The 137,206-nt window shown below is 43.0% G+C and overlaps 2 protein-coding genes across 18 annotated transcripts; both read left to right on the top strand.

Moving 5' to 3' along the window:
- The first annotated feature begins 23,890 nt into the window (after positions 1-23,890).
- EIF5 (eukaryotic translation initiation factor 5) lies at positions 23,891-31,640 on the top strand. 3 transcript variants are annotated; one of them, XM_083862743.1, is made up of 12 exons: positions 23,891-24,022; positions 24,193-24,385; positions 26,476-26,755; positions 26,998-27,079; positions 27,311-27,483; positions 27,807-27,918; positions 28,590-28,729; positions 29,231-29,389; positions 29,592-29,753; positions 30,000-30,164; positions 30,458-30,592; positions 31,244-31,640. In XM_083862743.1, exons 3-12 carry the CDS (start codon positions 26,684-26,686, stop codon positions 31,334-31,336), a joined length of 1,293 nt encoding a protein of 430 aa, XP_083718869.1. In that variant the 5' UTR covers positions 23,891-24,022; positions 24,193-24,385; positions 26,476-26,683; the 3' UTR covers positions 31,337-31,640. The 3 variants fall into 3 exon arrangements, with proteins under 3 accessions (XP_083718869.1, XP_083718868.1, XP_083718870.1); XM_083862742.1 differs by lacking the exon at positions 23,891-24,022 and having other exon boundaries at positions 24,032-24,385; XM_083862744.1 differs by lacking the exons at positions 23,891-24,022; positions 24,193-24,385 and adding an exon at positions 25,766-25,931.
- A 28,745-nt stretch (positions 31,641-60,385) lies between these two features.
- Positions 60,386-122,662, top strand: MARK3 (microtubule affinity regulating kinase 3). 15 transcript variants are annotated; one of them, XM_083863003.1, is made up of 20 exons: positions 60,386-60,776; positions 68,872-68,910; positions 73,292-73,483; positions 79,262-79,315; positions 86,192-86,240; positions 86,906-86,971; positions 89,464-89,534; positions 94,623-94,679; positions 95,563-95,799; positions 95,903-96,022; positions 96,724-96,823; positions 97,073-97,185; positions 97,950-98,103; positions 99,580-99,797; positions 105,048-105,151; positions 109,775-109,939; positions 110,674-110,931; positions 113,326-113,352; positions 117,914-117,958; positions 120,106-122,662. In XM_083863003.1, exons 1-20 carry the CDS (start codon positions 60,726-60,728, stop codon positions 120,449-120,451), a joined length of 2,466 nt encoding a protein of 821 aa, XP_083719129.1. In that variant the 5' UTR covers positions 60,386-60,725; the 3' UTR covers positions 120,452-122,662. The 15 variants fall into 15 exon arrangements, with proteins under 15 accessions (XP_083719129.1, XP_083719136.1, XP_083719138.1 ...); XM_083863014.1 differs by having other exon boundaries at positions 60,387-60,776; positions 110,758-110,931; positions 120,106-122,659; XM_083863010.1 differs by lacking the exon at positions 113,326-113,352 and having other exon boundaries at positions 120,106-122,660.
- Positions 122,663-137,206: the final 14,544 nt, after the last annotated feature.

The raw sequence follows: 137,206 nt of genomic DNA, 5'->3' as shown, positions 1-137,206 counted from the left end.
GCTGAAGTTAAAATGTTTTGTTTGGAATGTTATAGCTGCACAGTATATGAATACAAGATGGAGTAAGAGGGTCAGTACTGAAAGAAGCATTCCAGGCATGCTGAAAGCCTTCAGCAATATTTTCCCATGAAAATTCCAACACAATATGTTTATGTTTCACTTCATCAGCATTTTTCCAACAAGCCTGTTTCTAACAAAAACCTTTTCCCTAGATTTCTCTGTGGAAGGAAATTAGATGTCAAAGTGCCAGTCCTGAAGGCAAGACACTCTGCAGTACACAGATTCTGAACACACTTACAATTGCAGATCATGCCCTAAACTGTGGCAGCATGATGTGTGGGAATTGCTGTGTTTTCCCAGAAAGCTTCTTTCAAGGGAATACAATACAAGCCTGTGGAAAGAAGGGAGTGACTGCAGAGATGGACTGACATCCTGAGGCTAGGACTGACTCTTACTCCATGGACCATTTGATCCATTCAATCAAGGGAATGTCAGACACTCCCCAATCTGTGAGTGCCCTCAGGGCACAGTCCACCAACAATCCACATGGCTCCTCTGTCCTGCCTTCCCCTCAACCAGAGGCAGAGCAGGCCATGGCCTCTGGCAGCAGGCAGCCAGGTGCCCCCTGCTAAGGGACAGCAGTATGGGGATGGTCAGTCTGACCAAGGGTGCTGAGCCCAGCAGCAGCAGGATGTCCCAGCAATCCATTGTCACCCACACTGCACCTCCTGCCCACAATTGCTTTGGGGTGAAGGATGTTGTCTCTGAGGGGAATGCACTCTTGCAGGAGAGGACATGCCACAAAGGAGCTGCCCAGAGGCCACCGGTATCCTGCTTCTCTGGGCCTGTGTGCCCTAACAGCACATGTGGAGTGTACAGGTCTGTCTCTAATGCTATGTCATTGCTCAGGCTAAAATTCTGCAGCTAAAACACGGGGATGATCTGAGTCTCTAGGAACATCATATACCACAGTGCTCTCATGGATGGTGTTATGCCAAGGCAGGTGAAGTTCACAGGGAAACTACACCCTTACATGAAAGTATTGAGACCAAACTAGAACAGAGGTTTTTCACAAAGAGTTTACATGATGCAAAGGGGATTGTTTGCTGTCAAAAAACATTGTTTTGGGCAAAGGAACTGGGGCACAGTCATGTTTTATCTGCTCCTTCCATGGGCTCCTGAGCTGCTCACCCAAGGGGAGCCATTCCAAGGAAAGAAGGGCAATAGGGAACCATAAGGACACAAGACCAAGAACAAGGACAGTTCTGCTTCTGAACAAACTCCTTTGTCAGGTGTACCAAATAACTTTCTTTTTTCTCCAAACCCACTTCTTGGAAGCCAGCCCTCTCCTTCTTCCTGGTGTTTCAATGCCTCCATTTATCCACAGTGGGATGTTCCCTAGCAGGGTTATTCTCTCTGCCATGACCCTTGCTTTGTTTACTGTGAAAGAGAAGCAATTTGTCTCCTAGGAACATCCCCAGCATTCAGGAGTTTCCCTCGTTTCCTGGAGCTCCTGGAAAAGTCCACAGCCTCCCCACATCACTGAGACCTTGTCTTCCTATCTCAGAAAAACTATAACTCCTTTGTCTTTGGGACTTTCCATTAAACAAGTGAATATCTTGGATAAATTTTTATAATGTTTCTCTGTTGTCTTAACTCTTTATCATGCTATTTCCCCATTATTCTGCCTATATAGATAAAATCTCTTCATAACAAGTGGATTGTGTGCCTGACTTGAACAATAGCTCTTTGGCATTGATGCTAATCGGATGAAGTCAGACTATTAGCACTACAAATTAAATGACTTTGCAAGAGTCCAATTACATTAATATTGCAATTCCAGCAATGCAGTGATGCCCCTGCTTGCTTTGCAGGGACACTACATGAACGCAGCCAGGCATAGACAATGGAAACTTTGTGGTCTGTAGCATCTGTTATATGAAATACTTGGTCCTAACAGGCAGGAGGATTGCAGCATCTGGAGAGAGAGGTTTTTCATCTCCTTCTTTTGTTTCCAGAATATGCTGGTACTTTCCACCAGTTAGAACCAAAGGCATGAAACATGGCAGAAAGGAATATTAATCATGATTATAAAACATGCAGAGTACAGCACAGAAAGATGTTGGCTTCCTAGGATATTAATCCATGCCAACCCACTCTGTGAAGCTATGCTGCAGTCTGACAATGTGTTCCTCCACTCACACACAGCACCTTTGATTTCATCAGCAATCAAAGAAGAGCAAATCTCTATTCCGAGCAAGGTAGAATTTTTTGGAGAGAGAGAAAACAAACAAACCAACAAAGAAACAAAACAAAAGAATCTTCCCCTCACATTTGACATTGCAGCTGGCATTGCCATCACAGTCATATGCAAGAGGTGACTTTGCCTACTCTGCAGTCAGATGTTTATCATCCTGTGGAAAGCATGTATTAATTCTTATTTCCTAAGGATAACTCCATTTCCTAAGAAAACAAGACAATACAGTCACAGGTTGCATGTATCTCTATTCATGTGATCCCCTGCCTTAATGCACAAGTGGATTTTAAGTCAGTTTTAACCAATTTTAAAGCTAGTTTTAACCAAATGGACAGAAGGTCACTCACATGAAATAGTTCATCCTTACACACTTCATAAACACACACATCTGGGAGAGCAGACCTTCACTGCCCCTGCTAAGGAAGAGAACACAGCATGAACTCAGCCTTTATTTCACACCAGAGACTTCACCCAGCAGCTCAGTCTGAAGGTAAACAAACATGGTTTTCTTGCCTCTCTTGCTCACCAAGTCCCCTGTATTCTCCAGATAATCTGTGTGCATGTGCAAGAGCAAATAAAGCAGCACAAATATTTAATACAGGCAGGCTCTCCTATAGCAACGGATAAAAAAAGTTGCTTCCCTACAGGGACTCCCAGCCCCGGGCTGCAACCTCTCACCTCCTGAGATCTGCACTGCCCCAAACAGGCCACAGATATTGGAGCAAAAGGGAGAGAAGAAAGCTTCTTCCTTTCTCTTCCTGAGTGTGTTTGCTTGAGTAGCTTTTCTCTGCTCAGCCACTGATTTTTATTCCATTTTGAAAGAGTTAATCTGAGGCTTCTGATCTTCTCTGGATTTGTCTGAAACTGGAGGAATTTGGAGAGGACAGACAGATGGATTGACAGAGATGCTGCATGGTCCCAGCACTTTCAGCAACCACACTAAAGTCCTAAGAACAAGTTCCCCAAAGAATTGGATACTGTTCCTTCCTCTGCCCAGAACACTGAAACAAAACATTGGATGTGATATAAAATTTTGCACTGCCTCTGTTTTCCTTCTGATTGTGAGGACCCCATTTCAAACTGACCTCAATTTTCACTTAATTAGTAACCTACTTTGCTGTTCCTTTAGAACATTTTTAGCTAATTCCTGGGGATTTTGCCTAATTCTGTTCCTTCTTTTCAGAATGAAACAAGCATTACTCTAAGGAAGATGCTTCCCCTTTTGACAAAAATGGCATAGTAGTAGTAACAATAAATAAAACATACAATCCCCAAAATTTTGAAGATGAACAGTAGAGAGTCAAGCAACAAAGGTGTTTGAAATGGCCCTATAAATTCTTGCATTGAGAATATCTTAATCCACATAGTAAGAGAAGGCTGAAACAACAGTTTTCAGAGTAGCAATTTAGTCTTCAGCAAAGTTTTCTGCTACATAAAATACCACAGCACTGCAAACTGCCAGTCAAGGCGAGGAGCAGTCACCCAACAGCTTGGTTTCTGATCTTATGAGTTATCTGAAGTTATCCAAGGAAGGCTCCAAGAGCTTTGTCAGAGAAAATCTACAACTTACATGCTGCTTGGTCTCCTAGGAATGGAAAGAGCTTTTTTAAAAAAATTAATCATGGATATTGTTTGCTAGTGGTGGTGAAGAATGCATTACCTTAACCACTACCATGTCTCATTTCAAAATGATCCATTACTTTATCCAGAGAGGTGGTTTTTTTGGGAAAGTTTACATTATGAACATTCCATCTACATTTGGACAGACAAGCCTAAAATTTTGAGTCTCTTCATTTGCCTCAGATAACAGGATTCCTCTGTGCATTTTTACGTCAATTCATTCCAGCAGTAAAAACTTTAGGTTCAACTTCAGAGGAAACTTCCTACACACATCTGTACCCACAGTCTTACATAGAGCAGCATATGCAGAAATTTGGGACTGAAAATCCACATGACATCATTTACATGCTTTTTCTGCTGCCACAAGAGGCCAGTGATTGTGTAAATTCCAGTCTTCAGTGTTTCACCCCCAGTGCACTGACATGGCTCCACAGGCACATCTGCCAGACACCATCTGGAGGCTAAAAATCATAGCACAGATCAGCTGCCAGGACACCCTGAGACCTCTGACAGGAGCCAGGCACATTTTGATATTAACAAAACGTCAAAACTCAACTGTTTCTCCCCTCAACATTCAGTGCAAATGTGTCTGGCTACAAAGTCAGGCAGGAATGCCCCATGCACTTGCACTGTCAAAGGAGCATATATATGGATGGGGCATATTGATATATTAATATATTTAAATAAATATATATTCTTATATTACCACATCAACATTTCTTATGTAATGTATTAATATATCAATATATTAATATATTTATTAGTATGGAGTGGGGTATATTAACAACACTACCCAGGCCCCTCATCTGTGTGGTTGAGCAGGTTATTTCAGAGAGGAGGTAGAAGAAAAGAGATGAGCTTTTAATCTTCAGAAATGCTCAGTATCAAGTGTCTCCTGTTGTCACTTCTGGACAACCTGAGCAAGAACTCCATTCCCAGCCCACTGTGAGCAGCAACCTGGTTTAGCCACTAACCCTGGTAAAGCTCAGGATATCCAAGATGCCAAATCACACTGTTTAAAGGTTCGTTTTGAAAGATTTTTGCAATCTTAGCACTGGAGCTTGCTAGCATGTGAGAGACATGCTACAGCAAGAGGCACCCAAAAGGCTCCTGAGAGAGAACCAATCATCTTCTGAAACTACTTCAGAAAAATACCCTGGGGAGGAACTCTTCATGAGCACAAAAAGAAGCATAAAATTTTTATTAGCATCAGTTCAGGCTGAATAAAGCAGGCTTCCCAAATACATGGTGATAAAACATTTACACTACATCGCTGGGTTTTCTTCCAAAACCAGAAAAGCATTTAGAAGAGAAATGGCACTAGAAAATTCAGCACTGTTTCATGATGTGGAAGCTACCTGAAGGTCTTCAACATTTTCAGGCTCATTCCTGTCTTACAGGAATGAAAGAAATGCCAAAAAAACAAGAGGTGGGCAAAACCTGGGGAGGGAGGCATCAGGAACAGGCAAGGTAAAGGAAAGGGAAGAGCATTTGTAATGCATGCATCTGCTGTCAGTATCAGGATGTATCTCATCTTTTCTTCACTTCCCACGTCTCAGCAGAGTGGAGGGAGTGCTATATAAAGATCCAGAGACACCACCCCAGCTCCTGAGAGCTGCACAGCACCAACTGCCAGCACACTGGCACTGTTCCCCTGCCGCCTCCTTTGCAGCCACTCTGCCGCCTTCAGCACTCACAGAAAGATTCTCCCTGCAAAGGAGGAAGATGTGGTCCTCGAGGAACCAAAATTAGGTGACTTGTAAGGATGTTTCTAAATTATGGAGCAAATTAAAAAAGGAATCACTATTTTTTTTTTCCCCATAGTGAGCAAGCACGTTATCTGCACTGTTACGAACTTTGATCTCCTGCACGTATTATTTACTGGCTGTCAAGAGACAAGACTCTTGAAGATAAATTTTAAAAGGAGCATTAAGGCCACATTGCAACAACGGTTTTAAGTAACCGACAATTTCCTTTTGTTTCAAAGAGAGTATTCAGCCCCTTAACTGTACACATCTGTTTAGTGAGCAGGAAGTAGTGGTGCAGAGTGGTGCTTGTACACTCCATGACAATAAATGCCTTGGAGTCAATAACCTCTGAAAATCACACAAACTGAAACCAAGTTAATGCAGCTGATTTTGACACAGCACAGAATCACTGGATTTTCAGGCAGCTGCCTTGGAGCTTGTCTTTGGATAAATGGGTCAGTAATGGTATTTTCTGCACGAGGTTTTAATGTGGCGCTTCCAAGGCCAATAATGGTTGTATGTTCACTGAGGTCTCCTTGGCTGTTACCCCACTATTCAGAGTTCAATACACCTTACATATGTGGGAAAAACATGTAAAATGGAAGCAAAAATATCAGCTTTCATGCTCAAAACCTGTTTTACATCAGGAAAAAGGTGATTGCACTGATTTTGTTGATGAGGACAAGAAGATGAACTGGACACTCCCTATCCCTGGCTCCTATTAATCTTACCATGGGTAATAATTTAGTCTACACAAAAGCAAGGCCAAAGAGCTGCAAAATATCTTTTGGATAAAAATGTCTGTGGATCACAGTTAGTACTAGTGGGACCTGAGTTCTTCCTGTCTGCAACTGCCTCCCCCCACCCTCTGCATACATAAATAAAATGGAGAAAAAGCATATTAACATTTTCTTTCCTATTCCTTCCCAGTCTCAAGGAGCCATCACACCCAGATAAATCAGGAATTCCAAGCTGGACTGTAATTTTATATAAAATATATAATACAACAGATCTGTGGTGCAACTAGCTCCAAGAAGAAGCAGATGCACCTTATGATTATTAATTTATTCTAATATTTTCGAAAGGAAGAGATATGGAGAGATATTGATATGTATGGCAGGTACTGACTAATATTTAAAACCTTTGGCATTACGATATGTTCCTGGAAATAACTGCCACTGCTATTAGTTGCTGTCATTGATGACAGCATGTAAATGACTGTCTAATCTGCATATACAATTAAATAATTAGATGCCATATGTAAGAGCAGTTATTTATAGGTGTGAAATCAGAGAAAAAGTTCAAACTCCATTTTTATAATACATGTTTTCGCAAATCAGATCCTCTTCACCATAGATACAGATCTTCATTACTAAGTGTCCTATCTTAGGTTTAAAAAAAAAAAAAATCACAATTAATACCTCATAGTATTGATTTTCCCCTGTGATGCACTGATTCAGTAATGCTTACACCAAGCCTGCTGGCAGGATGTTATAGCTTCTGTCCACAAAATGCCTGTCAGCTTCTGGAGTTCACTAAGAACAGAACAAGCCAGGGAAAAACCCTTCCCACTGAAGGTCTGTCCACTGCATTCAATGAGGGCTTGATCTATTCTTATGAACAGCTGACCTAGATTCTCTGCTTGAATGAGAGCGTTTCCCAGCATCGAGGCTGCTCAGAGTCAGAAACTCGTGTATGGCTTATCATGAGAGACGGGAAAAATAAGAAAGAGGATATAATCTTAAGGGAAACTGATGGCATCCATTTGCCATAAAAAACTTCATCCATATCCCCACAGAGCACTCCTCGACACACTTCTGCTCTCATTTCAGAGTCTGGAAAGGGCTGCAGCCCTCCTTACAGCACGTGTGACGGGCCAGGCAGCCAGGGCTCCGTGGAGAGGCTGAGCTGTGCCAAAGCTGTGGAGGGCACAGCAGGGCGGCCGGCCGCAGCTCCGGAGCCACCTGCAGCTTTCCGGCAGCTCGGGGGCAGCTCCTGCCGGCAGCGGGGCTGTGCTGGATCAGGGACTGCTGCTTCACATCACGTCAAGAGGAAATGAGCCAGCGAGGGCTGCTGAGCCCACACTGCTGTGGTGCTGCAGGGATTCCACACACTGCCGGGTCGTGGTGGGCTCCAGCTGCAGACTCGGCATATCCGTCAGCCCTGGGAAGCCAGGGAATGCCAATAAGGCAATGCCATGTCCTACTGGTGAGCCATGCAGGACACTTTGCCTTCTGCCAGTTCTCTAACACATGGAAAGCACATCCTGTGGTATTCAATAATATAAAGGTAATGGTAGGCTCAGGGGGGAAGAAAGATGGGTCAGCCCTCGGGAAAGGACCTTTTTATTCAGCCTCTGCTGCTGATTCACTTTGCCCTCATCTCCCTGAGATCCTGCCAGCCCCCTCCCTGTATGCCCATCCTATCAGGCCCCTTCCACATGCCCATCTCAGTAATCTTGCATATTAACCAACAATACTCAAAAGACCACTGATCTCTGAGGGTGATTTCCAGGAAATGCAAGGGTGCTCATCACTGTGAGGGATGCTGCCTTTATACCAGCTCTTGATGGCAGCTGTCGCTGTTGTCACTGATGCTGAGCTGCCCACAGAGAACAGTTCCAGGTCCAGGCCAGGCCTGAACAATATCCACTCAGAAGGGACAAGAAGGAGCCAGCACACAGCAATAACTCTCTCATAAGCCCCAAGGAACAGCTTCTGCCCTAGGGCTTTGCTGCAGACCTGGCCACAGGGACAAGGAGAGGAGCACAGACTGAGTCCGTGGGGTGAGCAGTAGCTGGGTAGTCAAGGTAATTTCCTTCAACACCAAAATATTTCAATCTGTGCCACAGACAAAGACAGAAAGCTAAACTCACATAAACAAATTTGGGTCCACAGCTCACAGAGATATCCTGCCCATTCTCCAGACATGAACATCCCAGACTGAGGCTGCAGAAGAGGATTTCTGCTCATGTGGACCTTCACTGACTGTACCACATGGATGCAACTTACACATCCAGCCCACACAAAAAGCAAATGACTGCTGTGGGCCATGCTGCCAGTGAGCATTGCCCCAGCCCCTCTCCTCTGAAACCTCCAGAGGGGCCACCAAGATTCGCAGAATTGTGGAATATGCTGAGTTGGAAGTGACCCACAAGGATCATCCTCCAAGGAGTCCAGCTCCTGGCCCTGCATAGAACATCCCCAAGAGTCACACCATGTGCCCAAGAGTACTGTGCAAAGCAGGCATCTGTTTACCAACTCTCAATTCAGATCTGGTTCAGCAAATGCAAATACCCTGCCAGGCAGTGGATTTTCCTCACCAACTTTTTTTTTTTTTTTTGGCATGTGGGCAACACGCAAACTAGGTCAGTATTATTCCTACCAAAACACTTGCTATGGGTGTTATTTTTAGAAAAGCATGTGATTGTCTGACTTTTATTTATGAGCACAGAGAAAGATCCAGTGTATGTTTTCCTGTCTGTCTTGTTTGGGATGGTTTGTTTTTATACTTCTTTGGATAGGTTGCTGAGATCTTGGGCCTCTTTTTAAAAGGCAAATTCAAACTATTGAGAGACCTTGCAGGTTGCATGCCTTGGCAGTCAGTGAAACAAAGCACACGCAGCAGTGAGCAAATGAAACCAGACAAGAGCACAGAGAGATTATGAAAAAGCAAGATAGTGACACAGGTAACAAAAGATGAGGATATGGAGCAGAAAAGATGCCGGAGGTCATGGGAGATGGGGAATCAGGCAGAATTGGATGGATAATAGAAAATGCATATCTTCACAAGTCCTGAAAGTATATACCCAAAACCTCAGCAATCAGACAAAAGTCAGCAGAAAACCCCAGTTCAGTGAACAGAAAACTTGTCCAGAGATTCAAGTTTATGTCATGAGAGCTCTTCTTGTCTCCTTGGTACAAACAAAACAAGTCAAAAACAAAATCCTCCACCAGCTTTTCATTTCAGCAGGTTTGTGGTCACAACCCTGACAGATATCCATCAGACAAACAATCCAGGGGAGAGGACCCCTATAGCCAGGACCTTCTGTGTCCAGATCTCCACTAGCCTGGCTTTCATCTGGCCTATTTGGGTAGTCCAGATGTTTTTCCAGTTCTTAAATCATCAAACTATCCAAGTTCTGAGGAGGTGAGTCCTTCCACTAACTGCATGGCCAGTGTGAAGAAGTGTACATCTCTGTGGATAATCCAGATTGCTTCTGTAAGCAGAAAAAAGACACAGCAGTGGGCAGTGTCCTTCCTCTCAAGTGAATGCAGATATTTAAAATAGGCCTGTCAAGCAGCACATCAGCACTGGCTCATTCTCTTCATCAGCAACAGAAAGAATTTAGAATGAGTAGCTCAGGCACTGATATGTATACATCAGAACAGATGAACCACAGCCTAAACTTCCAGAAATTAACCACAACAAAGAATGTCAGGAACCCATCTCCAGGCCCACAGATCTTCTGACTTTCCACTCACACAAAAAAAACAGATGTATATGATCTGTGAGGGCACAGGGTCAGCTGTATGACTGATGACTCCCAGCCGTGATGGGCTGCAGATTGTGCAATGCCACCGGCAAAAGTTGCTTGCCAGGGTGAGTCACCTCAGCAGGAGGGAAGTTCCACACAGAATCTTCTTTGCCCACCTCCCCAGAACACCACCACCAGCCCAGACCTTCTGTACAGCTGGGAAACACCTCTGGTTCTTGGTTTTAAAGCTACAAAAGAAACATCAGAGTGTGCTGCTGAGACGATAAAAGCACGGGGACAATCTTCTCCCGCCACAGAAAAAGGGAAGAGGTTGAGATGGCTGGGAGAATCTGGTGTTTGCTGAGACCTTTTCTGTCTCTGTCTCTTGCTCAAGACCTTCTGTCTCAGAATAAGGGCCCTTTTGGGGTCTCAATTGCCTCTTTGGCAATCCACCAACACATTGCAGACACTAAAATTCATTGAAGTTGCTTTCATCTGTCCTTTGAAATTGATCTAAAGCCCTGAAGCTCCCATCCCAAGCATCCTGCCTCCCTTAGGTAGCAGCTGGTACCATCCAGGTACCTGCAAAAGGAAACAAGTACTTCAATAGAAGCAACACAGGCAAAGACAAAGACAACTGGAGCAAATCCAACCCACCTTCCAAACCCTAAATAGCATTTCTTTCTCCAGCAAGACCATTCTGCCACAGAGCATCAGGTACAGACTGCAGATGGAGTTACACAAACTACATCTTCCACTCAGGGCAGAAAACAGCAGGTTCTCCTGCAAACAGAAGCAGCACAAATGAACAGGGAAAGGACAGGCCCTGTTACACATGGTATAACATGGGAACTCAACTCTGTCTAAGACACAGAGAGGAAGAATGATACTCAGGCATGCTCAGGGATGTTTTAAGAAAATGGGACATATTCTGAAGGCTGAGACAGCCTGGTTGATACAAGCTGGCTGGAGGCTTAGCCATGCTTCACTACCTCATCATCTAACATTGATATGCCACATGTTTCTAATATTGGTCCCAGGGAAACCACTGGTTTGGGACAAACATTATGAAGACAGCTTCTTATACCCCAAGTTTTCCAGTTGTTGTTTTTTTGTTTTTTTTTTTTTTTTTCCATCCCTCATATAATACACACAGATCACTTCTGCTATCTATAACCTGCAACATCTCACTTGTGATGTTGTACTGAATTTTCCGTAACCATATTCTGGGGAGGGAATCAGTTAATCCACATATACTTAATCAGTCACTGACACATGCATTCTCTATCTTCTTGTCTAAACCAGCAAGCTAATACTGCCTTGAAAAAGAACTGAAAGCAGCAATTATTCACTGCACTCATTAGCAGTAAAAACAGATTGATTTCCAGTCATTTCAGTTACACTCCTGAAATTATGCAGTAAGTGGTTGGTGCCAGAGTCCCATCTAGCTCAAGAGCCTTTTGTAACAACAACAAACAATAGCTTCTTCTTCATTTATCTGGCTTCCCTTAAGAGGAAGAATTCATGTTACAAAGGAAGGGCTACACAATCATGTTTTACTAGCTCAAGGTACACAGGACTTTCATGAGTCCCTTAGAAATTTAGGTATTCACAACACCCATGAAAGTTATGAGTAGCCCAAAGAAAAACAGTCTGATCTTGGTAACAGAAGTACTAATGAGTGCAAGACAATAGGCACAGGCCAACAAAAAGCAGAAGGAAAGGTGTAATGGGAGCTGGGTTATCAGCTGTGCTGTAACAGGAGAGCTGGTGCAGGCCTGCTCTGTATCCCACCAGCACCATGCATGATGTCTTTGAAGGTCACAGAGCCACCCCAGAAGCTGAAGATATTGCAGAGGTGAGAAATGCAACTCCTCTATTCCTGCTAAACAGAAGACACCAGTCTCCTCCTCTCACCAAAGTGATGTTCCCCTCGCTGCTACCTTTCCTCGTGGGAATGTTAATGAATCATTCCAGTACAAAGCTGCTGTGAGAACAAGTTGAAAATTACATCAGATTCATTCTTTAAATATCCCTTTTTTCTTTCTTTTTTATTTTTTTACAAGCATGAAATGAAGACATTGTGTCTTCTTCAGAGAGGGTAATTATTTATTAAAAATGGCCTGCCAGCACCAGGAATTTTACATGACAGAAGCTCCATCCCACAACATATTTAAACTTCTCCTCGTTAGTCCTCAAAGCTCTAATCCTTCAGCCAGAAGATGTGGCACATCCCACCAGGAGTCCTGGCACAGGGTCTGACTAATACTGTTTACAGGCCTATCCCTTCCCCCTGCTGACCAGCCCTGAAACACAGCCTGCCCTGAAGCATTGCCTTGGAGGAGACAGATCTGCTGCCTCAGCTCCTGCCTGCAATGTGTCCCACTGAAATACCCCCCACGCAGGCTGTTTGGAACACACAGATGTGAACAGAGATCTGCCAGGTCTTGCAGAGCATCCTATCTGCTGCAAGGCCTCTGGAGGTCACAGATAAGCAAACCCAGGCAAGAGCAATGCTAGGGGCATAAATATACAAGCAAAACAAGACAGGCAGTAGATCAGACATGTCTTCCCATGATTTTGCATCTAGTGCAGAACTCAGTTGATGCCTGTGGAGTTATACTTGGTAATGAGTATTCAGAAAGCCCAGATTTTACAGTAAACAAAATGTATTCAATTCTCAATTAGCCATGGAAGATTATCTGGGTTGGGATTAACCAGACACTCCCTCCACAACCACAGCTACAACACCACAGCATCACACATGGAACATGAACCCGTGGGCTGTGCCCCACTTTCACCTCAGCAGGTTAAAGCTGCCCCCACTCAGGACAGAAACTGGAAGGTTTCCTACAATCCTTTCACCTGTAGAAGACCTGAGTAAGTTCTTTTCCCCTAAATATCACATAGCCTGTACAAGCCAGGATCTGTTTTATGTAGGTTACCCCATCCCACATTTTCTTCAATGGCTGAAAGCTGACGATATTTACGTGAACCAGCCAACACTAAAACAAGAACACACCACGTAGCCTGCAAAAGCTGTCCCAAGCATTAGGCAGCTGGTGTGCTGACACCGTTGCCTATGTGCTGAGTAACGATGTCTCACTATTTCTTTGTGCTCCCTTACCCATCTCTTTCCATCTGGTTTTTCTTGGCATCCATTCGGATCATATGCTGCTCAAAGCAGGGCTTTCTGTTAGCACCTAGGAGATAATCTGTGACAGGGCACTGCAAAAATCAGTCTGATTGATTCATGTGAGTAATTACTGAACTGGAGTCAGCACTGTACAAGGACATGTGTATGAATGGGTTAAGCATGGTGTGTCTGGATGGAAAACGTGACTCATAAGTGTTACTAACATTATTCTTTCTCATGTCCATAAACCTAAGCAAGAAATGGGAGAAATGGAGTGGGTAGGAAAAGACAGCAGGCTGGCAGGCAATTATCTCTCAAATACAACTGCACTGAATTACGTGTACATAGATCAGATGCTGAGAAGAGCAGAGCATTTGCTACTCCTACACACAGCCCCATATCTTCTCTTACAGCTATTAACTTCCCATGCTCCTCTGTTTTGTTTTTGCTTCATCTTCCACATACATAGCCCATGATTTGTATCTTATCTTCACATATCCCAGTGACTTCCTGGCATGTCACGTGCACAACTACACCCACACATTGAGGCATCTCTTTCTGTGCCTTCTGTACGTGATGATAGTGCAACTACACTGGTCACCAGGACAACAGTCACAGCCTGTCAAACTGATAAGAAGTTGGTTGGTTGTGTTCATGCTCTGAAAGAGAGCAAGACAGGGGCAATAAATGTAATACACAGCAGTGAACTGCAAATGACATTTGGTTTTCCCCTTAGGGAGCCTAAATGAGAACAAACATGAGAGTAACAAAGAAAGAAGAGAGTCTGAAGAGGCTTGCTGTTCAACTTTTAAAGCTCCTTAGTTAATGGGAAGTGGGATTTTTCCTGTGTAAGACACAAGATTTAAGCTCAAATGTGAGGCTCAGCTTTCTCATGAAAAGGCAGAGGTTTTGAGCCCATATAGTCCCAAATTTCCAAAATTGACCAAAGTTACTGTCACACCAATGGGCTCAGAGGTTGTCACTACCAGACACCAAAGTAGGGGACAACTAAGAGAAATAAGCATTTACTTTGCTAGAATTGCCTTTCACTAACAGCAGCCAGGACTGCTATAGGACTCTGCTACCTCAGGCAGCACCCAACATGTCTCTTGGCTGGATCTGAAGCCACTGCAGGAGCAGGAAGCTATCTCTTCCTGCAAAACAGCCCCATCAAACAGTGCCGAGCTGCTTAAAGATCTGGGACGTGCCATTCAAGAAAACTCTTTTGCCGAACAGGCATTTGGTAGTTATGGAAGTCAAGATGTACATCCAAACTTCTGAACACTGTCAAAGCTCAGGGAAGCACAGAACTGGTATCTCTCACATTCGGTCTTACAACTTCTAGGTCCACAGTCTAACCATTTTGTCAGTGCAGAACTAGATATGAAAGACAGTCCAAAAAGAAAACCAGTTGTAACTCAAAGTGAAGTCTATTTTATCATGTTATCTATAGCCTATGGCAGGAGTAATTTATCAAAGTGGTAAAGCCTTGTCACAACAAAAAGGAACTGCACATATCCAGGTGAAGTACAAGAACTTTGGTAAGACTATACCTCTAAAACAGATAAGAAACAGTCTCCTGTCTCTTTGAGAGATTCTCATGGACACAGCAGGGCTTCAACCAAAGCAAGACTTGGTTGTGTTCAAAATAGGTTATGAAAATCCAGGTCCCACTGGTCAAGCTGTAAGCTAAATGGGAAGAGGGAAGCAATATAAATACTGGCAGACAACAGCTGGTGATAAAGGGGTAGGTGATGGTTAAATGTCTCCTCTCCACCTTTGCCCCTCACTGCTTCCTAAACACAGATTAAGAACTCGAGTATCTGTATCCTATCTCTCAGCTGGTGCCCCAGCATTCAGACACCCTCTCCATCCCCTAGACTGGGTATAAGGAAGAGGGGAACTTCAATCCAGCTGCACAAATATCTCTGTTTTGCCTGGGCATGAGATACACAGTATGGTCCAACACATTCAAGGCCTTTCTAAGCACAACAAACTAATGCCAAGAAACAGAAGAATGTCATCAAGGACATACAGTTTATTTTCTTGCATTTGTTTTGCATCTCACTCAAAATAGGCAGGCATAATGCAGGGAGACAAAGAGGCCTTTCTCAGCAAGCAACATGGTGTGCACTCCTGGGTCACCTCAGGCGGCTGTGTGTCTGCCTGGTGCCCTTCACCTTGTTTAGATAGTAGCTGTATCCTTTTAGTATCAAGATGTGGATACTTAATGCATGCTCACCTTTGCCCCCAGCCACACAATGTTTCTGCTTAGCTAATGCTTTTCTTGGCAGGCTCAGCCAGGCAAGTCAGAGTTCAGCTTGCACCCCGATCAGCTGAAGCACAGATGACTGGCTCTGGGAAATGCTGCAGAGGCATGGCCAAAAGGAACTGAAGTCGCTAACTGAAGGAGCTGCAAATTACCCTGTGTTGGTAGTCAGCCAGTTTGATTCTGGCCCATGACTGGGCATCCAGCCACAGCCAAAGGACAAATGAAAATAAACAAACCAGAAGTTTCTTCTAGGGACATAATATGAAGAGATCTTCAAAGCAGGATTTAAGAACAGAATACTGTCTGTTCATGCCTCAGCAGCATGGATAGCACAATGACAGACCCTCTAAAAAGCTTTAAGTGCAGTCAGTGGGAAATGGACAAGATAAAAGACACGGAATACAAGTTAAGACATATATGGCTTTTCACAGCTTTGGCACAGCTCTCCCATGCAGGCAATGCATGCCAAGTTTTCAAAAGTGGTCAGGACAAATGGCTGAAGTTTAGCTGGTCCTGAATACAGGCTTAAGACTTTGACTTTGTTTTATCTGATATTTTTATGTATTTGCTGAAAAGCAGTCATCAGTTATCAGTTATGAAAGAGACCGCTGTAGGAAACCCATGACTACTAACTCTCCTTTGCTTCATGTGTTCTCATTAGCAGGACTTTGGAAGAATATATTGCACAGCCTTTTGTGCAATATCCCTGTGCAGAGTCCACAGATGCAGAGAGACAGACCTCCCCAACACTCATTATGTCTCCCAGAGGTCTCTCAGGAGGTATACTGAATATATTAGGATCAGTATGGGAAATAAAACACTATTTGCAGATCTGGAGCATGATAGGTAAATAGACAAAAATCAGATTAATCTGCCAGAACCCAAAGTCAGCTACAGTGCTGCCTTTAAGACCTTTGCTAGGGTAAGAGAAGATCTGAGTGGAGAGAGAAGACCTCACTCTACAGCAAGTTTGTGCTGACTCTCAGGCAACCTGGCCAGCAGGCTGTGACTTGGCAGCCCACCACTACTTTGCCTGATTCCCTGCTGCTCCAGGATGTGAGTGAGCTGCAAGCAATCTGCCTGCACACATCCCAGCATATGCCTCCTGAGCACCAGAGTTAGCACAGAGCTGGACAAGCTGCAGGGGACAAGCTGTTCACCCTCCTGCCCACCCAAATATTTTTCAGGTTGCAGAACTCAGTAGCTCAGGACTCTCTGCAAAGGAACTCAGTGGGGCTCTATCACTTCTGTGAGAGAAGAAATTTGAGGCTTCATCTGTATGACTCAGCTGTTTACTGTAAGTCTCCGTGGGAGCAGCAGCAGCACTGAGATTCACAATTCATTATCTATAAAATAAAAAGAAGCTTTATCAAATACCTACTAGTAAACATCCTTCAGAGCACATAGACCCACACAGAGGCTTATCCTCAAAGCAGATAGACTAAACTATCAAAATCCCTTGTCACAGTACTTCTTGTCTCTGTGCACCATGGAAAAAAAAAGGCAAGCAGGGAAAGTAAAGGTTTTCTTTAGCCACGTTAGGTGCAACCAAACAACATAACTGGATATCTACTTACAAAAAATAGCCATTTATAAGCATATGTCTTTGAAGACAGAAGTATTATATCTATAATCAGGGATATGTGCACAAAGCTGGTACCAGGAAAGATGTCTCAGAATTAAAATCTAAGTTAAACCAGCACATTATCCACTGGTATAAAATGCTGCATCTCCACAGATCTGAATGAGCTCACATGTATTTACACACGACCTTCAAGATCCCACCTGCACCCACACACCCTTCTAATTTCATGTAGAAGCGACTATTCATCCATCATCTGGTCATCCATTAATCTGCCAAATGTCTGTGCTGGTTTCAGCTCGGGTAGAGTTAATTTTCTTCACAAGGGCTAGGACAAGAATATGTTTTAGATGTGCAAACAATCAGAAATGAGAGGAGCTGTGTATTTATTACACATTTCTGAATAAGTCATGCCAAATATCTAGGACAAACAATACATTAAGCCCTAAAGAACCCTTTGAAGGGTTTTTGTCTGCTGGAGGCAACAATGAAAAAGTAACATGATAGAAAGGGAACAGTAAATCATTCATGAGAATAATTAAAAACTAACTGTGGGTGAGATGCAGCAAACAACACTGAAAACAGCCAGCACATATTTTGAGTATCTCATCTTTTAGAGGTTGGAGTGATTGTGAGGAACTTTAGGAAGTCCTACTTTGTGTCATTTATTGCAAAGAAGACATAGACGATACAAAATCCATGGAGAACAGTACAACAACAAGTTGCAGCTTATTCAGATGTTTCATCAGGCACTGAAGCAAAAATGCTACTGTGCTTGAAATTGCTTGTGCAAATAAGGCTTAAGAAAAAGGCATTGTAAGGACACTGGTGAAATGAGTATAAATTAGACTAAGTGCCAAATAATGCTTTATACGTGTGATCTCACTTACATGCACACAATCACTTTGGAATCCTAAAATCAAGTTCTGAAAGAATTACAATGTCAAAATGTTCACAGCTACCACACAATGTAATTCAGTTGTGGGTGCCACATTTTCCCAGATGAGCGTGGTAGCCACAAATCATGTTATTATTAGCATTTATTTTAGATCCTTTCAGCTCTATGGAAAGGCTTGTTTCAGGAAAGCTTGTATCCTAAGACTATCCCAAATAAAAAGCTCAAAAACAACCAGTGTGGATAAGATTTTTTTTTTCTTCAAATAACACCCTTGAGATTCAAGAGAAAATTCACCCTACATTATGCCTTTGAGCCTTCACTGGCCCAACTGTGTGTCTTGAGACTTTTGAAAATCTGATTTTGGAAACAACCCAAGGCAGTAAAATCCTTGTACAGAAGTTTTCCCTTCAGTGTCTCCTGGGTCATTCTCAAAACCAAAAGTCTACATTAGGTCAATAAAATCATGCTAGGTTTTACAGTCAACACCATATTTGACCCAGATTTATATTCAAGGATACTTTTAGCCTCATTTCTTAAACAAACAAGATTTATGCAATGGTAGTGAGTGTGTTTGTGCGTGAGTATGCACCTGCCTGTGTTTTCAGCACCATTTACCTGTTCCTGAATCCCCTGTGTAATTCCAAACACGGTGACATTCACACGTAGAGTGAGATGTTATTAGTGCTTCAAGTCAGCTTTTATTAGGTGTCAAAGAATCCCCACCAGCCAAAACCAGACTTAATTTATTACAGCACTCTTGGAAACCATGTGTGTTATTAGCTATTTAATATTGCTACTAGTCTGTGTAATACCCTAAGCATACATAACACTTGGCATATACAAACCATAGGACAAAATTTCTGCCTCTATTTTCCTATTTAAGGACCACTCTCCCTGCTTTGTTTTGCAGTTTGGCAAATAATTTACTTTAGTAATAAAAATATTTGAGCTGCAAACCACCAGAGCATTCAAAGCCTTTGGCACTGCATGGCAGTCATGTATTATTTGCTTTATTACAAAAGGTAATCCCTGTGTTTTTATTAAGAAGCTGGCACCAGCTGTACTCAAGCTGCTGGTTAAACATGCCAAACAAGCAGCAAATTCTCAACCATGATTTATAAATTCAACATTTTCCTCTAGGACCTGTAGTTTCCTTCAACATTGCAAGAAAGGCAACTCTTAGGGATTTAAAATCAGATTTAGGAGAAAAAAATATTTTCTGTGATGTGTTTGTCTGTTTCCAAATGTGCAGCACTGCCCTACCAGCCAAGCAGCACCTTCAAAGGATTTGGAGAATATAAAATTTTCCTTTGCCTTCAAAACTGGCTTTTCCTTTCTTTTCAGCACAAGCATCGGGGATGCCTTAACCTCTTCCTAGAACTGCCAGAAGAAGCACAAACTTCATCCCTGTGTGGGCCTCAATACTGCCTCCAAATATCAGCTCTCCCAGCAATGCCCTTCTACCATTCTACAGCAAAGAAACTCCTCGTTGCTCAAATGGGCAGAACAGATGAGCAAAACTTGCTGCACCCAGCAGTGCAGACCCCTAGAAACAAGATCAGCAGCCACATTTTGGCTCACAGGAGAAGGGCTGTGAGAGCACTTAAGATCTCCAGGGTGTCCCCAGGCTGGGAAGAGGTTTAGAGATAGCCTTTCTATACCAGGGCCTACCACACTTTTCCCTTAGGAAAAGTAGAAAACCAAAAGGTAACTCTAAGTACTCATTACTATTTTTTACTACTTAGAATTAATATCTGCTGGGAAATCTATACTGATAATCACAGTAGTGGTTGCCAGACCATCAGAAGCCAAAGAAAAAGGATGAAGGAGGATTAATCTGTGGAGGTGTTGGCAAAGCACAACAGCTGCAGAGGGCCTGAGCAATTCTTTTTACAAAATGGAAGTGAAAATTGCTAAAATGGTGCTGGAAGAGAGATTTAACTTAACTCACAGGCAGATCTTGATGTCTGAAGCTTGACTATGACAAGAAGCAGGGAAATGTAAATGCAGTGGTTACTAATGGGCATTATGCACAGGCAGGTAGCTTTGACAGCATTTTCTCAGCTGGAAGCTGTATTCCCAGGGACTCCTTATCTTCCACATCCACTTCTTTCAGCAACCTTATAAATGTAGCAGGCAGATTTGCCAACCACAGGCATGCAACTGCTGGATAATGGCAGTGGTTGCCAGTTAGGCCCATAGCCAAAGCTGAACCTGGACAAACTGAGAAAACCTGGCCTCCCTGATTCCTATCACCAGCATTTCCACTTACTGCTGAGACACAGAGAGAAAAGATAGGTCTCCAAGGCAGGGACTTCACTGCTATCAAACACTGGTTTGCATTCTGCAGAGAAGCTGTTTTCCTCTCCTTGCTGAGCTGATTCCCTTGTATCGGCAGACATACACTGGAAGAGAAAGAGGGATTGTACAGGGAACCTCAGTGGTGACGAAACCAGATCTGGGGCAGAGCTCATGCTGTCAGCTGACACTGAGCCATTTCAGGACACTCAGACCCAAACACTAGCTGGGAAATTTTAGCATTTCTGCATAATAATAGAAACAACGAAAATAACTGCCATAAATAATGGCTATATGTGTATCTAACATCACACACTTGCTCCCATGTTTTTCTCTGTTTGCTAATTCCTGAGCTACTAATAATAGCTACAGAAATGATGGTGCTACAGAGCATGGAAAGAAAACCACAAAGTGAACTTCCCCAAGACGGGAAATTCAGTGAGATGCTGGAAGGAAATGACTATGAAGGTCCTGAACATTAAAACCAGAATTAACCTCTGCCCTTGTGACTGATCAATGCCTAGTGTCAATCCTGATGGATTTCGGACCCACCCTTCCCTAAAGGTTACCTATTCCAACCTGACGTGTAAATAATTAAACTTTCTTTACACATTGCCGAGATATGAAGAAAGGCATTTGCTGTTCCACACAACTATAGATAAGCTTGGCCCTCCTTCCACCTCCTGAAATTACAGCCAAAGCCCTGAAGATGGCACGAGGAAGGAATCCCTTACCCAGGTGCTGATGTTCCTGCCTGCACTGGAGGAAATAAGAGCTCTGACCCAGCCACTGGGAGATAACACACACAGCAGAGACAAAACATTCTCCAAGGCCAAGGTTACCAGGAGAGCACTGAGTTAGGGTTATGTTTGCAGCCAGCTGCACAAGGGATAGAGGATAAACTCGCTGAACAAACCACAGAAGGACATCAAGTTGCCTCAGAGATGAAAAGGACACATTGTAATTGTTCAGATTACAAACCAAATTGTGAAGATTTTAAATATGTTAAGAATTTCAACAGAGTTTTGATTTTGCTGCATTGTCACAGTCATTGACTCTTGGTTATTTCTAATAAAAACCTGCTAAGGCAACATAGATCAAACTTGGTTTGTTCAAGGCTGAACAAAGCAATTCTGTGATAAGGAAATGTACTCTAAATTCAACTGTGGAAAATTTCCTATTCTTAGACATGAAACCATTTGCAAAACCTGACTTATTAATGTAATTTAAAATGTTCTATCTACAAAAGTATGTATAAAACCTACGTAGTTTCTGTCAATAAAATGCAAAGTACACAAGCAGTCTGTATTTTGGAGATCACACAAGCAAAATGAACTATGAACTTCAGGATTCATGAAATTGTGACATTTTAAAGTGGGAGGAAAGGAAATATTTTTCTGTCTTGTCCATACCATTAAATATTAAAATGAACAAACTGTAAATATTAAGGTTCAGTAAAAATATTTGGGATCCAACATTTAATAGTAATGAATTTTCTGCTGAGGAAAAAACTGACAAGTAGGCACCATGAAGTCAATAATCCAATTTCAGTCTGATTTGCATAATCCAGGAGAATGTCCTGTGACTTCACCTGGACGAGACACGCCTTTTGCAGAAGAAACACCATTTTAAAAGGTACTTCTTTAACTTTTGTCAATCTATATACTACATCGAAAAATTATCTTTCTTTATGCTATTAATCATAAGGGTTCAGATTCCTATTGTCAATATTCCTAATGGCAAATAGGACCAAATCCAGGGTCTCTTTCCCAGCAGCTCACTGGTAATTTATTAACCCCCAAGGTGTTGTAACACCTGCGGCTAAAGCCACAGACAGGAGGCATTTAGCAAGTTACATGTCCCACATAGTTTCACAGCAAAGGATTTCCTGCTGTGCTTTTCTTGCCTCCCACTTTTTCATGACTTTTTTTTCCCCTGGTGGTAACTGCCAAGCCACACGTACTTAAAACTGCTTCCTTATTTTGCCTCAACACTCTCGCTCGTCTCAGAAAGTGGTGCTGTGTGCTTATCAAGGAGACATTTAACACATCCTGAAGAATTTTTACTTTTTTCAAGTGCTGATAGTGAAGTCCAAGACAAACTTAATGATGGACCCTCCATCCCTGGAGGTGTCCAAGGCCAGATTGGATGTGGCTGGTCTGGTGGAAGGTGGCCCTGCCATGGTGAGGGGTTAGAATTAGATGATTTTTAAAGTCCCTTCCAACCCAAACCATTCCATGATGCTTTACAGAACAGTGTCCTGGCTAGGAAGACCAGCTATTCCATATACTGAAAGGAGACATGTAGCAAGGGCAGCTGCCACAATGAGGGTTTTGATGGAAAGCACTAAGATGTGCACATTTACCTCTGGTTGCTCCTACTGAGGAAATAAATTTTTTTTTTGTTGCTGTGTGCTACTGCAAGAGGCAGTGGCCCTGCTTTTGTGCCTTCTAAGAAAACCTCATTTATCAGCCACCTTCCTGAGTGCAGTTCTACATATCAGACCAAAAATGTTCAATATGTGCTTCAAGGTTCAACAGGGGGGACATCTCCTTTGGCCACATCAATATGATATCAAAGTCAGCCAGGAAAACTACGTGTCAAAACTACCTTCAGGCAGGAAGAGATTTAGAGTACGTAACATTATTTAATGTCACTACTAGTTTTATTGTCGCTCCCTCTCTTTTCCTCTGCACTCCCACAGAGCCATCGAGGAGCTTTACAGCGTTACTCAGTGTGACAGTGACGGGAGCTGAGGAGCAGTGCTCTGCTGGGGAGTGTTTGTAGGGTAAGAGAGCTGGTTACCCACTCAATTCATAAAGTCAGGGAAAAATTCCTTGCTACTTGAACATTGCTGACACTCTAAAATACCCCAAACATGTAATTCCTGTGATACTGGAGGAGTTCAGATGGAAGAAGATGGGAAAGAATGAGTAACAGGGATGTAAGGATGCGATTTTTTTTTTTTTTTTTTGGTTTTTACGTGAAAATAAATCCAGACACGCATTTTATTCAGGGTCCCAATTCAGCTACATAGGGCTGACAACATTTTCCACTAAGAACATTACACACATATGACACTTGTGTCATCCTTTGTAAGGCAGCCCAGGCACCCAAAGCCGCCCAACGCTGAGCCTTTATGACACCGGAGTTAAATAACAGGCTCTGTTCCCACACCCCGAAAGCCGGCTGTGCAGGAAAAACACAACTTATTCAGCAACTTAATTGCTTTGAATTATTTGTATTATTACTTGTAACATAGTTGCTGAGATGTCAAGCACTGGGTCACTGCCCTCCAGGGAGTAGATCGCCCCCTCCCCACCCCCACCCCCCGGGGCAGTGTCCGGGCACACCGGGCAGGATGGAGGGGCCAGAGGAAACCGGGAGCGCCCTCAGCCCGCACCGGCCCCTCAGGCCCAGCCCGGCCCCGCCGCACCGGCCCGGCCCGCGCGGCCCCGGCTCCCCCCGCCCGCCCCGAGCTCTCTCGCGAGACTCGGTCGCTGTAGACGCGATGTCCTTTGGGGCACGGGCGGGGGGAGGGCACGGGGGGAGGGAGGCAAAGCCTTGATTGATCGTGGCTTTCACCAATAGACGGGAGGAGCGGCAAGGCTTTAGCCAATAGGTTCGCCGCGATGTGAGCGGCGAGCCAATGGCGATGGTAGGGGGCGGGGCGCGCCGCTGGCTGATTGATCCCAGCTCTGGCGTTGTTCAGTCGGAGCGAGAACATTCTAGAGGTGAGTACGGGGCAGCCATTGCCGGGTCCCGTCCGCCGGCCCCTCCTGCCTCAGCTGCGCGCCTCTCGCCGCCTCTCCCTCCCCCCTTCCCTCTTCTCCCTCTTCCTTCTCCTCCCTCTCCCTCACAGGTGCCGCCGTTAACGATGCTCCTGATTGTGTCTTGTCCGCAGATTGCCCGGCACCGCTCTCCCTGGTGATACCGCCCGCCCCAGGACGCCGGGACCCGGAGGCTGCGGCGTCCGCCTCCGCCTCCCTCTCCGTCTGGATATAAGCGCCCCCTCGGCCCCGTTCTCCTCTCACAATCGGCTTCGTCGCAGCCCGGGGCGAGCAGCGTTGGGTTTATGTCTTTATTGGACGAAAACGGTGAGTGTTAGTAGTGGGCTCGGGCGGATGAGGGCGGCGAGGTGAGGGTGGGGGGAGCGGGCGGACGGTTTGGGCTGGGCTGGGGCCTCACGCTGCCGGTGAACGGCGGATATTTGCAGAGGTTTTGTGTAACGAAGCGTCCGGGACTCTGACGGTGGGGGGGGCGGGGGGGGGGGGGTGAAGAGAGGCAATGCGGGGGCGCAGGAGAAACAAACAACGCTAAAAGGCACAACAGAATTCAACTCTAAAAGCCGTAGGTCTTCAGCTGCGGGGTTATTGTTTGCGTTTCGGGTGGGGAGGGGGGGGGAAGCTTTCTTTTATTTTAAAAAATTATTTACTGATACCGTTTCGCCGCCGCCATGCGACGAGACAAGATGGCGGCGGCGGGGCCGTGCCTCCCGCGCCGTGGCCGTGGCCGGGGGGGGCGGTGGCGCAGTTCCCGCCGGCCGCGGGGGGGGGCGCTCGGGCCCGCTCTCGGGGGGCGGCCCCGGGGGACACTCGGGGGGCGGCCCGGGCTGGGGGGGGGCGCTGGAGCTCCCCCGTCCCGCGGCGCGGCGCGGCGCATGCGCGGCCGGGGGTGACTCCCCCGTGGCTCCCGGCGCTGACTCAGGGCTTTAATTGCTGCATTTATGACTCACCGCGAGCGGGGCGGGGACGCGGCGCTGTGCGGCAGGGAGTCGGCCCGCCGTCCCGCTCTCCCCTCCGTGCGCGGCGTGTTAGGGGGGTGGTGCTTGGGATGGTGAGGTGTCGTAGGGACCAGGAGAGGGAGCTTCAGCCTGCGGCAGATAAATGCTGCGCTCTGGAAGGAGGGAAAAACGGTACGCTCCTTCTGGAAGCTCGGTCACCCGGAGAGCTGCTTCCTCAGCACTTCTGCAAACGCGTGGTCAGGTTACGTGGTGGCTCTTTTTAGACATCCTGGGGAAGGAAGTGGTGTGTTTAAAACAGGGTCCGCGGTGTATTTTTTACTGAGGAAGGGTAAAATTGTACCAGGGCTAATGCAGAACACAAGGCATGTACGAATCTATGTTCTTATTGTGTAAAGAAGTTGTAAAGCTGACCAGAAATACTCGAATCATGTTGCACCATAGGCACGCTCTTACGCATAAATGCTAAGAAGGCTTTTTTAATGTGTCAACGCTTCTGTCATTAACGATAACAACATGATGACGTGTCAGAATAGCCATGCTCTGTAGTCAGGGTTGCCTGTGTTAGTCAACCAGTTGTGGCTTAAGTACTCTTAGATCTGATTATAGAGGCACGTGTTAATTTAAATATGTAAATACTGCTCAAGGCAACGTTAATAATAGGATTCATCCTCCTTCCCCTTCCTCCCCCTCCTCCCTTCCCCCAAGAAAAAAATCAACTGGAAGAGCTGCTGCACTGCTCTGTACCTCTGCATTGCTAGGCTTTCTACAGTGAAGCAACTTCTGTCAGACTTTATCAGGCTTATTGTTAAGTCAGAACTCAACAGAAGCTGCTATGAGAATCCATAAGTGAGAGAGAATTACGTAATTTTCAACTCTTTTCCACTCCGATCCAAAAACTGGTAAGCCATGTAAAAACTATGTTGGGCTACAGATTGTTGCTGCTTCATCTTACTTAAATTTCTCAACATTTTAGCAGACTTCAGTTTCTGTAATAGGTTCATGTTATGATGTGGAGTTTGAAATGGATTTCCAAATCTTTCTCCTGATTTCCTGTGCCCTTCAGCCTGAAACCCTACCACATGACCCTTGTGCTGCAAGTCACTGCTCTGCATAATAAGTCAAGGAGTGTGCCCTTCCTTAGTGGTCCCAGTTCTCCTGCTGGAGCTAGTTGTATAAAAAAATAGTTGTAAGCTGTTCAGTGGTTTTAGGCTAGCAAGAGAGGGTGGAAAGCTCTGTGGTGCAGTTAAAAAAAAAAGTTCCTTTGCAGTACAAGCCAAGGCTGGATTTCAGTTCCATAGGTTGAAGACAGCCATAGCATAACAGATGTACTTTTCCCTTTTCCTCATCATAGATATATTAATCCCTTTTATAGCTTTTTAGCAGGAGTGGGTTGGTGTACATTAAGCTAAACTTAATTTTTTTTGTGTTTGTTAACATTTGCAGAGCTGTTGCGCAGCCACTGGTACCTGTATTGGGGAAACATAGCATACAAGCAAGAACCTTACAGCCTCAGTGGCGAAAATTTTTTCATGTCAGAGACCGAGAACTCTTGCAGTCGTTTATGTCATCCCGTCTTCTCCAGACAGAAGATACCAAAAAACTGCAATCAAAGATCTCTTCATCTTATTGATAAAGCTACTAATAAGGCAAAATGTCTGTCAACGTCAACCGCAGTGTTTCAGATCAGTTCTATCGCTACAAAATGCCCCGTCTGATTGCCAAGGTAACTTCCTCAGCAGCTGGAAGCAGGGAGTGTTCTCCCATATCTGGTTCTCCCAGGAGGGGAGGGAGAGCTCATGATAATGTTTGGCCTCTCAGGGCAGGGAGGGTGTCCACTCCTTCTGTCTACACTAAGTGCACATTGTCCTTGGAAGGAGATTCACTTCAAAGCAGAATTTTGGTGTAGTTAAATGGGAAATGTGCACTGGGTTTAAGCATTTAACCATAAAACGTTTATTTTTTTAGGTGGAGGGCAAAGGAAATGGAATAAAGACGGTTATAGTCAACATGGTTGACGTTGCAAAGGCGCTTAATCGGCCTCCAACGTGTAAGTAGTCACGTGGAATGAAACAGCACTTCTTAATGCTTTTGTGTTTGAAGTGATAGTGTTAATTAGCTAACAAAGCATTAATATTGTTCCTTAAAGATTTGTGAGAAAATCACATTTCTTTCTCAGGATTAAATAATGCACAAAAAGAAACTGTAGAGTATTTAATTGCTGTTTAAGAATCACAACAAAGTTATGAACGTGGTAGTAGCTATAATTCTTCTTTTACAGATCCTACCAAATTTTTTGGTTGTGAGCTGGGAGCACAGACCCAGTTTGATGTTAAGAATGACCGTTACATTGTCAATGGATCTCATGAGGCGAATAAGCTGCAAGACATGTTGGATGGATTCATTAAAAAATTTGTTCTCTGTCCTGAGTGTGAGAATCCTGAAACTGATCTGGTGAGTGCTCTCTGTCTGCATTAACAGTCACACTGTGGAAACAGTGTATTAGGTGTTTGTGAAAGTGGTGCAAAGTTAAAAGCAGACTTGAGTATATGAACAGAAAATCAAGTATACATTCTTTCACTCTTTGGAAAGGTTTACATCTCCAACAGTTCATACTTTCTGGGATAAATTGCTATTTCTAAACTTTAGAGGGTGATGCAAAATATTTAAACCTCTGCCTTAATCATTTGGAGATGATAATGTAGACATCAGGTTTAGGCTTTAATGGAGTTGTTCTGTAAGTGGTAAATTAACTAGGGGTTGTTCTCTCTTAACAGCATGTCAATCCTAAGAAACAAACTATAGGTAACTCTTGCAAAGCCTGTGGCTATCGAGGCATGCTTGACACAAACCATAAACTCTGCACGTTCATTCTCAAAAACCCACCTGGTAAGTGCCTTTTCTTACTTCTGGGGTTAAGGAGAACTTCTGTATTAGTGGTGTTATGGAAGTAGAAAAACAAATAGCTCACATCTAATTGAAGTGTAAAAAGGCACCAACATACTCCTAGAGTATGTTTAGGGATCAAGATGGAGCTGTGCTGGTAAAGTCTTCTCTTCTTACAGTGTGTCCTTTCCAAGTAGAGCTATTTGTTAAAAGCTGGATTTGCCTGTGCAGGACAAAACTTAGAAGGAAGGAAGGTAGTAAGCAGTAGCTCATGGCAGTTGTTCCATTAGGTCATGAAATGTGAGATTAGGAAGTGAAAATTGTAGTAAACGTGACCTCTAATCTGTGCAAGCAACACTCTGTAGTAAGCATCTAGTTGCCTGCTGCAATTTAAGCTTGCTAGAATAGAAAAGTCTAACCTATTCCAGGGGTCTCTGCTTTGTGAGGTCACCTGTTATATAGACTTGGACAATCTTAGTAACAAACAAGACTTTGACTGCAGCTGGGGGTTTCCCCACCAGATGTACATCTTCCCTGAGTATTTTTGGGGATGGGTACTACCCATAACTTGCAGCTAATGAAAGCATCCGAGCCCACTTGGGGATTTGGCAGAGGTGCAGGGACTTCTTAGTTTGCTCTAGTTCATAGAACAAAACATTAAAATTCACTTGCAGAAAGTGGTGACACTGGTACAGGAAAGAAAGAAAAGGAGAAGAAGAACAGAAAAGGCAAGGACAAAGAGAATGGTTCTGTGTCCAGCAATGAGACACTTCCACCCCCACCACCAGAGGAGATTACTCCTCCACAGGTTGTGGTAAGTAGAAGGGAAAGTGGGGAGATAAGGGTGTGTGGTGTGTTGCTCAGATTTAAACCTTTGAAATCACTGGCATTCCTTGCTGGTCAACATACACCTCAAGGTATTACTGTATCCAAAACTTAATGCTGGGAAAGAAGGGTCCCTGGTTTTCCTCTATAGCAACTTTATCAGCTCATCAGTACCAGCATTTGTGCTCCTTGCTAAGTGAAAGCTGCATATCCTTTATCACTCCTTTTCAGGCATCTGGATTGTCTCCTGAGTACTAGGTAGAATGGTAGAACTGCAGTTCAAGTAGCCCTACAGATCAGAATTAGGTCCAGCTTCCATTACTTATTTCCTATGTTTGCACTTTCTCTATGATCTTTGACTTGCAAATTGTACTATAAACATTTCTTTAGTTCTTGAAAAAGCTGTCGAGCCTGTATCATTTCTATCTTCACATAATATTAAGCCTGCAGTAATACTGTGTGGATCTCTTGTTTTGGTTTTGTATTGTAGGAGGAGGAGGATGATGATGACTGGGGTGAGGACACAACAGAAGAAGCCCAGAGGCGTAGAATGGATGAAATCAGTGACCATGCGAAGAACCTCACACTTAGTGAAGACCTGGAAAGAACTATAGAGGAGAGAGTCAACTTACTGTTTGATTTTGTAAAGGTAACTATTCTTTGGCTGTTGGCTTGATGTAATCACTCAGCTGTAATTGTACACAATGTTTGTAAGGAAACTAAAGGGAACTTGCTCAAGCTTCTGCAAAGTACTAGGTTCTACCAGTGGTGGGAAGGGATGACTGCAAAGAGCATTAATGCAGACATCAAGTGGCATTAAAATGTTTCTCTCTGTACCTGTTTCCCTGTAGAAAAAGAAGGAGGAAGGTGTCATCGATACTTCTGACAAAGACATTGTAGCAGAAGCAGAGAGACTGGATGTAAAGGCCATGGGCCCACTTGTTCTCACTGAAGTTCTTTTTGACGAAAAGATTCGTGAACAAATCAGAAAATACAGACGTCACTTCCTTCGTGTAAGCCATCTCTTCTGCACTCATTCTGACAACTGTTCGAGGTTTTTTGTAGCAGTTGTTTGGTACTGTGGGGAAGGACATTTTGTAGTGTTTTATTTTTAAACTTCCCCTTACCTAGGGGAAATTGCTGGGAAGGATAGTATGAATTACTGTAAATTTTGCAATCTCATAGAGCTACTTCTGCTCTCTGTTCAGTCTGGAGAGAGGATAGAAAAGCTCATTCAATCACTTTTATCTCAATTCTAGTTCTGCCACAACAACAAAAAAGCTCAGAGGTACCTTCTCCATGGCTTCGAGTGTGTGGTAGCTATGCATCAGTCTCAGCTTATTTCAAAAATACCACATATTTTGAAGGAAATGTATGATGCAGATCTTCTGGAAGAAGAAGTCATCCTTGGCTGGGCAGAAAAGGTAAAGAGCAGTATGTAATGTACTGTAGCAATTAAATACCTGAAGGTAGCCGTCCTGGGGTGACTCTATGCTGCTTGTATCCCAAATATTTTCTTCCCAAAATTTCTCTAAACCATGACAGTAATCTGTTGTATCTGGCTTCTCCATTGTGGTGTAGTTTGTGCAGTGAGAAGCCTGACTCACAAAAATGAGCTGTGGAAGGCTGTGGGTGAGATCAGAGTTCCAGTTTAGGCAGTATTTGGGTACAATCTGGTGTAAATGCCTTCAGTGTTCACACAAAGTCTGTTTTTCAGGCCTCAAAGAAATATGTTTCAAAGGACCTTGCCAAAGAAATCCGTGTCAAAGCAGAACCATTTATTAAATGGCTAAAGGAAGCTGAAGAAGAATCTTCTGGTAATGAAGAAGAGGATGAAGATGAAAACATAGAGGTAGGAAAGGTTCATTTACTGTCAGCACTCCAAGGGTGCACTGTTCCTGCATGCTTAAGTCTTGTAACCTTATCCTGGTGCCTTCTGAAATTGATTACTTGGAGTATTACTGTGCATGTTGGGAATAGGAGGAGCACTCCATTTACAATGCTTTAAGTGTTGTTAATTGTTGTCAGATGCCTACATGAGATCACTAATGCAGTTGCACCTGGGTAGCCCAAGACTGCCATTCTACTGTGCCAGTCTCCTGCACAGTAGCAGCAGCTCAGGCAGTGTAAAGGTTGACAGGAGGTATCAAGCATCGTGTCTCATGTTGTAGATGTGTTAGTGGGGAGTGTGTTTGTTAAATGAGCTGATAAAAGAATAGCTGGCCATTTTCCTCACAGTCTAGGCCTAGGTAAAATCTGCTGGTTACACTCCAGCTGACTGTGGCTGGGACTGTTTTTACGCAGGAATTGGTTGGTTGTTCTCCTCACAGTGTTGTGTTCTGCTCCTGAGTAGGAGGTGCCGCTTCCTCCAGCTGCATGTGCACAGCCCTGCCTTACAAAGCAGGGTTCATGGCCATGGTCGGGAGAGTGGTTGGGGGTGGAGTTACTCCAGGGCTTAGTGGCAGTGGGTGCTGCAGCTAAAGGAAGTGTCTTGTCTCCACAGGTGGTGTACTCCACAACTGCCAGTGTACCTAAAGTTGAAACTGTGAAGCCTGCAAACAACAAAGACGACGATATCGACATCGATGCCATTTAAAGTGATGCAACATAGCTTCCAGCATAGTAATGCAAACTTCTCTGCATTTTCTGCCAGAAGTGTGACTTGTATGTGCACAAGCTGAAATGGCTTAACATCCTGCTACTTTGTACCCTAAAATGTACCTTTTTACTGTGACTGGTCTTGTGTAACTAAGCCTAATACCAAGGAATCAGCACGTCGGTGAACTGATCTAGTTTGCAACTGGCATGTTCTATTTTGTTTTCTAACTTGTGTTGGACACATACTTGGAGCACATTTATACAGTTGTGGAAATAAAGGATTTGGTTTTGGTCAATCTTCATTTGTGACTCAACCCCATTTTTGCTTTTCCAAGTAAGTATTTACACAACTAAATTAAAATTTGCAAAGCTGATCGCACAATGACAGTCTTTTAAATGAGACAAAAAAACCTCCTACATTAGCTGTAGAGGCTGCCAACAGTGGAAATTTGAAACCTGGGCAAGAAGCAGGTGTTGGGTAATCAACAGTGTGCAGCTGCCAACTTCTTAAAACAGGACAGCTGTCTATATTCTGATCTTAGGAGGCTTGGGGTTTTTTTTAAACAAACTTCAGCTAGTAATCACTACATGACTTGGGTTTTGGCTTGGGTTTTTTCCTTTCCTGTGGTTTTCAACAGCTCCAAATCCAGGATTAAAGCTGCAGGAGCTGGTACTGCTGCAGTTGGTGTGTGCTGCCCCTGAGGAGCTGGCTATTGCCATGGGTCCAGCTGAGCAGTGTCCAGCTCCAGCCTCAGCTGGGGGAGAGGGGCAGAGGAGGAGATCTGGCACCCTGAGTGCAGAGGTCCCCAAAGTTCATCTGCTGATCTCTGGAAGTGAGTGTCCTAAGTGCCAGTCTTGAGGAATCAGGTTCCTTGAGAAGCAGGATAAATAAAAATCCAGTCCATCAAAATCAGGAACCTGGTATGACATGGTATGTGGAAGGTTTTGGGCAGGGAGGAGTTAAGGGTGGGAGTTTTGTTGCCCTTCACAGCTGCCTGCCGAGAAAATCAAGAGTGGGTTTGGGTTTTCCTGTTGGATTCAGTATGAGTAGTTGGGAGAGATCAAGGCTGCAGTGCATGATGAGCTGCTTTTTCTAGTCAGGTTCTGGCAGAACTTGGACAAAAGCAAAGATTGTGTTTGGATAATTACAGCAGGGGTGCCTTGAACTGTAGGTTCTGTTCTGGAGTGTCTTGTGTTGCAGGTGCCACTGGCAGCTGTGCCAGATACTGCTAGAACGATGGGGTGAAGCCATGGAGCATTTCAAAGTGCCCTTTTATCTTACCTGGATTTTTATTGCTGTAATACAAACCCACAATTTTTAATTTAGAGACAGGTTTATTCCTGGCTTCCTTTGTCTAAAAGAAAATCTGTTCTCCATTGGGTTTAAACCAGGTTTGTATGTCCAAAGTGTCCATTATCATGCATAATGATAATGGGAACCTGGAGGATGGATTACTAATCCCTGGGTACCCTCCCAGGAAGACATCTGTTCCTCCTGGTGCAGACACATGTCTCCCTTGTGTAACTGCTGTGAGCACACCCTGATAAGTGTTACTCTCGTGACCAGAAGGTTTTTTTTCCAAAGTATATTTTTTGTGGTGTTGGTTGCTCCAAATGGTGACACCAGTAAAGTACCATTTCAGGAGTGGTCAGTCCCATTTCAGGGCAGACTTGATGGCAATTACAGGCTACCACCAATAGGGATAATCTCTGGGTGGTTTTGGTTTTTTTCCCCAGGATGTAAGGACTAGCATGACATACCTGTTCCTTCGTGCAGGGAAACTAGGAACTAAATCCACCCAAAAAAAGTTTTTCATACAGTCAGTGAAGTGATGATGTCATACCAAAGCTATAGGACGGTAGATTTGGTGTAAAACATGGTGGGAACAGGCAGGGAATGGTTCTTGTCTAGTAGCCCACAGGTGGATCAGAGTGAGTTTATCACAAAGTGTTCATTTCAGTCATGGTGGAGGCTTCTGTAAGTGCTGAGGCTGCCACTATGGAATTCCTGGTGCTGAGTTGCACTTCTGACCCTGTTTTCACATTCATGTTGCATTTCTGTCTCGGATTATTAACCGATGATTCCACCAGCTCGTAAAAATTGAGTGTTTGTTGTATGACAATTTCTTTAGGGAATGAAGTCTGACTTAAAAGTTTCATGAGTCTTTGAACCTATTTCCTCTGCTATATGATTAAAAATAACAGTACATTTTCAAAAGGCAACTTGGAGTTCAGATAAAATCTGCTCCGAGCTTCAAAGGTAGATTTCTGGGACCTGGAAAGGAAAGTGTTGGGTGATTCCCCTCATTTGGTGCTGTACCATGTCTCTGCTAGAAAACCTCGGTGTGAAAACTGCCTTAGGGCAGGTGCAGGGTCTCGTGGCAGGTCCATTGGCCCCAGCTTTACAAACCCTCATCTCCTTGCAGGAGCCTAAGACTGGGAGCTTTGCTGCAGCTTGGCAGCCTCTGGCAGCAGCTTGTCTTCATCCTGCATGACAAGGAGCTGCTCAGCTGCCAGCTCTGCTTGGGGCTCAGCAGCTTCAGCTGGGGTTTGAAATTCTGACACTTGTTCTGCCTGTAAGAAGTAAAATTGCCTGGTTTTGCTTTGATCCATTAGAACCTACAAATTGTCATTAGAATTAGAGGCCAGTGCCTCCTCAGCTGGATCTGGCTGGACATGTGTTAGATAAAAGTGTGCTCTTTGCTCCTGAGCATGCACAGCTTGGGCTTGTAGTGAGGCAAGGACTAAAGATGGAAACAGTGATTTAAGGGATTGCAGTAGGCACAGAAATATGCTCAATGCTTTTGTTTTACCTTGCTGTGATAGTGGCTTCCCTTGCCGGTGATGTGGTGTCCCCCCGCCCCCCCCCAGAGGTCATCTCTGCCCAGCTGCTTGCAAGAGGTATTACCACAAGGCTGTCATTCCTCCTCTCTAAGATCTGCCCTGTTCTTGGGGTGAGAAGCCTGCCAAAAGATCCCCATCTCCACCCAAGTCAAATAGCTTGGTAGATTTGTTGCTGTCCAGATGTACCACAGAGTTTGAAAAGTTGATTTACAATAAATAATGCTTACCATGTGGTTGTCTTCCAGTTGTGCAAGTTCAGAACCTTGCTGTTGGAAAGGTTCCTCTGAGGTACCTCTGAAAGGTAGTTAATGTAGCCATCTGTAATGAACTGTCCTTTCATTTGAGGGCTGCTACAAAGTTGTAATGAAGATCATAGGACCTCTGGGCTCCCAGTGAAAGCAGTGAACAGAAATGGCAAGGAGAGATGGAACAAAAGTAGCTGACCCCCATTAGTCTTTCCAAACAGTTCTTCTCAAACTAATTAGTCCCAAAGAGCCTCAGAGGTCTGTTGCTGAGGATTGACTCCTTGGCATTTGGCAACACCACTGAACTGTGAAATTCTGGAACAGAAAATCCAGAAGTAAAGACAAAGAAAAAAGCAGCTTGAAAACAATGCTCTTTTAAGCCTTATCTGTGAAACACTTCGTGGTTAGATTTCAGCTTAAGGTTTATAAAGTTGTTGGAGCTGTTGGGATTACTTACATGCTTGACAGGCTGCTGTGTTTTTCATTTTGGAGATGATCATCTTTTTGCCACAGAGGTGTCAGAATCTGTCTCTTGCCCTGAAATTGCTGAGGAGATGTTCTGGGGCCACTGAGGAGGCAGCTTTCCCAGGATGTCACTTGCTTCCCTAGTGCAGACAAGCACCAGGGAATCTCCACAGCTTCCTTAGACCTGCTGCAGCTGACTGACATTCATCATGGGCATGGTCTCAGTGCCCAGGTGATGCTGCTTTTAACTCCTCAGCTTTTTTCAGAACAAAATTAAAAAACATCTTTGATAGTTTGGGTTAGGAACCTAAGAAACAGATTCACTCAATCCCTGCCAGTAAGCAGAGGGAACTCCTCTTCCTGTTGTAATTGGTGTCAGGGAAACCAAATGAAGGCTAAACCATCTTTTCTGCACATCGGTTTTTCTACTTGCCTGTGTTTCAAAGTTATTGCTTACTCAATAGTTAGGGCTCTTTAAGCTTTTTGTTGTGGCTAAATTACCAGTCCTGGGTGTCCTGTGGATGGGATGGCATCAGCTTCCAGTGCTGGCCACACAGATCAGCTGTGACAGGACAGGTTTGGAGTGAAGCCAGGCAGCCGGGTCAGCAAGGCAAGGCTGGGACCAGCAAGGCACAGGGCTGGGCACAGACCTGCCCATGGGGGTGCACAAGCTTTACAAGGGCCCCTGCCCAAGGTGTCTTGGCCCCAGACTGTTTCTCTCAGGACTGTCTCACACTGGTCCTTCCACATCACTCAGCTCCAAGGTTACTCGGCTGCACCACATTAGAGCTTGAGCACAGGCATCCTGCACCTGCAAGGAGGGGAAAGGGGTTGCACAACCTATTCCTGCTCCCAGGTCCCTGATATTTTCTGAGTCTGGAGCTGTTTTTTCTGGTGCTAATCTTATCCCATTACTGTGGCGTTAGAGGCATTTTCTGCACATCATTTTCTCAAGGGAAAAAGAGACAATTCAAAGGAGAGCTCTGGTCTGAGCACAGAGTCATAGGCACTACAGCCATACATTCCAAATAAGGGAAGTACCAGCACCAGGAACAACACAATGGGAGGTTTGTGTGGGTGTTTTGTTATTCTCTGTGAATTTTTGCTTGATACTGTTTTTTTTATATTTATCTGATATTAATAAAACCCAGGTAACTGCATTGACGTCAGTGGAGTTTGGCTTTTAAGGTGGTGCAATTAAGGTAGTCATCTGACATCTTTAAAAGAAACATGAGGAAAATACACTTCCCCAGGAGAATCCCATCCCTATCTTGTCAGGGAATTGTTAATAAATTATTTATTAATTAATAATCACGCTTGTGGATAAAGTCACAGGTATATAAATTGTGAACAGAGTAGTTCACATAGGAAAAGACTAAATAAAGAAGTAAAATACTAAATGAAAAGACTCAGGGTAGTCTCAGGGGTTGGGAAAACTGGATTTAAAAGCTTCCATGTCCTGCCTCCTTTGTCCCTTCAGCCTGTGCTCACATTCTGCATCACAAACCAGAGGAGCTGGTGGTTCCAGCTGGATGTGCTGTGGAACTTGGGGTGGTTGTGCATGGTGGGCAAGCACACTCAGGCAAAACAGCTCCAATGTCAGAAAAACACTGTTCTGTGTGGAGGAAGTAATGGGATTTTAAACAATCTCTTTTAGATTCTTATTTATCAGCTGACATTTAATACAGGAGTTTGCATTCTCCATGCCTTCTCCATGAACAGGACTGGCTAGATTTTAGTTTTGATTTATTCTGATGAAAGATGCCTATTACAGGTCCAGAATACAGAAGGGGCAACTTTTAGAAAAATAAAAGCAACCTTTGACTATTGATGGACTTAATCAAAATCCCAACAGTTTAGACAAGATGAACAATGTGGTAGCTGCAGCCACTCAGGCTGATGTCAGGAACACATCACCTCCAAAGAGCAAAACCTCTGCTTAAGTCATGCAGTACAGAAACAAGAAAGGGAAAACCTCTCTGCGAGGAAAGCAGGTTGGATCTTACCCAACAGAGGTCACTGAAGAACACTTTCACCTAGCAGTCAATGGAGGAGCCAAAGTTTTAGCAAGTAGCACAAGCTGCTGGAGGTGAGTCCAGGGATGAAAAAAAAACCACCATAAAAAGCAGTAACATATAGAGAGAACTAATCAACTGTGCACTCCCCATGCTGACTGAAAATCAAGGAGATGGAGGGGTGACAACTCCTCCTAACCAGCTCCTGGTCAATCCTGATGCCAGAAGACAGGAGCAATGCATTTGACTTGGGCCAAAAAGTGCTGTAGGAAGCAAGAGGTGTTCCTGTAGTCCCCAGAGCTGCACAGATGGATAACCAGCCTCTGGGAGCCTCCTCACTCTTGTGGACCTGCGGGTGCTCTCAGTTTTGCATGGCCAGCTTTGTGTGCCTGGGTGAAACCCTCTGCTCCAGACCTGTTCCTTGGAGAGGACAGGAGTGTGTGGGCTGGGGAAGAGACACAGGAAGCCGAGGCTCAGCACCACAGGCATGGCTCCATCCTGGTCCAGGTCGGTGAGAGGGAAGCCAGGAAGTGAAGGTGGCTGTGGTGTGTGGGTGGTGAGGATTGAGAGGTGATCAGTGAGGCCTTCCTGTTTAGTGACACCAAAAGGCTTTTCCTGGGCAAGGGGGTGGTTTTATCTGAATCACTGAAGGGGAACTGAGTGTTCCTGGTGGGAGGAAAAGTGGGAGAACAGGTACCTGTCTGTTGTGAGAGCCTTTCTGGGGGCGTTCAGGGATGTGCACTGAGGAGCTGAGGAGCTTCACTAGCACAAGGCACTAACTGCTGCAGTCTCTTTTTTTTTTTTAAACAATCTTTTATGGTACTGTCTCTGCCTTTGTTAATTTTTTTTTTTTTCACCTCAGCACTGTGGGGTGGGACTGGGAGGCAGAAAGAAGCAATGGTATCACTAATACCAAAAAACCTGTTCTGCAGGAAAACCTGCAGATGTGTGCAGGATGGGGAAGGAGCGGCTGCACTCATGACCCAACCTGCCCTGCACACAGAAGGCCAGAGGGTGATGACAGGCTCCTTCCTCTATTTTTCCCCTTTCCCATGAACCCATTCCCAGCTCTGGTCAAAGAGACCAGGTACTGTTCAGGGGCTGACCTGAAAACCCTCAAGGAGCAACTGGAAGGAAGGTCTCCTGCCTTTCCTGCTCCATGGGACTTGCTCTGCTGTGGTGCCAAACAGCCTGTGCCTTGGTCCAGGGCTGGTCAGCAGCGGTGGGTTTGGAGTTCCTCAGGGAGATTCCTGTAGCTGTCAGAGGGCTGACAGAGAAGCCGCCAGTGCTGGGAATTTTCTGTGACCTACTTTTCCTCCCGAAATTCTGTTTCATGACATTGGCAAAGACCTATTCCCCAGGAACGTCCCCAGGCTGCAGGAGGGATCCCAGCCGGGACTGACCTTGCTCCCCCCATCACTATAACACACGTGTATGGCTCCTCAGCATCGTGCTGGGACACGGCCCAGGCGGGCGGGCAGGATGGGGAGGACACAGGGGCAGATTTTGACCCGCCGCAAGGCCCGGGTGCCACCTGTGACCCCGAGCACCCACCGCTCCCGCCGGGGCAGGGCTGCAGGGCTGCGTGGGGCGCAGGGATCGTCACCGAGATCCTGGAGAGGACTGCGGGGTCAGGCTGGGGGACATGGGGCCGGGCACCGGCGCTCCTGCGGGGGGCGGTGAGGCAATGCGGGTGCCGGGAATGCGGGGTCCCGGCGAGGGGACACAGACGGGGGACACAGAGCGGGGACACCCCCGGCCCCAGCCCTGCACCGCCCGAAGGGAAGTGGCCGCCGGGGGGCGCCCGCGCGCTGGCGGCGCCGCCCCGGCCCAAAGCTGCGCCGACGGACACGGGGGAGTGAAAGGGAGAAAAGGGAATAAAAAAAAAAAAAAAAAAAAAAAAAGCACAAATAAAATTAAAAAAAAAAAAAAAAAAAAAGGAAATCCACCAAAAAAAAAAAAAAATCCTCCTCCTTCCAGTTTTCACCCTCCTCCTGAATATTGTCTGGCTACAGATCTACCAGGGTTGGACTTGGAGTTCTCCCTCCCAACACCCACTGAGCTCATCTTGTCTGATGCACGTTTTTTGGGGAATAAGTGTGACATTTTTTATGTTGGATGGAAAGGGGGTTCCTGGCTTCACACCTGCCCTTGCTGGGGTCCCACCTGCTGCAGGGCCCCAAGAGATTGTGGAGCCCTGGGACAGGGAGTTGACACAGTGGGTGCCTCGTCACCTTCTGCTCTGGGGTGGCTCAGTCAGTGCAGTGATGGAGATGTCTCTCTGGAAGGAAACAGTGGGGAGCCCCATGTGATGGGGAAGGGCATGAGGGTAGTGAAAATAATGCTTTATTGAAAGTACTGCCAAGGAAATATTTGAGGAAGAGAGGGAGAGTTGCAGCTGCCTCTCCATCACACATGGTCCATGGGTACATCCATGTCATCTCGGGGAGAACTTGCTTTTTCATATTTTTCAACCTGTGTCATCAGGATGCTCTTAAAGCCCTGGTCCATGTAATCTCAGTGTACATGCTTTGAGGGAAAAGTGATGCCTTTGACACCACTGGAGGAAATATTCAGGCCACATGCAGCCTGCTTACCCTTAGCAGCACTTTTACCTGCAGGAACAAACCATCCCATCTCCATATCTGTGTTTTACCTGACTCATTCCCATTAACATGTCTTGTAATGAGCCATTTCACCAGCTGCACTCACCCAAATGTCATGGGAGGAGATCCTGCACACACAGCCCGTGGCTGCTTTGCCTGCATGGATGCCTGCCCTGTCCTGCTGATGATCTTGGGTGTTCAGATTTCCTTCTCCAGCACTGGGAAGATGATGGTTCCTGATCTCACGCAGCAGTGACTCACCATGCACCACCCTGCAGCCCCATGGCCTCCCCTCCATCTGCATTTCTGGTACCCAGGATGCTGTAATTAAACACCTCTGAAGAGCTGTGTTAGCATGGACATACCCAGAGCTGCAGGGAGCCATAGAGAAAATAAAACTGATGGTAACACAGTCCAGCTCCTGCTCAGCAGTCCAATGAGGTAAATCTGAGAATCCATTTATATTTTTTTCTCTGATGTTATTTTTCTGTGATCATGTTGCTCACAGCAAAACTGAAATGAAAAGCACAACAGCCAGGAGTATCAGCAGTGCAGGAAGACAGAGCTCCCCCCATGATCCTGACTCAGGCTGGTCCTGGGAAGCAGGGTTAAGCATCTTGCCTTTGCTTGGGCAGTGAGGGAGGTGGTGCAGGGTGCTGGGATGGGTTGGTGGAGGCTGAACTGTCCAGAATCTTGCCCTTGGCATCTGGCTGCATCCATGTAGCTCTGCCAGGCAGGGTGAAAGGACAAATGAAGCCACTACTCAAAAATCATCTGCAAATCATCAGTAAGTGCACATCCACTTTTCCTGATAAATGAAGACACCAGAGGGATCTGTGTTTTCACAGAATTATTTTTTTCCCAGTCTTCCTAAATTCTTCAAAGACAACTATAGCCTCCTTGTGGGAAGGCTTTAAGGGACTGCCAGACAAGTGAATTTGTGGCCTTGCAGGTGTCAGAGAAACAAAAACCTGATTCCCTGGGTTGGACTGGGGCAATTTTAATGTGTTTGAGCTCCTCTTGCTTGACAATTGCAAGATCAGATGCTCACAGAAAGGCTGGGGGGCCACAAGCCTCTCCATGGGAGCAGTTGGACACCAAGGCAAAAAGGTGGGTGAGGTATCATCCTGGACCTGGGTGATGGATGCTGTTTGCAGGGATAGGTGAAAATAGGGGCTGGTGTCACCCTCAGCAGCACAGGGTGGCTCAGGAGGGTCCCTGCAGGCCCCTCCCGTCTGCTCCAGGGCTCTCCATCACACTCCCTGCCCAAAAGGGGACAGCCAGATCCTGCAAATCTCAAGGTGGTCCCCAGGCTTCTAAGAAGTAGATTTTTTTTTTTTTTTCACCAAAGCAGGAATATAAGAATTGGGTCTCTGCATCATATCTTCTTGTTTGGCTCTCAAAAATTAAAGCCAGGTCAGGGCCTTAAACCATCCTTTGTTTAGGCTTTCTCAGGCAGGGAATTTCTCTGCTCTGGGCTGCTAGTGGGGATGGCAGGTTCCCCCTCCCTGCTTTCCCCCCACCTCCCCAGTCTTTGATCACAGCAGCTCTGGAAACTAAGCTTTGAAAATACAGTCATTTCATGGATGTGTTGATTAGGAAATGAAATTCCAAGAAGCAAATGACAGCCCAGCTGCACTGCCTGACTCTGCAAGGCTGGAGCTCCCCACCAGGAAATGTATTCTCATATTTTTTTGACACATCCAGGGTGTTGTATCATTAATAAAAAATGCAGACAGAACTTCTTAAGAGAAAATGATTTCCAAAGAAACTACCTTTTTTTCCCCCAGTTTTTCCTGTGAATCTGTAGGCTTCCTTGAAGACAGCTCAGTTCTTTCTCCCTTTTGCAGTGCAAAATGAAGCATGGTTTACCCTGGAGCAGTGTCTTCTGGACATGTCTCTCCTAGCAGGCTGTTAATCAAGGTTTCCAGCTTCATAGGAATTTGGTTTTATTGGGAGACAGAGAGAAGCTGTGGGCCTTCATGGTAAATTCTACAGAAAAATAAGCCCAGCCTTGCAGTCCTGTGAGGATTGGATTCTGTCTGGTCCATCCAGCTGGGACAGGGAGAGGTCCAACTGATGTGTCTGCCTCCACAGCAGCCATGATGCCATACACTGACTCCAAGTAAGCCTTTCTTATTCAAACAACCCCAAATCCATCTCTGAACTGAAAAACAATCCTTTCCCCTTCCCTTCTGTATTAATAGCACTGTGTTTTTCTGAATGCTATTCTGAGCCTCTCAGCCCAGGGTGGGAGGGTGTTTTGGTACTGATTCACCTCAGTTTTGTTGCTGAGAAAGCAGGACATTCATCAAGGCTGATGGCAGGGGCTGGGCTGATTTGGTTTCAAAATGGGTTCAAAGAGCTCCTTGAGGCTACTCAAGGCTCACGGAACTGCTGCAGGAGGGGAAAACCCAAAACAGGCCATGCCTGTGTGGGGCAGCCATGTATGAGGCTGGGGGGTGGTTCAGACCCACTGGAGTGGGTCACAGCTGCAGCAGCAGGTGGGACTTTGCAAGTATCTAGATTTGCTTAACGTTTAAAGTTTAATGGAAGTTGTTTAGGAAGACCTGAAAATAAGATGGGGTATTTGGAAGAACCTTTTTTGTGAGGAAGAAATAGCCCTGCAGGAAGAAGACTGTTTGCTGCACTCAGTCTCTGGCTGACACTTCAGGTTTGAAGTGAAAATGTTATAAAGGACCTTCCTGTAAAAGGCAGATCACTTTTTCCTGGGTGCAAGGAGGAAAGAAGAGCCAGGAAAGTGATACAAAGAAAACCTGTCAAAGCAACAAGCCAGGAAAGGCAGCTTTGCAGGGGTGCTTTGAAGGGCTGCACACGCTGTGACAGGGGATGTATCCGAGCCAGAGAGGTTAAAGCATGTAAGATGAGAGATGATGCTGGCCTACACATGAAGGACTTTATCCTACTCTCCTCTAGCTTGCATATCCAGAAATAAACAAGTAGACAGGGTCTGACTTCCAAACACTGAACAGAGGTAGACACCAACAACCTTTATCCATGTAAACCTTCCTTCCCCCCAGCACAGAATGGTTAAAACTATTTCTCTCTCAATGGGTTGCCTCCTTTCCCTGGGTGCTGCTTAAAAATCACCCCAAAAAATTAAAAACAGGTCAGCCTTTACATCTGTAGCTCGTTCTGCACAAGACACCCCATCGGGAAGGGAGTTTTACTGGTGACGGCAGGAAATCCATTTAGAGCCCCGCAGCACTTCAGCTGCAGCAGCCCCTTTGCCTCCCACTGCTCCTGCACAGGAGGCACTCCCACAGAGGCCCATCCCCCTGCAGGGTGGGGATGCAGGCAGCAGTGGGGCCGGAGGTGGGGATGCAGGGTGCTCACAGGGTGGGAGAAGGCTGAGCAGCCCCATTCCCCTGTGGTATGAGGCTGCTCTGGTTCCTCCAGCTGGTTGCTCTCACCCATCCCCATTCCTATCCTATCCCCATCTCCACAAAGAGCAGCTTGCAGGTGACATCTTTGACACCTCCAGCTGTCTCTCTGCACATCGCAGCTTTTCATCTCTGGCAGCTAATAGCAGAGTGCTGGGGGAAGGGAACATATGCCAAAGCAGCTCAGCTAAGGTGCCTTCTTACTAATCACATTACCTGCCCCCCCTAGCAGGAGAGAGGGTTTGATATATGGCCAGAGATGTACCAGAATATCTCCCCTCTCTCCATGCTGCAGGGGATGCTTTTGCCTCTCTGGGGGTTGCAGGAGGCAGCTCCTGACAGGACAGGGAATGGAGCACCTCTGTGTGGAGGGACACCACAAAAAGCACAGGCTGGACACAGCAGGACCACATGTTCCTGACAGAAATCCATCCGGGAGTGTGCAGCAAGCTGCTGTGCAGCACGACAGTGCTGGAGGAAAGGCAGAGGCTGAATAGATCTGCAGGAAGACCCGCCTTCCATCACTGCTGCCTGCAGGGCATTTGCTGAAAGTAACCACCGAATCCCGACAGCCTTGGGCAAGCAGAGGGCATGAAGCTCGGGCTCAGCTCAGCTGCAGAGAATCTCTCTACCCCCCTTCCAAACACCTTTGTAGCTCCAACAAGCTCTTAACTGGTGCATCCTGTTAATGGCTGATCCTACACAGTGAATGCAGGTGTCAGGAATGTGTGACTCAGACAGCAGCAGCAAGGTGATGGCTTTGCTCATCACAGGGGAGAAGGTGTCCTGGTACCCTGGGGAGTCCAAGGGAGGGTGAGAAGCTGAGCTGCCAGGTGATGCTGCCACCATCTCCAGGTTCTGTCTGCTCCCCACTGGGCCCTCCTGAGCTCATCCTATCTCAGCAATGATTTCAAATGGAGCTGGTGCCCAGGGCCTGGCTGTGGGGATGTGGCAGTGACAAGTTATTGTGCCAATGTGAGCTTGGGAGATACTGCAGAGCAGTGATGGGGCTACCTGTGAGGGTTGGCCCATGAGCATCATAATTGTGCCAAAACCCTCTTCTTGCCCTTTGCTGGCCAGCCTGACAGGAACTGAGTAGCTGTGAAGGATGAACTGGTGGCCTTTTCTATCTCTCAGTGCACAAAAAAATATGACTTCTGCATATTTTCCTAAAATACATGGGAGTGTCAAATGTGCAGGTTTGCTTCTCCAGAGCCTGGGGTTGTGTGGCTGCTGGAAGGAGCTGAGGACCAGCCTGAACAGGAGAGAGACAGGCTCTCCAGGTCTGCGTTCCAGCTGGGGGAATCCTGACCTGTTTCTGCTCTCTTCTGATGGATAACTTTTCCATAACTCCTGCTTGTGTTTGGAACTCCTGAAAACCCTGCCAACAGTGCATGCTCTCACCTTTGCATGCCTGGAGCCTTTTGGGGTCTGTGTCCCACCAGAGGAGTTACTACAGAGGGTTTTCCAGGTATTGTCCCCTTCCCTGCTCTGACTGCCCCTATCCAGTTCATTGGCCAGAGAGGAGGCACGGGCACGCACATGTTTCAGTGTGTGTCTCTTTTTAATGCATTTATTTTTAGCTTGTTTTTGTGGCCCGTAGAGGATTCCACAGGAAATCCTGCAGCCATGGGATCATGAAAAGCTCAGGTTCCCGATTGTGTTACATACGTTAACAGAGATGTGATCTATACAAAGTTTTTTTAAAAAGCAGCTATAAATACTTCCTCCAGCTGCACCAATATCCCCTCGTCCCTCTTCCCTCCATGGCACCTGTTGACACTCATGTACCCAGTCAAGATTAGCTTCTTCACAGGGAAGGGGAGCCCTGCCTCTGGAGCCATCCCTCCTTGCTCTGCAGCAGGAGCACCTGGCTGTCCTGTTTTGGGACACGCCTTGGGCTGTCAAAATTAGGGCTGAGCCCCTGATGGGTTTGTTTGGCCCAGCAGTGGTGTGGGGTAAGAGCAACAGCAACCAGCCCCATATGGTGTGGTGGCACTTTGCCATCTGAGCCCCAGGCAGCCCCAGGCTCCTGGCCAGGCAGCCCCATCGCAGTGATGAAGTTGTCAGTTCTCAGCCCTGCTTCTTCCCAAGCCCAGGCTGGCCAGGGAAGCAGGGATGCTCAGTGCTGGTGTGCACACTCCCATTTCATTCTGCAGCCGTGGGGTGTGCTGCCAAGTGCATCATTTCCCTCCAGCTGTGGAAACTGATGTCTCTTTCACGAGACCCCTCTGAGCTCACTAGCATGAGTAATGCCTGCAGGGCTGGCCTGTGTTTGTCAAATATGGAGATATGCAGGTATGGAACTTGAATTCATGGCATTGAAGTGTGTGGGAGACCTTTGGATCCTTTTGACTAGAAGCAGAGGGGTTTTCACCTGTGAGACGCAGCTCCCAGTCTCCTCCCTCCCTGCCTTTGAGCATTGTTGGGGAAAGGTGCTGCACAGGGTGCCCCAGAATGAGCCAGGACTGTCTGGAAGAGGAATCAGCTGGGAATGTGTTCCATTCATTACATGATACCTGTAGCCTCCAAACTCTAACCTTAAACACTTTTCCATGGAGAGAAAACTCCAGCAAGGTAAGAGGGAGCTGTGCCAGGGACCAGTCCCTGCTTCCCTGAAAAGATGCCAGCCCATGCTGGTGTCCACAGGGGACACTGCTCTGCAAAGTCCAGGTCTGAGCTGTGCCCATTTTATCCCAGTCCATGTGTCATCATTTCTGGCTTCTGGTGACTCAGACCCTGGCCCTGCTGGGTGCCTTCACAGCAGCCATGCTCTGCTGCCCTGCAGAAAACCTCAGCCATCAGGGGAGCCCATAATATAAAGGCTGCAGGCAGTGTTCCCCTTCCATGCTGGGAGGGAGCCAAGACTTTCTTAAAGGTTTATTTATGCAGAAATTATCCAAATCATAACCAGAGATTCCTTCATTTGCCACTTTCTCCCCTACACAAGAAGCGAATGCCATAACCTTTGACACTCCTCTGGTCCTGTATTTGCCTAAAGAGTCTGTCCTGGAGCCAGAAGAGCTGTCTGATGAAACTTTGGTTGAACCTCAAACATGAAATATTGGTTGCACCATGAGACTTGATGTGGGAACCAGAGGATGTATTCAGTTCACAGTTAAAGCAATCAGAACCCCATCACTCGGAAACTCTTCTGATCCCCACCTACACTCTCCCAAACTACACCTCTGAGTGTGCCACACTCCCAGGCTGGGAGCTGGGTTGTGTCCCTCTTTGCCCTTGAGCAGGACATATTGTGAGCCAAGCAAAGCCTTTTTATCCAGTAGACCTTGCTGAGACCCTGACATGGGTCCTGTACAAGGGGCTTCAGACATGTCTTGTCAGCCCTGCTGTTGCTGTACTCTAGTAGACCCAGAGCTTGTACAGATGGGATGGCAGAAATCCAAGGAAAGGCTCATGATATCAGATCAGAGAAGAGCAGAGAGGGAAAAACAGGGTTATGCGGGCTTAGCTGATAGAGGAGGCAAAGTCAGAATCAGAAGACAGAGGGCTTAGAGGTTAATTCTGTTTATGTAGATCGGAGGTGCTTCTGTGGTTTGGTTGTCCAAAACACCACAGTGAAGCCCATCCCGGGGAAGATGTCATCACACACTGTGGGACACACCAGGACTGCCCTGGTCCTCTGAATGACCAAGACCTCCTGGATCTGGAGAAGGTCTTGCCAGGATGATCAAATATAGGAGTGGAGGAAAAGAAACAGAAGTATTAGCTTTCTTCTGCCCTGCTCCTCCCAGGCTGTCACTTCAGTCAGGGCTCCTGACAACCCTTTCAGATGAAGTGTACTCCAAAAATGTATGCTGGGGTTATGTAAGACTCTGGTACCTTTGGTGACTCACATGCCTTGTCCTAACACGCCGTTCCCCACAGCCGTTGTGTAACCTCACTGGGAAAGCACGCAGTGGCCAGCCCTGGGGATGGGGAGCTGCTGTGGGGATGGAGAGCCATGGCCCTAAAGATCTGCCTTCCCAGGGAAAGGCAAACCCACTGAAAGACCATCCCATCTCTCTCACACATGGAGACAAAGGAGTCCTGCCACACTGTCGGTCCTGAAATTGGAGGGATGGTCAGGGAGATGAAAAGTGTGAAATTCATGAAACTAGAAAATTTCTGGTTGGCATCCAAACCTGATGTTTTCCTTGTTGTGTGCTGTAGTGAAAGGTCTGCTAGTAAGTACTTGTAATGAAAGGGTTCATGGGTAGAAGAACAGGAATAGAGATATCTTCTTCCTTTGTCCAGGGAGTCTTCTTCCTTCAGTGAAGGAGCCTGAGTTTTCTCTTGTTTAAGCATGGAAACCTCAGGATAGAATTTGCAGCCAGCAGTGGAGATACTGACTGTCCCTCTGGCACAAAAGGAGGATCAGGCCTTTGAGGAGCTCCTGGAACTTGCAGTGCATGTGTGGGCACAGAAAGAGGCAATGAGGGGTGCAGCACCCAGGGGTAGATGCATTGAAAGTGAGGCCAATATTCCCAGCAGTGCGTGGGGACAGAACAGCCCAAGGATGTCAGGATGGATAAGCCCATGGGGACAAATTGCATGTGTCTCTGTCTCAGGGTGAGAGGCTGTGAAGGAGAGGGGCTGTGCCTATGTACTGGGGAGCAGTCTGTGCTGGGCTCCTTGCAGACAGGTCCAGTCTGCCATGTGTTGCCATCTCCTGGGACAGCATCCCCAGCAGCACAAAGCAGAAGGCCTCACCTTCCCTCCTATTCAGAGTCTGCAGTTCCTGGAATCTATACTTGCTGGACACAAGTATCATCTGGAGAACTGTACCTCGGCATTTTGTGTGGCTGTTGTTTGGTTTGGATTTTCACCCTGCCCGTATTCTGTGTTTGAATGCATGTGCTGTGAATCCAGCTCAAACATCTCAGCCCCTCAAGGCAACAGAGTTTCATTAATGTGGGTATGTTTGGGGAAGGCTGAGAATTGGCAAGTCAGCAGTAACCTCTGCTTCTCTGAACTCACAGTGTTGAGAAAGTTTGGAGTTCATCCTACCTTGCACTCATGTCTGTCTAAGAAATCAGAGGCAAAGAACAGAATGCTGCAGGTTTGGTGCTGCCTTGTGACTTCAGAGCCAGCTCATCAGCTGGGACAAGTGAGGGTAGCTACCCTGAGGCAGTCCAGATGAGCAGGTATTTTCCTGACGTTTTGCCAGTCCTTGATTCCTGGCCAGGACTCCACACCTACCCCAGCCTATTTTCTGGTGCAAAAGTTATAGGTTTGAATCATGCAATGGATTTACAGCCTGGCTCATAAGCTGAACTGAAAAATAAAGTTAAAGAAACTCTTCTTGTTTAACTAAAGATCTGTTTTCTGCTGTTTTGTAGCTCTGTAATAGAGTGATAACATATTAGGGCTGAGTCTTGGCTTCAGGACTCCACTTTTAGACTTGTATAAAATCACAGTAACACAGGCATCAGACTCATTATTTATTATACAGTTATAAATTATACAATTTTGCCCCCTCAGTCCATAGCTAGAAATCACCACTTCCCACATACAGCATATGCAATGCTTTATTTTTTAAAAATAACTTCCATCTTTCTAAAGAGTAAAGGCAGAGCAAGAAAATGAATATATGTGACCTATTACTTACAAGCCCACAAAACCATGCATGGACTCAGCTTCCTCAGGAAAGAGGGCAATTGCAAGGAATTTTGGAGCCAGCACCTTGCCTGATGGAAAGTAGAAGCCACTGACCTCAGCAGGAATGTCTGTTCCTAACTGCAGATTCCCAGAACCAGCTCACCATGAAGCCCAGTGCTGCTGGAGTTGAAGGACATTCATGAGAAGCAAGCCAATTATTTTCCCCGATTAATAAGGCAGAATGATGATCCTCAAGTCGTGTTCTAATGGCTACAAGCACATGGCCCCCAGGAATCAAGCCTGCAGGAACACGCCCTGCCTTTGCCAGCCTCACAGGCTGCTCAGGCACAGGATGTCTCTGCTGACTGGCAGCACTGCCTGCTGTCACCATGGCACAGGGTTCTTTCTGTAAAACCTGTTTCAGACATATTTTGTCAGGCTCTAACCACCAGGGCTGGCCTTAGATGTGCCAGCTGGCTGCCACACCAGGATATCTTGGTCAAGGTAGTTTGGCAAGGATGAGGCTGGGAGATAACATATTTTGTCCCTGACCTCTGGGAAAAGCTCTGGGATAAGGAGGTAGAGAGAAGAGATATGGACATCCTGAGAATAGAGGGGGAAAATCTGAGATGGGGTGGGATGGCTGAGGGGGGGCAAGTTGGGATAAGAAGCTAGGGGAAAGGAAGGAGTGGACCTCAGAGGACATGGGACAGCACGAAAGAGGAGTCCCTTCTCCTCATTAGGATGTGTCCCCTGCAATGTCTGGGAAGAATCACATATTCCTACCTGTGTTTCTCCTCCATCATCAGCTGAACCCTTCTGGTCCTGATTCTCACATTGGTTGATGCTTTGTGGTTGGCAGCCTTTCACCAGGACGAACACACTGTTGGAACCCATCACACTTCTCCCTGGTGGCCCCTGGTCTCTGGCTGTGCTGCTGGCCCTGTCACCCCCTAGCTGGGCCTGCCAGGGACTCCCATGTGCTTTGCTGGAACCCAGGAGCAGCCCCACAGATGTGAGCATGTGTACAAATGACCTTCAGAGAGCTGAGGTCACACAGCCAGCCACTCCAAGGGCATGAGAAACCAAGCAAAGCTGCCTCTGCAGGTTTCCCATTTCACTGTTTCCTCAAGGCTCCCCACCCAGGCTCATCTCCATGCACAAAATGGATGGTTCCTACCGGCAGAACAGCACCAGAGCCACAATCCTGCTTGGAGACATACCTGAAGCAGGTCTGTGTGGGCCCCAAAGCAGCTTAACTGCTGAGCATAGAGGAAATCAGCCCATTCTGTTGTGCTAATATTGCATTTATATTGCTCCTGGTAGAGGTACCCGCTGTAACCCAGCTAAGCCAGCAAAGGGGATTCCTCTCCCACACACAGCTCTGTTCCCAGTGCAGGTCCCGTGTGCAGGGGCCTCTGGGAAGGCAGCATGAAGTCCTGTAATTAAAGCCTGGATCCTAATGTGCAAGTACAGAGAGGCCACATGCTGGCTGCTTTTCTTTGTAGCTTGAATAGTGTTTCTTTAATGTAGGTGGGTTGTTTTTTTGGTTGGAGGGTTTTTCGTGCGTGTGAGAAACATAAATAGGCCTTCATCTTTTATGCATTTCCTTGTGCCTTCCAGACACAGAGCTCCTCTCCATCATTTGACATCATTTCTAGTTTTGAAAGACGCACTTACTAGAAAAAGATATAAGGGTGTTTTCATTGCAGTACATCATATTCACATATATAAAATATTAAAAGCAATATAGATGAACCAAAAAACAATGCAGCACTTTAGAAAATAGTATTAGTCTTTTCCCTAGGTGTTAGAGAATGAGATAAATCCTACTTTGTTAGACATTACAGCCTCCATGGACTCCCAAGGGGAGTGTGTGTCACACTTAGAGATACCAGGAGGGTCTATTACGAGGGGAGTAGAAGATTTCCTGCTATATGCATGCAGACACAGAGGAATATAAATGTGTGTGTATGTGCATGGATGCTTACACAGCATTTGTCAGCACTGCCAAGGAGCACTGGTTGTGCCTGCCCCACACTGCTGTCTCTCAAGGACAGAGTGCATTTCCCCAGTACTCTCTCAGTCTGTGCTGGGTTTTCCCAGAGAAGCTCAGAGGTCCTGAAATCTATGGCACAGTGCCAGGGAGAGGCCTACAGGACATGGCAGTGAATGACAAATGTAGCCCAGTGGAAACAACATGTTTTCCTCTAACAGGCAGCCCCACTAAAGGAGCCCTTCAATGTCCTCCAAACATCCTTGCTCAACTCACTGCAGTCAGACTTTGGCCTCAGGTGGGCCCAGGCTTGATCTCAAGTGACTAAAGGCGATGCCTCTGACCTTCAGCAGTGTCTCCTGGAGACAAGAGCCCCTGAGGTCATCTCCCTCACATAAGAAGGCAAAATGGTTTTCCTCCTCTTAAAGGGTGACCTAGAGGCTCAGCCCCACAGTAACCAACTGCAATCCTCACTGAAGCCTAGTGGGATGAGGAAGCAAGAACTCAAACCATCCAGGATCACACCCAGTGTGGGACCCAATGTAGCCTCTGAGTTCATTCCTCTTTGTAAGAAGAGCAGATTTACTCTCGGGGTTAGTGTCTGCATGTTTTTCCAGCTGCTAGCTCTCTCCACATCCCCCAGATCCATGTGCCTTTCCAGTCTGTCAGTTCTTCATTCATGTCCACATGTGTGTTCCCTTCCTCCTCTCCCACTGGGAAGCCTCCCACAGCCCACCCAGCTCCTCCAACGCCATCCGTCACTTCCCCTCCAGGAAAGTGGAGCAGGAGCCAGCACTGCTCCCATGTCCCTGCTTGCTGGGGTTAAAACCATTTCATCTGCTAATGTAGATACACAGAAGTGCTTTCAGCTGTTTGAAAAACAGGAGCAAGCATTTCCTGTACCTTTAAAAACCTGCAAAATCCTCTCCATTCCATTATCTTCCCATTTTTCAATCTTCCCTCTTTTATTTCCCTTTTTTCTATCAAAAAGTCTTATATTAATAATTATCGATGACTCTTTTTCATGGGTATTTGATTCCATATTGCTGCTGACAAAAATGGGTAAATATAAAAGCATTCAGAGTCATACACCCACATGTCTCTCCAATATTATCTTGCTTTTCAAAGTCAGCCTGAAAAATCTACAGTTATTGTAAAAGTTTTAAAACAGATTTAAAGGTCTGATTTCTCCAAGTTGAAGTGGTTCAGGATCCAGTAGCCACCAAAGCAAGTAAAACCAGAACCAACAGAAAATATGAAAATCCTTTTACAGGCAGAAAATGTTAATGGGAGAAACGTTAAAGGTGTTAATAGTACCAATGCCATATTCAGTATCTCCTATAAATGGGGAAGGCAATGTTACTGTTGGCAACCCTAGGCAATGACAGGAAGTATTTATTAGCTCAACAGGATCCTATATTTGCAGGGGTAAATCCAGCCAGCAAGAATTATCGCTCTGTTGACAGACTAGCTAAGGGGCCAGGGAGAAGGTGAGTGGCAAAGTGGGCACTCACTGAGGGCAAAGGAGAGGTGCAGAGCCCCCAAATAGCAGCACTTCCCAGGCAAGAGGGTTCTCAGGGCTCTGCCTGCTCAGAGCAGCTCACAGCTGTGGCCAGTGGTATTTTTATGAATGGTGAAAGGAAACTTTGGTCCAACAAGTCATAGGAGAAGTACTGGGATAAAAGAGAGAAGAGCAAAAGAGAATAAAAGTAGTGAAAGGTGATTAATGCTATGTAGTTGCAGGTAGATGCTTGCCTATAAATCATGTAATGGTGCGTAACACGAAAAGAAAATCAAAGAAAGTTATTCAAAGGGAAACTCCACGACACATGGAGAAAACTCTTCAGCTGTACACCACAGACTTGATTTTCCCTGCTCAGAATACCTGCAGCATGCATGGACTTCACTGCCAAGAGGGACTATTCATTTATTATGGTTATATAGTGCCAGGCACTTAAAGCAAGTCCTACAAAGCTCTGTGATTCATACAGACCACAGACCTAATCCCAGAACGTTTATTGTCATCAGTGAAAAAAGGCTAAGCTGTGACAGGCACTCTTGGCCAGGAAGAAGCAGAGCTGGTGCCCTGACTATTTTGGGACAAAGACGTCCTGTTCCTCCAAAGCCTGAGCTGGGAGTACATCTTTCCCACTGGGAAGCACCAGCCAGGCTGGCTGCAGGGGCAGCCAGGGGGAACCTGGCCCTCTACAGCAACTTCAGATGCCTGTTCAGATAAATACAGATGCAGATGAATAAAGGATTTGAGTTTATTTTTTGTGTGTGTTTGAAATGATGATAATCTTAATTCCTGCTTTTCATTTTGATATTAAAGTATTCCTTCTAATTCATTTTGCTCTTCTATGCATCTTGAAACCTGTCCCATGCTTATATGATAAAATATCTCCTCTCCCTCCAAAAGTGTTTTTAAGCTCTTGTGTGATGCGAATTATAATCAAGATTGGGGCAACAGCATTAATGTGATACTTTTCAAATACAGTTTGAAGCTATTGACCTTCTACCCTTTGTAGCCATAACGCTAGGTTGTGATACAGAAACTCAGGATAAACATGCAAATAAAATATTTCTTCTCTGCTTTTGCAAAGGTTGTTTATGATTGTAGAGTTAATTCATTGTTCAGCTTCCCCTTGTTTCAGTAGCACATATAACGTTGCTGACTTTGTCTGGGTAATTATCAAGGATGCCTTCCACACATAAGCACAGCAATACAGATGCCTATGATATCCAGTAACTTTTTTTGGGCAGTAGGGAAGCTCCAAAGGAAAGCAGAAGTTGGAAAAGGTTTTGGAAAAGGTAGAGAGAAGGATGTAAGTAATTATAGGCCTGTCTCCTGACACGAGTCCCAGCAATATAATGGAATGACTCACATGGATCTAGATTAACAAAGAATCAAAGGAGGAAAATATCATTAATGCCAATCAACAGGAGTTTATGGAAAGAGACCCTTTCAAACTGACTTGTTATCTTTCACCACAGAGATTGTAAGGTTGAGTGATAAATGTAACAAAGCTGATGTAAAACACTTGGACTTCTTTAAGGCCTTAAACTTGTTGCAGCAAGACATGGTGATTAAGAAACCGGAACAATCCAAAGCCAGTGTGACACATATAAATTGGTTGTCTAACTAATCATCCCTGAGACACTGCCATGGGGCTCCTGGAAGGGTGCTCAGGGCATTGTGAGCAGCAAGCACTGCTCCCTGGGTGCCAGCCTGGGACCTTCAGCTCAGTGTGCCACCCCAGCCATTTATTCAGTCCTCAGTCCTTGCACCCCTTCCCTTTGCTTGCTGGCAGACCCCAGTAATCAGCTGTGTTTTCTCAGAGTTGTTTATTTTTTCCTCTCTCACTCTGGATGCCCTGTGCATTGTGTGAATTTTCAGGATGGCAATTACTTATCAACAAATTTTTAACATTAGAAAAATGCAATATGGCCCCATAACCCTGCACAATTTATTCTTCATCTTCACCAACTGATATTTCATCAAGAACTGTAAAGAAACAAAAGGATTGCTGATAAGGTTTGTGGATGACACCAAGACAGAGAAAAAAGGTAAAAATTAAAGGATGTGTCACCACTACAAGCAGACCAGTTTATAAAATTGCCTTCAGATGAACAATACGCATTTGAGTACAACCAAGGTAAAAATCACACCTGTAGAAATAATAATAATAATAATAATAATAATAATAATAGGTTGTTTCAATATAGGAGATACCATATGGAAGGGAAGGGTCAGAGATACTGAAAAGGGCACATGAAACACAGCAGACTATGTGATCCAGAGTTCAGAGTTACAGTATCTGAGAGGCCTAAATGGGTTTATTGGCCATGGCATCAGCTAAATAACCTAAGTCATGTCTGTATTTGGGTTTCATGTTATTACAGATGAAAAAAGAATCTTCACCTCTGGTATCCACAGCACAAACCAGTGGATATGGTAGAGATGAATCAGAGGACATGTGTGCTACTGCTTACATATTGGAATAGGATGCATTTTGATAACAGACCCCAAGACTTCAATCTCTTTAGTCTCTTAAAGAGATGGATATGGGCTGAGCTGGGTCCTAATTTGGAGTAAAAGTCTGACCATCTATGACACAAAACCAGGAAAGTTTCCATAGTTGGAAGATGTCATTAGCAGGCATATCCAGAACAGAAGCAAAGGTTTCTAAAAGCAAGGAGAAACAATCACACGGACAGTCCTCCTAAACTGCTCACTGATTCCTTGCCTCTGGTTAATATTTAAATAAAAGATACAATCCAAATCAAACACAAGACTTCCGGGCTTGGTTCTGCTAAAACTTTGGAGACTGTATGAGCAACAATCTGGGTCTTCACCTAAAGTGCCTTCAGAAAATACTGAGGCTCAGCCCATGTCTGGACCTCAACACACACTCTTGTATGAACAAGGTAGATTTAACAAGTGTGGGCTACACCAGTTCTTAGGTTAACCTGTACCCAAAAGCCCTGGAATTTATCCTGCTGCTATAAAACAATTATTTCCCACTATTGCTTGGGCACACCAACACTTAATCAGAACCTGAAAACATGACATGTTCAGGAGTCATCCATTCTTTTCCCATCATTGCAAATAGAGTCATTGATTCAGTATCAACCACACAGGAAATGGCATAGGAGGCACAGTAACATGCCTGACTTAGATGGCAAACCATTTAGGATGTTGTTTTGGTGGGCTCATGTGCTAGGAATGGAAGAGGCTTGCTATGAAACACCTATTTTAGCTGCAAACATAAAGAGTCAAATTCAGAGTTGGCATCACCACCAACCGGCTACTCATCCTTTGCGTTGCCTTTGTAACCCACATGGCATCAGGGTCATGGAAAGCTAAGGTGGTATTATCAACCCTCTCCTTCTCTAAACAGTGACCTTGAGCCAACCCACGAGAGCAATGCCTGTCTCCCCGCAGCACTGTGGTTCTGTCCTGGAGCTATGATCCATACAGGCATTTGCGTCAAGTGGCGGCAGAATTAGTGCAGTTCAGGCACTTGATAGCGATCCCCTCACGAAGGTTCACGTGTCGTGCACCACACCATGTGGCTCTGCAGGCACAGCACAGCACGCCTGGCCCTACAGGAGGAGAATTAAATGAGGCCTGCAGCTCAGGAACCACCACTGTTTGCTCCTGTTTGCCCATGGCTGGAGCCCAGTGCCCAAACCTCTCCTCACCTGAGGAATGCAGAGCAGCTCCAGTGCCACGGCCACTCTGCTGTCCCCAGGCACTTGGATGACCAAAGGGAGAAGTGAACACATTCAAAATCTCCCACCTCTCAGATCTTAGTCTCTGCTTGACATGAAGCTGAGAAGGAAGATCTTTTCCCTTTCCATTGTTTTCTCTGCTGTCAACACCACATTTTGCTCTGGCCTTGCAGCAGGTTGCACTTGGGTCTCATCATAACTGAGCATGGACTATTGATTCAGGCTGCAGACAGTAATCGGTCCTTTTCTATCAATAGCTTTGTCACTGACCTTTTAAAAATCACACATTTCTTCCTACCATAAAACACTGTTAAGATTATGTATTGTCTGGAAGTTAAGATTTTAAAACCAAATACAAATACTGATTTCAAATGCAAGAAATTACTTCCATTCTGAAGACAATACTAATGATAAAACAGTCCTGGAAATCTCTCACTGCATGGAATTACCTTAGAATTTCTACAAGAAAAAGAAAAAAGGCATTGGAATAAGAATGAATAATGTTAGCTATATTCCAGTGGATGTAATATATTTTAAAATGTGTTTTTCAAAGACTTAAGGAAAAAACCAAAAAGTTTCATCAGGGTTAATGACTACCAATCTAAACTGGTATTTTTGTATAAACTAAAATGATTTAATACCTGGGCAGATTCCCAGCTGGTAAGTACTGTCATAGCTGCAGAACACAACAAAGCATCTATAACAATTACATTAGCTGATTCTCTACTTGTCTCTACAAACTTAGGTCTTTCAGTCCCCAACCTTCAAAGAGTGCTGAGTGGAATACAAATTCCTCAGTCAGTTCTGCATTTGTAATCCTTCTTCCAGAATTCAGACTCAAAACCTGTGCATATGAATATATTAAACTTAATCTTTATGTTTTGCCCAGCAATTGTAATCAAGTCCAACATTTTTCGCTCTGACTGCAAATGCTGTTGGGGTCTACTCTGTGCAGTGCAGTGTTAAGAGATTCTTAGTGTGGCTTTTAATGTCCAGAAGAAAAAAAAAATCTAAAATTTTCACCACATTGATGTTGTTCTGTATCTTATTGTTTTCTGTGAGGTGGCAGCCAAATGAGTGACATAAAAAAGGCACCTTAACTAGCAGAATCTGCTTCCTGTATGCTTTTGAGTCATATTCTCCAGCTCTACTGCCAAAACCAAGTTTTTATAACTGCTAGCATTGCAGCCAGTACAGCTCAAAACACAAATTGCAGGCTATTCTGGCAACATACAAACATTATCATCTAAGTCCCCCTTACAAAATTACTGCCACTATCACTAGAGATAGCACAAGAACCAGTGAGTATGGTAGGACTATCAGACTGCTTTCTGAGTTTTCAAAATCTTTATACAGGAAAAGAAATCACCTTCTGTTTTCTGATTGTGGCTTAAGTAGTATCTGATAATACACAGAATATTTATGGACAACAAAGAAAGATGAAACTCATACAATCAGCTTTTTTCTGTGGCCCAATTTCTACAAAGAACATGAATACATTTTGAAATCAACTCTTCTGTTTAAATGGGAGAAGCAGAACGTAGCAACAACGAAATGCAGAAGAAAGTACCTGCTATGCAATTTGTCATTCCCTGTGCAAGTTTTGCTACACAGTAAAACCAGCTCTAATCAATGTTGTTATTTAATGGCAATAAAATTGCAAAATCAGCTACTGTTATTTTTGTGGTCTCAAGCACTTCTTCAGAAGTTCTTGCTTCAAAATTCCTTTGCCAATCAAAAACACAACTCTGAAGGATACAGTCATCCCCCACAGCTGCCCTGCTCCCTGTGCCCTTTCCCCAACCCCTTTAAATCTGGACTGCAAGTCTTAAATGTGGTCTTTATCAAGGGCAGTAGTGGAACTCCTACTGTTTCAACAGGCCCAGGAATTTCATCTGACTATCCACCATTGTACAGTTCAGATTTTATCAGAGTGACTACTGCTTCCATGCAGCAGAAATGCAAGTATGTAAAACACAATCTAAGTTTAATGCCTCTTCATGCCTGTGCACAGCACTTCCACAGATCAGGACAGGCACGCTCCTAGGTGCAAACAGCATTACAGCATGTACATCTCACACTCTGCCAATCACTCCTCTGTGGGCAGCTCAGGCTTCCCCATGCTGGCTGGAGTGCCCACGAGTGCAGAGTGAGAGCACAAGGCTGGTTAACAACCCAAAGAAACCTCTGCCCAATTTTTGCCCTTTTTCTGACTCTGTCATAAACTCAATTACAATTTTTTACAAACACGTTGTAAAGAACATATTCTACTGGCAACCAAAAAAGAAAAAGAAGAAGAAGCAGCCATGTGGCAAAAGCAGAGTCAGGAGATCTGGATACCTTTCCTGGCTTTGCTTCTTCAGATGTTGTGACTGACCTTCACAAGTCAGATATAGACAAATCCCACGGCCTGCTCTGTGGAAAGGGTCCTGCCTGTTTCCCAGGGACAGTGGCTCCACTATGAGTGTGCATTGTCTGAACAAATACACACATGGATGTGCATGTACACACAGGAATACAAACATTTGCACAAGAGGTGAGTCCTGAAATCCAAAATTCCTGCCATTAACATAGAGCAAGACATCAGCTCAATGAGAGCATTAGGAAGGAAAATCTGCAGGTCAGATGTTGTGGAGCATTTTGTAGTCCTGATGACGAAGTAACAGACATACAATTTTATTCAGTGGCATTCAAAGGCCATCTTTCCTTGCTCGTGTCTCTAAAATCAAGGGAAATACCACCTACATGGCAGGATGGATTTCAGGGCTGAGCTGGCAAATATATGTGAGAGCCATAAAGTTTGTCAGAGAAACTCCACTTTAGAAATACAAAATGTTACTGCTAGGCTGCCAGATCTGCAGATATGCCAAGTTTCTACAAATCCCACCAGACCTAGCATTTTTTTTTTCTACAGAGGTTCATAATTTTTCTGTTAAAAGAAATAAAAACCCAACAGAAATAAGTTTGGTTAAAAACCACCTACATACTGAATATACAGAAGTTACTTCTTTTTCTTGTTTTTCATTCATAATTAGACCTACTCATGACTATACCAAGATCTTCTTTATAGACTTAAAAAGGATTGTGCAGAGTAACTACTGGATATACAAAGAATGTTTTGATAGCCCAGGCTTCCACCCTTCTTCAGCAAATGAGGCAAGCATCAAGCTGGTATGAAAACACAGTGCTGTGACACTGTATGGGTGTCTGATGGCATCAGGTGAGATCTGCCAACACCAGCCTCAGCCCCCTGCCAGGTGTGAGCTCCCTTCTGTAACACACACCATCCCCTGGGCTGGGAAAGCCCAAGAAAAGGAAGGACATGCTTTGGCAGATGGCCCAAGGACAGAACCCTGAACACGGATGACCATGGCTGGACTACCCATGCCTGTGTCCCTTCCCCTGGCTGTGAGTGGGCAGTGGGGTCTGTCCCCTTCCCCAGCTAAGGGATCTCTGTAGGGAGATCTGCCATTTCTCCAGCCCCTCTGCAGCACCATCCCCTCTGCCCCACGGGGCTCCCCCAAAACCTGAGCCCCCCACCCCACCTCACACTGCATCTCCTCCCTTGGAGGGCCGCAGCTCCCTGAGGGCATCTTGATAGACTCAGAGAATCAGAGACTGTTACAGGGGTGGAAAAACCCAGAGCCAACCCTGCCATAGGTAGGGACATCTCCCACTGGATCAGGTTGCTCAGAGCCCCATCCAGGCTGGGTTTCAACACTTCCAGGCATGGGGCAGCCACAGTTTCTCTGTGTAACCTGTTCTGGTGCCTCACCACTCTCATGGTATAAAAATTTATTGCTAATATCTAATCTAATTTTCCCCTCTTTCAATCTGTACCCATCACTGTTTGTCCTTATCACTACAGCTCCTGATGGAGCGTCCCTCTCTGGCTTCCCTGCAGCCCCTCTCAGATAATGGAAGGTTGCTGAGTTCCCCCACACAACCTTCTCTTCTCCAGGCTGAACAGCCCCACCTTTCTCAATCTTTGAAGGGGAAATGCTCTAGTCCTCTTAACAACTTCGAGATCCCCTCTGGTTTTGCTCCAACAGTTGGACGGATTTGGAACATGTATTGGGGACACCAGAACTGTATGCAGTGCTCCAGGCGGGGTCTCACAAAGGCGAACCCCGCTCCACGCTGTGCCGCCGATCCCCGGAGGGCGCGGGGCCGGTCCCCGGGAGGGCAGGGGCCGGCACGGAGGGCAGGGCCTATCCCGGAGGACAGGGGCCGATCCCGGGAGGGCAGGGCCGGTCCCGGCCCCGAGGCCCCGCACACGCCGGGCGGGGGGCGGGACCTTCCGGTTCATGTCGGCGCTGGGCTGGCGCGGAGGAGCAGCGCGGCCATCTTGCCTCGGCCGGGAGCGGCGGCGGGGCGGGCGGGGGGCCGGCAGGGAGGGAAGGAGCGACGGGCGGGCACCCACCGAGCGTCCGCAGCCCGCGGGGCGCCGGCCTTCTCGCAGCCTGGGGCGGGCCGCCATGCGAGCGGCGGCGCGGTGAAGCGGGGCCGCGGCGGGGGAAGGAGAGGGCAGCCCCCTGGGCGGCGGGCCTGCGCTAGCCGTGCCCCGGCGGCGGCGGAGAGAAGCCGGGCTGCGCGGCGCCCCGGTGCCGCCTCCTCCCGCCCGCCCCGCGCTCACCCCCTCCCCCCCGGAGCCGCTCCCTCGCCGCCTCCCTTTCCCCGGCTCCATCCCTTCCCTCGGCTGCATCCCCTCCCTGCTGGATGAGGCGGCCCCCTCCCCGCCGCTGACCCCTGCGGACCCCGGCTGTGGGATGAGCCCCAAGGACTCGGAGGGGGCGAGGCCGCTCCGCTCCCCGAGGAGGATCTAGTGGGGGGGCACCGACGCGACGCCGCCCCCCGCCAGGCACCTCGTCCTTCATGGTGGCTCCCTGCGACCACCATCTCGGAGCAGACGCGCAGCCCGGGGCCCGTGTGTGTGTCTGTGCGCGCCGCCGCCGCGGCCGCCCGAGTGAGGGAAAATGTCCACTCGGACTCCATTGCCCACGGTGAACGAGCGCGACACGGAGAACGTGAGTACCGCGGCCGCGGGGGACCCGCCCGGCCCCGCCGGGGGCATCGCCCCTCGGGGCGCTGTCAGCGGCCGCCCCTACGCTGCCCAGATTGCCGATTTATTCGGAATTGATTATTTTTTTAACCCCCTCCACAGCACGGTTCGCCGGCTCCGTGGTGTCTGCGGGCAGCCCTCCCCCTCCCAAGCCCGGTGTCCCCTCTTTAATTCCCCCTTTACTGTCGCAGGGTGGCGGGGATGGGGCTGGTTGTGTCCCTAACGGGGATCGGGTTAGGGAGGGGAGCTCTGGGGGGCTGCTGCCTTCTCCCGAAATGCAAACTTGCTGCTGAAGCACCCGAATAAAGCTGTGGTAAACAGATGGGAATAATTCAGCTCGGCTAGGGGTGGGCTAGGTGACCTAGATAATAGGCCTCTTCCCTGCTTAATTTGCAGGGTTCTCGGTGGTAATGACGCTGTTGGGCTAGTCACCTGTTCAGATGACATTAAAAGGGCTTCTTTATTGGAATTACCCTTCGCACAAGGGAGCCTGTTCCCTTCACACCGAATACCCCCATTTTTTTCTTATTCTTTATTTTATTTTTTACCTTGACAAAGCCAAGGTTTAGGAATTGACACTTTATTTACAAGATTTAGTCAGTTACAAAGGTCGTATGCTAAAGGAAGAAAGAACAAAAAAAAAAAAAAAAAAAAAAAAAAAAAAAAAAAAAAAAAAGTAGTCCTACCACATGAACATACAGCAACAAACGAAGCTGAAGCTCGGTAGGAGACTCCCTTTCTGCAGATAGAAAATGTGTTTCTCCTGAGTTAGAACTTACTTGATCCTGCTGTATCCTGTCTGACCGTTTTTCTGCCTGGGCACTGACATGTCCCCAGATGATAAACAGAAGGGAGTTGTCACTCACTCTAGTCTAAAATGAGTTGATCGGTGAACTTTGTATTCAGCTTTTTGTAAAGGCTATCTGATATTCTTTACAAGATAGATGCTAAGCTTGATGGAGGAAGCTTGTTTTCTTTTTTTTTCTTTTTTTTTTAATTTTTATTTTTTTAGGGCTTCTTATGTTTTGGACTGGCATAAAAGGTGGAAACTTTGGTAAAAGATCAGGAAAAACTGTTGGATTGTTCCAGACCATAAATAGTCCTAGAAAAGTGATGGTAGCCCCATTGTTTAAAACAAGACCAGACAAAGCATTAGAAAACATGCTGCATGGAACAATTACTGCATTACTAGGGATTTAGATTTTATTGACATAATAGGCACTTCTAACTTCTGTGATCTTTATTTGTTTTAGCACTACATGCAACCTGCAGGCTAAGGGCTGTATTGAGCAAAAAGCCAACTAAGCATATTTGGTTGTAAAATCTCAATGAGCTTCCTGTCTTGTGGAAGAAAATAATTAAAATATTATGCAGCCCTTCCTGTGCCATGGGGAGAGTTGAAGTTGAAACATACTCTACAAAATACTATGCAGAGTTTATTTGGATGATTGTTTTAGTCTATACCAAACCTGACTGGGGTTTTCAAGCTCCCATGTGAATGTATGGAGGCCACATAGTAAATAATTTTAGGAAGTGTTCAGATCAGATTCCCCAATTAATTCAAACTCTGCTGTGGAAAGACTTAATATGTGCTCAAGGAAACATAATTATTCACAAGCTGTGTGTTCTAGCACTTGAAGTTAGATTTTTACATGTCTTCCACTTAAGGCACCTTGTTCTCACTTCAGAATATTGGTCTAACACTTCTGTTTAGCTATTTTCATAATTTGATGTACATGGATTGTCTTGCTTACAGATGAATTGCCTTAGGTTTAGAATAAGGCATATTTTTTAATTGCTGTATTCTGTGCTGGTGTCCACAGAAATACCTGTAGACAGTGACATTGACAGGGTAGTGATTAATCCAAGTACTCACCAGATCCATAGAGCCAAGCCACCCCCCACCAAGTACAATACCACATTCTTCAGGAAGATCTCTGATGTTTTGGCCATCAGCTATCAAAAAAAAATTGCCAAACTCTATTCTGTTACGCCTTGCTTAAAAACTAAATTTAAATCTGACATTTAGTCTGTCTGAATTGCCCCTACAGCTGTGAATGCTACGTCTCTTTTTTAATGCCAAATGCAATAATTTTGGTACTTGAGCTAACTGTTCTACCCCAAATCTGGGTGTGTTTTGTTGGCAGGTAAATCGAGCCTTGATTCATTCTCTTTCACATAAGAGAAGTCTAATTAGTTAATATTCAGAGGACTCTTTGAAGAGGCTTAGGAGGTGCCAAGGTATTCAGCTAGCCTTTGGGCCATGGTTGTGGACCCCATTAATGCCTTCTCTCTGCTTGGAAGGTTACCACTGCTGACAAAGGCTTGGCTGGTGTTGAATCTGGTTGAAGTGTGCTGATCATAGCTTATCCATGCCTATACTTGCAGTTTTGAAAATGAAGTTAGCCTCCAGAATGACAGTGAGTGTAAATTATCATTGTCTGTGCTTGCAGTTAACCACGTTCAGTGGTTGGCAGGTCCTGTTGAATAGAAAAGTGTAATTGCCAGTACTTGATTTTTATTTTTTTTTCCTAAGGCTTCTTATCAAGACATGCTGAAGTGGAAATACTGTCACAGTGACTTTCCCCAAAAGCTACTCAGAGCTACCAAGCCTTTAGTGCCTTTGAGATTAAAGAATTTGGCTCCGAGTCACCTGGTTTTGAGAGGAAAGGCATCCCAGATGATCTGTGATCATAGGAACTTCACACTTGGACAGTTGGAAGCTGGCTGTTGGCCTGTGATGAGCTGGCTCCTCACTGCAGAGACAGAGCAGCTCCTCTCTGGCCATGTCTTGTGCAGCAGTGGCTGCCAGCTGCTTAGGGGACAGAAGTGCAGGACAGGATCAGATCTTCTCTGTCTTTTTCAAAAATATGTCCTGCATGTGAGAAAGAAAGCAACAGACAGCAGAGACCTCCTTCATGCAAACCTGGGAGACAGGATAGACACAGAAGAAGGACTTTAGATGACAGAAGGATGAGTAAACCTGTTCTAGGAGGAAAGGAGAGAAGATGGAGGAGAAAAGTGTGAGAAAGGAAGATAGAAAGTGGAAAACAAAAGATGAGAGGAGTCACAGAGGAATATGCATATGGCAGGATGGAGGACAACCAGTGACAAAGAAATAGGAGCAGAAGGAGCAAGATTGTGAGGAGTAGAACAACTATTCATTAAAGAAAATATTCAAAGAGTGGGAAGATGATGGCAAACTATAGATAGAAACAAGGAAATACAGGTGGTATGGAGGTTGGAAGATTACTTTTTTTAACAGCATGAAATAGAAAAGAAAAATCTTGGATTAAAGAATTTAATTAAAACCTCTGTGTTCGTTGCACAGCTGTGTGGTTTTTTTTGCAGGAAAAAAGGGTAACTGTTTTGAATGTGTTGGTTCTGCACGGCAATCTGAATTAAAAATTTACGTAATTTGAGGAAAAGCAAGACTAAAATATACTCTTATCTCCATGACTGTGCCTAATGTGAAAAATTTGCTATTGAAAAATGCCAGCATGATGGCAACTGTGCTTGCACAAAAGGATTCTGTACAGCAGAAGTACCACCCTTTTTTATTTAAAAAGATTTAGTAAAGGCAGGGTTAGGTACAAAAATGTATTTTAAGATACTGGGAAAGTTAGTACAGTATGCCTTGGTTTATTACCAGTTAACTATGAAATGCATTAGTGCATTTGCAGACAATATGCAAGCTTGCATTGTTCTATATATTATTTATCAGTCTTCTCCTATTACAGATAGATCTGTAATTGGAATGCTTTCTTCCGTAGCATAAAATCCTGTGGGTTTTTTTAAAGATGAGACTGAGGAGGAAAGCGTTCCTGTGGCCAAGAGTTCTGATAGATTTTCTTCTACAGGACCGTCTACACAATTCCATATTTTTCACCAGTTGCAATAAATATTGTGGTTTGAATCAAATCAGCTGAAGGTGGCAAAATGACCAGAAATAATAATTTTAAAAAAATTAAGAATTCACCTGGGATGTATTTTTTAGTGCCTAAATTCCCCAGAGAGAAAAAAAAAAAAAAAAAAAAGCTGATGCCCGATAGGCCTGGTACTGTGTACTCAGAAAATACATTGCCAGTCACCAGCTGCTAGTATTTTCACATTTTTACAGTGAGAGATTTCATGCTTAGCTGTGGTGAGCTGCCTGTGCTGTGGTGGTGTTTAATCAGTTGGTTTCAATCAGCTCACACTGATGGGAGGCTGCTGGGGGCATCAGCCTCGGGTGCCTCTTCCCACCCGCGGTTTGTGCCAGCACTAATTACCACGGAGCTGTGTGATGAGCCTGGTCAGCTCTGATCCAGCTGGTGTAAGCCCTTAAGAAAAGTGGGGTTATCCCCATTCTGTGGCTGCAAACAGAATGTCCAGTTCTGGTGGGGAAGGTTAGAAATGCTTCCTAGTGTTTTTGTTTTGGTTTGAATTAAGCCAGTCGTAGCACAGCACCCTGAGGCTAGGGTAACTCGAGTTGTGCCACAACTACAAACAGAGATACATATTTACAACAGTGTAATTTGGGATGTTTTGTTCCTGGAAATAAACTCCCTCCCCCTTTTTTTCTTTTTTTTTCATTCTTTCAGTAACTCAGAACAACTAGGTTGCAGGACCTTACTCCAGAAAATGTTACACAGACTTAATTCGCTAGCGTCACCAAATGTGACTTGATGTTGCAGCCTTAGAGGTAGCAGTCTGAAAAACACAACACAACTACAGGAATTGCTGAAAGAAAATAAATGAGAGGAAATACAATATTTAGTACATTGAACTTCATAGATTTCTTCCTAGTTTTCGTTACCCACTCACCTGGTATCCTTACCTGCTTGATTCTCCATTTTAGTTCTAGCCAAAAGATATATTCATGTTGATGTAAGCGGACAGTTCCTGTTGACAACATGTCTCAGGTGACTCAAGTCAAAGGAATTTAAAGAGTGGAGGCATTTGTCTCTCCCAATCTCCATTTCATATGATATATAAGTAGCATGTGTCTGCAACTTCCTCTTCTCCTCAGTCAAGTAATGCTGCCTCATGGGTGTCAGCCAGATGAAAAATGGAGGTCACTTTTTTTTTTTAGGCTCATGGCATATCAGGGTTGGTGCTGCTTAGCATGGAGATCATCTGCCACTAAAATTCTTTAGAACATATGATAAATAGGTGTGTACTGCTCTTAAAATACAAACCTGAAAGATACTGAGTACACCTGTGATAAGGATGAAACCCTTGGGTTAATTCTTGCCCCATAAAGCAGCAAGTTGCTGAGCTCAATATATGTATATGTATATACATATGAACAGAAATTGACTTTCAAATAAATTTTCTTCCTGCAGGGTTAAAGCCTAAGCAAAGTTTTCTATCTGCAAGCTCAATGTGGTTTTCTAAACCAACTGTGAGGTGGTTGGGGTTTTTTTCGTTTTTGTTTAGCATGTAATTACTGACAGTGATGATTCTGGAAACAACTTAGTTGGCAGTATTGTTGATGAAGAATAGAATATGGTTGGCTCTTTAGCTATTATTCCCCAGGCTGATGTCAATAAATATCCATTTTAATCAGCAGTAAAGGAACTTTGGCTGGAAAGATATGATGAATGTCAGATCTTGATAATGTGAAGCAACAAAAGAGCTTTTAAAGAGCTTTTCTAACTGGCACCAGACTTATCTTTTTGATTATATAAGCAGGATTTCTTCACTGTTGTGTTGTTCAGTGCTAATCATGGAATTACAGATTCACTCTCTTTCATATGCTATATAGACCATGAACCAAATACTGCCAAACACATTGCAGAGGCTGTAGTGGATTTACATGGGAGGACTCTTGAGCCAGACCCTGTATGTCTGTGGGGGGAGCATCCTCCTTTTGCTGAGGACTGCTAGTGCTTTGCTGTCAGCACTTCCCCACTCTGGTCTTCAAGGCAGTGCTGCACTTGTCACTAGCAATTCCCACTGCAATTCCCACTGCTGGTCAGTAGCCAGAACTAGGAGTGTGCAAGTGTTGCTTTGGGTAGCAGTGTTCCCTCTGCCAGGTGAAAGTGTTGTTGTGTGTCCCTACTCCATCAGGCTGCCCAGTGTAGGGTGTTGCATTGCTGTGCTCACTCTGAGCTGGATCTACTGTGTCCTGAGTGTTATTCTTGGATTTTTTTCTTTTATTTTGTCTTCCCCACTGAAGTGTGGAGGGATTAGGAATGTGTGTCAGAGGTACAGCTTCCATGTGCTAAGGGCTGTTTACTCTTCAGGGTTCCCCCTTTAATCCAGTGGTTTGACAGATCTGACCTAATTAAAATAGCCACTCGTTTTCATGAATGTCATACCAATTACATGAATGAACACTATGACAGGCTGAGAAATGCGCAGTGAAATCTTCCCCTTTTGACAATGGCAGCAACACAATTACTGTTTTCTCTCCCTTAACACCTATATTATATTTCTAGGAGGTTTGCTTGTCTTCCTTGATGGATTCTGACCCTTTCAGTTGTTTCACTCAATCACAACACCCATAATGGTTGGGCTGTAGTGAATAAATCTGCCCTCATGGGTTGATAACTTCAGTGCCACTTTAGGTGGATAGCATTTTTCTTCATAGGAGACCCTTTGAAATTTTGAGAGATGGAAGATGTGACTGTTTACACTGAAGATTGATTATGGAGCAAGCTGGTCTAAAAAAGTGCCTTTTAATTATATGTGTTGGAACCAAATAATTGGTTATGCAAACATCAACATATGCATATTGGGTCTGACAAAATCGACCTTGTTCCATATCCTGATTTGTGCCTTGGTCACTGGTAGGAGGGAAGTAAAATCAAGGACAGGATATCTTCACCTGATGCATTCCTGTTTTATAATCTAGGAAAATAATATAATATTTTATAGTACACGTGATTTAGGGAATCCCGGAGCAATAACTGGTATATAAACAATTGTGGTTGAGTGTTTGCTGTGACACCCTTTGGTGGCTGCCAGAAACATAAGTCTCTGTTTTGACTTTCCAGTAGAATTCCTTTGTCAGCAGTTGCAGGATGCCCTGCTGTGCTGTTTCAGGGATATCTGTGCTCAGTAAGATGCTACCTCTGTGCATATCCTTAGGGCTGCCTTTTTGCTCTTACACTGAGTAGTACTCAGCAGTCTGTGTGTTCTTGAAGATGTTAATGAGAATGGGAAATAAAAGACAACACATTATTGGGAAGGGTTGCAGTGAAAATTTGTCTTTGCATGTCTGATCTAAAATATTTTTGAGGGTTTTTTAAAAAAAAACAACAACTATGGTATGTTTCCTGTTCAGTTTTTCTGTAAATGAGAGTGCTAGTGGGAAATGCACGGCCAGAAATTACAGTGTATTTGTAATATTGTGTGCCCAGGTTAAGGTAATGAAGCAATTTAGTGTCTCAAATGTTCGTGTCCTGGAATGCTTACATTATTAACATTATAAGGTATAGGCTTTAAGTACAGTTTTTTTCATACTACAATTAAAAAAGCTGAATGAAATGAGACTGTCACAATTGTTACTGGTCTGACAGCTTTTCAAGAAATTCTATATCACTTTGTAGTATTTCATGCAGAGATGAGGTAACAGCTAAGTTAATAAACATTCCTGGAGACTTCAGTAAGATTAAATTTTATTATTTCAGTTTTGCTGATGTTAAGCTAGTTCCCACTATTTCATTGAATAAGTACTTAAAAAAAGTTGATGCCATTTGTCCCCCCCATTTCAGAAAGAGTTTCCTATTAACCATAATTAAACATGGATTTTTGCAGGTCTTGGACATTCTCATTTCTTACTGTTTTTCAGCTCTTCGAATGGATATCAGATTCTGTTTCTTTCAGGTTTTTCCTCAACTTTTGGCACCTTCTTAAGCAGTTCAAGAACTTTGATACTAGTCCTCTCCTCCCCTGTGTGTTTTCTAATGCTCTGAATGTTAAGATATCTGAAACCATACAGATACTGGATAAAACTAACATCTACCAAAAAGATTTCAGTTGTTGACACCCTCATACTTCATTTGCTTTTTACTTTTTTTCCTTTTCTTTTTTTCTTTCTCTTCATGCTAATCATTATCTGGCTATGAAAGGATGTCGGCTCATCAGTGGGGGAAGGCTTTTGCGAAAAGGTGGGTTTTGTGTTGTGTTCCAAATATAGTTGGTCTTGGGTTCAGTCCCTCCCTTGCAGTGAGGTCTCTTACAAATGGAGATGTTTTACTTCATTTCCTTCTGGGTTGAGTAATAATAGGGTGGGGCTGAGGGAAGGAGGACAATGTTTTGTTTGGGTTTTTTTTTTAATGACAAAGGTTGTCCTGTTAGCTTGAAAATGGATAGTGGAAAAAAAAAAGAACCAATGGTTAAAGTATTTAAAAGATTTTTAAATGCAACCTGATGCATGCCAAGATACGGAAGAAGGTGCTTTATTGTCATGAGTGGATTTCAGGAGACTTATCTTTTGAAAGAGGCAGTGACTGGCAAACCTGAAGTTGCACAAAGTACTCAATCTCCTTGCCTCGGTTTCCCTCTACAGTGTAATGGTCTTGCTTTACATGAGGGCAGATATTTTGGGCATCACTCAGCCATGGTGAGTTCATTAGCAAGTATTACTCTTACACAGAAAGCACCTCCAAGAAATACAGCTTGCCTACCACAATGTATGGAAACTTACTACAAATAAACACATGCTGATTTTGAATCTTATGTTTTTAAGACAAACCACATATCTTCTTGAAACCATATAAATGTGGACATGGAAAAGAAGGCTGAAATTCAACAGTTTTGGTGGGGTCAGTGCAGGGAGGGAGGCAAAATCTGCAGATTTGAGGGAAAAGACAAATGACCTGCATCTCAGTTTGGAGAGCAGAGGATGCTATTGCCATTTCTCTGGGCTGAGGTTGGTACTGTTAATCTACCTGCTGAGGAAACTGCCCTGGGAAGTACTTGAGCACAGCCAGATGCTATACAAGCCAGTGCATGATTTGAGCTTTTTATTGGACCACCTATATTTTGCTTTTTGCCTACACCATTTAGCTTTCCATCTGCCTATCACGGCTTCTTGAAAATTACTAGGTTGAGAGAAACACTTTCACTCAGTTTTGAGTTTATGCTCTTCATTTCCATATGCAAAAGAAAATCCATGTTGAAATGGACAATCTGTTTTCTGTGGTTTTTAGAAAGCTTGTTGTCCGTTCAGTGTAATAATGTAACTGACAGAGGAAGGACTTGCTGATAGATTTATTTATGTAAAGTGGAATATAGTCCAAATTAGATATGGTTGCAAATGGCTGGATTTCTGCAGAGTGAAACATGGCTTTGAGCAAATCAGTTGGAGAGAACTGAACTGCTTAGGAACGCACAGCTTGATACTTCAAACCCACAGCTGAAAAAGGTCATATTCTTGAAAAGAAATAATCTGAGTTGGGGTGGAAATGCAAACCTCCATACAAGGAGATTGTGTTCATTTTATCAACCCTGGTCCAAATGAGTTTGCAGCTTTTAATTCCGCCCTTTAAATGCAAAGCTTAGGAAGCATGAAAAAATAATAGGATGCAAGAAGTAATTTCTCAACAAGAGGACAGTGAAGCTCTCAAGACATACTAACCGGGTGGTTTACTATGTGGAATAGAATTTGTTAGAATTTTTCCTTCACCTGATAGTGGTTATGTGAAGTAGGGTATGAGTTAGATCAGTTTTGACCAACCTGTTCTCTGGCTTGGGAATATGTCATACCTGATGCCCACATCTCAGCTGTTTCTTAGGCCTGCTCAGGACTAACAGTGTTTTAGTTCAAGCACAAGGCAGCACAACTACTGTGTTTTCAGAGTCAGCTGTGTGGTTCAAAAGCTGTTGAATTCAAGTTGTTGAATCTGTCTGCTGGAGAGCGTAAGCTAACAAGCCCTGCTGGGAGGCAGTCTGGCTCCTGCTGAAGCCAGCTTGTGCTGAGTGCTCAGGTGTGGAAGGGCTATAGTTTAAATAGTTCTCATACACTTCTGTTTCTGAGGAAAGTTATCAACTCAGTGAAGTGCAGTGTAAGTAGTACAGTTGTATTCCTGGGATGCTGTACTTGAACTGAAATGAACCTTCATCTAATACATCCAAGAAATATCCTCACGGCCCTGTACAGAACATCCTGGTCCCTGATCACCGGGGGTAGCAATGTAGGAAGGTGTTAGCATCTAGCATCAGCAATTGCTGCTTTTTCTAGCTGGTCTGAATAATTTGACACTAAAAGGTATGAAAAGAGCTGACTGAGAAGTTCTCTGCATTGTGTGTTACAAGGTTTGTTAGAAGTCAAACTTTAGGGAAATGCAGAGGATTGGCGTTGCTGTGCCAGTACACACAGGGATGGCTGAGATGGCCTGAACAATCAGCACCAGCCTGACATTAAGGACATGCAAAATACTGAAATTGTTAATATAGGATTTCACTGGCTTTAGTAGTTCTTTCAGTTGACTGAAGCAACAGCAGTTGACTGCTGGTCCTTCCTCTCCTTGAGAATTACTGATTGATAAACACTTACCCAGTTGTTGTAGGTCTCAAGATATTATTGAGAACACTGAATTATTATCAAGCCTTGAATTTTTACTGGACATTGTTACGAGCGTGCTTCTTGTTCTTGTGCCAGTTATTAGTGGTTTGGAAAAAAACACTAATATACTCTTGCTCCTGAAAATTGTGATAACATTGCTAGACTGTGAAATAGGGCAGGATGGGCCACTCATCAGGAACACTTGATATTCTGCATGAAAGGAAACTTTGCATTTCACTTCAGCCAAATGTGATCATGCATGTAAGGATCCAGGAATGAGAAGCAGTAAATCAGGGTTGGTGTTGAGTGGTCAGGTACAGATGGTCTTCTGCAAAGAGGGTTGGTTCTGCCCCTGTGAAATCAGCAGGGTGTTGAACAGAAGATGCAGTCTCTGTGTTTAGTCCTGCTACACTTATCTTGGCATGGTAGGTCCATGTCTACCATGAACCCCACAAAAAGATATTGGAAAAATAGAGGAGGATTCTCAACATAAGTACAGGAAATGTTTCCTTGTCTTTAACGATTCATACAGCAGCCTGTTTAGGGAGCTCAATATACATACCATTTACCAAAGTGAAAGGGTATTATGATCAGAGAAATTAAGTGCCTCTATGGGAAGTGCAAATCTTATGGCAATGCAGTAGCCAGGCAGTAAGGAGAAGCTAAAGCCAAACTGATATTAAAACATGGTGTGATTTTTAAAATAGTAACTTTTCAAACAATTTTCCAGGAGGTGCCATAGACTCCTCTCAGTAGCATTTCTTAAATAAAATGAATGTGTTTTTAAAAATAATTTGATCAGACCTGTTGTACTCAACAAATCAAGGAACCTAAAATGTGAGAGTATATGGTCACAAGGTTACATCAGGCAAGTGAAACTTGCCAAGTGTCATGCAAGTATGGATTTGTTCATTTGTGCCTGTACCCTGGTTGTTAGCTCTTGAGGAATGATCTCATCCTCACACTACAGTGATTTTCAGACTGAATGTTGCTTTATGCCAGTTTCTTGGTTGTCCCCAATGGGTTTCAGCAAGAGGAGTAATAGTAGAAGAGCAAGATCTGGGGTTTCTGTGATGACTATGAATTTAATGTGTCATCTTTGGTGGAGCCAGATATTTGCTCCACATTTGGAGGCCCCTAAACATTTCTGACTAATACTTTAATTAGTGTGATTGCTGTATGGACCTCAACCATGATTTAAGAATGTAAGAAGTCACCTACACTTTCATAAACAGGCTATCAGGAAATAAAAAAATACTTTAGTCTTAACCATGTGATCTATTGAGTAAAGACTGTTACAGATAATATATAACCATTCATTTTTGCAATTAGTAGCTGTTCAGGGAAATGAGAGTGAAAGGAACTTGAGATTGCAGACAGTGTCTCAGATCTCTGTACCTGGCTTTCAGCCTATCAATATTAAAGGTTTCAGTACATTAGATAAGATTTCTTCCCTTGTTCTCCAGGTCATTCTGGGTGTTTTCAGTCATGTGGATCTGTAGGAGCACAAGTTTAGTACCACAGGAAAGAAAAAAACCCCTTTATTATTTTATTAGTATAAGTTGTCCAATAATGGTTAACAGTTTGTGCTCTTAGAAAATCTGTATTTGTGTTTCCTTTCCAAAGGCTTTCCTGCACTAGTTATGCACAGTAATGCAAATGGAAATAATATCAAACACCTCCATGTTTCGTACCTGATCTGGCAGTCCATTTCAGTTACTTGAAAACTGCTCAGCTGTTGCTGCAGTGCAGGTGATGTTCCACTGTCTCTCTCAGGTGATGAGGTGAATACTGTGTTGTGAACCGGGCACGACTTTATTGCTCCCATCAGAGCAAAGTTCACTGTGAAAATGAAGTTTCAGTTGGATCCTTTGAAGGTTTCTTCTAAGGCATTGCTGATGTTTTTGAATGCTGTACACTTCTCATCATTGCTGTGTTTTGTCCTTATTCCTCAGCCTGACCCGTGTGTGTTTTTGTTGCAGCACACGTCCCATGGAGAAGGACGGCAGGAAGTTTCCTCTCGAACTGGGCGCTCTGGAGCTCGCTGCAGGAACTCCATAGCCTCCTGTGCTGATGAGCAGCCACATATTGGAAATTACAGACTCCTTAAGACGATTGGAAAGGGGAATTTTGCAAAAGTGAAACTGGCAAGGCACATCCTAACTGGCAGAGAGGTAAAGTGGTATGGGTGTAAGCAGCAGTGAGTTGCTGTAGGTGTGAAGGTTCTCTTGGAATAGCATCGTCTAAGTCAGTGAACATAGAGCACATTTTACTAGAGATATTGCCACTGATGTAGAAAAAAGCAGAAATTGAAAAGTATTTTTTAAGTAACAATTACAAAACAATTTCTCTTGGAAATGGTTTCTTAAATTTGTTTTTTTGACAAGTCTCTGTCCAGCTGAATTATATTAAAATTTGCTAGTAATGTTCTTGGATAAATCCTCCATTTTCAAAAAACAGATCAATATACAGCAATTAAATAAGCTTGTTGGAAAGACTGCCTCTTAGTGTCTCTATACTGCAGGGCTGTATTGGAGGCAAAGTTGGGCATGAGAACTAAATGTTGTCACAGTTATGTTCCAGGTAGCCCAAATGCAGTATTTTCTTGCCAAAGCAATGTATCTCCTAGGAATCCTAGGGGGGAACATGTCAGGGTGTCTGCAGTGCTGGGTGGCTTTGGGAAGATGCTTCAGTTTGTTCAGAGATAGTCTGTGTGTCAGTGACAGTTTGCTCACTGTGTGTAGAATAGACAGGCTTTCTCTTCCATCTCTTCTTGGAGTCGAGCTCAGCTCCATATTTAGTTTCTGCATGCCATTGCAATGTAATTAATCACTTGCACTTAATGGTGGTTCTGAGTTGGTGAGCTGTCTGCTTGTTACAAGGTGTTTCTTGGTGCTGTTTTATTAAAAGCAACTCTGAAGTACTGAAAGAGGGAGAAGCACCTTGCTGACCTTTTCTTGCTAAACTTGTCTGATGAAGTAAATGTTTGCTGATACCAGCAAGGACTTTTACAGAACTGTGTCGCTGACTGTGGTGCTTTAAGGGAATTTCTCTTTTCTGAGCTAATACGGAGTGCAGTAGCAGGAGCAGAGGGAACATCATTTTGCAAGAGCTGTTAAGATGGATTTCTTTCTTTTTTGGCTGACAGTTCCCATTGTCTTCTGATGTTAAAGTTGGTTATCATTTGTAGAGAAGGTTTTTGGTTAATTACTTTCCACTTAAGTTCCCTCCTCTTTTTACTGATACTTAAGATGGGATATGCAAGTACTTGGTTAGTATTTCTTTGCAATTATTATAGGTATAGAACTTGGAGATAGATATATGTCACACTTCTCAAAAAGTGAAGTACATTTTCCTTTACGTGCAGAAAACTGTGTTGACCTCTGGTTCATTATTTTTGTTTGAAATTTCAACTAATAAAGGGTAAAATTTTTGGCTGAATTTGGAAAGGTTCAAGTACTAAGTTTCTTCCACTCATGGAATTGATGTAGTTCAATCAATTCAGAGCATAAAGACATTTTGGGTTATGACCATTGGAATGAACGTGATTCCTTAGAAGGGCACAATTAAGCTAATTTTATAGGAATATCTTCAATATATTTTAAATTTTTAAAACTTTTTTCTTAAGAGGGAGATGAGTAAAATTTCTCTTCTTGCTAGACAAACTGTACAATGTTGATAATTTTAGATGTCTGTGACCAAAATTGTTTCCAATATTCTGGATAGCAATTTCCCCAGTGTCATTGCTTCACCCTTGCCCTTACAGAAGTATTTATCTGATCAATCTTCAGATTGTGCTAGCCTTTCTCATGGCTGTTAAATTGATGTGTTTTGCTTGTGATCAGCAACAGCACCAACCTTGTATGTTGAATCTCAGTTTCATTGCTAACTCATCTCCAAGGCTGTTTAAATTGGTTTTCCATTGTATTTGATGGTCCCTCTTAACTCCTGCAACAGACTTAATCATTATGGTTTGACATCCTGTGCCAAGGCCACTGATACAGATATTAAACAAGATTGGTCCCAAAATCTTGTCCTTGAAAAACTCTTACTCATTTATTTCCAACTTAATATCTCTTTAGCCATCTTTTTTTAAGAAAAAAAAAAAAAAAAAAAAACAAAAACAAAAACAAAACAAACTCACAACTCTCTTTTCAGCTTATTGAGTTGGAAAATTTCCATGCAGCCTCCTAGATGAGGCTTTTCAATAGTCCAGGTTGTCATATCTCATGTCTTTCCATAGGGTAAGTTAACTGTAGGAAAATAGTAAAAATTACATTTAAACCTTCTGTTTCCTTGGTTTTTCCCTGCCAGTTTTGAGTTCATGAATTTTATGTTGAATTGGGAAAAAAAAATTTTGCTTATTTCTAAACCCTGCCCTGCTGTTCTTGGTAGATGCTGGGAATCTGTGCTGCAAGAATGCTTTTTTAATTTTTTCTTTCTCCTTTAAAAACCTGCTTCTCATAAGAATACCAGGGTCATAGTCTCAGCCTGGCCTCAGCCAGATGGCACTTAGCTTTCTAAATTTGTGATTTCCTGCTTTACACACTTGCTCCTGCTGCCTGTCCTCTCTTTGTTCCTGTTCTTTTTTCCGTCTTATGTACCAAAACCCAAACTAAATGCTTAGTTTAGGGAGTTACACCTAAATGAGTTTTCATCTCTGCTGTGTTCTTGCTGTATTTGAATCCCAGTTATCTTCTCCTTGTTATCTGTGTCTCTCTTCTGAATGTTCTTTTAAGTGACCACGTCAGTTTCACTTTATGGCAATTCCTTCTTTATATCTCTGTGCTGAGGAGCTTCCAAATCCCGAAGCAGATCAGCACTTTTCTGTCACTTCCTGGGAGGAGGAGATGTTTGTTTAAGCATTCTTTTGGGGTAGCTGCTCATCTCCTTGCATCTGGAGTCCTTCCCTGGGAATTTTCCTATTGCTTGAGATGAAGATTTCATGTTTCCAACTGGAGTAAGTTCTAGGACTCTTTTTCATTCCCATCTTTAGTGTGTCTGGAGGATGCATGATGAGAGCCCATCTTTATATTCCAGAAAGGAAGAAATGTTTAGCCTTTTAGGGGATGATCAGAACATCAGCCTAACTTGAAGGGTTTGAATTGTCTTGCAAGGAGTGTGTGGCCAGAGATCAGCTTCACTGCATGAGAACTGGTGCTTGGACACACCATCCTTCTTGATTCTCTGCCTAGGAGAGTGTTATTTGTAGGCTGTCTGCCCTTTTGAAACCACAAGTCTTCATTGTTAATCTGCTTTTTCTAATTCTTTGCAATCCATGTATTTTCTGTTGTAGTTTTATCAAAGGGTGTTTCCTCTGCCAATTTTTCCATAGCTGCCAAAATGAATCTAAAAGATAAAACTACCTTCTGCTGTTACTGAGGTGGCCAAAATTATTATGGACCCTTCTGTTCATTAAAGACGTGTTCAGTTAATAGCTAGGGAGCTGAAGTTTCCCACTGAGGCTGAATTCTTTCAGAATCCAAGTCTGACTCCAAGGAATCTGTTGTCATCATCTTTCTGTTCTTCTCTTGGAAAAAGTGAAATTTAAGAGGGAGAAAACATTCTGAATAGTAGCAGTTTGGCCAATTTGCTCAGTGCCCCAACTTCTGATTTCTTTAACTCTCTTATTCAAATCACGTAGGAGGAATGTTTTAAGTGGCATTGTTGTGAATGGTGAAAGCCAACTCAGTTTTAATTCTATTAATGATTTCACACAGAATATCATGGCGGTGTTGTAATAGTGTAGGACTTGTATTTTTCCAGCACTGGCCCTAGCTCACAGTACATGAAACCATTCCAAATGCACTTAATGTAAAGAGAGCAAAGTTTCTGCTTTGAAAGGTAATTCAGTGTTTTATTAACTGTATTTAGAAAATTCTCCATTTAACTTTCCAGGCTTGCCAGAACTATTCTCTAGGACAGGCTGCCTTTGCCTGTGATTTGGAGACTTTATCAAGGCACCTGAAGTTGTTCCTTGTTCTGATGATGGCTTCAAGCTCTCACAGTCCATGTTTACACATTGTACTCTCAGTGTTCATGTGGATAGGAATTCTCTAAATTCATCCTGCCTTTAAGGCTATAATTAGTGCACTGAACAGGCCTGAGAGTCTGTCTTTTGAAAAACTGAGGTCTGTACCTTCCCTGTATCTCCAGGTCTGAATTTGTTTGACAGTGTGAGAGACCTTTCTGGTCATCTGTCACCAAGTGCACACTGAGGTGAGCTGGTTTTGCAGTAACATGATACCTTAGGACTTGGTGGGTTGAAAAAAGTTTACATCTTTTAAAGGTTGGCCAGAATGCTACAGCCCAGAACACAAATGCAACCTTTTCTGAGTGGAATGTGCTTACCAAGTGAACAGCTATGAGTAGTCTTGGGGCACCAGGTCACTTTCAAATAACATCATCTGCTGTTGACAAAGGCAGTGGTCACTACATCTAGCATGGAATTATAAGAGATTGCTGGAAGCTAATAACTTTGAACTATTGTCAGAAAATTAACAACAGGCATAAAGGTAGAGATAAAAATCTTTCTTGGTTTCGTACACAGCTGCTAATATGTTTTTCTCTCTTGTTTATATTTTTAAAGTGATTTCTCAAGGTTTTGCAATGGAATTTTGCCTCAGGAGATAGTGATCCTTAATTTCAGTAGCTTGCCTTAGAAGAAAACAGTCTCCAAAGTAAAAGCATTCTTAGATGGTTTCTCAGTCATGTCTCATCATATCTTGCATCTAGAAGAGCTCAAAATAAATCTTGAATATCAGTTTCAGAAAACACCATATCCATTATATAATTCCATGATGCACCCAAGCGTTGAACACTGTTCCCCTCTTACCCTCTCCATCGTGACAATCCATCCCTGTGTTTTTGCACTTGAATATTGGGATATAAATTGGCTTTGATGTAAGATATTCTTTATTCCATATGTTGACAACCCCAAGTTAATGAGGTGACAAAGATAGCACAAAGTGAAGCAGGGAAATGGGAGCTGTGGCATGGGAAGCAGCAGCATCTACTGTTTGAGCCAAAAATTGAAGTGGAGTTGAAAGCCTTTGCTTTGCACCAGTGAGGTATTATAGTCAGCTGAGTTGCAGCATCTTGCATCTTTGAGAGGCACCATCTCCTTCTACAGAGCTACTTCTGGTATGTTTAGTCTCTAATTTAGAAAGGAAAAATACCAATTGGCATGTAATTCTAGAACAATTCTCATTTCTTGTTCTGCCTCATCCAGTATCCAAATTGCATTGCACTGAAGTTTCTGTTGCCTGTTCATTGCTTCAAATCTTCAGGTTTTGACTAGTTAGCATGGTATGGAATTTCTCTGTTGCTTATTATGTGAATTTATTTTTTCTCTTTAGTATTTCTTGCAGCACTTACTGAAAAGAGGAGAATAACCAAAGGAATGTACTTACCCGAAGTGTTGTACTATGGCCAACTTGTTTTTGTTGATTCCCCAATCATACTTTTTCTAATACCCATCAGAGAGCAAATTGACACAAATATTTAGTGAATTTCCAAAGATGAACTTACTTCTTGCCAAATTTGTGTGGAAATGCTTTCAATATGCTCTGAAATCTCTGCTTTTAGAAGCTGCCAATGCCCAGTCACGACTGTGTAATCTGTTGTGTAATTATACTGTGTAAATATTATCTGTAGGCACACTGCTCTCTATCGGGGCACTGTTGGAGCTTCCACTGTCATGACTGTGATGGTCTTAATGTCATGTCAAAGACTCAGCAAGCTTCTCATCTTAATAAAGCTTCTCATCCTTAAAATATCAGGGTTTTTCCACTCCTGCTTCTAGTTTAAATACAAGTACATAATTTGCAGAAGGAACTTAAGTGTTTTTTGTGTAATTTTCATGTTTTCCATTTCTGTTACTGGATTTGAGCATGTTGTAATAACGTGGTGTTGTTCCTATGGAAAATACTGATCATGAACTCTTCCTTTAGGTTGCCATAAAAATAATTGACAAAACACAGCTGAACCCAACTAGTCTACAAAAGGTATGTTTTTACATTTAATCTTTCAACTGTATTATAACTTGTTCACTTCCCCACCTCCTTCCATTAACCCTGAATGCCTGTGCTGGAGAATCTGAAGCATTGCATACCGTAGCACACGTCTGGCTACTGTATTTAATAACTGGTTTTGTAACAGATATTTTTGACAACCCTGCAGTTGTTCAAGCTGAACTCGTATGGAGCTGTAAACTGAGAAAACAGTGGTATTTCCCACATCCTTTGTCTCCCAAGCAGAGCTGACTCTGTAGGGAGGATGTCTGTGGTTTGGTGTCATGCCCCCATGTCTCCTTTGTGCCACTCACTTTGTTAAACTTAGAAATGCAAAACTTATGTTCTGTCCTCTTAAACTGGCCTTGAAAATGCTGCCTGTGGACTGAAGGGCAGGCAGGATCTGTGCCTTTCATGTAGTTTGCAGCAGGAGAAGTTGATGCAGTTGTATGAAACAAATCGGGCCGTGGCTATTCTGATTTCTTCCCTCTAGCTCTGAATGTTTAATGTGCTGTTAGAGTTGTATCACCTTATCTTTTTAGTACAGAGTGATAAACCCTGCTCTTTCATTAAGCAACCCAGTCTGTCTGGGAGTCCATGCAGGAAGTACATTTAAATGTTACTTTTACTTGGGACTTCTCTCTGTCCTTTTAAGTACTGCAGTCAAAGGATTTTTGTTTACTTTTGAGTACTTTGATAAAAAACCCCTTGAAATATTTCTGTTTGAACAAGAGAATATGCAGAATTTACCTGCAAACAAAATGTAAGAGAGTAACTAGAGTCAAGTGGGGAATATACACCTTTGTATTTTATGCAAATACTAAAAAGATCATGTGGCTAGATTTTTAATCAAGATTAATGGTGCAAAAGTAAATGGGAAAAACACACACGTTCTTACATTTTATGGTTTTGTTGGGAGGCAAAGATTAACCTGTAGAAGAAAGGCTCCGTCATCCAAGCAAGTAGCAACTTTGTATGGCTTTGTAAGTGGGGTAAAAGTAGATAATCTGGTTCCATTTTTCCTCAGATTTTTTCTCAGTTTAGTCCCTGAGGTTATTGGTGATTTCTGGGTAAGCAGGGTGAAAATGAAGTGCAAATTAGGTAATATGATGGATTAGATGAAGTTGATTTCTGTGGCAGATTGCAACTTGGAATACCTAAATAAAAATGGTTGAATGCTTGAAGTAGTTGAAAGTGAAAGAAAAGCTGTGTGATAAAAAGGGAAACATCAGGACGTGGGAAGAATGGTCAGAGAGAAGTAAAGAGGCCATGTTTTCAATTAAAAATGTAAAACCATAATCCTTCAAATGGTATTACTTGAGATTGGGCTCTAATGCCGGTTTGAGCTCATATCAGGGTACAATACAAACCTTTTACAAGTCAAAGGTGTTCAGTTGGTAAAGCCACAAGCTGGAAGTGTGCATGATGGACCTTTGATTACTGAGTTTGAGCTGGCTCAGTGTCCACTCATGGCTCCATCTCTGTTGTAATTTTTTATTTACAATTTATAAAATTAGATTATGAAGTGTGATTTGTAGTATCTTCTTGTGAACCACTGGATTTCTTAACTGAGTGTCTGGAAGAATAGTACCAAACAGCAGGGTAGATATCAGATTGAATTTGTGTAGTGAAATTGCTACTGTGCTCTCCTCTCTAAGCTCATTTTTTATACAAGCACAGAAAGAATTTAGCAAGATGTGTCAGTTTTCAATTCAAAAGCTGAAAGCAGTTTTATTAAATGCCTACTTGCCAGGAAGCAGGGTGGATGCACAGCTTACTGCTCGCCAGCTTTGCCTGACCAAGACCTTTTATTTTGCAAGCCTTTGCCCCCTTCCCCCCTGCACTGCCAGCAGTGCTGCAGCCTCAGTGCCTTTGAGCAACTGCACACACGACCTGTGGATGCGGGGGAAGCTAAGATGGAAGTGCTTCTGATCTTGCACTTCTGCAGAGAGAGATAAAATATTTGAGGTATGGTGGGGAGGGAAGGGCTGTGCCCAGAAGAGGGTGTGGTGTACAGCGTCTCAGCTGCGGTGTAGCTGCATGCCCGAGTCATCCTTAGGTGGGGAAACAAATGGTGATTAAAGGCTGCCGGTTCTGATTTCTTTGTGTTCCATCTTCCACATCGATACTTCAGCTGCCAGGAAGAAGTTAACCTTGTTAAGGACTTGCTTTGCTTTCCGGAGCAGTAATTCTTGGTATGCCCTCGCTGCAGCCCTGACAGCTCGACACTGACACTCAGCAGCGCACACAGCTCTTCGGAAGGGTCGGGTTTCTTGTCTGCTGCTGAGGAAGTTCTGTGGCAGCCACATGCAGCCACTCTTTACTGTTGTTTTAGGACCTAATTGCTGCTCTGTTGCTCTTGCTTAGTGAAGAGGAAGCTGTAACTGGTACTTCCCTGCTTTGAAATAAAAGGGAATTCTTAGAGGTTTTTTCCCATGCTGGTGGTGTTAGTCATAGTTACCGTTCTCCACAAATGGACTTGTGTACACAGTTCCAGTGGATATTGGTCTCACTGCAAACAAGTGCTGATGCTATGGAGTTCACTTCCTCCTAGACAAAAAATAAAATTGTTTGGGTTTTTTTGAGTTAGCAATGCCATTATATGCAAAGGTTTTTTTAGCAAGCCTGTGTAATAGCACTAAATCACTTCTCATTTTCCTGTTTTAGAACTTGGCTCCTCAGCCAAATATCTTTGTTCATTATGTGCAGATGTTTTGCCACTTACTTGGGTAATACTTATTGTTAAAGCATTTAAGTGTTCTTAAACATCAATTTTAACATGTTTCATTCCTTTCTGACCGTGGGTCAATCAGTGTTTTAAGAACAGCAAGAAAAGGATGAGAATTTAAAAAGCTCAGGCTTTTGTGTTTGTAATGAGTATCCCTTTCTGTTTTCAGGTCGTGCTTAGTTTGAGGCAAACTTGTATTGTGTAAAGATTTTTTGCTTAAGGCTCTTTATTAGATGTAGGGCGTATTTCAGTGAGCAGTTACCAGGAGAAGCCCAATACACAGGTCAGGCTTGAGCTGGCTTGGGTCAACATCCTCCTCCTTTAAGGGAGAATGTGCCCAGGAGAGGTTGGTGCTTTGCACCTGGCACTGATTCACTTTTTAGCAAACTTTTTCAGTATTTTAAAAAATAATTTCTTACAGTCTTGTGATAGCTACTGCAGGAGCACTTCTAGTCTGTCTTTTGCTGTGTTCAAAGAGAATTAGCCTAAAAGAACCAGCTTCCATTGCTGGTTTATTGGGGTTTTTTTATTCAGTTTTTTGGCTCACAGCATTAATTAAATGGCATTCTTTTCCTGTATCTGACATGGCTTACACTCAAAGGACCAGACCACAACAAAGCTGAAAGCCATTTGTTTGGCAGACTAAGGATGTTTGTCTTTGCCTGGAAACATTTCTGGAGCTCCTGTTGACGGAAAATGAGCTGTTCAACAAGCTGGGAGTAGTTTTTAATCTCAGTATTAGAAATTAAACTGCTGAGAACTGTTTTCAGTTCTTTGCCTGCCTTTATAGTTTCACTATGATAAGTAAGTTCCTAAATCTAAGAAAATAATTTTCTGTATTGAGAACCTTCATGTTGCATTTTCTGATATTACACCTCGTTCTGTGTTTCTGTGGGCAGGGAACCTCAGAGGTGTGAGGTTTTATCATACCTGGCTGTTTGCAATGAATATTTGTGTGATGATAGTTACTACATCATTTCCTAGAAGTTGATGTACGTAATATTTTGGGGGAATGAAATCTGTAAAATATTTATCCAGCATGCTTTGGGAAAGTTGTATGATGTTTTACATTTTATTCCTCTATCAGAAAAAGACCATAATACATATTACAATGTCAGGCATTTGCAGATACCCCCTTCTTTGTCAAAATGTGACATAGATAAACTGACTAAGGGTGCACAATCTGAAGTGCATTTATCTATCTAAAATTACACTTTGGTGGTGGTTGTATCCTATTCTCAAGTATTTTTATTTTTAATTTCCTCTGAGACAGAAATAGTCTGTTTTTTGAAAGAGCTTGTTCCTAGTCACCCACTTGAACAAATGGCTCATACTGTAGAAGCTGCTTTTTGATATGCTTCATTCGGGTTAGTAAAGCAGAGTAGTCATTTTGTGGGCCAGTGTTTTGGTGATAGTCTGACCCAGTAGGCTTTATCTGGGTATTGAGGGTGGAAGATATCGGATATCAATTAAGAGTGAATTAAGCAAACTCTCTTTGAAATTGTAAAAACTGATAAGAGGCTTTCAGTTATATAAGCTGTGATTAAAAGTATTAATGGAGTATTCAGAATATATTATACGCCAGTTTAGCTGAAATGAATGAAAAGCAAGAAAAAAATAGATTCAACTGCTTTTAAATTCCTGATGATCAAGAGAGATGATGTAGTCTACCCTGTGTAATTACATATGAAAAAGCTCCAGAAATAAAATAGTTTAAAAAAGAAAAGAAGGCAATTTCACCTCTCTAGAGGATAAAGAAAACGTGCACGCAGAGATTTTGAAACTATTTTGCATGGCCAATAATTTACTTGATCAATCAATCATGATTTCATTTAAGCAGCTTGTCATCTAGCAAAGTGTCAGGCACAGACCTGGATTACAAGATAATTAAAAGCATTTGTAAAACTGTTTGTTTTTTTTCTATGTTCAGCTAATGTGCCAATCCCAGCTGTGGCTGTAGCAGGGAGAAGATCCCCTAGGCAGTGCAGTGAGGATTGTTCCCCAGATGTTGGCATTTGCAGAAATTCTGTGATTCTGAAATATCAGAAAGCAGAGAATGGTTAGAAAAACTGGTCTCCAATTTGTGAATTTGTCCTATTCATTTATTTAAAACTCACCCCTTGTATTTTCTTTTATGAAAAATCACAAAGGCATGAAGATTTTGTTTTGTCAACTCTTTGGTTGTTTTCTGGTTTTTTCTAATGTTTCACTTTTTTTTTTAATTACAAAGCTTAACCTTTTCTTTGCTTTTATTGAGTAAATACACCTACAAGTTTTTGAGTTGTTACTAGTATGTGTAGACATATTCTTCAAATGTGCAGACAAATTTCTTCATTTTATCTGAAATCTGACCTGAGCCGAATCTTCCAGCAGCAATTTTTTTCCCTTACCGTAATTATCTACAAACCTCTTGGGTTTTTTTCCTATGTCTACATTCCCTTAGAGCTGTGGACTTCTGTTTTCCCTCAGTCTCTTTACATGAAGTTCAATATGATCTTAGGTTACTGATAATCCTGTAGAAATTTGTGTTAGATTTCTAATAAAACCTTTTGATTACTCCCACTTTTTGAAACATGCTGTTAGAAAATAATTGCCACTGAAGAATATCAGCCCTCTGTAGTCTTGGGCTGGCATGGGTGAGCTGCAGAAGGAGAACAGCTACACACTTGACTGCTCTGTAGTGTAGTGCATAAAAAGAGAATTCTTTGGTTTTTTTAAATGCAAGAGTGTTTGTGCTTTAAGTTTTTTGTACTAATATTTTATCTTGGAACTGCTATTTGCCAGCTTCAAAGTAGTGTTTTATATTGCAGTAACACCACCTGTGGCATTTTTCTTACTACGGTTAAGAATTTATGTGTATCTTACAAATTATGTGTATCTTATCTTATGTATGTGTATCTTCTGCCTTTTGCAGAAGAGTTTTGAGAGGTGAAAATAATTAATAACTGTTCACTCATGACTCTGCTTTTATTTCTACTTTGTTAAATGTCACTCCATATTTTCATTCAGTTGCAGAAGGACAATTGGCTCTGTGGCAGGCAAAGCTGAAATCTTTAGAAACAGTCAAGCAAAGTCCATTTCACATGAGTATTGGCTGTGGGGGAGGGACAGACAGGATATGAAACGTGACAATATCCTTACAATCAGTACACTACTTCTGGATTTAGGACAGGGGATATAATGTCATCCTGCATCTTGAAATGGGCAGTTGTCCCTCACCCCCATCCTGCTGGGGTGGGCTAGAGATGGAATGCTTTTATATGGGGGAGTTGTGAGTTTTGTGAGATTTTTCAGTTAAAAAAATTCCTGTACCTTGTGTGTCAGTCAGGGTTAACACCAGTGCTTGCATAAAGGGAAGCAGCACGATGGGGTCAGGAAAACACCATTTGTGTTCTGCCCTGTTAATTTTGGCAAGTTCATTCAGCATGTTGCACTGTCCAGGCAGGCCTGAGGCTGTGTCTGGGACTGAGTCAGTGGATCTGTGCTGGCAGACCCAGGACTAGATGCTGCTGTGCCTCAGTTGCCTTGCAGGAATATTTCTGAAGGGCTCAGGGGTGGCCTTGTCTTCCCTTCTCTCCTTAGAACTTGCCCCTTGCTGGTGTAGTTGGATAACATGATTTTTGCACAATGTAACACAGCGGATTTTTCACCTGTGATCTGCTGTTGTGGCACAGTAGTTCCTGGGCTTTAGCAAAGTACTGAAGAATGCTGAATTCATACCAGTAACATACTGCAGTGGTCTTCTAGAGATGTTCTGCTGGGAATTCACAAAATTTGGAATTGTACTTTTTTGTGAAAGCAATGAAAGATGTGTAAGATGTACTGGTCAGCAGGAAGCTGCCTGGCTTTACAGTGGTCTTCTGATCCCAAAAGTCTGCAAACCACAGAGCTAAGGTCACTTCTTTCCTGAGCTGTCCAGAGTCCTTCCTGGATGTTTTTGGGTTTTTGAGGATTGATTTGTTTGGGAAAGGTGTTAAGCAGGCATTTAACTTTTCCCTTCAATAAGTGCTTATTTCATGAACGTCGTTGAAATCCTAATAATGTTTGCCCTGTGTGTTTAAATAAATATATCAAAGTCTTTAAGGAGATCTGCTGTTTGTTAGCAATTTCATTAACTTACTTCATTTTTATGTTTATTTCAGCTCTTTAGAGAAGTAAGAATAATGAAGATCTTAAATCATCCAAATATAGGTATCTTGTTTCTTTCACATAATTTTCATCTCTGGAGAAGTTTTAGTTTTTTCACTGTTAAGATTGTTGTGGCATGAGTTAAAAAGATTATTTTGTACTAGAGTGTGAATTTACTTTAATATAGCAGTAATAAATGGTATTTCAGAACTGTGTGTTTAAAAAAAAATAAACATTTTGGTCCCTTTGCACAAAACTGTTATTTGCGTAGCTAACTGATAAATTTGTTCGTTTTGAGTATAGTATTGATTTTTGACTGAATTCAGTCTCTCATAAAAAATTAGTATATACACCAAAGTCAAGAGTTTTTTCAAGTTTGCACATTTAAATGATGTGGTACTCCTGTGGGCCTGTCAACAGACTGGTAACTGATTTGTCACTACGTGTGTCAGTTCAGTGCACACACGTGGCTATTGCTGATGCTCATATCTCTGCATAGTTTAATTATGTTCCCATGTAACAGAAGTAAAGTATTCTTGAGGATATGTTGTTCTGTATGAGTTGACCAAATGTGTTACAGTATTCTCTACATAGGAACATTCAACAGAAAAAGCTTCTTTAGAGTAAATAGTTTGATATTGTCAAGTGTCAGGCAGTTTGGGTATTAACATATTAACATAATAATTCTGCAGCTAGTTAAGTGATGACTGAATGTCTTTCTTTTCTAGTGAAGCTATTTGAAGTCATTGAAACTGAAAAAACTCTCTATTTAATAATGGAATATGCAAGTGGGGGTAAGTATCTCTGCTGCAGTGACACACGTAAGCAAATTGCCAAGTGAGAGAAAGCACTTGTTTTCTTGAAAGTTTTGCTTTGTTTTTCAGCAAATATTTATGTCAAGGTAGTGTGAAATATTAAGCAAAATCTTTAATATTCACTGGGACTTGTTTGACTAACATAAATAATAAACGTAACTTGTAAAACCAGCTTCTAAACTTACTCGAACTTAGTAACATTTGCTTTTTTTCAGAACTCAAATTAATTGGGAATCTTTTCTCGGCCACTGATTGTTCCTGCCCATAACAAATACTAATGTTCTCAATTTATTGTATTCGCTTCCCTACCTTTGGTGTCCTATTTTGTATAAGATATTTGGTAAAATCATGTTCAGATGAAACATTTCTGTGTTTCTTTAACTGTTGCTTTCAAAAGCATGAGCACTGCAACTTCTGTTTTTAGATGTTGATGACATCTTACGTATCTTAATTACAGGCCTTCTACTGTCAAAAATTGCTAGGCTTAGCCTTATGCCATTTTAGGAGGAGCTTACATGCTCTTCCTGATTGTAGAGGAGATAGAAAAATGCACATTGTGCAGTGTCAGATATTTTCACCAGAGCCAGAATTAAGGTATTCAGGCTTAAGTTACTCCTTACTGGCTAGAACTTAATATCACTCAGCTTTCCAGTGTGACCCTTGAGCACCAGCATCTGGGAATCTCAAGCAGTTGAAGCTTTTCTTTAGGTTTAGGAAGGAGACAGACTTTTTTTCAGAGAAAATCAGCATTGAATTCAGACTCCAACATTAGGTTATGTGAAGTTTAATCAATTGCTGCAAATAAAGCAAGATTCTCTGCCCACCTGTGTTTTATTCCAGCAGCTTCCTAAATGCTCTGCCAAGATTTGCTTAAACAGGAACAGAATGGGTATTTTACCATTAAAACACTGACTAGTACAGGTGTTTGGGGAGATGTCTCTGTATTGTTTGATAGTACTAGACTTAAAAGTGAAGTCTTATTGCCATCTAGTGATTGGCTTCTAGGAGGTGGAAAGGCCAGTGGTTCTCTGAAGGAGTGAGGACCTTTCCTAGGGTGATAAGGGAGAGGTAAGTACTCTACTGGTCTAAAAGGCCAAGAGCAGTACCTTTTGATACGCCATGCTCTGCAAGACAGGAATGGCTGGTAATCACAGTGGCAGGTTTCAGTTTCCCTAGTTACTCTTTATCAAGCTAGAGGTCATCATGATGTACATGAACTCTGGCTGCAGGATGAAAGACATTATTGCTACAGCTGCAATGTTTCACATAAATGGAGGATAATTCTTTCCCTGGTGTCTTTTTCCCTGAATTATGAAGTGTTCAGGTTTGCTGCTTCAAGGTTTTTAGGAAACAGCTGTCAAGTACAGCTGAGAGAGTTAGCTGAGTTGAGTATTAAGAAATAGACTGCAGAGGGAAGACTATTTTATAAGAAGTCCTGACATTCCCTCAAATGGCTCAGTTGTTGCTTTTCCTTCAGTGCGACTCCTTTTTTTATTGCAATCTGGTGGAGTTGCATCTTTAAAAAAAATAAATATGGTACTACTCAGCTCTTCCCTTGTGAGGTGGCTGTCTACAAAACAATGTTTCCTTGCTCAGTAGGGAATGTTTAAATATTTGAACCACTTCTTAAGTTTTTATGGGTTTTGCATGCTAGTGAGGACTTTTAAGAACTGTGTTATTATTCTGTGTTTGTAGTTTTTATGTACTTGACTGCTGGTTTTTAGTAAAGAGAATCTCTCATGCTTTCACAAACATGTCAGTGTTTCATGGGCCAGTGGCCTGCACCTCAAACATTGTAGTCTGTATTGATGAGCTCTAAAATGACTGCATTGATTGAAGAGGGGAACAACTGAAACACAGTAGAGATCTTCAGTAATCTTTAGTCATGCACAGCCATACAACAGTGGGCTTGTTCAGTGTATTTCACAGGTATGATGTTTCTGTGAGGGATTATATCAGTGTGTCCTGCTATGCTCATTCTAGTGACTCTCCTTTTGGATACCTCTTCCAAGCCTAGGTTAAAGCTAAGGTTTCTGATTTTGTTTAGAACCGTTTTATAAACATGCACAAATTAAAATTTTAGTGTTGGTGTCATGGCATTTACAAATATCATCAACTATTCTCATGTATGAAGCTTATTTTTTTCTAAAGCAAAAGAAATTTTTGTGAGAAGGTCTGTGAAGGGGTAGATGTCGTCTTTATTTACAAAACAGAGATATGCTGCTCAGTTTCTATCCTAAGTAATTGGAAGGAAATGGTTTCCTTTGTGTATATCCAGTCACTCATTATTTTCTTGTAAAAGAGATGATGGTGTAGTAAATTGCACAGCAGTTGTGCCTTGTTCTCTTGAGCTGTCCTGTAATCATAAACGTGAAATACAGTCATTCCAGTGAAGCTGCTGTGGGCAACTGCTGGAGAGGAATCTCTACATTCTGAAATTGGCATTAATGTATCTCGTTCTTGAATTGTAGGGGAGGTGTTTGACTATCTGGTTGCACATGGAAGAATGAAGGAAAAGGAGGCTAGAGCTAAATTTAGACAGGTATGTATAACATTCCTATATGTCAGCTTTCCCCTCACCCCTGGTTTTAATGCTGAAATGAGTAAAACAGCTGTCCTTTGCATTTGACTTACAGCAGTGTTCAGCATGTTGTGGGCTTGTAGCTCTGAATAAGAAAAAACTTAGGTCACAGCAGTATTTTGAAGGAGTCAGTAGTCTGTTCAGTGGTGCTGGTTTCCTTAGTGCTGAGTGCCAGGATGTCCAGGAGTGCCAGAACACAGAGACTGCTTGGTTTGGGAGTGTGTTCCATTCCAAAATGCATTTCCTCTGGGCTGATTTCATATGTCCTTAGCTCAGCAGGTCTGTAACGTTTTGGAAGTTGTTCAAATGTAACAGGCTACAAACAGGCCAGTTTCAAAATGCAGACAGTGCATGTAATAGGGATCTGTTCAAATTCATTTGTTTACGTGACAAGAAACTGTTTAATAGTTGTTTTAAAAAGTCACAGAAAAGTAATTTCTAGACTTGTTATTAGCTTTCTTTATGATGAATAAGCTACCCTGCCAAGATGTTGGAATTTCATTGATCTGCAAAAAGCATTTCCATTCTACAGTAAAGCAGTACTGAACATAACAAGATATTTTTGCATAACTAATTTAAATCCAAATGTCTGCTCTTGTAGCATCTAGAGTTTCAGATCTGACCAGTCTTATACACTTGTTTTCTGTTCTTGTACTGAAATTTGTAAATGCCTGTTCCCTTTGGTCACTTAGATAGCCTTGGTAATGTGAAAAATAATAAATGTCAAAATTATGCTCCAGCTTAATGACACTTGAAAATAATAAATAGGGACAAGAGTGGTTTTCTGAATGGTATGTAAGGGTTTTAAACTGGATCATGGTAGTGATGTGTCAGTCACTTTCCCTGTTGGAAGAGGAAGCTCTGATGGTTTCATTTCTTGAGCGTAGCCATACATAAAAGAAATTTGATATAAGATACGAGACTTCCAGGAACTAAATTAATGATTTTGCTTTGTTTTCTCTCATCTTAATAAATCTTGTATTTACCCTTTTTAATCTTTTTTGGGGGAAAAACCCCACACCAAAACCACCACCACCGAACAAACAAAACAACCCAAAAGCAGCTGCAGACTTCATTTCCCCAGTAGTCATTTGTGATTACTGGACTTATACAGCTTGACAGTAAGGAAAACTTCCCTTATTCTTTAACAGAGCTTTATGTGTATTTTTAAACAGCTGCCTTCACTTTCATATTCTGGTAGGTAGAATGCTTTCCTTTGTGATAGAAGGTTTCTGGTCTAAGCTTCTGTGCTGTGTTGGGAGTAGAAGTGGTGGGATGTCGTTCCCACTTCAGCTATCTCTTCTAAATCCCTGGCTGTTGCCTTTGTAATGTCACTTGAAGAGCTTCAGAGTAACTTGGGAGGATTGACTGTTCTCTCTCAGATGTGAATATTGGAATCTTCTACTGATAGATTTTCTGCTCTCAGTACTCAATTTCTTTCATCAGTAGCTATGTGGAAAAAGATCTTGCAGTAATTACATTAAAATTGCATGTTTCATCAATAAATACCTATTTTTTTTCTAAAATTCTAATTTTACTCCCCTTTAAGTGAAAACTTACAGAAACAGGTCAAACATGTTTTACAGGTACACTTAGTGCTTAATTTTATGGGATAATGTGGGTAGTACAGGATATATGTAGTTTCATTTTTGAAAAGAAATGTGGAGGAAAAGAATTTAAAAGGGAGTTACCTGCAGAGCTGGGTATTTGACCCATCAAGAATTGGGTTTATGTACTCTCAGCCTAATGGTCTTTTGAGTTGGTTTGTTGGGGCTTTTTTTATATTTTAGTAGAATAAATGTTTGGCACCAGGACAGCTGTGCTCTGTCCTCCCCCAACAGCTGATTTCCTAGCTGCTGAGCTCAACTAGTTTTTTAGAGGACCCTGATCTCAAAGAAGAGAGGTTCTTGAAAGCTTCAAAAACCTCAGTTCCTGAAAAAAAAAAAAAGAGACCCCTAGAAATAAGCGGAGGAGAGGAACTGTAGCACAAGCTGATTGAGCTTTACTGGAGAGAAAAACATTCATGCTGGATGAAAGTCAGGTAACTTTGATCAGAGCTTAGCAATTTATTAGATGCTAAAGCTCAGGCTGAGGGACAGTGTCAAAGGAAACAAGGAAACTGGATCTTGCTGGGTTCACAGGTCATAAAACTATTCATTTCACCTTACTGTAGTCCCGGAATAGCTTTGTATCCTTTTTGGTCATTGCTGGAGAAAGAATGCACTCTGCAGACCTTTTATCTGATGCAGTGCAGCTGTTCTCTGTTAGATAGAGACTTATGACATAATAGTCTTCCTTTTTTTAAGATTTGTTAACTGTTTTAGCAGACAGCGGCTCTTTCTAAACTGAAGAAACATTTGTGCCGTGGTATTGAGATTAGTTCTTACAATAGGTTGTATTGTATCTTGCTTTCAGATCTTGTTTCTTCTTTCAGTAGATGTGATTTCTGGATCAAACACTTGTGTTTTGTCTGAGGAGACACTTCCTCTCTAGCAGGCAAAGAGCAGAATTCGGTAATTCTCTCTTCTTTGCTTGTTAAAGATAAAAAGGAACTATTTTTTAGTCCATTTTGTTAAACATATGTTAGGTTTTTAGCAGGAAAATAGAATGTAAAAGACAGTAATCATATTATTCCAGTTGCACTTGACAAGGAACAAAGGAAAAGGTACAAAATCTAAAAATACAACCATGCTATAGAGTTCTCCATTTCAAACTCCTTTTGTGTAGCCATGTGTGAGAAATTCAACTTGAGAATGTTTTGCATTCTTAATGTCACCTTATTCTTCTTCCCCATTACAGACTTCCAGGCAGTTCTGGTTCAGTTTCATCCTTTTTCCACAGAAAAATCTGATGCGGAGCAGCAAGTCTCCTTAAATTATTTGTATTAATTCCCTGTCTTTTCTGCAAGCAATAAGATCTGGCCTTCTTCAGTCTTCTCTCTGTTTCCCTGCTGAAGCAGTTTAGAATTCTTAATGCTGGTAGATGTTAGGACAGATCTTAGAAAATTATAAAATCTACAAAATACATCTTATTGGTGTGTTCCAGTAAAGCAACAGAATGCTCTTAGCGGTGTGGAAGGGGCCTTGAGAGGTCATTTATCTTTTTGTCCTTTAATCCTTTTAGAGAATGCTTCTTCTGCCTAGAAAGAACTTCTTCAAAACCTATATTTATACAGATTTTTTAAATCACTCTTTAGAAAAGTTTTTCAATGCTCCTATTGTTACTTCTAGCAAAAAGCTCAGATGCTTTTTTCCCTCTTCTCTTCACCTGCCAAGTGTCAGAAAATTCCTCAAACAAAAAGGTTAGGAAGTGAGGGAGCTGTCATTGGAAACAGTGATGGAAGGAGGAAGACAAGGGTTTCAGTCTGGTGCAGCCATGCTTTGTGCTATTTTTCATTCAGTTAAGACTGCTGTTCTTCAATTATTAATGTCCTACACATTGCATTATATCATTTCATGTGGATTGGACTCACTTCTGCAGTCTCTGTGCCATCCTGTTGCAATGCAGAGAAGTTCAAAAGCATCTCCAAAGGAAACTACTGATTGATCATCTGCTCAACCTTCCGCTCTTAGGCAGTCACAATAAAGCAGTTCAGGAGTGAGTGGTAATGGTGCTGTGTCTCTGCAATCCTGGATAAAGCCTGAGGTGTTTGTCATGCTGTCAGCATTGGAAGCCCCTGCAGAGTGGGCTTGTGACTGGGGCTGAGGTAATGGTAGCAGAGAGAAAAGGAAGGGAAACCAAAGGATGGGACAAGTGGTGGCATGGGAGCACTTTGGCCATTTCAGTAACTGTAAAAAGCTGAACTTGGAGTCTGAAAGAGGGAACCAGTACAGAAAAGAAAAAGCAAAACCAGAAAGAAGGTGTAGGGAATGGAAATAGTACTTCAGCTTTCCACCATCACATATGAGTGATTCAATATTACAGGACACAAAGATCACTTTGGTGCTTACATTTCAAATACAAAAATTACTGGTGCATCGGTTGTTTAACCTACCAAGAACTTACCAATACCTTTCATGTGCTCTAAATGCTGAGGGAGAGAACCCTTCCTTCTTACCAGTACAGGAGGATCCTTACACTAAACTGGTGATGTGATCACGAGTGATTTTCTTCTAACAGTAATGCTTCCTCATCTTTCTGCCAGGGAAGTCTTCTTACTCTTGAATGAAAACTGAAAATATATTTATTTAAATGTAGTTACTATTTTTATGTGCAGTTCCTCTTATTTTAAGAAGTCATAACATCTGCCTCAATTCTGACCATGCATGCATGACAAAATGCATTTGACTGCATTTGTGGTCATATAAGAATAATACTTTATCCAGCTTTTCCATACATGTGAAGTTCTGCAGCAATGCTTATGGCTCTTAAGAAGCAATGTACTATGACACTGCACTGTGTAAATAGCTTATATGGTTTGCTGTATAAAGCAGGAAAAACTTTATGATATTTGGAAATTATAGTGGAAGAAATTATTCCATTACACTTGAGACACATAAGAGAGTTTTTCCATTGAGCTTGCTATGGTATACAAAATACACTAAACCATATGCACTTAGACAACAGATCTCTGTCAGATGCATAGTTGCTTCTCGTTGCATAAATTTTGACAAACAGGCTGTTTCCCAGTAGTTTCTCAAGTAACTAAAGCCCATTTCTTACCCTTTTCTATCTGGCATGGCATGAAAAATCACCTTTGCAGAGGGCCTGGAAAACCTCAGTCTAGGAGGAAAGCTTTTATAGCTGTATACAGTATTGGAATGGAAATACTTCAGTAACCTTTCTGAAAGTCATTGCTTCTACTGGTCTATAATTAGCCCCACAGGAAAAACAAAATCCTCGTTCAAGTATAGGGGAAAGCAAATAGATCAAATAACATCGAAGTTATTCAGCAGCTTTTTCCCAAATACACTGGTCACTGTTGGACTTTGTTATGTGGCTCTGACTGGATAACTTATGTCAACTTGAGTAATAAATGTTGAAATCTTTGATTAAAGCTCCTGCTTCTTTGCGATGTCACTTACATAATTTGGCTTGTTTTCTATCCAGATAGTATCTGCAGTGCAGTATTGCCATCAAAAGCATATTGTTCATAGAGATCTCAAGGTGAGTAGGAAAAAGCGTGTGCAGTGTATGTCAGCTTCTGTACCTGTGGCTGCAACCTTTATTGTTTATAAAATACAGCTTATACTGAGCTTTCTGATTTATTTACATATGTTATAGCAAGTTTTGGGAAGTATCTGCAGCTTAGAACCATTTTAAATAAAAGGAAGAGGATTTATAAGGCTTTTAAATGCAAGCATTTAATGGCTGCTGAAAGACAACCTCTCCCCCAGTGGTTATATTCAGATCTAATGCAGGTCAGTGTTAGCTGAGAAATCTTTTGTTTTTTTAAATAAGTGGTAGTTTGATAGAGATATGAGAGTTGATGTTGAACAAAATTAATGAACAGTAATGATAATGAAACTGAAGTATGGCTTGGCATGAAACAGCATGTCTCTTCTTTAAACTGTGCCTTGTATATTAATAGTATTGCTACATAATTTGTTCAGCTTGTCATAGCTTTGTAACTTAAAAAAAGAAAAAAACAATGCCACCACTAAAAAAAAAAGAACACTTGAAAACACTTTAAAAGTTATTTTTATTACCAAACTACTGCAAGAATACCACATGTTATCAAGTATGGACAGTGAGACTATATCTTATTTTCATCTGAATAGATCAAAATGTAAGGTACATTTCTGTGAAGAAAACCAGATGGCAACAGGTTTTCAGGTAGTGAAACAGCTCCCATAGCCTGAAGCTGTTGTACAGAGATTTTTAAAACAGGATATGCTAATGATTGACTAAAACACACCTAAAGACCTTGCAAGGAAGGGAATGTTAACAGGTATTTCAGCTTCTTGCATTTTAAGAATGAGTAAAAGCAAGCAGTAGCATTCTAAATCAAGTATTTTATTCATCTTACAAACCGTTCTTTCTCTTCCAGGCTGAAAATCTATTGCTAGATGCAGATATGAACATTAAAATAGCTGACTTTGGTTTTAGCAATGAGTTTACAGTTGGAAATAAACTGGACACCTTTTGTGGCAGCCCACCATATGCTGCTCCAGAGCTCTTTCAAGGGAAGAAATATGATGGACCTGAAGTAGATGTTTGGAGTTTAGGTGTTATTCTTTATACTCTCGTGAGTGGATCTCTTCCCTTCGATGGACAGAACTTAAAGGTAGCTTTTTGTAGACTGTGTTGGCCATGTTTATCTAATATTTTATCTAATATTTTAAGTGACTTGCTGTCAACTTATTGTGTGTTCTTTTTCTGTTACCAAGGAACTTAGAGAAAGAGTGCTAAGGGGAAAATACAGGATTCCTTTCTACATGTCCACAGACTGTGAAAACCTCCTCAAACGTTTCCTGGTGCTAAACCCCACAAAAAGAGGCACTCTAGAGGTAATTGCACAAATGAGGTGTATCAGAAGTTCAACATATTTTGCAAACTGCATTTTTTGAGCTGTGACTTATTATTTCCATGCTGTTCCTATGCATATTTGGAGTGGGGTTTGTAGGTGGAATTGTTGATGAAAGCACATGACTCTTCAAAGATATTATTTACTGGGGTTGTAACACACCTGACTTCAGTTACTTTCAAAATCAATGTCACTACACTTTCTATGTCATACAACTCTTCTTGGTGGTTAGTTTGTGGATTCCTGCATTAGTGGATGATCCACCACATTGTTTTCCACATTTTCATTTGTGGACTGGAGGTATTGGCTGCTGTAGTTGCCTTTTGCCTGCCTTTTGTGCCATCATGGAGGAGTAAAGACCAAAACAGAGCTGTGGACTTCTGTTGGTGGAGCTTGGAATTCCAAGACATGTCAGAGTTGTCACACTGCTCCTGGTCTGTGTTGCAGGCTTTTGGGTCTCAGCTGTGAGCTGGAATACAGCTGACTGGGGAGAAGCTTGGCTTGATGTGCATAGTTGGTTCTTCTCACTGGAGCAAAGCAATAGGTGCTGGAAATGTTCTGGAAAATAAAACCTGGGAAAGACCTTAGTGTTTGTTCCATAAAGAAGTTGTTCTTCCCACAGCTTACAGCTTGTTTTCTTTGCTGCTAAGTGTACAGTACTAACTTTTTTTTTTTTTTTCATAGCAAATTATGAAGGACAGGTGGATCAATGCAGGGCATGAGGAGGATGAACTTAAACCATTTGTTGAACCAGAACTAGACATCTCGGACCAGAAAAGAATAGGTAATTGAGTACTTTCCAGAGTATGTTTGCATGATGTGGGAGGGGTTTTTTTCCTCCACCACCACTCTGTGTTTGATTGACATTGGGAAAAAGTAACTAATCCTTTAAAACTGATACTTGATCAGGTTTATGTTCTCAAAATTATTAATTCGGTTTTAATTCTTTAAATGTTCCATCCTTTCTCTTGAACACTCAGCCAGCCTGAACACCAGAGTTTTAGTTACTTACAGAATGTCTGCTTGGTTTTAGATATTATGGTAGGAATGGGATATTCTCAAGAAGAAATTCAAGAATCCCTTAGTAAAATGAAGTATGATGAAATCACAGCTACATACTTACTGCTAGGAAGGAAGTCTTCAGAGGTAAGTACCATTCTTAAAACTTCAAAGAAGCAATTCAGAAAGTGTCCTTAGCAGAGTTAGAAGCAAAAATTAAGTCAGTTCCTGTAGGAATTGCATTCCTGCACAAAAATCCATTGCACTTAAAGTCATGTTTTTCTACTCATCAGCAGTCCAAATTAAACAGATCGGTTCTCACCTGTTTTTGAGCCAGTAAACTCCTGCCTTTAGGCTCTGCAGAACTGTCCTCTTTGCTCAGCAGTTACTCCTCTGAAGGATTTTGTATGCAGTTACTGTCCTGGCTAGTCTAGGAGCTCAGGTGTGAATGTGCCAGCTGTAACTGTCGTAAGAGAACCAAGGAGCAGGACTGAACAGCCTGAAAAGGTTCCTGCATTGTAGATTACCTTTCCATATGATGCTGAGAGGGCTCAGCATCAGTAAACTGCTCTTGGTTCCTCTGATGGAGAGTTGGTGTGGTGGCCTCTACAGTGTATCCTCTCTTCCTGTTAAAGTTTTGGAGAACACTTGAGGGGAGAGTTTTGAAAGGACAAGTGGATTTTCTTTACTGCTTATCCTTTGAGGAGCTGCAAATTCTGCTGAGTTTTACTAAGAAAGTTTTACAAAAACCTTAAAGAAGGTGGGACCTCAAAGCAACTTCCCATGCTGTCACTAGCTTCCCATGTAGCAGAGCCATCTTCCACCTCTCTGTTCCTGCTGCCAGAATGGGGTGGATGTTCTATTTTGTTTTGTCTGAACTCCTTGTTTTAATACTCTCATTTGTATTGTAGTTGGATGCAAGTGATTCAAGCTCCAGCAGCAATCTTTCACTTGCCAAAGTTAGGCCAAGTAGTGATCTTAATAATAGCACTGGACAATCTCCTCATCACAAAGTTCAGAGAAGCATATCTTCTAGCCAGAAACAGCGGCGGTACAGTGATCACGGTGAGCATTTCTCATTTTCAGTATTCCAGTTCTGCTCAGTTTCTGGATTTTTCTCCATCCCCCAAGTGTAAGGAGGATGACAACAGCATAGTTCACAGCGTGGTGGTTAAATATTTTAGTGAATAAGAGATTTTTTAAATTGGTTCTGTTATAAAGCCTTCAAAAGGGCTTTTAGAAGAACCCTGAATACACCAACCTAATTCTCTTGTTCTGCCTTGTGTTGTCCCTTACATTCCTGACTGTGCTGGCAAAGTCTTGTTATACAAATTGAGGAGAATGTTGCAACCCCCTTTTTCATGAAAAGCACAGCACTCCTCCCCCATGCTCTTGTATGTCTGTTCAGCTTTTGTTTTCTTTTGACACTAGTAGGTCAGCTTGTGTCTAAAACTTGAAGAAATGTCAGTTTGCCAATATTTCTGGTTTCCTGTTTCCTGAGGGTAGTGTCACTTGGTTGTCCTGCAGGAATTCCATTTCCAAAGAACAGTGACTCTAACAAACTTACAACTCTTCTGCTTAATGAGAGTGCAATAGAGCAGATTAGGATTTTCTAAATGTCTTAAACGTCCTCCTGCTCAGACACTTAACTCATGAAAAGAATCCCAATTTAGGCCTACATTCTCTGCATTCAGAGATTGCTTTCCTTGGGGAGTCTTCTGGGATGCCAGTTACTGGGGTCTTTGATACTTGTAAAACATGTTTTAGCTACATAATATATATTTATATGTTTATGTATTTATATGTATTCTTTATGTCTGTGTATATACATACATGAACTTTTTGGTTAATTCTTATTAAAATGCTTAACTAAGAATTTGATGTAACTTGATGTATCCTCTTCAGAGGTGTAAGTAAGATGTCAGAAAACACAATCCTGACACTTTACCCAGTGTCCAGGAGGCTGTTAAAGCAAGAGGGAGCTTGCCACTGTTGGAGGGCACCAGTCCTCATTCTCAGGTGTTGGGAGCAGTTGTCTGTTCCTGGCACACGTGGGGAGGCTGATGATGAACTAGTGCCACTTCTGGCTGTTGCAGGAGCACAGACCAGCAGCCATCAGTGCCCCAGGGTTCTGTCACCTGCTGCCTCTCTCAGGAAATTGGCTTGAACAGCTATGGCAGCACTGTGCTAATGAGGGATGGTCTGCTTTGAATGAGTCAGTTACTTGTTAAGTGTCTTTAAGAAGACTCTAAAGGGTTTTTCTAGCAAGCCAAATGAGAAAGCATAATGAAATTCTTGGAACTTTCATGGAAATCAAGTAGTACCTTCATTTTGCAGGGTTTTTGCTTTTCACAATATTCGACTGTTTCCTGAAATACATCTATTTCAATAATTTAATTATCTCCTTGCAACTCTGATTCCCAGTGTTAACTGTGTTGGTTCTCATGTGTGAATACATTTCCGTTGTGATAAAAAATAGTTACTGAACTTCTGAGAAGAAAAATTATTTTCCTGATTATTTTGTTTGTTTTTTTTTTTAAGCTGGACCATCCATCCCCTCAGTAGTGGCATATCCCAAAAGAAGCCAGACTAGTACTACAGACAGTGACCTCAAAGAGGAAGGAATTCAGTCAAGAAAATCCAGTAGTAGTGCTGTTGCAGGAAGAGGAATTGCACCAGCTAGCCCAATGCTTGGAAATGCCAGCAATCCCAATAAGGCTGATATTCCTGAACGTAAGAAAAGTTCGGCTGTCCCTAGTGTAAGTAGAAACATTTGTTTATTAAAACCATTCATTTTTTGAGGCATAAAAAAGTTAAACCTGTGATATATTGTTGGTGCTGATTTTACTTTTCATTTATCAAGAGTAAATGTAGGTATTTTTTCCCTTGCAATGTCAGGTATTCAAGTTACCTCTTAATAGTCTTGAAGCAGTCAGTATTTATCATTAGCATTAGTACCTCTTGGTAAACAGACATGATTTGGGTATCAAAAAAAAAGTTAAACAACAAAAAAAAGGTGGTTGTGTTACTCTTGATATCACCAACCCCTCCTCTGTGGCATCTGTACAGAAGAATGAAATCTCTATTTTTGTTTTCCTGTTTTATAGTTTCATGTGTATAAGGACCCACCTAATCTTTGTGCTCTAACATGCTATTTTAAGTCATAGTTATGTTGTTAAGATTATCAAAGAAATGGAGTTCTAAAAACCCTTCAAAGATGTATTTCAGCCTGTATTCAAAAGCAGTGTGCCTGGCGTTTGTCCTTGTGGGCTTCCCCCACCTGCCTCTAAATCACAACAACAACAAGAAAAACATACAAAGGAGCAAAAGTAGTGGATGTACGTGTTTAGCAATAGGCAGTGTGCCAAAACAAAGAAAATCCTGTGTTCATTTTTTGCTTTAACTTGTGCTTTCTGTGGTTCTTCCCACAAAGGCAAAGTGGGAAATTCATTTTCACATAATGGTTCAGTCTTGTGACATTTAATTTCTAAAACTTTGGGATTTTTTATTGAAAAACTTCCTTCTTTTCAGAAGAAAAGAATTCTCAGTCCTTTATTCAACTTGTTCAACTTGCAACAGATTTTTTTTTAACTTATCCCACAAAGCTGTCATATTTATTTGGTCATAAAACTCAGCACCATTACTTACAACAAATGAGAACATAACTTCCTGAGCTGTAGCTTTCTGACAGTCTGAAGCAAAAGAAGTGAAATGAAACTTGTTTTACTTTACTGGCCCTGTATTGTCAGTTGGCTCAGTGGCTAGTAGTGACTTGGCTCAAGGATATCAGCCCAAGAGTTTCCTTGGAAAAACACATCTTCTACTGTAGCAGCTGTTATTCATAAATGTGAACAAGAACTCAGGATTTTGGGAGATCACTTTTTGATTTTTGTGGTCCTCCACATTTTCCCTTTGTTCTTGATAAGTCCAGAAACCATTCAGATTTGTTTTTTTCTTAAAAGACAGTTTTTAGTCATTTAATCTGAAAATGGTAGGATAATGAAATCAGTTTTGTCCTACATTCAGTTGTATGGTGTCTTATTCAAAAGATTTATGTCAGAGTTACAACATACTTTACATTCAGTATCTTTTCATCTGCTATTCTGTGCCACTCCCAAATATTGGAGATTTATTCCAGTAGGCTTTTCCCAAAATTCTTACTACTGTACCTGAAATAAAATTTCAGCTCATAACCATATGTTGCTTCCCTGACTCAGTGTGCAACTGATCCAGCTGATCTTTTACTAGCAGTGATGCCAGGTGGTGAACAGGAAATCAGACTTATGTTGTCACTCAATAATTAGTGTTTAAAATTGTCTCTGTTTATAGCTCTTCACACCAGATAGTTCAAACTCTTTTTTTTATTTCCCTTTTTTTTTTTTTTCCCTGCAAAAGATGACACTTTGGCTTTCTGGTTGTTGGGAATGAAGACAAGCACTGACTTTTTATTCATTTTTTGCAGCTGAGTAGGGAGTTCTGTTTCTTACAGTGTTGGCATGCATCTAGAAAGAAAAAAAAAATATTGGAGTTACCATATTGTCCTGAGGTTGAAAAAAGTATGAGGTGAAGAGAATTTCTGTTTTACTGAGCACTGAAGTCCTGAAATCTGTAATGCAATGAAAAAACACTGAAGAGATGGAAAAATACCCTATAAAAACAATTACTATTTTGACAGAACAGCAAAAGCAGTAGAACCAGTCCTTGCTGGAGACCCTTAATCAGTTGTGTGCTACTCTTATTAAATAATAAAGCTTAAAAGCATGCACTTGAGGATAAGAGTTGTGCTTGTAGAGCAGATAGCTAAGTCTGGGACTGGAATGAGGGGCTCCAAGCTCTACTTCTAAAGTTGACAGACTGTTTAAACTCTTGTAAACCAAATGGTTCTGAAAGCTGAACAAGTACACATCAAAAATCTTCAAGCTATTTGGGCAAATACCAAATTAGTAATAAAAACCTGCTACAGATGTTGGATAGTTAGCAGGAACTGGTATATCTGTGCTTTAATAATTCCTTGTTTGTTTGTTAGAACTGGATTTTTCCTCAATGTTGTAACAAAGCCACCCCAGAACCCTTAAAATAGCTTTAAGAAAACTGGAAGAGAAGAATAGGTGGTAGATTTGGAAAATCATCTGGGACCAAATATCATACTAGTGCTCTTAACTAAATAGATTGGTTCACTATTGTAAGTCAGAAGCTTTTTTTGGAAATGTTTCATCAGTGGTGTCTGTTAAAGGGAAATAGCCTGCCTGAGCAGTGCGCACAAGACTCTCTAGGAGAAGAGGAGGACTCTTTACCACAAATTCATCCTTTGTGCTGTGATTGGACCTTGTGCATGTGCTCACAAGTCCCAACATGTGCTTTTGCTGTGTCCGCTCCTCCAGCAAAGAAGGCAGACGATGCCATGAAGATGAACTTAGGCAGCTAACCCTGACCCTGAGCTTCTCATTCCATCAGGGAGTGGGGTGCTGCTCACACCACTTTCCAGTGCTGTGCACCTGTGCTATTTAGTCATGTCCAGAGATTAACAGGCTGTAGATTGGCTGAACAAAAAAGTCACAGCTGAAGAGTTTCCTTGATGAATCGTGAAAGGTCATACACTAGAAAGTGTAAAGACCCCAATACCAAGACTATTCTTGCCGAAACTGAAATTTGAAACCTTGTAATGCTTAAATCTCTTCCTCTGACCTCTGAAATCTGAGTCAAACAGGAAAAAATGTATACTGATGCTTCCATCTCTGCATTTCAGAATGAGCTGGGAAAGCATGTCCTTGCAGTCCTCAAATTTCAGATATGAATACCAAAACTTGTCTGCTCCCAAACCTGAAAATGCAAAGTGTTAAAAGTCTGATCCAGCACGAGATTGCAGTCTTGTCTTTCCAGATGTGCAACACAACAATACACTGTAATGTTATGTAGTTTTTTCTCAAAGGAAACCAACATTTCATGTTCAAAGGGAGCAGGTGGAAAGAAGGAAGCCACTGATTATTGTGCTTGTTTCCCACCAGAAGACCAGTGTTGGATATTTTAGGTGCTTCATCCCCTAGAATGTTCAGAACAAAATGATCTGCAAACACTAATAAGCAATATCTCACTGCACAGTGTGACCTCCCAGTAGCAAATAAACAAAACCTCACCATTGGTGTGCAGCTTTCATTGCTGGCAAGCTCAGTAAAGAGAAGGGAGTTTGTACAGTGAGAAATGCCAGAGGAAAGTAGAAGAATAAGTTTGAGTTTTTTAATAAATAAACAAACATATTTGAAGACAAGGGATGTGTAAGGAATAAAGTACAAGGAAAGGGCCAGGAAGGCTTCTGCTGATGCTTGGTACAAGCTGATCCCTAAGGAATATTTAGTGAAGTATACTTGAGAACCCTTCAGACAGCTGCATGCATCTTACAAGTTAATTAATTGTTCTGCTGATCTAAAATACCCTTTGTCTTTGTACTTTTTAACACCAGGAGGTTGTGCACCTCACTGTTGAATTTTAATTTTGTAGATTTGTGTGAAAAGATGTGTAACAGGTCAGCCGTCTCTTAGACAAGATGGCTTCATGGTTAAATAGCTCAGGGAATGTGTTGCTTGAGACTCCCTAGATAGCAGATATTTTGCCTTAAGGCACTGGAGGAGCTCTTGCCTAGTTATTGAGAATGCTCCACTTTAACAGTTTTATTTCAGGTTCGGAAACAAAAAAGGTTTGGCTACTCTGCTTTTGTGCTTGAACTAGTTTTTCCTTTCTTTTTTTTTTTTTTTTTTTTTTAATCCTTCTTGCCATGACTCTCTCCTGTGACCGTTTATGCGAAACCTTTTCTTAATGCTATTTTTAAAATCCGCTGAGTTTCCCTTGTCCGTCATAGCATAATTCTTCAAAGAGCTCCAAAAGGTTAGTTGAGCATGAAGTCCCCTGCCTGATTCTTAGTGGCCCTCCTTACTCAACATGTGCTTATCCAGGTGCTGACCAGTCATTCCCTTAAGCTGGCCTCCTCCAAGACTTTCCCCAGCAGTGATGTTTGAAGTTTATAGCCTTTTTTGCTTCCTGCTTTGCCCCGTGATCCTTTTCTTTAAAGAAAACTTTTAAAGGTTTTTTTCCACTTTTCCAACCATTTGCAGTTTCCTGTGTTTTGTTCTTGGGGTGGGGAGAAAAAATACAAAGGCTTGCCAGCTTTTACTTCCTCTACGACCTGGGGGTGCATGTTTGTCTGGACCACCGTGCTTTTCCTACAGTAATTGCATCTAACTTTTTATAATTCTGTTATCTGTGAATTACCTATAGCTTCTCAGTCGTTCCTGGAAAATTGACCGCCAACTTGGGCATATCTCCACCCTCTTTCTCTGTAAAGACAGAGGCAAAGTAATTCTATTTCTTTTCTCCCCTCTAAAGTAAGGTCTGTAGTTTAAGTTCCCCTGGTTCTCTTGTCCTCAATGTATTATGCTTGTATTTAAATGTGTATTTTTAAAAATGTCTTACTAAATTTCTCTGCAATTTGTCTCTTATTCTTCCCTGTTTTTAAAACTTGTCTAGTGTTTCATAGTATCTTAATATTTAAAAGTCCATGTTTACCTTCCCACTGAATTTTACCACATTTGTTTGTTAAGTCTTTGCTTTTCCTATCTTGTTTAAGGGTATGATTTTAACTTAAAGGAAAATTCTCCAAGCTACAAGTGGTAAAGTATTTCGAAAAATAGGCTGTAAAGACACAGGCTATCCACATGTAGAAGAATGCTGTATATACTCAGAATTTTGTAATTCAGAGCTTTTGTAATTAAAAACTTTAAGGAATATTTCTTTTGAGCCATCAATATGAAATACAAGAAAAACTTGTTAGAATTATTTTTTCTGATTGCATTATTCCTTACGAATACTAGATGGAGTTTGTATATTAAGTAATTTAATTATTGTAAATTTTAGAACTGTGTAGAACTAGCATTATGTAAAAAGCCTTCAATTATATGCAGACTAACATCAGAAAAGCCTTCTGTGGGGAATAACAAACCTGTGTTTTTTAATTGTAGAATAATACTACCCCTGGAGCAATGACACGGCGCAACACATATGTTTGTAGTGAAAGAACCACTGCTGATAGGCATTCAGTGATACAAAATGGCAAGGAGAACAGGTATATGAAATGTCTTCCTATGGTGTATGTCCCTTGTCTTCACCTTTCCAAAAAATATTTACTGCCTAATCTAAAAATAAGTGATATTCTAATGTAATTCCTAATGAAAGGTGAGTACAGATCTTTGGTTGTGGAGCACCTGTAAGTATGTTGGGGCTTGGATTTCTTTCCTATATTTAATTTTATAATCTTTATACATAGAATGTAAAAGGAAGTTTCTAATTTCTGGTTAAATACATGAAATGTTTGTAGCAGCCTTCATCTTAATTCTGTTGTGAAATCTGTGGCCAAACAGCATATGCTTGCAGAAGAGCCTTGTTTAGTGTCAGACTACAAAGTCCATCTTTCTTGAGCCATTCTCTTTTTATATTTCACTCTAAATTCTGCTTCACTGGGGTTATTTGAAATATCAATTTTGCTGCAAAGTCTCAGGGAGAAGGCAGTTTTTTCTGAGCAAAAATGAAATGGTGATCGGCCATTGTCTTGGACTAAGAGTGTTCCTTGCTGATACTATGGCAGTCTAATTGTTTCCCAGGATTTACAGAACTCAGCTGCTTCCCTCCTCACGGTATCTCCATGTTCTGAGTGAAAATGGTCAGAGGAATAGCAAATTTCTTTTTAATTTACTGAATGAAATCCTGAGTAAAGCATGTAGTGAAACTGGAGCTAACCACTGTATGTCTTGGCACTGTGGTCACATCTGCTGCCATGCTGTGAAGACTGAGAAGAGCTGTCAGAAATAATATTATAGTGAACACATATATCAGGTATAGAGTAGCAGTTGGGAGGAATACCACCAAATTTCCTGGCTGGTTGAGGTATTTTATTTTCCAGGTCTTCTCACAATTTTACTGCTGTCAAAAGCTGGTAACAATTAAGTGGTTAACCCTTGCCTGGATAGCACTCCTGTCAAGGTACTGAAAGGAATGTGTACCCGTCTACTGTGCTTCCCAATTTTCTCCAGCCTTTTCTAGTATTATGATCTTTTGTAAGAGGTGGGAAGAAAATACCTGTTTTCTAACTTGTGTTGAAGTTGGCAGAAGATCTGGCATTTTTTTGCAGAAATTTCTTCCCTCCCTTTGGCAGTTGAGGAATTATGATGTTGAATGGAGAGCCTTGTCTACTCCCTGTTTGATTCCTGGAGCCTAGGGATAAAGAATATGATTTTGACCCTGTCTCTTCCTCCTAGCTTTCTGCAAATGGAAAGTGACTAAGGAAAGAGTCAAGTATAAGTTTGAAGACTGCCAAAAGTAGTTGGCCAGCTGGGCCTGCAGTCACCTGTCTTGTGAAGTGCAGCACACTATTTGGTATAGTCTCTTAATGTATCTCTCTCAGCCTTCAGTGGTTACTCCTTGTTAATGTTACCAAGTTGTTTAGGTTAAAGCTCACTATCCTTTCTCTGATTTGATATGTTAATAGCTTTTTTCTTTCCAAATACTCCTTGAAAAAATGAATCTTTCTGTCTATAATAGTTTTGATAATTTTTTATTACTTGGTTATATTATAGTTTTTGTTCATCCTTAAACTAATATCTTGTCTACAATTTCTTTATTAAAATTTTAAAAGCTGTTAGACACTGTTTACTAGGAATGCTTGAGATTCAGATGTTGCCTTAATTTGGGAGTAAGTTCATACTCACGAAGAGCTATCTTTTGAAGCTTTGAGTTTCTCAGGAAACTGATGTTTTTCTTTGGTTTGTCACATATAGACCTTAAACTCAAAGTTAATATTGAGTAGCACTTGACATCTATGTTAGTTGTGTTTTAGAATCATAATTGCTTATCCTTGTGTAACTACCTTTTATTGTCAATATGATATTTAAACATCATTTGCTTTCTCTACAAACTAGCCTTATTTGGGTAATTTGAAATGTCTGAGAATTTATATTTGCACAGGTAAAAAGTGTCTTTATAGCTTTTATCATGCATTTTTTGATTGCTACATTGATTACTTTTTATAAAGGGTTAAAAAGAGAAAAGATAATGAGAATGCATTGCTAATTGTATTACAGTTGGAGACTTATTGTCTGAAATGCTTCAATACTAAATTGCATGTTCATTTTGGCACAGTTTCAGAATTACTGTGAATTGGCATGGAATTCAGAATTTACATCTGAATGTATTTTGTTGCTGTAACTGGATAAAGCATTGACTGGTCACATGAAATGGAGGGACCTTTAATGCAGGAAAAATCAACATAGCTATTGATGGGACTGGCTCTTCAGAATTAATCTTTAATGTTATTGTACTCTCAGCTTGGCAGAAAGTAACTCTAGAAACTTGTTCTTTTTTCTTCTGTAAAGCAAGATCTGAAGTTGAACCCGGGCTTTGTACATATCAAAGGCTTAGTTAAAAAATACTTCTGTGCTTTTGAAATGTCTGTTGGTGGCAAATGTTACAGGCAAGAGTATTTGCTGTAAATGGTTTGTTACAGATTGGATTTTAGATTGGATTGGATTTTAGATTTTCCATAGCTAGTCAGATACTGGCTGTGACCCAGTGAAAACTTGGGAGACTTACTTTTAAAAGGCAAGATGCACACATTTAAAATCTCTATTTTTTCTGGAGAGACAGTGTTAAAACATTGCTTATGCTGCTTTTATCTTGCACATTGAAATCTGAGAAAGCACTATTTCTGAAAGTATGAAAACTTTAAAAAAATCAATAGTCAGTAGATCTGATGTTGGAGAAAGTAGTCTTAAAGACCCATGTCAGACTGGTAGAAGAGTTCTGAGTCTCCCATCTCTGCTTTAACACATTGTGTGGCTGACAGGCATCCTGCTGGAGATGACTCTGTTGGCTTTCCTCCAAAGCCTGAGCATTAATTAACACACTTGGGGACTCATGAAACACTCTTCATAATGATAGGCAATTGCTTTAAATCATTTGTAACACAAATGGTTTACAACAGCTTCACATTTTTTAATAAGCCATGGCACTAATTGGGGATTGTTAGTTTGCTGTTCTGTGTTCCCAGGCTAGTAATCCAAGGAAGCTGATTTCTAGCAAAGCATCAGGGGAAGAGAAGGTCCCTTACTGATACCTTTAGATGTCATGTCTTTGGAGGCAGGTGACTGAAAACTTGGGTCTTGTGTTGTCAAACTAGATTCTTTGTCTTTTGCAGTAAATGTAGAGGAAAGGAACTGGAAGAGCTTGAGAGACTAGTGACCAGTGACTGTGACTTCAGGGTATTGGTTTTGAGATGAATGTTCATTTTCTTGCCATTCCTTAAAACCTAGGGTAATGTGAATGCTGGGCCTGTGTTGAAGGCTTCGTTGTAAGTAGTGCTTGAAGTTGTCATCCTGAGGGATTCAGCATTGTTGAGATGCATGCATGACTCAGATGAAGTTTTTCAGATCCTGAAAAGTTAAAAACAAACCAAAACCAACCAAATGCTTTTGCTAAGCATTTTAGGTAGCAGTTGAGATGTCTGAGCTGTGTGGTGGTTTGTACTGGTGCTTTGGGAGCCAAGCCTGAGAGGTGGGTGAGCTGACACTTGTAGCTGCTCTAGCATTCTCCTCTCCAGAGTCTGATGTACCAGAATTCTGTAACAGGACTTGAGTTTGTGTGTGTAACCATGAAGCAACTTGGAAGTGAACATGCAGTGTCATGAAACTGTCACTGAGAATTATTGAATATCTTAACCTCCAGCAAAATTTCTGAATTACAGCCATCTTACTTTTAAAGCAAACTTTAGATGAATGACGTGGTGGTGTAGTCTGAATGGTCCAAAACATCTTGTGGTTTCTCACTTTCCTCCTATCCTTATCATTACTAGATAATGTGAAGGCTGCAAAGACTATTTTGGCCTAAATAAATAAATAAATTTAATGCTCCTATTTGAACATATTACACAGCTGACAGCTTACTGGCCATTCTGCTAAGATGGTGCTTTCTACTTTCTTTCTAAGCCTGAATGGTAATTTGGAGAATTTAATGTTCATGGTCAAAGCAATACAAGATGCTCTTCAACAGTCATTCTTTCTTCTTCACAGAACAGCAGGCATGCTCAGTGCCTACTACATGTACAGGTTTATTATTAGCAGCCTTTTTCTTTTGGCCTCTCTGGAGTTGTTAAAGTTTGTGGTATTTTTGGTTTTGATTGTATCTGTGAAGTCTCTCGGTTATGTGATGTAGATTTGATAGCTTGCCCAACTTTGACTAATTTCTTTTAACACTGATGCATTCTGAAAACAAAGGATTCCTCTGTAGTAATGGAGCTATCATGAGTCTTTTGGAAAGTGCATTTGGTGGGGGTTTTAATGTATTGTTTACTGTTAAGAGCAATACAAGTTACATCAGTGCTTTATCATAGAGCTTTGGCATAGAATTCTGAGTTATTCAGGTTCTGAACATCAAGGAGGGTATCACTGCAAACTAATGCTAATGGTAAGAGCATGGTCACTTATAGATGTCCAGTGCCATGTAAGTAAGGATGCTTTTTAAGATGAGTGTAGGGTAGTTACTGCTGTTTATGTAGAAGAGGAGGGCTGTTAGAGTTCGTGTTCTTTGATAAACCAGCTAATAGAAGGAAAAGTTTGCTTTTTTTTTTCTATGCAGTAGTTTGTTGTTGGTCCATCATGCTCTTCTTTCTGCCTCTGCCTGAACCCAAACCCCCTCACAGCCTGACAGAAATGTTCGCTTACGCAGCTAGCCCTGCTTCAGTTTGTACCACATCCTTCTCCAGTGTTCGGCTGCGACATCAGAAGTCGATGTCCATGTCAGCCTCTGTGCACACGAAGATGATGTTGCCTCCAATAGACAATGGCGCAGATAACTTCAGGCCTATGTAAGAACCAGAAATCGTTGTGACACTAACTTATACCCACTGCTTCTTAACTTTGTGCTGTGGAATTTTAGTCCTAGATTGTTCTAGTATATTTTGCCCACAAGATGTGTGTTTCCTCATTTTTTTAGTCTCGTTTACATTTGTCTTGTGGTGTGTCAGGCTGTCTGTGACATAATCCTGCAATAGTGAACCTTAATTTTTTCCTATTGTTAGGAGTATTGGACATTCCCTATTGTCAAAGTTTGTGGGAGACTTTAACTGTGTATCCTGAAGGACTTCGCTACTTGGAGCGGTTCGCTTGTAGAGAATTTTGTGTAGGATACTTCCAAATTAGCAAGACTTTCAAAGATGTATGTACAGAATGTGGAGGGAGAGACATTAAAGTTATCTATTCTCTTTCCTGGGAGGAAACTTTACTGCTCTATTCTTTTATCTGTCTTCTCAGTGAAACATTGTAGGCCTGGTTTATCTGGTCTTTTCCAGGATACTCCTGTTGCACTTTTCTGCCTATGTAGGTTTCTGTTTCGGCAGCCTCTTAATCCTAACTTCTTACAAGTTTTGATTCCATACAGTGCTGTAATAACGTTGGTATTTCCAACCTTGGCCTATATAAAAGTGTCTGCTTATGCTTTACTGTAGAACGTAGTGTTTTGTGTTTCCTGCTGAGCCGCAGTGCCCGCACGAAGGCGTTCTAGCATCGCTTTGTTTTTTATTTTGTTTGTTTTCTGCCCTAGCACTATTCCCGATCAGAGAACTCCCGTTGCTTCAACCCACAGCATTAGCAGTGCGACCACCCCTGACCGTATTCGTTTCCCCAGAGGAACGGCCAGCCGGAGCACGTTCCACGGGCAGCTGCGCGAGCGCCGCACCGCCACCTACAATGGCCCGCCCGCCTCGCCCAGCCTGAGCCACGAGGCCACGCCGCTCTCGCAGACCCGCGCCCGCGGCTCCACCAACCTCTTCAGCAAACTCACTTCTAAACTCACCAGAAGGTAAGCCTCTTGAAATGCTAGTGCAATCTTTTGTTCCTTCTTATAGTAGAAATGCCTCGTTGCTTAGGTGGTTTTGTCCACGCTCGCCGATCATTGGCTTAAGTTCTGGAACTTAAAGTGCAGCTGGTTATGATTTTTTCATAGTTTTATTTTGGTTACAGAAGCCATTTGGTTTTGGGAGTTGAGTCAAATGGGATTAAATGTGAGATGGTTTGGTCTGTGCTGTTTCTTCTGTGCTTTTCAGCCTCATGTCTGAGGTACAAATGCTGCAGAGATGAAACATTACAGCTCGGTTGAAAAGCTGCTCAGTGGCTGCATAGTCCATCAGTAGATGGCATAAACTAGGATCCCAGACTAGGTATTTGATGTAGCATTAGAAGCTCAGGTTTTGTTTCCCAGTCACTTAGTCCATCAGTGTTTCCAGCATAACCTTGCTGCCAACACAGAAATAGAAATACCACAGGTGAAAGGGTAGGGGCAGGAGAAAAAAGCTTCTGTTGGCAATAGTGCTGTCACAGGCCATCATAAAATAATGGCAGTATTAGGCTTTCAGTCTAGGCAGGAATCTGGTCAAACCTTGAAAAATTTATTCCTAGTTTGGCCTTCACTTTACTCCAGATTCCGTGTTAGGTTGTGAAGATGTGGTGGTCTAGCCAAAGCCAAGCTTCAGGAGGTATTGCTCCTGCACTAACGATTTTTATTCTAACTGGACTTTTAATTTCAAATCCATGTATGATTTAGATTAGTTACTGCAAACCCTTAAACTGAAAATCGTTTTTTCCTTCTGTATTTAAAACCTGTTAGCTCCCATACCACATACTTCAGACCATTCATCTGCACTACTTGCATTTGCAGAATTGAGGGCTTGTTTGTCTTTGCTTTAAGATAATCATCAAGCTTTTGTACACTCCTTATCAGGTGAAGTTTTTTGGACAAGATCACTCTGATCTTGGCCTTCTAGCTTTTGTTTTAAGCTTATACCACGTCAGCAGCAAGCCATTTCCTTCCTGTCTGTTTTATGACTGTAGATGCCTCCCTTTCAGTATCCCCTTTGCCATCTCCCATTCCTACAAAATAATGCTAAGCCAGACTCCAGTTTTTCACAAATGGAAAATTTCTTTAAAAATGTGGAAGTTGCTTCTTTGCAAAACAAGAACATGACAGTCTAGCCTTTGATAAAAGTTTTAATTTTTTCAGTTCTCTGCCAGGTAATACTTCTCTGGGAAACACTGTGCTGTAGGAAATTTGGGTTGATTTTTTTCCCCTTCTTTTTATGTTGAGAGGGAGAGAAGTTTAATTTGAATATTTTTTAAGTGTTAAGCCATCTGCTTTATGTCAAGTGAAGTCTTAATCAGCCACATCCTTTTGGCAAGTCTTTCTTTCTGTACTTTTGTTTGTAATATCCTTACTTAATTTTCCATTTGACGTTCCAAATGTGGATGTTCAAACTGTGAACATGCAAACTTTTCACTCAGTTCTTTAGGCAGCATTCAAACTTCTATCATTACCTCAGAGTTTCAACTTTTGCAGTACAGTGTGGTTTTCTTGAAGAGGTCTTTCCCCAGGACTTTTGACAGTAGTTTAAATTCCATGTGGACTTGATTAAATAACATGCAGTTGTAACACAATAGCACAGTTATACATGATTTGTTTGCTCTTGGAGGATCTATTGCAGCTGGGCCTCTGTTATATTCAGTGCTGTACAAACTACTGAGGAGGTGGATAGTGCCACTGAAGGACATGGTTATGTTTCTTCCTGTTAAATAAAAAAATTAAAGCTTATTACTCATTAAATTTATTGTAGCATTCTCCATGGGGAATCAGAATTCTTTTGGTTATGAACTACTTATGTTCTGGTGTAGGCAATTGTTACAACTTCTGCCACTAAAATAGATAAATATTTAAGACAGTTTTTGGCACAACATGGTTGATCTAATGTTATGAAGAAGGGAAGGAACCTAACTCTGAAGATACTTAAAATATACTTATAGCAGAGTTACTGATTTTTGCTTTCTATGGTAAATATCCAGAGAAAATCCAAACATATTTTTACCTGACATTGCAGATTTTGAGTTTAAAAGTGTTTTGACACCAGTACATTTTTTTAAATTCATAATAAATACTGGTTACATATTTCCCAGAAAAAATTGAAAGTAGCAGTTCCAGGAGTTTGACTCTTCAACCCCTAAATCATCTGCCTAATCTAAGAATGTATTGAAGTGTAATTTAATTGTGCATTTAAAATGAGATATTTAAGTGCATTTAAAGTGCATTTATTTTATTTAAGTGCATTTAAAATGAGATATTTTTGCATGTTTCGCTCTAAATGCCTTTTTTCAATTTATTTTGTACAAAATTTTTTGTTAATTATTATTTTGGCTTAATTTCTTTTAGAAACATGTCATTCAGGTTTATCAAAAGGTAGGATTTGTTTATATTTAAAAAAAAGTGGCTCCTGCAATTAACAAAAGATTTGGCTTTTCTAGCCTTGGTTTTCTGAAAACTAAACTTCCTGCTGAGAACTAAATACTTTCTTTCTTCAGAGGAAAGCATAGAATAAATCCATTAACTCATGATGATACCTAAGAATCTGTGGCACCATCTGTGTTGTATAACAAGATGCTAAGCATGCCTTGTGAATTCTTCTTTCTTTGATAGAGTTGGTAGTGCCAAAGTAATTCTGTTCTCTGTACTAATACACTTAGCATGCTTATGTTTGAAGAATGAGGTGTTTGATAACAATGATGAAAGTATAAACAAAACATAAGGTTACAAGCAGATAAAGGTAAGTAATGTTAAATTTATATTATCTCTCTGTTTTATGATACTGAAGAAAAAAAGAAAAGGTTTGAAGTATTGCCTGCAGCTGAGCACAGTTGTGATTGAACAGTTTTGTGTGGAGGATTGAATGAACATTCAATAGCTGTGTGTTTATTTTAAAATAGGGTGCATTTGTTGAAGTGAGTTGCAGCTGAAGTGCAAATAGCTGCTCTTCGGTTATAAACAAAAAGTACAACATTTATGCAAATTTATCAACAAAAGGGAAAAGCTCAGATGTCTGATTCACATTTCAAGCCAAAGGATTGCATTTAGTTTTGCAATTTGGGAATGAAACAAGCTGCTGTATTTCTCATTAATCCACTGTGATTCATAAAAATCACTTACACAGTTTTGATGTGCAGGTAAATTTTCCAGTAGAATTTTGTAATAGCCTGTTTAGTTGTACCACGTCTTGGAACTTCTTCAAGGGTGGTACTTCCAGTTTCCTACTACTGATCAAACCCAGGAAGATGGGGCCAAAAACCTGCAGCTGTTCTAACCTTCAGAATACAAGGCTATGCTTGTGACTGTAATTTGAAGGAAATACTTTGATTAGGGAGTCCTGACATATGTAAATTGCTGCCTAAATGTGGATTTATTATGTTCAGTGAGAGACTAAAGGTACCCTACCTGATTAACTGAGTAAATTCCACGCCATGGTGATAATAATCAGTGCTCTTCCAAACATGTCCATGTTTGGAACTGGTGTTGGTTGGCTTGGCTGGCATTGTCACAGCTGACTTGAGACAATGCAACAGCTTAGTTAAGGAAAGAAACCATAGAGCTCAACATACAGCTGGAACTGAGCAGTGACAGTGGCTTTAACCCAGTGCATCATGAGCTGTGGGGTGCAGCCCACTTCTAGAACAAAGGATTGTGATCTGTGCTACCCCTACAGCTGGATGCATCTGTGTTTGTTCTGAAGAAAGATGGGAAATGCTAATACAGGCACAGTTTTAAACTAGAAGGTTACTGTTTAAATTTGAGAGTTCAGGTAGTTTTTTAAAAATTACCTTTGACTTGAGGCCAGGAGTCTTAGACCATGGTGGAAATATCTACTACAGCTTCCATGAATGTGTCCTTTTGAATAAGAAATTTGTAAAGTCTTACACAACCTGCACAGGACCACTGTGTTTTTTAAATTCTGTTTTAAATATGCCTGGTGTCTCTCCGTAATCTCTATCTAGGTACAAAACCTGAAAATTCTGGGGCTTTTGGCAGTTTCTCCTGGCTGTATTTGCTGTGAATCCTACCTGAGCTCACTGTCTTTGTAGTTCTGAAAGAGTTACAGTAACCCAGTAGCACATATACATAGTGCACCAACATTAATTCTCGGGAGCTGAATGAAAGTAGATAATCAGTCACTCCTTGTTAAACTGCTGAGTTTTAATATTGTATTCTGTACACAGAGGTATCAAATATATATATATATATGTGTAAGTATATATATATCTATCTTGTACTATGCACTGTCTTTGCCAATCTGCATTTTGTGGAAGTCTTAATTATTTTTTTTTTTCTGACAGCAAAAAATGACTCAATGTTCTGGATTTTATTGCAGCATCATTTCTCCATTTCCATGAATTGATCTTATTTTATCATCTTGCACTTTTTGTTGATTTTCAGTATCTTTTTAGACAGTTTTCTTTGTGTTTACTTGGATATTTAAAACAGCATACAAAGATGTAAAGAACAGGAAACACAGCATAATTTGGGACAGATTGTGTGGAAACAATCGGATTTGTGCAAGCCCTTCTTAAACCATAAGGTATATAATGTGTAGGCATGGCATGACAAATGAGAACAGAACTTGTCTGTGCATTTGTTCCATTCTTGAGACCAAGAGGCATCTTGGTCCATAAAATCAGTTTATGTAAAACACAAGCAAAAGGAGAAAATTTAGAGCATAAACTAGCACAGAAGTGAAGATTGTATTAGCAAGTGAGGAGGCCTCAGGGCTGCATCTGCCTCACAAACCCCAACCAAAACAATCCTGGCAGTACAGTAAGTGCTTGTTCCCAGAGCAGCAGTGCTGGGCTGTAGAGCTGGACCACAATGTCTGTCATAAAGGAAGGAGCACCTTGAGGGATTGGCACAGCTCTCCTAAGCTTGGCATGGTGGCTCACATATGAGGTTGTATCACTCCATGCAGTTCCTCCTGCGCAATGCATGGAACGTTGATTCATGGAAAAACTGAGCAAAGTGAGGATTTTCTGAGAGGCTTCCATGAGAGTGTTTATTATTTCAAAGTGGCAGGTATATTCTACATAATGAACTTTCTTAGATGTAGAGTACAGTGGTTTACAAACAGAATACTTTGGCTTAATTTCAAACTGATAAGTGTGTCAGAACATCAGTAGGGATTTTTCCTTACAGACTTTCCTGGTCAGATTCCAGCAACAGTAAGGCCATTCATTGTTGGGAAAACTGGTTGTGCTCCCATTTTCTACAACCTTTGGCAAGTTTCAAAACAAAACACAAACCAACAAAAATCCATAAATGTTTGCAGCTCTTCCACTTCATAGGAGCACAGAAGGCTCTTTAAGTACTCTAAATTTTTCAATTGAGGAGTGTTTTCTAACTTGTTGGTTGCTTTGCCCAGTAAAACAATCATCTGAAAGGCGAGGATCTGTTTGGTTGATACATGTGGTGGTTTCTACCTACCCCTTTTTTGGTCCTGTAGAGCTGCCCCAGAGGATGACTTCATGGACTCTGTATATACAGGCATGAAAAATCTTTTTCCACCTTCTCTTACATCCACCATAGATTAGTGGCACAAGATCTCATGAAAATAACTACAAAACCTGCCCACTTTGCACTGGAACTTCCAATTGTCTTCTCATTTTTTCTGTGTCTTTTTTGCTTGTGGCAGCTGTTCATTTGCCAGTGACATTGTCCCCGTTGTACCATGAGCTGTGGTACCTCAGAGAGCAGGGTTCTGATCAATGCTGCCATGACCAGCAGTTCTCAGCTAAGCTAAGCTTTGCACCCTGTTCAGTGCAGTTGCTTTGCTGTAGCACCTCAGTTGAATTTGGGCTGGTTCTGTGGCCCAGACAGCCAGTGCTGCCACCCTGCCCCTCACAGTGCCAGGACAGCTCCTGTGACAGGGACTGCCCAGAGTCACCTTGCAAGGCTGATCCCTCACCACAGCTCTCAAAAGGAAGGAAAGGAGGAAATCACGCCTTGTAACACCCCACACACCCTGATATAAATATCACTCTGCATCAGAAAATAAGGTTGCTGTCTTACATTCCTGTCCCTGGACACCTGCTGTGTTTGTGTTACTCAGGAAAGCATGTACTGCCTTAGTCTGGATGAGAGCAGTGTACAGGCAGCATCCCTCTGAGCAGAGTTAATGCTGATACATTGAACCATCCTTCAACAATGGGAAAGTCGAGAAAGATAATTTTCCCCTTAATTCTTCTTGATCCTGGGCTTTCAACAGATGGTAGTGACCAGCAGTGTAGCCTTAAGCACTGCAAGAAGACAGAAAACTTAAGCTTGTTTTTGGCTGGGGAAGATGCATCAGTGTGGGAATTAATAGGATGGAATTATCACAGCTTGAGAAATCTTGGATTTACCTCTTAAAGCTCTGTTAAAATGTATACACATCTTCTTTTTCATAAGGTATTTTGGTATTGTTTGAACTCCTCAAATCTGATGAGCATGCAGATACACAAGGTGATCAGACTTGTCTGTAAATAGTCATGGGGATTTTTTCATATATGTACTTCATTCCAGATAAAACTTTTAAATAACATTAGCCTAAAAATATTTGGGACTTATTTCTCTTCTGGGAGATACTTAGTAAATAATACAGTCACTTGAATATGCTTTGTAACTTTAGTTTCACATTTTCTGCTTTTAGAACTTCAGATTTATTCAGTGAGTTCTACAGATTTAATGTATAAACGTATACTGTTAAAATTAGTTATGGTCAGTTTAAAAACGAGTTTATAGGCTTCCATTTGGTTTGACAATATGGTACATTCTGAGTCTGGCCTAACCTACCAGGTTCTTTACATCTTTGTTGTTTTGTATTTTAACACACCTTTGGTATGATTGCAGTATCTTTTAGCAACTACTCAGATATTATATATTGTAGTGTAAGATTTGTCTTCTCTTTCCCACTTCCTTTTGCTTCTGCATTCTTTTCATTGAGGCTCCCGACTGAATATGAGAGGAACGGGAGATTTGAGGGCTCAAGGTGAGGGTAAAATTTTTGTTTAAAATGTTATTTAGGTGAGTTTGAACCTTTCTCCCCTTGATTATGTGGCTTAGTGGCTTCAGGCAGCAGCTTTTGTTTCATGTAAGTCATTGGAACTAAACAAAGAAGCATTTATGTCTGCAAAACAGCTATTAAAGCACTGACTGACTTGGTTCTAAACTTTCATCTTTCCTGTTGCCTTTTTCCTTGTGTGGTTTTTCCTTTTTTTGCATTTTAGTCATTGTAATTTGCTGTTGTTGTGTAGATGTGTAGATAAGTGGTATCTAGTGAGGCTGCAAATGTGTGGAATAACCGCTGAAAGGTGATAAGATATTTCTCATCTCCAAAATCACAGGTAGTTAAATATTTCTCATGTTTTACTCTTCTTCCAAAATCAAAAAAATATTCCATATCAAAAAAATATTAGAAATTATCAGACTGCTGGTTTTGCCAACTGTTTTCAAGGATAATAAGCTTCCAAAAATAAGATAAGCATTGAATAAAAGTTGGGGTTTTCCCTGGCCCTTTACAGTCTTATTAAATTAAAACCTTAAAACAGAATACTCTTTAATTTGTTTGATGAATTTTATAACATCTGGCAAATCACATTGCATAGTCTTATGACTCTCACAGTCACAAGAAGTCTTTTAATAGGAGAATTATGAAATAGTTTATATTTGAGAAATATATTTATTTAGTTGTGGCCTTGCTATCACTTTTTATTTAACTTTTTCATAATTGCCTGCTTAATGGTAGTAGAAATAAAACGTGGTGTAACCATTGCCATCTATTTCAAAGAGCAGCTTGGCTTAATATGGAGGCTTAACATGAGACCTAAATTGCATGGTTGGGGGTTAGTTAGGTTACCTATTTTCAGAAAATAGTTAAGTATGACTGTCAATATATTTAATTAAATTTGAAGAGATGACTGACAGTGTACCAATATTCACAAAGCAAATCCATATTTTGTCCCTAGAAGTCCAAATGTAGTTCCTTATTTTTAAGCTGCATGACTACTGATTTTAATTTAAGTAGAAGAATGATTGCAAACTAGAAATTTCTGGAACATTTCTTTCTTTCTTTCTTTCCTTTGTCCTGTTTAACTTCACTTATCCATACCAAAAGAAAAGCTTTTTTATTTAAAAAAAAAAAAAAAAAAAGTTGCAGATTTGGGAAACACACCCTCAATATTTTGTGCTTCATCTCTTAAAACTGTGATAATAATAGTACCCTCTCACTATCTTTACAAACTATGTTGAAGAGGTGTCTACTAGTGAATTCCAGCTCTCTTTATGCACATTCCCCTCAGAGGCACTTAACTGCAGAACTTGTAGCTGCAGAAGATTTCATCACTTTACCTCTGTCAGTGGTTGGTATTTAAAGAATTGCTGACCAACTTAGGAGGAAGCATCTCCTCTCTGAGGCAACCCCCAGAGCCTGCAGCATGGTGTGTCCCTAGGGATCACCTCCAGCTCACCCCAGCACAGGGAGGCCAGAGTGTAACTGAGCCAGCCCAGGTCTGGGGGCTCATATTGACCCTGGGCAGCAGGTGGGTGACCCTGATCCTCCTGTCCTTCCTTCTGCTTGCAGCCAGCTGCTGTGGGGCTCCACGGGCCCTCCCTGGGCTTGCTCTCCCAGCTGCTGCCCAGGAGGAGGTGCAGAGGAACCCCCAGCACCTTTGTGCATGGGCTCACCCCATTCCCTCTGAGTGGGCACCTCCCGTGGCCTGGGCTGAGCACCCTCCTGTCACAGGGAGTTGTTATTTCAATGTTCCAGAAACTTCTAGCACAGAGCTGCTGTTTCAGCTGCCCACATGCCCCAAGAGTAGTTTTGAGCAGAACCTGCCTTAAAATCAGGTCATAGGTGCTGCATGTAGTTCCGTCCCCAGAAGGTCATTGCCCCCACACTCCTGAATCCAGTGAGTGCCAGTTGTGTCACACCTCGTGCCGTACCTTCGTTCCAGCCCCGGCAGCTGCAGCTTTCCCCTGACTGTGTGTGTGTACAGCAGCTGGGGGAGCGGGGCTTGGCACAGCCGGAGCCTCCAGCGCTGCTCTAATCCGGGTGGTGTGCGTTGAGTGTCGGCTTCACTAACGTGGCCCCTGGGGAGGGTGGCTGGCCCTGCTCACTCCCGAATTCCTGTCTTTCAGCCGCAATGTAGCCGTGGATCAGAAGGATGAGAACAAGGAAGCCAAGCCTCGGTCGCTGCGTTTTACCTGGAGCATGAAAACCACCAGCTCCATGGATCCCAATGACATGATGAGGGAAATACGAAAGGTCCTGGATGCCAATAATTGTGACTATGAACAAAGAGAGCGTTTCTTGCTTTTCTGTGTCCATGGAGATGGGCACGCGGAAAACCTTGTACAGTGGGAGATGGAGGTGTGTAAACTGCCAAGACTGTCCCTGAACGGAGTTCGCTTTAAGCGGATATCGGGAACATCCATAGCTTTCAAAAACATTGCTTCCAAAATTGCCAATGAGTTAAAGCTGTAACAAGAAAAAAATAGTTAAGTTGTAAATTAGTTAGCAATTTAAAGTGTTTTTGAGAATTCCGATGGAAATGTATAGAATAACATTTAGGCAATAACTTCTGCATCCTTCTGAATAGTGATATTAAAAAAAAAGCTGCTGAGCTGGGAGGGAGAGTTGGACTTTTTTATAAGTGCACTACAGCATTAAAGTTGCCTACTATGTAAAATATTACCCCTTCTGCTTTATTTCCATTGCTCCTAAGTCTTTGACAACAAATTGAAACACAGAATATATTCATTTAAATATGCCTCCTGTTTGTGTGGATGTGTGAATGTACAGTATGTGTGTATAATATATAAAGTATTATATGTAAACAATTCATTTACAACATTGAGCTGTACCAGTACCTCTTTTTGGGCTAATTTTGGTGCTAAAAATTGAAATGGCCAAGGAGGAAACACTTGAGTTAATATTTAAAATGACTGAAGCGATAACCAGTAAACACAGGTTTACAGTTCACTGCTGTGTTAAGAAAAAAATAGTGTGTGAAGGGTTTGGATTTATGGTTGTGAACATTATTAGTCCTGTTTTCTAAGTAGATCTCATGAGATGATTAAAAATTCACTTTTACTGAGTAAGTCTTGCATTATATTTTGCCCACCTATTTATTATTTAAGTCTGAATCAAATTTTAATAATGTAGTTAATTTGTGCATTAATATTTGGGTAAACGCTTCCATTCTTCTGCAGCTTCTGCTAAACTACTAAAACTGTACCTTTGTCCTTTTGGCTTTATGAGTATTGATCGCAGCTAAGAACATTAATTGTTCCTCCAGGAAATGAGGCAGTGTAAAAGGAGGTGCTAATTGCTGAGTAGTGGTTTTTTTTCAGAGCGGGTTTGCCACGTTACAGTAGGTCAGGCTGATACAAAGCACAAAGGGACTCAAATCATGGCCATTCTCTGCCACAAGCCACATCCAAGGAGGCCTTGCTGCAGGTTGGGCAGTGCTGTCCCTCACCTCCTGGGCACCCCTCAGCGTTGAAACCCAAAAGTGGGAATCAAATTTGCTACTGATCTCCTCTGTCCAAACATCCAGCTTGCTAAACCACAGCCATAGGCAGGAGCAGTTGAAGCTTTTCCTTGCAGCTCTCTTCCAGCGTGCTTCCCCTTGGCTCCGGTTGCGTTGCTTTGGATGGCTCTGTGCCAGTGTCTCTGGCCGTGCTGCCGAGGGAGTCACTGTCCCCTGTCCCCGTGCAGTGTGGAGCCAGCCCCGATGGACTCTGATGGCCAACTAGCTCTGGGTAGGACGTGCAGCTGCTCTGGGATTGCCCCCACTCTTTAACCATCACAGCGGTGAAGCGGATTTGATTTTGCAAACTAGAAAATGAAGAGATTTCTTCATGCGTTGTTTCCTACCGATACTCAGTTTATTTCATCGAGGACTCGTGTAGATAATACCCTGCATTATCTACTTGACCTTTTGTATTAATGTTTTGTGGTTATATTTCAGTGAAGCACTTACGCATGTACTTAACATGTGCTTTAAACTGGAGCCTAAATTTGCATTTTAAATTTGCAGTGAGCTAATAGTTACTCATAGTACACAGTTCAGATTTGACCCGAGGTGAAAATGCAAAGTCCTTAATATTTTGCGAGTTAGCTCTTGTGATCTGTAGTCTGTGAAGGCAGCAGACTTCCCCTCTCTTTCCCTCTAAGCATTGATATTGATTATGCTAGTTTAAAGGGTAATCATAGTTGTTAAATGTAGTAAATATTCCTGGATTTGCATTTTATTCTCTGTATATTCTGTATCATGCCATGGCTTGAGAACTCCAGGTGCTGCCGGAGTTCAGTTGGCTTTCAGTGCTCTGCCCATGCCTGTGCTGCTCAGTATGGGTTTTTTCCATGAAAACTCCATTTTGTAATAGCAATAAGACATTTCAGGGCAGTCATTGTACTTTCTCAGGTGAATGGTCACCTATCCTTTCACTCCCTACATTTTAAGCACTCCTCCAAATGTATTTTTTTCACCTGGCAGTGCACTTTGTTGTCTGAACTGAAAAAGTGTTCTGATAAATTATGTAAATCTGTATTCGATGGAAGTTCCAAAAGGTTTCATATTAAATGTTTTCTGAAATACTCTCTTCCTACTTCACCTGTTAAGTATGTAAGTGTTTCTAAAAAGTGCACCAGTATCATACTTCGGATATTTAAAATTTGTACTTTGGTATTTTTTCTTAAAGTGTTCTCAAAAGGTTCTTTCAGCGTAAATTTTTATTTGAGGTATTAAAAAAAATCACTTATTATAATCAGAAAAAGATTTTTAACAGCTTCCTTCCCAAATGCCTTGTAAAATTACCGAGCTGTGAGAATATTTAGCATCCTGCACGCATGGTGTTCAAGCCTCTGGGAGCTGCCTGGGAAGGAAAATTCTTTCTTCAGCTCTCTGAACCAAAGATAAACTGCTTCCCCAACACAGGCTTTTTACCTGTTCATGTTTCTTGGGAATCTCTGTAGGTTTGCAGGCACTGCTGCTGATGGGAGTCTGCAGAACCACAGCTGGTTTTTCTCACCTTCAGGGGCAATTTTTAAAAATAATCAGAGGTCGGTGTGTGGTGAGGAGGCAGCAGCAGGTCTCGGTGTTTTGAGACACATGAACAGCAACTGAGAAGTGTTTTTATTTAAGGACATGACTGGTGTCCAGGAATGTGTAGTCCAAGTGCTGTGCTGGGGGTTGATTGTAATGGGCTCATGACTGAAGGTTTGCATCACTGAAATCTGTGTCAGCCAGCACTGAAGGTGTCTTTAGATTGCTGGATCTGGCAGAGAAAAATGTATTAAGTGTTTCGGTTGCAGAGTTTTATTTCAATAAATAAAACCATTTAAAGATATATATATAAAACAATGAACACTGAGCAGGAAAAAGTTTAGATACACTGTTTCTTATGCAAACCTTCCCTGTACTTAGGATTTCTGAAACACTTCAGTTTATTTGACCTCTTTACAAGACCTGAGGTCCTTGATCATGTTGAGAAGAAGTAGAGAGAGGTAGGCTGGAGGAACAGCTAGTCCTGCTGGGCTAAGTGTTTTGCACACTACTTCTGTTCTTGGGCAAGCTTGGGCAAGGTTTAGCTTTTTCTCTTGCATAACAGTGAGGCTTCAAGATCAAATATAGCAAGATATTGTATCCTAATTTTTTTTGTTGTTACAGAGGTTTGTGTCAAGATAGATTATTAATAAAAATATGGAATTAATATCCATACGTTTATGTTGCAGAAATTAAGTGCAGGGTTCAGTAGTTCTCCCAGTCATATGGAAAGACTGTGGCATATCTGGAATTTAAATAAGATCTCTCTCCAATTCAGTTAAAAGCTCAGCTATACATGGGCTCATTGGGATAATGTGCAGAGGCTTTTAATCAGTGTTTCCCACAGCTGCTGTGTCACAGACTACGTTGTGGATTGCAATTTAATTAGGCCTGCAGCCAAGGCAGAGAGCTGCTCTCTGTGCAGCCCTGGTCTGGAGCAGCAGGGTGTGCCCAGCCCCCTGGGCTGGAACCTGCTCAGTCACGGTGGTCACTGTCCCCAAAGGGCTCAGGTACCCCTGGTGTGGGCAGAGGCCCCTCCAGCCAGTGTCACTCTCTGTATTTCAGGGGGGACTGGTAGGGTGTTTATTGCTGTACTATCCAAGACCACATCTTTTCTTAGTAACCTAAAATGGTAAATATTTAGAGAATTTCAGTAGTTGATGGTATTTCTGCCATCTGGGGAGGGCGGGTCATACTAATGTAAAATTTGGGGTTCTAATTTACACTGCAGATGTTTAGGAATAAATACAGTTTTGGAAAGCTGGCACCATGGTGGATTGACACTTAATTTAAAATATGTAGACTTGTAACTGTCCATACAAACTCATTTCTGTAAGTTTTCATAGAAAAGTCCTGGAGCTTTCCAGTAAAGACAGGCTCATGTTATTACAGGTCACTGGTGCTACCAATTAAACCCCTGATTTGACATTCTGATGGAGTTTCAAAACTTCTACCTTTGACTGGAATTTTTCCCCTCCAGTAGCAGTGAATTATTTCATTGATTTCACAACTGACAATTACTCCATCACTTCAGAGAATAAATGGTGATCCAGCAGGAAGGGGCATGAGCTTTGGATAAAGCTCAACCTAAAGAAATTAATTTTTTTTTAGAAGTTCAAGTTTTTCATACCCAAGGAGTCCTGCATTGCAACAGCAGTAAATGCTTAAAGCAAACCAAGAACAAGGGGGTATAGGAATTTGCTGTCTGTGCATGCTCCTTACTTCTGGCAAACCAGTAAACTTACTTGGATAACTTGATGGTTTTCATGTTCCCGTTTCTGACACTGCCTACAAGCAAAGGGCCTGGATAAAATGCAAGACCACGGAGGAACAGTCTCTTGACCGCTGAGTGCCTCTGAAGTTGAAACAGTTTGGTTTTCGAAACAAAAGGATTTGAAAGACCCTTAACTGTTCTCTTTTGGCCTTCTAAGAATGCTTTAACCTTTGGTACAAACAGCAGGCTCTTGTTCCAGCAATAACAGAAATCAGAAGGGTGTCAATACCAACACTTTGAATCCTGCAGGTATCTCTGCACAGAAGCCACATTTAGGGCATTAATTGTCAACTGTTGCGAGTTCACTTCACCTACGAGTGCCATTAACACCTTAATTGGTCACTGGTTGCGACTTAGCAGGTAAGATGTTTATTGCACCGGAAAAAAAGAGCGTTTGCCTGGTTTTTGCTTATGTATGTTGAGCACTTGGAACATCGTGTTCAGACTCGGATGTAAAATCCATGAGAAGTGGCCATGGTTATGGTTGCTGTGGGAACCACAGCATAGAATTTCAAGGCATAGAAATGTTGCAGTTCTCATTCCATTTATACCCTTACGTTATCATTTAACATCCTTCAAAAATTCAGGGCATAAAACCAAAATATTTGTACAGTTGTGTTTCCTTGTAGTTACTGATCACATTGAATGTATTAGGTGAATAAAATCAGATAACAAAATACCTCACCACGAAAATAATTCTGTTAAAACACGTGGAGATGCAAAATCAGAAAGTAAAACTCTACTGGTGTTAAAATCCCATGGTTTTCAGTCATTTGCCTGTCTCGAGGTAAAATCCTGTTTGCCTGGAGGTGCCTCTTAGCAAGACCTCAGCACAAACACCAACAAACAGCAAAGTTTCTGAGCATGAAATAATTTCCTCCCCCAGCTCACAGTCAAAAGGCATGAAATGAAGTGTTTTCACACGTGTTTCCACGTGGATGGGAAAAACACACTGATAGGGGCGTGGAGGCATTGTCACAATGTCCTGTGTCTGTGGTGCCCCGGGGAGCAGCGGCTGGTGGCGGGGGGTACCCGCTGAAGTGTCGGTGGGGATGGATGGATGGATGGATGGATGGATGGATGGATGGATGGATGGATGGATGGATGGATGGATGGATGGATGGATGGATAGATGGATGGTCGGATGGATGGTCGGTCGGTCGGTCTGTCGGTCCCTTCTGCACGGCAAGGCGAGCTGCGGAGAGTCGGTGCAGTGTCTGCAGTGGCCACAGGATGTCTCCCAAACGCAGAAACAGCTCTGGTTGGGATTCTCTTGGAATTTTTTTTCTAGAGGAGTTCCGTGGATCAGTCCCTCCCTGCGATTTCACATCGGTTGTCGGTGCTACCGTCCGCTTGGAGAACTTTGACTTAAAAGCATTACGGAGGAAAACGATATTAATGGAAACTGTTTTTCAACTTGAAATACACCCTACTGATACATTTATTTTCCCATTAAGTTGTATTGCTTTCTGAGGTGAAGTGTAGTTGCAATGGGCTTTACCTTTCCCGTGGAAAATTTACAGGGCTACAAAGCCCTTTTTCACTTCTTTGTTAAGCCTTGCTCAGTCTCTTTTCCTAGAAAATGATCATGTCAGGCAGCATACTCTTCTGCCGAGAAGGGCAAAAGTCATATTGAATATTTAAATTCATTTGCAGCTCATTTTACGAGTAAGAACCTTTGGTTTCCTCTTCGGAAATTTAATTACTGAAGTTATTTTGCTGTTCATCCTTTAGTAATCAGTCTAATCAAGGCTGTAAATTGCAGCCAGGCTTTTCTAAAATAATCTGGGATCACTTGCCATTTATATTCCACTGTTAGTAACTCTCTAAAGCTTTATGCCTGGCATTTTCCATGCCTGCAGTCTATTTTATTCTTCAAACAAATCATGTCACATGTGCTTCAAGTAGGCAAGAAGTAAAACTTCCTTATTTGCTCAGGAGCTTGTTTCAAATCACATATTTTGCTCCAGCTTTCACTTGTATTGTAATCCAAGTTTTGCTGTTGTGGGATTAATTGTGACTGGTACTAATATTTCTCACTGCGGTGTTTGGACTTGGCAAGTGGGAATGGAGAAGCTGTTTATTTCACGCTCCTCTGTGCTTGTTCTGTGAAGGAGTCCTGTGTCTCATCCCCTCCTTCCTGCAGTCCCAGAACCATGGGCTGCTGCTGAGCCCTTTTCTGGGCCTCCCAAGGCAATTCCTGGAGTGTTGGTTGTGGTGAGGAGCGTGCACAGGGTCCACCCTGTTGTGTGTGACTGCAATGGGAGTAGTAAAAGCAGAGTTTTGCTGTTGGGAAGTTCTGTTCCTCATCACTGATCTGGGAGCAGCCACCAGAGTAACTTTGTTAGGTCAAATATATTTTAGTGGTTTTATCTAACTGACCCCTTGATGAACCTCTTTATCCTTGGCTTCCAAAACTTGTTGCTTGCTCCTTATCTCCAGAGACAAGCCTTGGCTGAACCCATCTAAGTCTTGCTTCAAGGGACAGTCCCTTTTTAAGGTCTCCTGTGTTGTCAGAGCTCCATGAGTCTCTACAGACCAAATCTGTGAGTGATTTTCTAGCTGGAGAAAGAGTACAAGTGCTCTCATGGGAAGGACCTCCATGCTGGTCCATAGTGCAAAGCCTGGCAAGAGCAAGGGGATCTCCTCAGTGTTCAGTCACTGAAGTGAGTCCAGGCCTGCAGGATGGCTTAGCTCAATTAAAGTCAAGGCTGTAATGACTCTAGAACGTAGAGCAGTCCCTAGGATGGGGGGGAAGAGAGTCATCAGTTCTGGATGGCTTCAGTTTCTGGGTGTTTTCCAGACCTCTCCTTAGGGAATCAACCACCTCACCAGATGCTCTTTATTGTATCCTGTGATGTGTGGGGGCCCGTGCAGTGATGGGCAGGGTGCACACCCCCAGAACACCCCAGTGAGGGGCTGTGAGGCCTCTGGGTGCTCATGGATGGGACAGGACTGTCCTGCTGTTGGGGCTGTCAGGGAGCAGCCTGCTCTTGCTGCAAGGCTGCCACAAGCAGGAGGAAAAGCTTGTCCTGGCCATATTCCTGTGGGAAACCACATCCATTTTTCTCCCTGGTTGCCCTTTAGCTCCACTTGGACATGGGAATGAGTACTGGAAGGTGAAAAAGGAGACATGGTGGGAGTTTACCAGTGACAGAAGAGGAGCTCAGTGAGCACCACTTCAAAGGGCCTCTTGCTTGTGTGGATTTGAGTCTGGAGCCCAGTGGATTGTTTCCCATATTGTCTCGCAGTCTGTTGGAACAAACAGCTCTTGGAGTGAAGCTGCGGCCCACAGGGGCTGCATGGAGGGGCTCACTCCTGCTCTGAGCTCTGCTCAGGGCACAAGCAGGGAGGTTTCTCTCTGACCCATCAGCCCTGCTCACTTGCAGGTGCCACAGCTCCAGGGGGCACAGACTGAGCCTACACGAGCCCAAGCTCTCACACACAGTGTGTGGCTACATGAGGCTTGTTTCTCTGGGAAACCAGCCCAAAAACTGTGACAGATCACAGCAGGGACCAGAGCTGCTGGCCAAGAGGCATCTCGTCTTTAAAGGTCACTTTTTAGGTCAGAGCAGCACTTTGGGTGAATCCTGATGGAACAGGAGAGAATTCTGCTGGGTGCAAAGGGGAGCTGAGCTCTGGTTTGTGCACCAAATAACTTGGGTAGCTTAAAATATGAAAGATGCTTCTCCAATTTCCTGTCTACTGCTGACATTATGAGCTGGGTGGGCGTTGTGTGATGCAAAATAGTCAGGGAAAAAAAATGGTCTTATGTCTGGCTAATTCTGCTGAAGAAGTGGGGAAATGTGGAACCACCTTTGCAAAGCAGTAGAAGTAAAGGCAGTGACAAAAGCATTCATCGAAGATAAAAATAAAGCAGGGGGACGAGAGCCAAGGTTTATAGGGACAGACACATGCTGTTTATTTAACCAGCATCCAGCATTTCTCATTAACTTACTGTTACCTCTACCTTACCCTCCCCTTCTGTCCTCCAACAACATGTGAGAATAAAGAATGTTTCATCCTTGCCTTTTTTTGTCACTCAGATGATGCCTTTTCCCAGTTTTCTGTCTTGGGAGCAGTAGCATTCCACGTTTCATTGCAAAGCTGAGTTTCATTGATCTAGCAGCAGAGTTCAGGGAAAGCAGGGGATGAAAACAAGTCCTAAATTGGGACTTGAACCAAAGATAGACATGCTGCTAAATGAAAAACCAAAAGCCTGGAAGTAAAGCCCTGGATCAGCATGGTGCTGCATTGAAATTTGTGGTTATACTGATTACACCTGTTACACTGGCTGTGCTGGAGGATTTTCTGGGTGCCTCACAGGCAGGCTGTAGGTGTGGAAGTGCAATGCAGAAGAGGAAGCACCCCCAGTCCTGATGGTGACTAACCAAGGCTGGTACGACATTCAAGCTGAGAACTAAGCCTCAGTCTCTTCTCAGAGGGGACTGAACATCCACCTGGCTGCAGAGCACCCTCCAGCCTGGCTTCTGGTGCAAGAGCAAGAGGCTGAGGTGTAAAAACAGGTTGCCCATGGAAAAGGTTGCCATCTCCAGTTGTGGATGCCCTTTTTCTGGAACAATTCAAGGCCAGGTTGGGTGAGACTTCGAGCAGCCTGGTCTAATGGGAGGTGTCCCTGCCCAGGGCAGGGAAGAGGGAACTAGATGGTCTTTAAGGTCCCTTCCAGCCCAAGTCATTCTGTCACTCTATGAGCAGCTCATAAACCCTGTTTGTGCAGATCCTAAATCCTATTTGTGCAGCTTGGGAGGATCCAATCAGCTGCTTGTGCTCATTTAGGAATCAGTGTGTGTGCAAAGAGTCTGCAGTCACCAGCAAACCTGGTGACCTCCCAGACCAGTTCTTCAGCCCGTAGCTACTGGTGCTTGTGTGGTGCTGTACAACTTGCTGTTGAGCCTGAAGGGCACAGAGCCTCCTTTCCTCATGTTTCTGGGGCAGACAGCAAAGGAAATGAGGTGTTAAACTCAGTAGGAGCTAGAGCACAGCCCTGCTCAGCCTTGATGACACGGGAGACAAAAAGGCCTGCCAGCAATCCCACTCACCAGCTGCCGTGTGGAAAATCCTAGAGTGTGCTGAGATTCAGGGAAGGGTACTAAAATCTGTGTTTGCAGGTGATGGGGGTCCCTAAATAGGGCATTTCCTGATGCAGAAGGCTGAGCAGAAATGGAGGCAAATCTAGAGGGGGAAAGGTTGGGATGATCTAATCTTGGCTTCTATTTTGAAGCAGGTGGAATAGATCTATGGATTTGAAAAGGGAGTAGCAGCAGTTCCGTCCCTTGGCACATTTCTCCCAGGCATTGCTGGAGGATTGGGTCAGTTTTTAGGACAGGCACTTGTTCCTCCTCCCAGTGCTTGTAACAGGGACCCACTACCAGTGCATGGTCACAGTGGTCACCCTTGCCTGCAGCAAGGGTCCAGCCTGGCAGGTCCTGGGGAGCAGAGAGGAAACAAGAGCCCCACTGGCACATCCTTCTCTAGGGGTGATCTGCTGCTGCCTTAACTTGTACCACAGAGCTCTGACTGCCAGGACTGGTAGCAGCCCCAGAAAGGGCTGAGCTGGAGGCTGAAGGACGAAACTCTGCCTGATAATGGCAAAAAAGTCTCTTCCTGTCTCAGCTGGTTTCATTTCTCTGTTGTGGTCTGAATACACACTGGGTTGGGGCCAGGACACTTCTGAGCTCTGGTTTCTTGTCTAGTTGCTAAACCAACTTCTTCTTTGGCTGCCTGGATGCTTTTCTGCTGCCCTTCCACGTGGCCAAGACTGGTGCCTGTGCAAAAGAGGAAGGGAAGGTCCTGCTCTCTCACAGAGGGAGTGGTGCAGCTTGTACAAGTGTCTGTCACAAGGCAGGAAGAGTAGGAGTCAGACTTTCCCAAGGCTTAAGTTAGATCTCTTTCTGGCCACTGCGGTGACTGTGGGTAGGCTGACATGTGGGACAACAAAACCTCTCTGTTGGTGGATGTAAGTGGAGTAGTTTGAGAAGGTCCCAGATTTTCTTCTCAGCAAAGTGAGGTAATACATTTTCACAGTACTGTGAGAACCTTCCTGAAATTTTCTCTCCTGGAGAAGGGATTCACAGTATGCAAGGAGGACCTTCAGGTTTGTTTTATAGTCCTAAGACTCAGCAAAGGACTAGGAGGAAGCACAATACCACAGCCCTGTGGCTACTTGTCCTGTGTTCAAGCTGCTGCTGTCCTTCCTGGAGGTCACAAATATTCAGTCAGCTCTGAGGGTCAGCCAGTGATGTCTCTGGAGTCCTTGGATCTTCACTGTACAGAGCTGGTGTCTGTCTGAAGCTGCTGAAGAGGACTGTGCATCTCACTGACAGCCCTGGCTGTGGCTGAAGCGTGGCCACCTGCATCAGCTGGACCTGGGGTATCCTGTGCATGTCCCAGGGAGGGAGCTGGGGGATCCATGCTGAAGTCTCCCTGGATGGATAACTGTGGCTGCCTCACTTTCACTGCTGAAGGATCAGCAAGCTGTTTTGTGAATCTCTTAGCCTGCAGTGATCCATAAAATCTCCAGGACAGGCTCCTGCTCAGACTGTCATAAGCTTGAATTCAAAAGAAGCTTTCTCCTTTGGCAAAGAATCAAAGCCACCTCTGGTTTGGTGCTAGCCAGGAGCATCACCCCCTCCCCTCCTGCCCCATCCCAAGTTGTTCCTGAGCTGGCTGCCAGAACTCCATCCCTCCTGCCACGGCCACAGCCATGGTCCTCCTCTCTTGGGCAGCTCCTCCCTACCTGTGACGTGCTGCAGACATTGTCCCCAGAGAATTCAAAGGAAGGAGCACTTGTCACCAGGAAGGACAGGTCTTTCAGACATCTTTTGAAGCCTCACAGCCCTGGGAGTGGGCAGGGCTGAAGTAATTTGTTCCTGGAGCCAAAAGTCTGGAGGAAAAACAGTTATAGAAAGAATAACAACAATGACAATGAGAATAGGTGGGATCGAGCTCAACACAAAGACAGTGTGTTGGCTGAAGCAGGCATCTGTTTCTGTGGAAAAAGTCATTGCTCCTGTGATGAGTTTGCACCCCTCCCTGCCTTTGGGGAGCTGGGAGGAGGAGGAGACAGGAGGGATGGAGGTGGCTCAGTGTGCTGGTGGCCAGGCCTGGCTGTGCCTGACCTAAAGGCAACGTTTGATGCCTTGGTGTGTAAGTAGGAAAAGGCAAGGGAGCTCTTTGCCCCTTTCACTGCTCCTGGACAGCATCAGCTATGGCTTTTGTGAACCTCCGGGCCAAGCTACACCTCAGTGAAGTGAAAACATCAGCAGAAACTCTAATGCTTTGCAGGACACATTGTGCCAGGTTTTGCCCCACTCAACTTGGTGGACTCTGAGGTAACAATAGGGACCATTTGTGGTTTAAAACAGATCAGTCACAAATTGCAGTAATTCATGGTGGCCCCAGGTGTGTGGCCTGCAGGTGAATGTCTGGAAATAGAGCTTCAAAGGCAAGTGTAATTCTGTCCAGAACCTGCTGCTGTGGGCTCAGCCTGGGCTTGGAAAGTGGTGCAATTGGAGGTCATGAAACCCTGGTCAGTGAAGGATGTGCCCTTCCTGCAGGTGCTGTTTGATCATGGCCCATGGTGGAGGCTGCCAAGCCCTGTGTCCCTGAGCCCAGCCCAAATCCAGCCAGGATCCTACTGGGGTTCCTGGTGCCTCTGTGTGCTGTGACCCCTCAATGTCCACTGCATCTGGTGGCTGTTCACCCCGTGGTGGAACTTGTCCTGCAGGATCTCAGGGTGCCATGTCCCCCTCTCCTGACCCATGGTCAGGACAAGGACCTGTGACACAGGTCTTGTCACCTGCAGAGTGACATCCAGGCTCACAGAGCATCCCCCAGCCCTGCAGGTCTCACACTCCCACACCGGTGTGGGTCTGTCCCAGGGCAGGGCAGGGGTTGTTCTCCCATGGAAGCACCACACGGGCAGTGGGATGAGGGCTATAGCAGCAGCACCCCGCCTGTTTGGCATCCCAAGACAGACCTGATGTCCTAATGACGCTTGCCAAGGATTTCTGCTGGGCTGCAGCTTCCAGCCTGCGTGAGCATCGGCCCAGCTGGAGATTAAACAATGTCCTTTAATAGGAACAGGCAGGGCCCGGTTTCCAGCGCAGGGAGCAGAGATCTCTCCGCACCGGGGCTCGCACAGGCAGCGCCAGCGCCGCGGCGGGACTGGGATGCCCTGATTTGGAAGTCTCCTGCTCCAGCCGCTCGAAAAGCGGCTTTTTCCTACGCAGAGGCCAAGGGAGGTTTTTTATTTAGAGGATGCTTGGCCTGCTCAGTGTAGAGGGGAAGTCGAAAGACACCAGCTCCGCTCCTGGGCTCCGCCGGCTGTGACTTTGACCCAGAGCAGACCCAGGAGCCTCCCGGGCCGGGGTTTGCCGGTGCTGCCATTTATGGGGCTCCCCCGCCGTCCCGATTAGATAACGGGACCAGCCCAGGGGCGGCTGTCCCTGCTGTGCCCCCGGCACTGCCCTGCTCCTCCCCGGGAAGGGGCTCCCGAACGCTCCTCTGCGTAAACAGGAGCTGCCTTTAAAAAGGAACTGAGAAAACAGCCAAGCTGGAGGGCATCGCTCCTGTTTCCATGAGAACACAGGGAACACAGCCTGCCACGGCAGCTCAGCTCTGCCCTTGGCTTTCTGACCCCGTTCCCACCCTGCAAGATTTCTCCCCAGCTTTTCCCTGGTTTCACCTCCTTTCCTTCTTGGGGCTCCTTTGGACGGACCCTTGCTGTGGCCCCTGCTCTCTGTAACCTCTCCTGCTGCCTCCCAAGCCCTCTGAGCCCTTCTGGGGCAGCAAAGCCCCATCCTGCCACCACCAGCGCCCCAAGGAATGGAGTACCCCAAGGTATGGCCCCACCCCCAAAATGGCCAAAACTTGGAGGACAAAGCCCAGTGCCTGAAACAATGACCCCAGGGGCTGCAGGCCAGGATTCAGCCACATCTCCAGCAGGGTGATATTGCTGCCAGCACCTGGGTTGGCACAGGGATCTGTCCTGAGCTGGGTTGGAGGATGGGGTCCCCTTTGATGCTCTCCTCATGCTGGTGGGAGGTGACTTGTGAGAGGGACCAAGGTCTCCAGCTGCGAGTGGACCTCAAGGCTTTTCACCTTTGATAAAGTGCTTTTTGCAGTCTTTTCCATTCCCAAGAGAAATTCTGCAGGAATTTTCTATTTCTGCAGGAAAGGCAGCAGGGAGAGGAAAGGTTGATCTCTCTCGAGACCTCTGTACTTTATTTTTACTTTTGTTGTTGTTTTTATTTTAATCTTGAGGAAGGAACAGACTAAAAAGGGCATAAATAAAGTCCAGCTAGCTGGGACAAACATACTTGGTTGAAATTCTTGCCCAGCAATGTGGATGAGTTTGTGAGAGAGACAGCTAAAGGAAGATTCTGTATCTCAAACCAGGATTTTTTTCTCTTCTCTTTATGTTCCATCTGGAGAAGAAGAGTGACCAGGTTAATCTTCACCTCTGAGGAGGGTGAGCAGCACAGCAGAGGATCACGTCCAAGAGCCACCTTTGTCACCCTGTCCCCAGCCTCAGCAAAACAGCTTCATCACTGCTGTGAGATGGGGCTGAGATACTCTCCAAGGGCTGGTTAAAAGCCTGGATGATGCTTCACTAAATGCAACATTACAGAAGCACAAAGTCCTGTTAGCACTAAGCCTGGCATAAGCTGAAGGAGCAATCTTGTTTCCTTTTCCCATTCAGACTTTGGGATCTCCTTCACCTGGGTCAGCATCACCTCACCTGGGGGTGTGGCAAGAGGCTTTTCTACTTTGGAGAGGAGAGGAAATGCTGTCAAGCTTTCATCTGCAGCTAAAACATGTTTTATCCTCTTGCTTCGTGCAGAGTATAGTGCCATTGCTTAAAACAAATATAAACCTATCTAATTTCCTTGTGTTACTTTCCAAGGATCCCAGTCTTAGTGTGGCTTGGCAATAGTCTCTCACCACAGGTTACCCTTTCTGAGAGGTTCGTTTCCAAGTCCCAAAGTCTCTCCCACAACAGTTTGGAAACTTCAGCTCCTTGGCCATGGCCACCATGACCTGGGTGCCAGAGTGAGCCTGGACTGGCCACCCCTGCCAGCACTCCAGGCCTTTCCCAGTGGGGTGGCAGGACAAGACCGAACATGTTGAGAAATAGCAGGAGAGAATTATGCCAAGTTCAAAGATTAGTGGTTGGCTCATTAGGTTTTCCCCTGAGCTCAGTATTAAGTAATTCTAAATGACCCACACAGAAATCAGAAGGGAGGATTAATAAAGTTTAATGGTGGAGGTTTGTGTTTGGAAGTGTCATGGGACTAAAAGCTCTGGCACACAACAAAGTGTTTCCCCCCTCGCTGGTAGGTGTTTCTTAGTATCTAAAATTATTTTTCACCTCACTTGTTAGTTTTCTGTTCTTTTCAAAGAGTGTTCCCATGCCCATTCAGCCTCAAATAGCTCTTGGGTCTATAAATGTTATTTCATTGTTTTTCTGTATCCTTTTGATGCATTTATTCCAAATCTCTTTTAGGAAATCTAATCTCTTTTTTTGGTGGTCCCTGCTCAGGGCTGGCTTTAACTGGAAGTGAATAAGCTGAGCTGAAAGGCAAGTCAGGTAAGCACTTAACTCCTGTAGAAAATGATGGCTCTCCAGGGAAGTTCCTCTTGGTGGAGGCTTCATCATTGAACTAAATTGTGTGAAAATAATCTCCATGTGGCCATGTCAGTGGCAGTGGAAATTATCTTAAAAGAAAAGAAGGTTGTACAGATACTCCAGGAAAGCCCAGGCTGATGGAGAACATACACTAACCACAAAAACATTGCTGGTTTTGACACTAATTTATATAAAAGTATTTGGAAAAGATACACTGGCCATCTGCCTCTTCAGCTGACCCACCACTTGGTGTAATTTCTATAAATACTGTTACAGAGACAATCCTTTATTCCTTGTGAGGAAAAACATACTACAGCTTCAGTCTGCTTTTAAAGCTGCATTTTATACCACATGCAAGGGTCTTCCAGACACATGTTCTGGGGTGTCACACCCAAGCAGCAGGGCCACCAAAGGCATTTCCAGAGAACAGGAGGGGGCTGCAGGGAGAGGTGCTCCACCCCTGGAAACATCCTGGTACCCCCCAGGAGAGGAGAGGGACATGGTCTCTTTCTGACAGTGGCTGGCAGCTGAGGGCTGCATCCCAAAACATGCAATCCTGCTGCTTGTGTGAGGACACAAGTGACCACCAGCACAAAATGGTGCCAGGCATCTGTGACTGCCAGCAGGGAGAGGGGCTGGATGCTCCACAGGTGGCTGCTGCAGCCAGACTGATCATTCCCAATGGGACTGGGGCCTGGTTCTGTCCAAAATTTAGGTTACTGTCACGAAGTGATGCATGTGAGCCAGGGCAGAGCCCCACACTGCCACAGGGACCCTTCCCTATTGACACACTCAGGATCCAGCCCCCGTGCCAGGGGTGCTGCCCTGCTGCAGCAGGGGACAGGTCTGGCAGAGAGGGATTGTCTCCATCCCATGCTGAGGTTGTCCTCAGCACCTTGTTTCAGCTGCAATCTGAGGCAGGCAGCTCCCCCCATGCTAAGCTGACAAGTTTCTGCAAAGCACAGGCTTCATTGCAAAGAAGAAAAAAAAAAAAAAAAAAAAAAAAAAAAAAAAAAGAAACCCAACAAAAGCACACAGAAAAAAAGGCCAAACCACCAAGTAACAGAAAACACACAACCTGAGGCTCTGGGCTGGCCAGTCCCTGCTTGCTGGCTCAGCCTTGTGCCCAGGTGAGCCCTGCCCCAGTTCACAGCAGCACAGGGAATGAGCTGGAGCAAGCACAGCAGTAACTGGGCAGAGGCAGCTCAGCTGCTGCACAAGGTGGCTGCTGCTCAGGTGCAAGGTGTGAGTCCCTGCAGCTGCAGCATTAGGTGTCTCTCACACAGCCCTGCCCAGGGCTGGCTGGAGCAGCCCTGCTGATGGATCAGAGACCTGGCTCTCTTCCACTTAGTGCAGTCAGGGGGTGGCTTGCAGTGAGAATCAGTCTCTACAGTCACCACTGGCCAGGGACTCTGGCCAGGACTTTTGGGGCCATCGGGAGGTGCAGCCATCCCCAGCACTCACCTCCTGCTGCTGGGATAGGGCTTCAAAAAGAGTTGGGAGGTGGGAGGCAGAGCAGGGACACTGTGGGATGCTGTGAGCACTACTGTGGGCTGGGGATCAGCCTCTGGAGAGCCACAGGCAGATTTAGGGGGTGCCCAAGCACCTGGTGGACACAGAAGCTGAGCACTGGGGCAGCTGGGCACACTGCAGCCCCTGCACATGTGGCCATGCATGCCTGACCTTGCATTTGTTCCTCAGCTCTCCTTGGCCCCCAGGACAGCTGTAAGAAAACCTCAAGCCTCTCCTGAAGCTCTCAGCAGC

Source organism: Zosterops lateralis (assembly GCF_965231275.1).
Source record: "Zosterops lateralis genome assembly, chromosome: 6".
Taxonomy (NCBI): Eukaryota; Metazoa; Chordata; class Aves; order Passeriformes; family Zosteropidae; genus Zosterops; species Zosterops lateralis.
This window is presented reverse-complemented; position numbering and strand designations above follow the sequence as displayed.

What these genes read in the sequence shown, in the direction of transcription:
- EIF5 (XM_083862743.1), top strand. Translation starts at nt 26,684, where the DNA reads ATGTCTGTCAACGTCAACCGCAGTGTTTCAGATCAGTTCTATCGCTAC. An exon ending in TACTGTTTGATTTTGTAAAG is followed by an intron (nt 29,390 to 29,591) that starts GTAACTATTCTT and finishes GTTTCCCTGTAG; the next exon opens with AAAAAGAAGGAGGAAGGTGT. An exon ending in TCCTTGGCTGGGCAGAAAAG is followed by an intron (nt 30,165 to 30,457) that starts GTAAAGAGCAGT and finishes TCTGTTTTTCAG; the next exon opens with GCCTCAAAGAAATATGTTTC.
- MARK3 (XM_083863003.1), top strand. Translation starts at nt 60,726, where the DNA reads ATGTCCACTCGGACTCCATTGCCCACGGTGAACGAGCGCGACACGGAG. An exon ending in GCGGCGGTACAGTGATCACG is followed by an intron (nt 98,104 to 99,579) that starts GTGAGCATTTCT and finishes TTTTTTTTTAAG; the next exon opens with CTGGACCATCCATCCCCTCA. An exon ending in AAAGTTCGGCTGTCCCTAGT is followed by an intron (nt 99,798 to 105,047) that starts GTAAGTAGAAAC and finishes TTTTAATTGTAG; the next exon opens with AATAATACTACCCCTGGAGC.